This window comes from Theropithecus gelada, chromosome 5, assembly GCF_003255815.1.
Source record: "Theropithecus gelada isolate Dixy chromosome 5, Tgel_1.0, whole genome shotgun sequence".
Lineage (NCBI taxonomy): Eukaryota > Metazoa > Chordata > Mammalia > Primates > Cercopithecidae > Theropithecus > Theropithecus gelada.
This window is the reverse complement of record NC_037672.1, coordinates 87,590,898-87,727,421: the sequence shown is the minus strand read 5'-3', so window position 1 is coordinate 87,727,421 and position 136,524 is coordinate 87,590,898. Positions and strand designations below refer to the sequence as shown.

The window sequence follows — 136,524 nt, the reverse complement described above, 5'->3', positions numbered from 1 at the left end:
ATTAATTTTGAGTTTTTTTTTTTTTTTTTTTTTTTTTTTTTTTTTTTTTTTTTTTTTTTTGAGACAGAGTTGAGCTCTTGTTGCCCAGGCTGGAGTGCAATGGCATGATATTGGCTCACCACAACTTCCGCCTCCCAGGTTCAAGCGATTCACCTGCCTCAGCCTCCCGAGTAGCTGGGATTACAGGCATGTGCCACCACACCTGGCTAATGTTTTGTATTTTCAGTAGAGACAGGGTTTCTCCATGTTGGTCAGGCTGGTTTCGAACTCCCGACCTCAGGTGATCCGCCCACCTTGGCCTCCCAAAGTGCTGAAATTACAGACGTGAGTTAATGCGCCAGGCCTTTCTTCTTTTCTTTTCTCTTTTCTTTTCCTTTCCTTTCCTTTCCTTTCCTTTCCTTTCCTTTCCTTTCCTTTCCTTTCCTTTCCTTTCCTTTCTTTCTTTCTTTCTTTCTTTCTTTTTTGAAACAGTCTCCCTTTGTCACCCAGGCCGGAGTACAGTGGTATGATCTCTGCTCATTGCAACCTCTGCCTCCTGGGTTCAAGAGATCCTCCTGCCTCTGCCTCCCGAGTAGCTGGGGCTACAGGCATGCACCACCACACTGGCTAATTTTTTGTATTTTTAGTGGAAACAGGGTTTCACCATGTTAGCCAGACTGGTCTCAAACTCCTAACCTCAGGTGATCTGCCCCTCTCAGCCTCCTAAAGTGCTGGGATTACAGGTGTGAGCCATGGCGCCCAGCCAGTTACCTACTCTTTTATACCATTAGGATATAAACCAACAGACTGGTTGATTTGGACATTTAGAACAGCTTTTCTGGTACTCAGTGTCTGTCAAAATATGGAGAAAACAATGTAACAGAATCAGTGGTCAGCTGAGTTTACTTGAGTCCCGGCCCTGCCTACAAGTTAGCTATGTGCTCTTTGGCGTATCTCACTGTCAGACTTCAGAAGAGGAAGGGAGGGAGAGAGAGAGAGTGACTGAGAGAATGAGAGGGAAGGAAGAAAGGAAGGAAGGAAGGAAGGAAGGAAGGAAGGAAGGAAGGAAGGAAGGAAGGAAGGAAGGAAGGAAGGGAGAGAGGGAGGGAGGGAGGGAGGAAAGAAAGAGAAGAAGAGATAAGGAAAGAAAGAGAGTGATGAAGGGAGAAAGGGAGAAAAGGAAGGAGGGAAGGAGGAAGAAAAGAAAGGGAGGGATGGAAAAAAGATGGAACAAAATGATTATGAAGTTGTATTTCAGTTGTAATAGTCAAAACCATTATTCTTTTTATTTCCTTTTCCTTTTTCTTCTTTACAACATGAGAACAACTTCACAAGAAAAAATGTGAAATCACAATTGATAGATACATATGGCTTTCTCCCATCTAGTTTTGGCAGGACATCCAATGATTCCTTTGTTCTAAAAAAATATTTAAAATCATAGATGATAAAAATAAACGGAAAATCATTCCATGCTCATGGATTGCAAGAATTAATATCACTTGAATGGCCATACTACCGAAAGCAATCTACAGATTCAACACTATTCCTATCAAACTACCAATGTCATTTTCACAGAATTAGAAAAAACTAACCTAGAATTCTTTTTTTTTTTTTTGAGACAGAGTCTCGCTCAGTGCAATGGTGTAATCTCAGCTCACTGCAACCTCCACCTCCCAGGCTCAAGCAATTCTTCTGCCTTAGCCTCCCAAGTAACTAGGATTATAGGCACCCACCAACATGCCCAGCTAATTTTTGTATTTTTAGTAGAGACAGAGTTTCACTATGTTGGCCAGGCTGGTCTCAAACTCCTGACTTCAGGTGATCCACCTACCTTGGTCTCTGAGGCTGAGGCACACTTACAGGCGTGAGCCACTGTGCCCAGCCCTAAAATTCATATGTAGCCAAAATAGATAAAAGAAAAAAAAAGTTTGAATAGTTGCAGCAATCCTAAGCAAAAAGAACAAAGCCAGAGACATCACATTATCCAACTTCAAATTATACTATAAGGTTAAAAATAACCAAAACAGCATGATACTGGTATTAAAACAGACACACAGACCAATGGAACAGAATGAAAACCCCAGAAATAAAGCTGCACAGCTACAACCATCTGATCTTTGATAAAGTTGACAAAAACAACAATGGGGAGAGGATTCTCTATTTAATAAAATAAAAGGTGCTGGAATTACTGGCTAGCCATATGCAGAAGAATGAAACTGGATCCCTCCCTTTCACCATATACAAAAATTAACTCAAGATGGATTTAAAATTTAAGTGTAATACCTCAAACTATAAAAATCCCAGAAGAAAACCTAAGAAATACCATTCTGGACATTGGCCTTAGCAAAGAATTTTTGACTAAGTCCTCAAAAGCAATTGCAATAAAAAAAATTGACAAGTGGAGCCTAACCAAACTAAAAAGCTTTTGCACAGCAAAGAAACTATCAACAGACTAAACAGATAACCCACAGAATGGGAGAAAATTTTTGCAAACTATGCATTTGACAAAAGTATAATATCCAGAATCTGTGAGGAACTTAACAAGCAAAAACCAAATAACCCCATTAAAAAATGAGCAAAGAACATGAACAGATACTTCTCAGAAGAAGACATACAAGTGGCCAACAAACATATGAAAAAATGCTCAAAACTACTAATCTTCAGAGAAATGCAAATCAAAACCACAATAAGATACCATCTTATACCAGTTAGAGTGGTTACTATTAAAAAGACTAAAAATAACATGCTGGCTGGTTGCAGCGCCTCACACCTGTAATCCTAGCACTTTGGGAGGCTGAGTGAGGCAGGTGGATCATCTGAGGTTGGGAGTTTGAAACCACCTGACCAACATGGAGAAACCACGTAAACACTAAAAATAACAAAATTAGCCAGGCATGGTGGCACATGCCTGTAATCCCAGCTACTAGGGAGGCTGAAGCAGGAGAATCGCTTGAATCAGGGAGGCAGAGGTTGTGGTGAGCCGACATCACGACATTGCACTCCAGCCTGGGCAACAGGAGTGAAACTCGGTCTCAAAAAATATAAAATAACAGATGCTGGAGAGGCTGTGGAGAAAAGGGAATGCTTATATACTGAAGGTGGGAATGTAAATTGGTTCAGCCTCTATGGAAAGCAGTTTGAAGATATCTCAAAGAACTAAAAACAGAACTACCATTCCATCCATTACAGATCTACCCAATCTCATTACTGGGTATAAACCCAAAAGAGAATAAATTGTTCTACCAAAAAGACACATGCACTTGTATGTTCATTACAGCACTATTCACAATAGCAAAGACATGGAATCAACCTAGATACCTATCAGTAGTGGACTGGATAAAGAAAATGTGATACACATACAGCATGGAATACAACACAGCCATAAAAACGAATGAAATCATGTCCTTTGTAGCAACATGGATGCAGATGGAGGCCCATGATCCTAAGGAAGTTAACACAAGAACAGAAAACCAAATACTGCCTGTTTTCACTTTAAATGGGAGCTAAACATTGGGTAGATAAGGACATAAAGATGGGAACAGTAGACACTGACAACTGCTACAAGAAGGAGAGACGGAGAGAGGCAAGGCCTGGAAAATGACCTATAGGAGACTATGCTCACTACCTGGGTGATGGGACCATCTGTACCCCAAACCTCAGTGTCATGCAATGTATCAAGTAAGAAACCTACACATGTATCCCCTGAACATAAAATAAAAGTTGAAAAAATTATTTGCGTTGCGTTTCCTCAAAAGAAAGCAGCAGTTAACCAGTCTGGGTCATCGGAGGGTGCCTCTCCTACCCAGTGGAAGAAAATCCTTTTGCTCGGCTGGGGCACAATTGTTAGCTGACAGGTACAGAAACTGAAGGGGGCATCTGGACATTGCATTCTCTTATTTCATTCTTGCGCTTTGCCCATATTAACCAACTACCTAGACCTTCACGGCATACCACGCGGACTGTGAATGGCTGCCTTTCACTTGCTTTGTTGTTAAGTCATATTAATATATGTGTATCAAGTTTCTAGAAAATAATGTCTTTGCAGTATCGGGAATATGATGAAGTCAATGGCACTGTCCCTACCCTAGTGAGATTTGAATGGGCATAGAGAAATGTGCTCTTTCTCTTCAAGGCATGCAACTTGACTTCCCCTTTCCTTCTCTTTGTTTGAATTCTTGTAGTTGCAAAGGCCAGAAAAACTCTTACTATTAATAAAATTTCCCAGAGCAAAATGGGGAACTCTACTGGCTTTTAACACAGACCAGTTTGCACACGGCCGGATTTCGGGATTCAATTATGTCACTGAGTCAGGTCAATCTCTTGGCTAGAATTTCCCTCATGTACACTTTAGTCTCTGGAAGGTCCTTGTCAGAAAGGTGAAGGCCAGCAGAACTTCACCTAATCTTCACAACTTGCATCCAGCAACAACAAAAAATACCTCTTTTCTGGTCCCTTCAGCAATAGTGGTGGGATTGGTTCAGAGTGGGTCTGATTGGGTGGGTGCCATTCCTGAATCAGTCACTGTGGCTAAGGGAAGGGATGCTCCGATTGGTCTGGTCTTAGCAGTCAACAAAAGGAGCTGAGAATGTGGTTGACCCCACTCACTCAGCTACAGGGACTGACAATGGGCAATGGGTTCCCAAGAGAAAGGAGGGACACCTATACTTAACTCCAAGAAGAGTGAATGAACACTAGCCAGGCTATGTGAACCAATATCCACATTATCCCATAACATGAATCTTCTGAATCTCTTCATTCAGAAGAATAAGGGAGACTAAGGAGGCAGAGGGATGATGAGATCAACCAGGTTGAGGCTGGATACTTGATCAACCCCAGTATCATTTTATCCTAAGGACTAACTGAACCAAGTACTAAGTAGACTGTCCACTTTTCTGTTTCTTTTCTGTTTATCTTTGTCATATCACAAGTTAGAATTCTTACAAATCCTTAAGAAAGCTGCTCCTTACAATGTACACAGGGTTTTGCTATATTATTGTTTAAATGTTGAAAAGGGTTTCTTTTTTCATCCCTCATTGCATTTTGGCTTTTCATAGTGTGCAATTTTGCTGCATTTATAATCATTATGTACTTTGTTTCGGGAGAATGCATTTTGTCATAAAAGCTCTTCACACAGCAAGAGGAATGATCAGCTTCATGATCAATATCCAAGGACAACCTGGGTTTTTTTCCTCCCTAAAAATATTTAAAATAAGTTGTAAAACTGTATGTACAGAAATTGAAAAAAGAAACTGAAATCAATTTGATTTTTTAATCAAGAAATAATTAATTTGTGTAAGACAATATTCAAATATTATTTTTAAAAGGCTGGATGTATTTCTTTCCCTTTTCCTTTCACAAAGTTGCCATTTAAATCTAGCTTTGTTTGTGATATAATAATGCAGAGCTTGTGCACAAAGTGCGACAAAACTAACAGAAAGACTTTCTTATGAATAGGAAAAATGAATGTTTTTTTAATTTAAAGGAAACTGTATTTAAAATTCAATTTTTGGAAAATATAATAAAGTCAAATATAAATATTGTGAACAGATGTTTCTTAAGAAGCTTCTGAAATGAATAGTCACCATCTGGAACCATTTACAAGGAGAAGAAGGTAAGCACGCACCTGTTTCTTTCTTTAAAAAGATGTAATCTCTGTCCCAAATTATAAAGAAGTATGGCAGTTACCATAAAAATGTAATATTCAATTTGTCAAACTGTTTAGAAAAATATTGATAAGAATGTAGATGGTTTAGAAAAGTGTGCTTCTAAAAGGCTTAATCTGTTTTCAGATTTCTTTGCTTATAATTTTTTAAAGATAAAACTCTTTGAAATGGATGCATGTTGTAAGTTTCAAAAAAACATGCACAAAACCTCAATAGACACTATCACTGCTGCTGCCACCACTATCATCGAAGGTATCCATTTGCCCATTATTACATTTTAGATACTCCACAACAAAAATTGAACTCATATACTTCTTCCAGTTAATGTGATTGATCGCATTAGAGGCTCTAATTAATGCCCTCCCTGTATCCATGCCCTTTGCAACATGGTATTGCAGCAGCTCTCATCAAAAAATGGAGTTTTGACTGGGCATGGTGGCTCACGCCTGTAATCCTAGCACTTTAGGAGGCTGAGGCCAGTGGATATCCTGAGGTCAGGAGTTCGAGACCAGCCTGGGCAACATGTCAAAACCCCATCTCTACTAAAAACACAAAAAGTAGCTAGGCATGGTGGCAGGCGCCTATAATCCCAAATGCTCAGGAGGCTGAGGCAGGAGAATCACTTGAACCTGGGGGATGGAGGTTGCAGTAAGCCAATATAGTGCCACTTCACTCCAGCCTGAGGGAAAGAGTGAAACTCTATCTCAAAAAAAAAAAAATGGAGTCTTGTTGCCCATCCTTTGCATCTGGTCTGAACTTGTAACTTGCTTTGACCAAGAGAATACAGGAGAAGAAACAGCATGCCAATTCCGAGACTAGCTCTCAAGAGGTTTTGTACTTTCTCATTCTCCCTTGTGGAGCCTTGCTACTGCCAATGTAAATAAACTTGGACTATTCTGCTGGAGGAGGAGAGATGACATGGGAGAGAGCCTTGCAAAGGCCATCTTAGAGCAGTAAGACAGCCAGCCAAGATCAGCAGAGCTGCCTTACTTAGCTGTTTGCCTGAAGCAGGAAGATTTTAATTTCTCCCTGCCTTAGGATTGACAGAGGGTGATACAAAAGTTGCTTAAAGATTTTGGGAACTTCTGGCTACTGTCCTTGAACTTTAGGGAGGTAGGCACAGTTGCAGGGACATAGTGCAAAAGAGAAGATACTGGGATTTATAGATAGATCTTGATTTGCAGATTGGAGGCTGTAAATAAACAAAATAGGAACAACTCATGGGGTTTGTACAGAAATACAATTAACTTATTGAGGAGGATAATCTATTTTAAATAATTTTGGCATTTTTTAATATAATAACAAATGAGGCTAATCTCTTTATCAAAACCCATCCTTCCTAAAAATGAATTCTTCTTGTTCAATAGTTAGCTCCACATGCTATATGTTCTTTTAAAATACTCAACTAATTTATCTGTAAGTAAATTCTATTTGTTTCCTAGCGAAGTCATCTTACTTAGAATACTTTTACCAAAACTGAATTAATTGAGTTGTATTAACTCCGTTAGTAAATTTATCTGAAAGCTCTTGAAACAAAATTTCAAAGAGTGAAGCAACGAAGAGTTACTTTTTGCCTGGCATGGTGGCTCACCCCTATAATCCCAGAACTTTGAGAGGCTGAGGCAGGCAGATCATGAGGTCAGGAGTTCTACACCAGTTTGGCCAACATGGCGAAACCCTGTCTCTACTAAAAATACAAAAATGAGCCTGGTGTGGTGGCAGGTGTCTGTAATCCCAGCTACTTGGGAGGTTGAGGCAGGAGAATCGCTTGAACCCAGAAGGTGGAGGTTGCAGTGAGCCAAGATCATGCCATTGTACTCCAGCCTGGGTGACAAGAGCAAGACTCTGTCTAAAAAAAAAAAAAAGAAAGAAAGAAAGAAAGAAAGAAAGAAAGAAAGAAAGAAAGAAAGAAAGAAAGAGAAAAGTTACTTTTCATATTGGTAATGATCATTTATTGGTTACTTCCCTGGCATCCATCTTCCATTTTCCCTTTATCTTTACCCCACAATGTCTTTCCCTCATTCTTGGTCATGTGATTTGGGTGGAAACAACTTTACTCCAAATGACAAGGGTGGGCTCTGATTGGTCTGGGGTAATATACTGCACAGTCAGAGATAACAAGACACAAGGAGATGTTTGTTGGCCTTCTGTTGTGGAAAAGCTGGGCAATTTCCCTGCATAGTGTGAGAACTAGAATTAAGGAAGTCCCTTCCTTCCTTCCTTCCTTCCTTCCTCCCTTCCTTCCTTCCTTCCTTCCTTCCTTCCTTCCTTCCTTCCTTCCTTCCTTCCTTTCTCTCTCTCTCTCTCTCTTTCTTTCTTTCTTCTTTTTTTTGACTGAGTCTTGCTATATCACCCAGGCTGGAGTGCAGTGGGATGATCTCGGCTCACTGCAACCTCCACTTCCGAGATTCAAGCGATCCTCCTGCCTCAGCCTCCTGAGTAGCTGGGATTACAGGCACGCACCACCACGCCCAGCTAATGTTTTTATTTTTTAGTAGAGATGGAATTTCACCATGTTGGCCAGGCTGGTCTTGAACTCCTGACCTCAGGTGATCCACCCACCTTGGCCTCGCAAAGTGCTGGGATTACAGATGTGAACCACCAGGCCCAACCAGAAGTCATTTTTCTATGAGCAGAGGGGAGGAGATCCTAGAGTTGCCAGAGAGCCACAAAGTGGAGTCTAAGGGTAAAGGCAGACCATAGAAGGCAGAAAAGAGACATATAGAAAAAAATGGGTCCTTGGAAACATTATTCAAACCGCTAGATACAGCTCTGCCTGAAGTTAACATTGACTCTGGAGTTTTCGCTGATGTGGCCAATAATGTCTATTATTATTTAAACCAAAGTTTTCCTCACTTGCAAGTGAAAGATCACTGAAACAATCTGTACCTCAGTTTCCAACTTTGCCTCAAGCACCCTAGTTCAGGCCCTCTTTCCTCTTGCCTGGACTACTGCACTCTCTTAACTATAGGCCCTATCTCAAGTCTGTACCTTCTGATCTCTACTTCCCTACTGGGTTAAAATCTCTCTCTTTTTTTTGGAGACAGAGTTTCGCTCTGCCACCCAGGCTGGAGTGCAGTGGTGCAAGCTGTGCTCCTTGCAACCTTCACCTCCCAGGTTCAAGTGATTATCCTGCCTCAGCCTCTGAGTAGCTAGGATTACAGGCATGTGCCACCACGCCCAGCTAATTTTTGTATTTTTAGTAGAGACAGGGTTTCACCATATTGGCCAGGCTGGTCTTGAACTCCTGACCTCGTGATCTGCCCACCTCGGCCTCCCAAAGTGCTGGGATCACAGGCGTGAGCCACCACACCAGCCCATGGGTTAATATCTCTTAAGCACATCTACAATCATATTCCCTTGCTCGGATACCTTCAGTGGGTCTCTAGTGCCGACTGGACTGTACTAAAAACAAACATTGTCTTTTGACATTCCAGGCCCACTTTCACGTGTCCCAGCCATTCTCCTTAAGGCTTTCCATGATCTCCATTCAATGTTGGTAAGTCAGAAAATTTCTTTTCACTTTTTCTTTGAGATGGAGTTTCATTCTTGTTGCCCAGGCTGGAGTACAGTGGCGCGATCTCAGCTCACTGCAACCTCCGCCTCCCAGGTCCTGCCTCGGCCTTCCTGAGTAGCTGGGATTACAGGCATGCGCCACCATATCTGGCTAATTTTGTAATTTTAGTAGAGACGGGGTTTCTCCATGTTGGTCAGGCTGGTTTAGAACTCCCGACCTCAGATGATCTGCCTGCCTCGGCCTCCCAAAGTGCTGGGATTACAGGCGTGAGCCACCGCGCCCAGCCCACTTTTTCTTATTTGACAGCTCATTAGTGTTTAGCATTGTTGATGGCTCTCTACTAAGACATTCTCTTCCCTAGTGTCTGTAATACAGCACTCAGATTGTTCTTCTCTACTCAAACATTAAATGTTGGACTTTTTCAGGTTTATATTCTAGTATTGTTGCTTTCTTCTGAGTCCACACATATCACATTTTCTGGATATCTCTCATCTACTCCTATGACTTAAAATTCCCCCTTTTTGTCTTATCTTTCTTTTATTTTCTTTCCTTCCTTCCTTCCTTCCTTCCTTCCTTTCTTCCTTCCTTCCTTCCTTCCTTCCTTCCTTCCTTCCTCCCTCCCTCCCTCTCTCTCTCTCTTCCTTTCTTTCTGAGACCAAGTTTCGCTCTTGTCACCCAGGTTGGAGTGCAGTGGCGTGATCTGAGATCACTGCAACCTCTGTCTCCCCAGTTCAAGCAATTCTCCTGCCTCAGCCTCCCGAGTAGCTGGGATTACAGGTGCATGCCATCATGCCCAGCTAATTTTTGTATTTTTAGTAGAGATGGGTTTTCACCACGTTGGCCAGACTGGTCTCGAATTTCTGACCTCAAGTAATCTGTCCACCTTGGCCTCCCAAAGTGCTGGGATTACAGGCGTGAGCCATCGCATTCACTTTATTATTATTATTGTTATTATTTTGAGACAGAGTTTTGCTCCTGTTGCCCAGGCTGGAGTGCAGTGGCACAATCTCAGATCACTGCAACCTCTGCCCCCCACGTTCAAGAGACTCTCCTGCCTCAGCCTCCTGAGTAACTGGGATTACAGGTGCCTGCCACCTCCTGAGTAGCTGGGATTATAGGTGCCTGCCACCACACCCAGCTAATTTTTTATATTTTTAGTAGAGAAGGGGTTTGATCATGTTGGCCAGGCTGGTCTCGAACTCCAGACCTTAGGTGATCTGCCTGCCTTGGCCTCCCAAAGTGCTGGGATTGCAGGCATGAGCCACCATGCCCAGTCTTTCTTTAAAGATGAGGCCTCACTATATTGCTCAGGCTGGTCTCAAACTCCTGAGCTCAAGTGATCCTCTTGCCCCTTGGCTTCTAGAGTCACTGGGACTGCAAGGTGCACCACCACACCACCACACCTGGCAAAAATACCTTTTAAATGCCAATGACTCCTAAATCCAAGGCTCCAGCTGAGACTTCTCCTCTAAGTTTCAAGTACCAACATCCATTTTTTCCATTGGACATCTTCATCTCAGCTTTTCCACGTTACCCTTTCCTACTCCCATAGTTATCACCACCTACCTAGGTGCTCATGCCAGAAATTTTGCTGGCCTCTTGCACCTTTTTAATTCTTCAAATCTAATCAAACATTAAATCCTCTCAATTCTACCTGCTAAACATCTCTGGTCTTTGTTACTTCTCTCTGTTACCTACTGTCACCCTCTAGGAAAAGCCAAAAATCACCTGTCCTGAACTATTCAATAGTCTCCTAACTGGTTTCCCAACTCCCACAACCTTTCAACATTTACTGGGAGGCCTAATTAAAAATACTAAACACAAACCGGGCTGACGCAGTGACTCACGCCTATATTTACTTTTTTAAAATTTAAATTTAATTTCTTTTATTTTTTTAAACAGAATCTCACTCTGTCACCCAGGCTGGAGTGCAGTGGTGTGATCTTGGCTCACTGCAGCCTGTCTCCCAGGTTCAAGTGCTTCTCCTGCCTCAGCATCTTGAGTAGCTGGGATTACAGGCACACACCACCACCCCTGGCTAATTTTTGTATTGTTAGCAGAGATGGAGTTTCGCCATGTTTAACAAGCTGGTCTCAAACTCCTGGCTTCAAGTGATCTTCCTGCCTTGGCCTCCCAAAGTGCTGAGATTACAGGCATGAGCCACCATAAAATACTTTAAAAAAATTTTAAAATACAGAAGGAGTCTCACTATGTTGCCCAGACTGGTCTCAATCTCCTGGACTCAAGCAATCCTCCCATCTTGGCCTCCCAAAGTGCTGGGATTACAGCTGTGAGCCATTGTGCCAGCTTCATATCTATAATCCCAGCACTTTGGAGACTGAAGTGGGAGGATTGCTTAAGGCCAGGAGTTCAAGACTAGCTTGGGCAACATAGCTAGACCTCGTTTCTACAAAAACAAAAAATTAGCCAGGTGTGGTGGTACATGCCTATCTTCCTAGCTACTCAGGAGGCTGAGGTGGGACGATCACTGGAGCCTAGGAATTTGAGGCTGCAGTAAGCTATGATTGCCGCCACTGCACTCCAGGCTGAGCAACAGAGTGAGACCCTGTCTCTTAAAAATAAATAAATAAAATAAACACAAATTCTGTCTTTCCTTTTTAAAATGTCATGCTTACATGTGTGTGAAGATTGAAAATAAATTTAAAAGGAAGGTAAATGTTTTGCATAAAATAAATTTCTCAAAGCATATTCCTAGCTTGTGAAATAAAAAAGTGTATACAGATGCTCCCTTTAAAATAATATTTTAAAACCATTATTTAAATAAGTTTCTTACAAAGGAGTATATTTGAGAAAGCAAAGAAGTAAAAACCCTGAAACCTCTTAGCATGTTTCTATCTTTGCATCTATTTGCTACAGTGGAGAGAATTGCTGACAAAAAAAAAGTTAGGTACTATAGGTCATGTAAATAGGCAGTTGCTAATGACAATGTTACAAGTTAAAAATTTGAATTATAAACATTGAATTAATTTTCATTGCATGTATTTTCTTTTGATAAGATCCTTTTAAATGTAGTCTAAATTTTAATTTATTGCACTTAAAAATAAAATCAATGCCATTGATTAAAAGAAAATGTGGGCCGATTGTTAATTCAGCCTTTGTGTTTGGGGTAAATTGAGTCAGAACCTCCTAGCACCTAAGGTTTTCTTAGGTGGTAAAGGGAAATTCTTCGAAACCTTTATTAACTTTTCCTAGCCACATGAACATGTTCAAAAAGCTACAGTTAGAAAGCTATGCTAACAAAGAAGAATACAGGGCCCAAACTCAAACTGATTGTACTGTGCAGTTCATTCAGTAAATAGTCATTTCCTACATTAATCAGTTATCAGAGCTTTAGGAGATATGCCAAATACAGATAATTAGTTTTTGAAAACTTAGTACATAATAACTGCATTTAAGGCCAAAAAGATACTATACATAATTTTAGGTATTTGTGAACTTAATAATTAATACTGTTCATAGCATTATGATACATGCCCTGCATGTGCTATCTCATTTAATCTTCCCAACAATTCAATGTGATATGTACTATCATTCTCTATTCCCTTTATATAACCGAGGCAATTGAGGCTCAGAGTGGTTAAGTAACTTGACTATAGCCACACAGCTAGGGGGAGCTAGAATTACGGGCCATGGAGCTGGGTGTGGTGGTGGGTGCCTATACTCCCAGATGGGAGGATCCCTTGAGCCCAGAAGCTTGAGGGCATCCAAGCCATGTTTTCTGACTCTGAAGCCAGTAGATTTAGTCACAATGGTGTACTACTTCTCTTTAGATTATGAATTTGAATATTCCTATCCTGATAAGGTGTGGAAATGATAATACCAATTTCTGATTATACAATAACGAAAAGCTGAATCTGATGCCATATTTAATTTTTTAAATTTCTCACAGGAAATATATTTTTCTCACAGAGAGAGTTTTAGCAATCAAAAAACAGTTCTTTCTTCTGGGAAATGGGTGGACTTCTCTTATCTCAGGACACTTGGTGGCTATCAGTATCAACTTCATTTCCCAATACTTGTTTTAGAGTAATTTAAATTCTATTTATGCTGATAAGCCCTGCCCATCTCCCTATCAGTTACAGGATGGGACATCTGGGAGGCAGGCTCTGTCTGATGGGGAGACGCCAGTGGGGATTTGCCTGGGGGAAGAGGAAATATGTGCACCTTAAGCAGAGAATTGAGAAAACTAGAGTCCAGCTCACTGCAACAGTTTGTTTGTTTGTTTGTTTCTTGAGACAGGGTCTCACTCTGTTACCCAGGCTGGAGTGTGGTGGTGTAGTCATGGTTCACTGTAGTCCTGGCCTCCCTGGCTCAAGCAATCCTCTCGCCTCAGCCTCACAAGTAGCTGGGACTACAGGCACGCAACACCATACCCGGCTAATTTTTGTATTTTTGGGGTTTCTCCATGTTGCCCAGGCTGTTCTCAAACTCCTGAGCTCAAGAAGTCCTCCTGCCTCAGCTTCTCAAAATGCTCAACAGTTATTAAATAAAGGTGGAGCATCCCTGGCCTGAAAATCCAAAATCTGCAATGCTTCGGAATTTGAAAACTTTTGAGCACCGACATGATGCCACAAGTGGAAATTCCACACATGACCTCATGAGACAGGTAGCACAGATTATTTAAAATATTGTATAAAATTACCTTCAGGCTATGTGTAGAAGATGCAAATGAGACATAAATGAACTTTGTGTTTAGATGTGGGTCCCCTCCCCAAGGTATCTCATTATGTATATTCCAAAATCTGAAAAAATTCCAAATTCAAAACACTTTAGGCCAGTCGGGGTGGCTCACCCCTGTAATCCCAGCACTTTGGGAGGCCGAGGCGGGCAGATCACCTGAGATCAGGAGTTCGAGACCAGCCCGGCCAATGTGGTGAAACTCCATCTCTACTAAAAATACAAAAATTAGCCAGGTGTGGTAGCACACATCTGTAATCCCAAGTACTCGGGAGGCTGAGGTAGGAGAATAGCTTGAACCTGGGAGGTGGAGGTTGCAGTGAGCTGAGATTGTGCCACTGCATTCCAGCCTGAGTGACAGAGTGAGACTCCATCTCAAAAACAAAAACAAAAACAAAAACAACAAAACCCCACTCCGGTACCAAGCATTTTGGATAAGGGAATAAGGGACACTCTACCCGTTCCTGTCATGTGTTAGGCACTGTGCTCCCCACTTTTATTTGGTAATATTACTGGCTTTTACAGTTGAGGAAACTGAGGCCCAGAAAGGTGTGACAGCCACAGTCACAGTAGTGCAGAACCCTGATGTGTCTGATTTTATCCAACACCCTGCTCCGCAGCACTGTCGGGTGAAGGCATGCACAGAGGCTGGAATCCAGCACTCACTGCCTGTTCAGAGTCCCAGGACAGGCAACTCCGAGCCAGCACTGAGGGCTGTGAGAAACAGGGGACATTGCCGCCTGCCTTTCAGGACAATGCAGTCTCGCTTCCTCTGGGATCAAGTCCAACAATTATTTCACTTCCCAATCTCCTCTCCCAGTTTATTAACACACTCAAGTTTTCTTTATCAAAACAAAACAAAACAAAACAAACCCTAAAAAATAAAAAATTAAAAAAAAAACCTTTCCTTGACCTTGCTACACCTGGAAACAATCCACTTATCTTCAGCTTTCCCTTGCTCCACCTCTCTTAAAAGGGGTTTACACCAAGGCGAGGCACCGTGGCTCAAGCCTGTAATCCCAGCATTTTGGGAGGCCAAGGTGGGCAGATTACTTGAGGCCAGGAGTTTGAGACCAGCCTGGCCAACATGGCGAAATGCCATCTCTACTAAAAATACAAGAATGAGCCAGGCATGGTGGCGCACGCTTGTAATCCCAGCTACTAAGGAGGCTGAGGCAGGAGAATCACTTGAACTTGGGTATTGGAGGTTGCACTGCACTCCAGCCTGGGTCACAGAGCAGACTCTGTCTAAGAAAAAAGGTAGGGCTGGGGGTGGGGTGGTTACATCAGCTGCCATGGGTAGGGTGGCCTTGGGTTACCCAGGATATAGGAGTTTCCTGAAATGTATGACTTTCTGTGCTAAAAAGGGGACAGTCCTAGACGCATTCGGACAGTTGGTGACCATAATACCAAGAGGATCCTCTGCTCACTCTGGGCTTATGTTCAGATTTAACCTTAGAAATCTGCCTTTCTTCTCTATCCACTGAAACCAACACTAACACCCAAACTCAGTGGGTTTTGTTGTGTTTTCTTAGTTCTGCAGTATTTGACTGGTGAATTTTTCCTTCTTGAAATTCCTTGGTTTCTTTCTTTACCCTCAGTAGCCCCACAACATTATAATTTTATTTCTTCTAGGCCAGGCATGGTGGCTCACGCCTGTAATCCCAGCATTTTGGGAGGTTGAGGCAGGTGGATCACTTGAGGTCAGAAGTTCAAGACCAGCCTGGCCAACATGGCAAAACCCCACCTCTACTAAAAATACAAAAATTGGCCGGGTATGGTGGGGTGCTTCTGTAATGGGTATGGTGTACAGTATGGCCAGGTATGGTGGGGTGTTTCTGTGCTACTCAGGAGGCTGAGACACGATAATTACTTGAACTTGGGAGGTAAAGGTTGCAATAAGCCGAGATCACACCACTGCACTCTAGCCTGGATGAAAAAGTGAGACTCTTATCTCAATAAATAAATAAATAAGCAAATAAAATATATAAGCCAGGCGCGGTGGCTCACGCCTGTAATCTCAGCCCTTTGGGAGGCCGAGGTGGATGGATCACGAGGTCAGGAGCTCGAGGGCAGCCTGACCAATATGGTGAAACCCCGTCTCTACTAAAAATACAAAAAAAAATTAGACAGGCATGGTGGCACACTCCTGTAGTCTCACCTACTCAGGAGGCTGAGACAGGAGAATCACTTGAACCCAGGAGAGGGAGGTTGCAGTGAGCCAAGATTGCGCCACTGCATTCCAGCCTGGGCAACAGAGCAAGACTCCGTCTCAAAAAAATAAAAATAAAAATGAAATAAAATAAAAATAAATGTATAATTTTCTTTCTCCTAACAACTGCTTCTCTGTCTCTTTCATTGACTCCTTTGACTACCGAATTCTGACATCAAACTACATGGGATCAGGCGGATCTGGGTTCAAGCTCTGGTTCTTTACTTGTGAGTTCTGTGAACACGACAAGTTATTTAATTCCCCTGAACCTTAGCTTTCTGGTCTGCAATACTGAGATAACAACACTTACTTACACTGTACCATAACGACTGGGAGAGAAATATTTAGAATATTTAAGGCAGCTGTTGGAAGAAAGCAAGTCTCATTAAAAGGAAGTTATAGTTACGACTGTGGTTCATCGTATCTTAGGGTTTCAACTTTTATTTCCATGCAACTTGACAGACTGCAGCCTCAAGTGCCCTTTCTACTTCTATGACCTAATTTCTAACTACTGCCTTTCCCAGGTTGTCTTCCAGGTCTATCAGTGAAAAATATTAGGGGACGAGGTGGCTGGCGTCTCTAATCCCAGCACTTTGGGAGGCCAAGGTGGAAGGATCGCTTGAGCTCAGGAGTTTGAGATTAGCTTGGGCAACATAATGAGACCTCATCTCTACAAAAAATTAAAAAATTAGCCAGGCATGGTGGCATACACCTGTTATTCCATGTACTCAGGTGGATAGGAGGATCGCATGAGACCAGGAAGTTGAGGCTGCAGTGAGCTGTGATCATGCCACTGCACTCCAGTATGGGTGACAGAGTGAGTTCTCATCTCAAAAACCAATTTAAAAAATTAAAATTAAAAATATTTAAGGCCAAGCGCAGTGGTTCACACCTGTGATCCCTGCATTTTGGGAGGCCGAGGCGGGTGAATCACTTGAGGTCAGGAGTTCCAGACTAGTCTGGCCAACATGGTGAAACCTCATCTCTACTAAAAATGCAAAAAATTAGCTGGGTGTGGTGGTGTTCACCTGTAATCTCAGCTACTTGGGAGGCTGAGGCAGGAGAATTGCTTGAACCCAGGAGGTGGAGGTTACAATGAGCCAAGATGGCGCCACTGAACTTCTAGCCTGGGCAACAGAGCAAAACTCTGTCTCAAAAACAAACAAACAAAAAAAACAATTTAAGGCCAGGTGCGGTGGCTCACACCCATAATCCCAGTATTCTGGGAGGCCGAGGTGGGTGGATCACGAGGTCAGGAGTTCGAGATCAGTCTGGTCAACATGGTGAAACCCCGTCTCTACTAAAAATACAAAAAGTTAGCCAGGCATGGTGGTACCTGCCTGTAATCCCAGCTACTCAGGAGGCTGAGGCAGGAGAATTGCTTGAACCCAGGAAGTAGAGGTTGCAGTGAGCCGAGATCACGCCATTGAACTCCAGTCCAGGAGACAGAGCAAGACTCCGTCTCGAGAAAAAAACAAAAAACAAAAAAAACCCCAACAATTTAAGACCAAAGCCATCATCTTCCCCTGAAACCAAATCTAAGAAACAGTGTCTCCTGCTAGGTAACAAGATTCTCAGGAATCAGGTTGAAACACTCCTGGCTAGCTTTGACTCATTCTCTGATTCTCCTCTCTCCCCATCCACATCTAATCAGTTCCAAATCTGACTTATTTTCTATGGCATGTTTGTGGATTTTCCTTCCTTTTATTGTGATTCTCAGTGCCACTGTTCTCCCCGCTTCTGCCCACCCCCTAATCTCCGGCTCCCATCTCAGTGTCCCATAAGCTCGTACTTGGGCTATTCCAGTAGTCTTTTTATTGACTCCTCAACCCACAAGATCTTTTGTGCCTGCTTCTGCCAGATTAATTTCCTAAGGCAAGACTCAAAAAGACCTTCAGAAACAAATAAGGCACAAACTCATTAGTCCGACTTTCAAAGCTAAAGGTTCAAGACTTTTGAAAATGACTTAGCCCACATCATTTGATTGCTTAATAAGTGCTTCTTGAGTGTTCAGATTCAAGCAATTCCTTGAGAAATACTATGATTATTTCCTCAATTCAAATCATGATTGGCTGATCATGCCTGTAATCCCAATACTTTGGGAGGCCAAGACAGGGAGGACTGTTTAAGGCCAGGAGTTCAAGACCAGTCTTGACAACACAGTGAGACCCCCATCTCCATAAACGATAAAAATTAGTCAGGTGTGGTGGTGTACCTATAGACCCTGTTACTCTGGAGGCTGAGGCAGGAGGATAGCTTGAGCCCAAAATTTTGAGGCTACAGTGAGCCATGATTGCACCACTGCACTCCAGCCTTAGTGGCAGACTGTCTCCAAAACATTAAAAAAATCAGGATTTTGTCCCCACCTCCAACAACATTCCTGTTTGCAAGTTCACCTGTAACCTTACACTCCCAAATCCAATGCTACTCTTTTTTTTTTTTTTTTTTTTTTTAAGATGGAGCCTCGCTCTGTCACCCAGGCTGGAGTGCAGTGGTGTGATCTCAGCTCACTGCAACCTCCGCTTCCCAGGTTCAAGAGATTCTCCTGCCTCAGCCTCCTAAGTAGCTGGGATTATAGGTTGGAGCCACCATGCCTGGCTAATTTTTGTATTTTTAGTACAGATGGGGTTTCAACATGTTGGCCAGACTGGTCAGATGATCCGCATGCCTTGGTCTCTCAAAGTGCTGGGATTACAGGCATGAGCCACTGCAGCCAGCCCCAGTGCTACTCTTCTTTGCATTCATGCTATCCCGACTCTTGGCTGTAGGGCCTCACCCTCCTTTACACATTTCCTCTCCTCTGCCACAAGGAATGGATCAAGAATGGTTCCAAAGTATTTGGTCTGAGCAACCAGAAGAATGGAGGTCCGAATATGGGAAGGAATGAGCTGGAAATATAAAAATGGGATGCTTGATTGAGGCTATAGAAAAAGGCTTAAGAAAATGTTAAGAAAGACAAAATCTAGAGAAGGCCATGGGAGTGTATGGTTAAGCTAGGGTAGAGACAAAATATTAAAGGTGAGGAGATTAAGGAAATGAGCCGCGTGTGGTAGTACATCCCTGCGGTCCCAGCTACTCCAGGGGCTGAGGTAGGAGGATCCCTTGAACCCAGAAGTTCAAACCCAGGAGTGTGAGGCCAGTCTGGACAACATAACCAAGCTTCCACCTCTAAAAAAAAAAAAAAAAAAGAAAAGAAAGAAAAGAAAAGAAAAGAAAAAATGAGGCTGGAGGCTGGGTCCAGTGGCTCACACCTGTAATCCCAGCACTTTGGGAGGCTGAGGCAGGCAGATCAGTCAAGGTCAGGAGTTTGAGACCAGCCTGGCCAACATGGTGAAACTCTCTCTCTACCAAAAAATACAAAAATTAGTTGGGCATGGTGGCATGCACCTGTGGTCCCAGCTACTTGAGAGGCTGAGGCAGGAGGATCACTTGAGCCCAGAGGTGTGCAGTGAGCTGAGATTGCCCCGCTGCACACCAGCCTGGGTGACACAGCAAGACTCCATCTCAAATAAATAAATAGATCAGCTGTGTGGCTCATGCCTGTAACCCCAACACTTGGGGAGGCTGAGCTGGTGGATCACCTGAGGTCAAGAGTTCGAGACCAGCCTTGCTAACATGGAGAAACCCCATGTCTACTAAAAATGCAAAAATTAGCCAGGCATGGTAGCAGGCACCTGTAGTCACAGCTACTCGGAAGACTGAGGCAGGAGAATCAGTTGGACCCAGGAGGCAGAGATTGCAGTGAGCCAAAATCACACCACTGCACTCCAGCCTAAGTGACACAGCGAGACTCCATCATCAGAATACTAATAAAAAAAGATGAAATTAATATTAATATTGTTAGTTTCTCATCTTCACACCCCATTCAAGTTTTGCCACTTAGGTCAAAAGGATTCAATTCCAAATCGGCATTATGTTTAGTTTATCATGTTCCTTTAATCTACTCCATTATAGAAAGTTTCCTTGGTCAGTGCCTCTGCCAGGCGGCCAACCGTCTGAGAAGTGAGGAGCGCCTCTGCCTGGCCGCCGCCTCATCTGGGAAGTGAGGAGCGCCTCTGCCTGGCCGCCAACTGACTGGGATGTGAGGAGAGCCTCTGCCCGGTCGCCAACCGTCTGGGAAGTGAGGAGCGCCTCTGCCAGGCCACCCCATATGGGAAGTGAGGAGCACCCCTGCCTGGCCGCCCCACCGGTCTGGGAAGTAAGGAGCGCCTCTGTCTGGCCACTGTGCAACCTTCCAAGTGTGAAGTGACAGCCTTGCGTGTGAGCATTTCTCTCTTCCCCAAGTTTGCATTTTCGACATTAAAGTTTACTTTTTAATTAAAAGTTTTAAATTGTAGAAAACATATATATATATAGAATATATATATATATATAAAGGTTCCTTGGTCTTCTATTGACTTTTATGACCCTGATAGTTTTGAAGCTTGTAGTTAGCTTATTTTGTAAAATGCCCTTCAATTTGGGTTTTTCTGATATTTCGTTGTGATTAGATTCATGTAGCAGGATGATCACAGAAGCAATGTCATGTACTTCTCATTGTATGGTATCAGATGGTGCACAATTTCAATTTGTCCCATTACTGATGTCAAAACACAAAATCATTAGTTTAGTTATAGACCTAATTGGCTTTTATTTGGAATTTATGAGTTGAGATAGCCTCTATTCTACAAAATGGAAGAATAGATTGGCAGGGGGCAATAGAGAAGTGGATTTTGTAAGGTGAGAACAAGGAAACAGAACAATAGAAATGAAGCTGATTGGCCAATGTTAAGTTACTTCAGGTTACTTTTTTTCTTTTTTCTTTTCTTTTCTTTTCTTTTTTTTTTTTTTTGAGACAAAATCTCACTCTATAGCCCAGGCTGGAGTGCAGTGGCATGATCTTGGCTCACTGCAACCTCCTCCTCCTGGGTTCCAGCGATTCTTGTGCCTCAGCCTCCCCAGTAGCTGGGACTACAGGTGTGTGCCACCACACCTGGGTAATTTTTGCATTTTTAGTAGAGATGGGGTTTCGCCATGTTGGCCGGGCTGGTCTCAAACTCCTGGTCTCAAACAATATACCCACCTCAGCTTCCCAAAGTGCTGAAATTACAGGTGTGAGCCACCACACCCGGTCCAGGTTACCTTTTTGCAAGGGTTAAAGCAGAGGGAACTTCCTTATCGTGCTGGATGAAACTGGCCTGTTTAGGGATTTGGCTATTTTTCCTCCTGATTTCTTGGAAGGTCAGATAAACAACTTAGTTCTGGCTTGGTTTAACTCCATTTTGGTCTGTTGGGCCTAGGGTAGGAGCCCAGTCTAAACAATGCCCTCCTATTAAGTTTTATTTAATTAACACTGATGATGTTCATTTTGTATAATTTTTTTTAAACACACTCTAAGAAACCAGAATAATGTTGTTGTTTTAGAGATAAGGTCTTGCTCTGTCACTCAGTCTAGAGTCTAGTGACATGATCGCAGTTCACTGCAGGCTCAAACTCTTGGGCTCAAGCAACGATGGTGTTCAGCTGGATCACATGATTACTGTGGTGTCTGCCAGCTTCTTCACTGTAAAGATACTCTCTTTTCCTTTATAATGAATAACTATGTAAATCTCCCATCCCTTCAAACTCTTAATTTACTCATGTTTTAATGTACATCTGCATGGGCTCATGATCTTTATTTTAGCAAATAGATTATAATTTGTTACTATCATTATTTATTTAATGTTCAAATCCTGACCACACTGGCCAGGGGAAGCCCATTCAAGTTCACTTCCGTGTCCTTTGACAGACCCTCATCACTGTTGGGATACTGTCTTGATTTCTAGTACAAGATGTTCCAAGCTCATCGTGTGCATTCTCAGTCCTAACTCTAGAATCAGCCAGCTCTCCAAGAAGTCCTCATTCCTTTTAGTGAAAAACAATATTTAGAAACCAGATCTGAGCACTAGGTGTGTTCACTGCTCTTTGGGTGTTGCTGCTCTCAGCACACGGAGCTAGGGAATAGAAATATATATGCATATATACACATTTAAAACTATATTATTCATTGATCTCTATGTATGAAAAACTTTAAGTTTTCACCAAAGCATCTAATTCTAGTTCAACAGTTTAGAATTTATCCTAGTTTTCTCCCTTTCCATGGAGACTTGACTCTCATTATCCTTATCACATTCATTTATTTGATCAATCTTCTGGAGTACAGCTAATCTCCCATCTCATTCTCCCATGTGACAGGCTTTCTCTCCTGTTTGAGCCCTGACTCCCCATGCCAGAGACTGCCCTGCTGCATGGACAACCTGCTCACCTCTCCTGGGCACTGACATTCCACATCTCTTCACCTGGCATCCCACTTATGCATCCTGCCCAGGCTCTGCTTCCTCATGCTGGGCCACTGTGCATGGGAGAGAGATTCCTCTCTCTCCCAACTATGGAGGTCTACCATGCTCAATTTACCTAAAAAATAGAGGGAAAGGGAGAAGAGAGAAGGGAGGAAGCAGTGTAAGGAAAGTGAGAAGTGGAAGGCAGATGAAGGAGGGAGAGGAGGGAATAGAAGTGGGGTGCGTAGAAGGAGAAAGGAAGAAAGGAGGAAGAGGAGGGAAAAGAACGAGAATGAAGAGGGAGGGAAGGGTCAAGAGAAGGGTGGAAGAGAGGAAAGGTGAGGAAAATTGTGTAATTTTTTATCTCTTTAAAAAAGGCAATGGCTACGCTCGGCGTGGTGGCTTATGCCTGTAATCCCAGTACTTTGGGAGGCCAAGACAGGTGGATCACTTGAAGTTAAGAGTTCGAGTTCAACATGGTGAAACACTGTCACTACTAAAAATACAAAAATTAGCTGGGCGTGGTGGCGCATGCCTGTAGTCCCAGCTACTCGAAAGGCTGAGGGAGGAGTGTCACTTGAACTAGGAAGGTGGAGGTTTCAGTGAGCCGAGATTGGGCCACCGCACTCCAACCTAGGGGTGACAGAGCTAGACTCTGTCTCAAAAAAAAAAAAAAAAAGGCAATGTCCAAGTGCAGTGGCTCATGCCTATAATCCCAGCACATTGGGAGGTCAAGGTGGGAAGATCATATGAGTTTGAGACCAGCTTGGGCAACATAGTGAGATCCTGTCTCTACCAAAAAAAAAAAAAAAATGTTTAATTAGACAAACATGGTGGCATGGGCTTTAGTCCCAGCTAATTGGGAAGCTGAGGTGTGAGGATCCCTTGAGCTCGGGAGGTTGAGGCTGCAGTGAGCCATGTGGGCCACTGTACTCTAGCCTGGGTGATAAAGTGAGAGTCTGTCTCAAACAATCAACCAATCAATAAAAATTAAGGCAAAGGCAAATATGGTAAAATGTTAAAGTTTTTTTTTTTTTGAGACTGTTTCTTGCTCTGTCGCCCAGGCTGGAGTGCAGTGGTGCGATCTCGGCTCACTGCAACATCTACCCGCTGGGTTCAAGCCATTTTCCTGCCTCAGCCTCCTGAGTAGCTGGGATTACAGGCACACACCACCATGCCCGGCTAATTTTTTGTATTTTTAGTAGAGACGGGGTTTCACCATGTTAGCCAGGATGGTCTTGATCTCCCGACCTCGTAATCCGCCCGCCTCGGCCTCCCAAAGTGTTGGGATTACAGGTGTGAGCCACCGCGCCCGACCAAAATGTTAAGTTTTGACAAAGCCTGAGTAATGGCTAAATGAGTGTTTGGTGTTTTTTTTTCTTTTTTCTTTTTTTCTTTCTTTCTTTCTTTCTTTTTTTTTTTTGTATTGTCTGTGGTTTGCTTTTCAAACCGTGTGTGAAAAAGTTTCCTTCTTCTTGAATTATTTCCATTCCATTATGGACTGATATCCTTGTAAATATACTAAAAATGAATAACTAGAAAAGTGAAATAGCAAACCAAAGACATGTAAAACATAGACTCTCCAATTTTTATTATTAGATTCAACAGACATAAGATTATTCTGTGAAAGTGCTCTGAAATTTTCTAAATGCATTCTCTCAATTTCTTCATTTCTCCATTGACCAATAGTAAGAGTCATGAGAAGCACTGTCTGCTAGCAACCCACAGTTTGAGTAACACTGTAGTCTAGACTTTTTCATGCTCAACATATGACTTTTAAAAATAAGATAAAAAACAGGTCAGGTGTGGTGGCTCACACCTGTAGTCCCAGCACTGTGGGAGGCCGAGGTGAACAGATCACGAGGTCAGGAGTTCAAGACCAGCCTGGCCAAGATGCTGAAATCCCATCTCTACTAAAAATACAAAAATTAGCCAGGGGTGGTGGTGAGTGCCTGTAATCCCACCTACTCAGGAGGCTGAGGCAGGAGAACTGCTTGAACCCCAGAGGCAGAGTTTGCAGTGAGCCAAGATGGTATCACCGCATTCCAGCCTGGGCCATAGAGTGAGACTCTGTCTCAACAACAACAAGAACAACAAAAAAAGATAAAAAACAAAGACTAAGAGCCTGGATTCTACTTTGTAAAGTCACACCTATGTTCATGAATTTGTGGGTGACTAGATGAGGCCTTCTGTAGGCATTCATTCCATTGCCAAAGCATCCTGCCAAAATAATGGTGTTTAGGGACTGGTAAGTTGCCCTGACCTTGACTTCCTGGAATCTAGGGATGAAAGAAAGGAGAGAGAGAGTAGACTGGGAGAACCAAAGGGACAGAAGCCAAGGCAGACAGAAGCCCATTAGAAGGCTCCTTACAGAATACAAAAACTTCTAAGCAGAGAGAGGAGATGAGCAGGCCGTTGTAAAGAGATTACTTTTTAAAAACTGTGTCTGTGTTTCTGGATCTTCCCCAGACAAGGCAGTCTCCTTTCCAGTCATTCCCAGTCCATGAGCCTGAGTAACTTGGAGTGTTGGCAGCTGCTCTGAAAGCCTTTGGCTCCACTTTTTGCAGACAGTGACTACCCCCTGAGAGCCTTGTCTCCTGTCATCCATGTGGAGATTCTGCAGTCCCCGTTGTTCTGGGATCCTGTAAACAAAATCACAGTGGAAGAGGGGAGATAAGGAACAGATGTGACCAGCACATCTGAAATACAAAACAAAGCACAACAGAAAACAAGGGTGCTGCACAGGTTTTTCCATAGTGGGGATCAGGTTTCTACGGGGTTTGACTTTGCTTTGGCACAGGGCACTCTGAGTGGGTAGTGAGCGTGCTCAGCACAGGAAGAAACGGGCTCTCTGCGGTGTTCATTTTGAAGGTTTATGTTTTTAGAGCAGCCATTTTGATTTGAAAAATGTGTCAGCTTAATGCCCTCTCCCCAGGGGCCTAAAAGGCCATTTCTTTAAGTGTGAATTTCCCAGCAAAATATTTACTAGATTTTTGGGCTTTTTTTTTTTTTTTTTTAAGTACAGTTACCTGGAATTTTCCCTAGTACTTACAAGTGGTTTTTTCTTTAAATGAACCCTTTAGCTCAGTCGTGTGGAAAATATTATTCTTTATATTTCCTCTGCTGGAAGGCTTTAGGCTGCATTTTCCTTCCCCCGATGGCATTTTTATTCATGCTTGACAAGTCACTTTGACAGGTGGCCCTGGGAATTCTCTAGAGGCCAGGATGAGGTCTGGATACCATTCCTGGGTGGTCTGAGAGCAGGGTATTTAAAGCTAACTTTTCACATTCTGGGTCTGGAATCGTTTCTGAATCCATTCCTCAGAGCTCTGCTGCTTGTTCCATGAGACTTCTCCTTCCAGTGCATGAATTGGGATTTTGGCTGCATGTGCTCATTAAGAAAACCCATGTCACTTGTCACAAGCGTAAAAAGAGTGTTTCAAATGTTCCTGGAAAACTTTCAGCTGGTCCACATCCATGCCTAGGTCCTTCTTATAATTTCCCATATTCCTCCCTGCCCGGGTTGTCCTTCGGAGTTATTTCTGAGGCAGAATGACTGCCACGGGTCAGCCAGTCAGACTGGCTGCCTGTAGGTGATGGGTAAAGTCATTGATGTGGATGATTAACTGACATTGGGGAAGGGGCTCGGGGATGAGGGAGGTGTTCCTAGGCTGGATTTCTATTAATATGGCCAAGACACAAGATTTATAACAACCCTTCAAGGATTTAATACCCTTTTGTGAATATGATTCCAGAGGATCTTATTAATACAGAGGCTCATTCTGAAGCGAAGAAACTCAATAGACGTAAAAAAGCAGAGGGGGAAAAAACCTAGCCTTTATTCCCAAACATTTACTTAGGATGGATTTTCTTTTTCTTTTTTTTTTTTTTTGAGATGATGTCTCGCTTTTCCACCTAGGCTGGAGTGCAGTGGCATGATCTCAGCTCACTGCAACCTCCGCCTCCCGGGTTCAGGCAATTCTCTGCCTCAGCCTCCCGAGTATCTGGGATTACAGGCACCCGCCACCACGCCTGGCTAAGTTTTATATTTTCAGTAGAGATGGGGTTTCACCATCTTAGCCAGGCTGGTCTCGAACTCCTCACCTCAGGTGATCCACTCGCCTTGGCCTCCCAAAGTGTTGGGATTATAGGCGTGAGCCATCGCGCCTGGCTAGGATGGAATTTTTTTTTTTATGAAGCCCCATTCACATGTAATTTCTTAAATGTTTTGAGCTTATTTATCCTAATTATTTTTTATCTTCTATTTTTTAATTGACAAATAAAAATTGTATGTATTTATGGTATACAACATAATGTTTTGAAATTTGGAGTGTCTAAATCAAGCTAATTAGCATATGCATTACATTACGTTATTTATTATAATTTTTAATTACAAAAAAAGTTTGATGTCATCAGTATGGCTATGAACATACATAAGTAAGCACTTTGAGACTGTTCTGAGATCTTCAGGATTTTTTTTCTTTCCTTCCTTCCTTCCTTCCTTCCTTCCTTCCTTCCTTCCTTCCTTCCTTCCTTCCTTCCTTCCCTCCCTCCCTCCCTCCCTCCCTGATGGAGTCTCACTCTGTTGCCCAGGCTAGAGTGCAATGGTGCAATCTCGGCTCACTGCAACCTCCGCCTCCCAGGTCTGAGTGATTCTCTTGCTTCAGCCTGCCAAGTAGCTGGGACTACAAATACCTGCTGCCATGCCTGGCTGATTTTTGTATTTTTAGTAGAGACAGGGTTTCACCATCTTGGCCAGGCTGGTCTTGAACTCCTGACCTCAAGTGATCCACCTGCCTCAGCCTCCCAAAATGCTGGGATTACAGGCATGAGACATTCTGTTTTTTCCTTTCTCATCTATTTTGTGAAAGAAGGTAGTCTTAAAGCTATGGCACTGGGCAACACCGACCTCAGGGGATTAAGGAATATTAACCTGCATTCAAAACAATATCACTCTTCTTTAAAATAAATAAATAAATAAATTGAAACAGGGTCTCACTCTGTTGCCCAGTTTGGAGTGCAGTGGCATGATCATGACTCACTGCAGCCTAGACCTCCAGGGCTCAAACAATTCTCCCACCTCAGCCTCCCGAGTAGTTGGGATTACAGGCGTGTGCCACCATGTCCAGCCAATTTTTGTTTTTTGTTTTTGTCTTTTTTAATTTTTTTGGTAGAGACAGGGTTTTGCCATGTTGCCAAACGGGTCTTAAACACTTAGGCCTAAGCAATCCACCACCTCGGCCTCCCAAATTGCTGGGATTACAGGCGTGTCTGGCCACAGTATGACTCTTAAGGGAATGAAAAGACAAGACTGGAAGAAATTATTTGTAAAACATGTATCTGATAAAGAATTTAGGCCAGGCTCAGTGGCTCATGCCTGTAATCCCAGCACTTTGGGAGGCCAAGGTGGGTGGATCATGAGGTCAGGAGTTCAAGACCAGCCTGGCCAAGATGCTGAAACCCCATCTCTACTAAAAATACAAAAATTAGCCAGGCATATTGATGGGTGTCTGTAATCCCAGCTACTCAGGAGGCTGAGGCAGGAGAATTGTTTGAACCCGGGAGGTGGAGGTTGCAGTGAGCCGAGATGGTGCCACTGCACTCCAGTCTTGGCAACAGAGCAAGATTCCGTCTCAAAACATATACATATACATACACATACACATATACATATACATATACATAGAATGTAGATACATATACTTAGAATGAGCAAGACTCTGTCTCAAAACATATACATATACATATACATATACATATACATATACATATACTTAGAATGGTAAAAATATATTAAAAAAAACACTGATACCACCAAATGCTGGGTGAGGATGTGGAGCACCAGGAACTCTCATTCATTCCTGGTTGTAAATGCACAATGGTACAACCATTTTGGAGGACAGTCTGGCAGTTTCTTACAAAGTTAAACGTTCTTACTACATGATCTAGCAATTGTGCTCCTGGGTTTTTACCCAAATGAATTAAAAACTTATGTCTACTCAAAAAGTTGCACATTGATATTCATAGCAGCTTTATTCATAATTGCCCCAAACTGGAAACAATCAAGATGTCCTTTTAGAGATCAATGAGTAAATTGTAGTACATCCTTAAAATGGAATGTTATGCGGTGATAAAAAAGAAATGAGCTATCAACTCATGAAAAGACATGAAGGAAACTCAAATGCATATTTCTAAAAGTAGCTAGTCTGTAAAGGTTACTTTATGATTCCACGTATACGACATTCTGGAGAAGGAAAATCTTTGAGGCAGTACAAAGATCAGTGGTTGCCAGGGGTTGGGGAGGAGGGAGGGAGGAGTGGATGGGTGAAGCATCACGGTTACAATGGTGGATATGTGATGGTATGCATTTGTCAAAACCCATAGAACTGTACAACACAAAGAGTGAATCCTAATATAAACTATGGCCTTTGCCGAGTGTTGTGGCTCACACCTGTAATTTCAGCATTTTGGGAGGCTGAGGCAGGAGGATTACTTGAGGTCAGGAGTTTGAGACCAGCCTAGCCAACACGGTGAAACCCTGTCTCTACTAAAAATACAAAAATTAGTCAGGCATGGTGGCACACACCTGTAATCCCAGCTACTCGGGAGACTGAGGCAGGAGAATTGCTTGAGCCCGGAGGTGGAGGTTACAGTGAGCCGAGATCGCACCACTGCACTCCAGGCTGGGTGACAGAGTGAGACTCCATTTAAAAAAAACAAACAACAACAACAACAAAAAAACTATGGCCTTTGTTAATAACAATATGTTCATATTGGTTCATCAATTGTAACAAATGTACCACATTAATTCAAGACATTAATGATAAGGAAAACTAGGGGAGATGGGAGTATATGGAAACTCTTTGTACTATCTGCTCAATTTTTATGTAAACCTAAAACTGCTCTAAAAAGTAAAGTGTAATAATTTTTTTAAAAATAGACTTGACCGGGCGCGGTGGCTCAAGCCTGTAATCCCAGCACTTTGGGAGGCCGAGGCGGGCGGATCACGAGGTCAGGAGATCGAGACCATCCTGGCTAACATGGTGAAACCCCGTCTCTACTAAAAATACAAAAAACTAGCCGGGCGTGGTGGCGGGCGCCTGTAGTCCCAGCTACTCGGAGGCTGAGGCAGGAGAATGGCCTGAACCTGGGAGGCGGAGCTTGCAGTGAGCCGAGATCGCGCCACTGCACTCCAGCCTGGGTGACACAGCGCGAGACTCCGTCTCAAAAAAAAAAAAAAATAAAAAAAATAAAAATAAAAATAAAAAGAGACTTAAAATGATCAGCTTTCATGATGAAAGGAAACTCTATCTTCTACTATATCTCATATCTTTGCTGGTTCCTCAAGGGCCCTGGTCTAGCTTGTTCACCATTATATCCGCAATGACACATAGATGCTCAATAAAGACTGCTTAATCAGTATATTCAAAAGGCTTAGCCATTAAAACCTGCTCTTGGCTGGGAGCGGTGGCTCATGCCTGTAATCCTAACACTTTGGGAGGCTGAGGTGGGTGGATCGCTTGAGGTCAGGCGTTTAAGACCAGACTGGCCAACATGGTGAAACACCATCTCTACAAAAAAAATACAGAAATTAGCCAGCAGTCTAATTTCTGGTGGCAGAAATTAGTGGTGGCAGTCACCTGTGGTCCCAGCTATTTGGGAGGCTGAGGTGGGAGGATCGCTTGTACCTGAGAGGTTGAGGCTGCAGTGAGCCGTGATAACACCGTGATCAACCTGGGTGACAAAGTGAGATCCTATCTCAAATAACAACAACAACAACACTTTTGTTCTCATCATTTTATACTCTGTTTGAACAGACAGAGCTTGACCAAGCACAAACCACTGTATTAATAGTTATTATGTATGGAACATTTAATGTGTATCAGCCATTTTTCTAGAACCTTGACATGAAGTACTTAATAATTCATTTACTCCTCATAAGAACCCCATGAAATGGTACTTGTTTTCCAGATAAGGAAACTTGGCCATAAAGAGTTTAAATAGGCCGGGTGCAGTGGCTCACACTTGTAATCCCAACACTTTGGGAGTCTGAAGCAGGTTGATCACTTGAGATCCGGAGTTCGAGACCAACCTGGCCAACATGGTGAAACCCCATCTCTACTTAAAAACACACAGACACACATACACAACAAAAATTAGCCAAGTGTGGTAGTGCGCGCCTGTAATCCCAGCTACTTGGTAAGCTAAGGCACGAGACTCGCTTGAGCCTGGGAGGCAGAGGTTGCCATGAGCTGAGGTCACGCCACTGCCACTCTAGCCTGGTTGACAGAGCAAGACTCTGTCTCCAAAAAAAAAAAAAAACAAAGAGTTTAAATAACTTGTTCAAGGTTACAGAATCTGTGAGTTACAGAGACAGGATTCAAACCCAGAGAGTCTAGCTCCAGAGGCCACACTCTTTGACAACTCACTACAATAAAGCTGTGAGAATAAAGATGTGCACCTCCTCACTTAAGGAGATTTCAGTATAGGATAGTGAGGCATGAAGACTAGACTACTGTGCAGAGGGCTGATCTCTGTCCTCTGAAGGGCTCACTCAGCACAGCTCTAATGGATACACCTCAGCGGGGTGGCTTGTTTATCTACATCCTGAGCCTAGTTTTTCCTTCAGACACTATCACAGTTGACATTACTTACTGATTATTTCTTCTGTGTTTATCATTTCCCCCAATTAGACTCAAACCCCTTCAGGTCAGGGATGACTTCTTATAACTGGCTCTCTTCCTGCATGGTGAATGGTTGTCTTAGTCAGTTCAGGTTGCTATAATAAAATACCTTAGACAGGGTAATTTATAAACAACAGAAATTTATTTTTCACAGTTCTAGAGGCTGAGAAGTCCAAGATCAAGGCACTGGCAGGATCCTTGTCTGGTGAGGGCTGCTGTCTGCTTCCAAGATGGCACTTGTTGCTCTGTCCTTACATGGTGGAAGGACAAAAGACCCAGGCAGCTTTCTGAAACCTTTTCTATAAGGGTATTAATCATATTCATGAGGGCTCCATCCTTATGGCCTCCTCACCTCCTAAAGTCTTTAGCTCTTAATACTATCACATTGGCAAATAAGTTTTGACATATGAATTTTGGGGGACATATTCAGACCCTAGTAGTGGTTAATAAATACTTTTGGATTGATTCACTGTTGGAATGACACTGAGTAAGAGAACAAATTCAAGTCCAGTTTTGAATAAAAATAGAATTCAAAAGTTATTGGGTTTGTGTTTGTTTCTTAGGATGTTTGGTAGCAGATTTCCGCTTTATTTACATTTGGTTAACTGTGAAATCATAGTGTTTGATGTTAGCCATACCTTTGATAGCCCATTAGGGGGCAAATGCTTGTGTAAACCATTCATACAAAAGCAGAGAGGGGTCCCGACTGGATCCCAGAGTTAAGGGGTCAGGAATCACCAGACTTAGTAGAAGGGGTCAATCTTCGGGGAGTTGGAGAGCTATGTTTTAGCCTAATATTGTTACTGGCACTGTGTCTGGGGTAGGTCATTTAACTTCTCTAAGTCTGTTTTCCCATCCATGACATGAAAGGTCACTTTTCTGGTGGGGGTGGACAGAGTCTCGCTCTGTCGCTCAGGATGGAGTGCAGTGGTGTGATCTCAGCTCACTGCAACCTCTGCCTCCCTGGTTCAAGCGATTCTCCTGCCTCAGCCTCCCGAGTAGCTGGGATTACAGGCACAAGTCATCATACCTGGCTAGTTTTTGTATTTGTGTAGAGATGGGGTTTCACCATGTTGGGCAGGCTGGTCTTGAACTCCTGACCTCAGGTGATCCACCCGCCTTGGCTTCCCAGTGTTGGGATTACAGGTGTGAGCCACTGCACCCGGCCAACATGAAGATAATTTTACTTGCCCTGCCTACTTCACAGGCTTTTTGTGTCAACTGAGATTTTGGTAAGTAAAAGATCAGGATGTTATGTAAATTGAGAGAGAACATGATAGTAAAGGATAGTGATTAAATATTTTGTACTTCATTTGACACTAATTCTGCATTAGAAGCTTATTGTTTGAAATGGGGCATTGGCATAAATCATTTTTTTGGTGTTGTAGGATATGTTAAGAGCTTCTGGAAAAGGGTTTTGGTCATCTGGGTTAGCTGTTGAAGAACACCAAGTGAATGTCCTCTTTTCTCTCTAAATAAATTTCCCTCTGCTGGACATGGTGGCTCATGCCTGTAATCCCAGCACTTTGGGAGGCAGAGATGGGAGGATTGCTTGAGGCCAGGAGTTTGAGACCAGCCTGGGCAACATAAGGAGACCCCCATCTCTACAAAAAATGAAAAGAAAAATTAGCTGGGCTTCGTAGCACACATCTGTGGTCTCAGCTACTTGGGAAGCTGAGGTGGGAGGATCGCTTGAGTCCAGGAGGTCAAGGCTGCAGTGAGCCGTGATTGCACCACTGCACTCCAGCATGGGTGAAGAGGAAGACTTGTCACAAAAAATAAATTAATTAATTAATTAAATTAAATAACATATATAAAACATCCAGCCCAGTGTCTCGCATGTAGTAAGAGTTCTCTGGTGGTGGTTGTTTCACATGACAGCCGTGTTAGGGTTATTTGCATGTATGCCAGTCAGTCCTATTTGGTTATAAGTCCCCTGGGGGCAGGCTCTGAGTGTGCTCATCTTTGTCTTTCTTCTTCTGGAACTGAGAACTCCCTGAAGGCAGAGACCATTTTTCCTTTTTTTTTTTTTTTTTTTTTTTTTTTGAGAAGGAGTCTTGCTCTGTCACCCAGGCTGGAGTACAGTGGCGCCATCTCAGGTCACTGCAACCTCCACCTCCCGAGTTCAAGTGATTCTCCTGCCTCAGCCTCCCTAGTAGCTGGGATAACAGGCATTTGCTGACATGCCCGGCTAATTTTTGTATTTTTAGTAGAAATGAGGTTTCACCATGTTGGCCAGGCTGGTCTTGAACACCTGACCTCAAGTGATCTGGCCGCTTCAGCCTCCCAAAGTGCTGGGATTACAGGCATAAACCACTGTACCCAGCCCATTTCTTATTCTTGTAGACATTGTTCTTAGCAAATGGCAGGCACATGATAAGCAACATAGAAACTAGGTTGAAGGAGTGAATGAATGAAGGAGTAAATGAATGGACGGAAACCACACAAAAATGAAGCGAATGGAAACCCAGGAATAGAGTGTGATTCCATATGCCTGTTATTTTTGCTTGAAGTTAATTCTCAGATCTCTGCTGGGATCTTGGCTGACATGCATTTGCTGGAGTTGACTGGATTATATAATTGCTGTTTTCTGTCTCTACTGTGATTATGACTCAAACAGTGGATACATTTACGGTGCTACATAAATAATAATTATTTTAATTATGGTTTGACCTGTACAACATATTCTAGCAACGTAGCTGACTGTGCATTTGTGTATGTGCCCCTCTGAGAGTCCTGGAGAAGACTCCTATTATGAGGGTACAAAGGAATCTCCCCTCTATGCACATGGTAATTTTACAATTATAACATGGAGAAGTACAATACCACTGTAATTATAGCAAGTTTTCAGAACAAAATGGCTTTGAAATAATATATAATCTAACTGTATTGTACATATGTAGTATAAAGTTGAATTTGCTTAACAATGTTTTATTTTTGGTGCCAGGAAAAAATGGGTGTATGGCCATTTTTCAGGCTTCCTATAAGAGTACGAAAGTGACTTATAAATTTTAAGTGAGACTTAAGCAACATGATTTGTGTAACATGCTTAACTAAGTGCCCAGCATGTAGTAAGTGCTCAATAAGTATTAGGTAACTGAACTTAACTGACAACAAGGATAAAAAAAAATAGGTATAATTTGGCCATAGTGTATCTAAGTAAGCGTTCGATATAAATGATGGTGTCTCTGCATTTTAAAAATGATCCCAGGGAACTCGGATTTGGTCCACATGCCACCTGTAGACCCTCATCAATTCAGTGAACTTTTTTTTTAATCCCACTTGTAGTGCATAGGGGACCATGCTAGACACTGGAGGGGTTGAAGAATGGTTTAGGCCCATGGGGTCCATGGGTAGGACACAAAGATAAATATGATAATAACTGCTGCTATGAAACTGACAATGTAGTGAAAGAGAAAAGACAGTCATGGAATAATAGAACCCTCACTGAGCACTTAGTACATGCCAGGCAGTGCTCTATGATTTTACTCAGGAAAAATCATTTAATCTTCATACAGATGAGGAAACTGAGGCATAGAGAGTTAAATAGGGTGTTACAGATAAGAAGCAGGTGAGATTCCAACTCAGGCTGTCTGATCAGAGTCTACACTCTTGACTGCTACATTATGGTTTCCCCTTTACCCCTCACACCTTTAGAGTGCAAATAGCAGTGATATGAATATAATTTGCAGAGAGGGGTTAGAGAACTACCGTGGGAACATTACAGCCAAGATATTGGGACTACTTCTCTGAGGAGTGGCATTGAGTAAGAAAGAACAGCTGCTTAGAGGTTTTAACTGACAATCCCCATTTCCACCAAGTCTGGGGTAGACTACTCCTATGGGTCCCACATCAACTATAATTACCCCTATTGGAGCCCTAAGTACATTTTACTGCAATTGCCTGTTTATCTGTCTCTTTGGCCATTAAATATATAAGCTCTTTGACCTGCTTGGACATATTTGTATCCTGAGCATCCAGGAGACCCTCAAGAGTTCACTGAGGGCTGGGCAGAGGGCCTTGCACCTTTAATCCCAGCACTTTGGGAGGCCCGGGTGGGAGGACCTCAAGCCCAGAAGTTTGAGGCTACAGTGAGAAATGATCATGCCACTGCACTCCAGCCTCGATGACATAATGAAACCTTGTCTCTTAAGAAAAAAAATTACTGATATGACCTGTCACCTTTTTTTCCCCTGAAATTAGATATTTTACACAATAAAATGAATACATTTAATTTAAAAGACCAGATGCCTTGCAGAAATGCGCATTTAAATAGCGCTAAGATGTGCTGAGCATGTAACTCAGGATTTGAAACAGTTTTGTGGCTAAAAATCAGTAGGATTATTGGAGCAAAAAGTAAACCTTTTAAATGCATACGTCATGGAGGATGAATGTTTCCCAATTATCTGGAAAGTTAATATGGCATTTTAAATGAAAATAACAATAAATCCTGCTCCTACTGTCATTTGAACGCTCTGTGCTTTGCTATTCTATTCACACATAGAGGATGTTCAGCCTTTCCAGTCCAGTAGGAAATACATAGCCGTAGTTGTCAGATGGGTGCTATTTAATTGAGCAGACAATAGAGGGAAACCAGGTTCACACAAGAGAGGATGACCATACTTCAGAAATGAACAAAATTAACAATTTATGATAATTCATGTATTCTCAAATTCCTTCCCAGGAATACTGTTTTTCACGTTATCAAATTCTGTCTCCATTGTTATTGAAATGTTAGAATATTAGAAGCATATTCTTTCTCACACCAAAGTTACTGGCTTCAGGATATGAGCCAGCTGGTTTCTAAGGGCTCTGTCTTCTGGAAAACATTAGGGTGCTTTTTGGAGGCATGGAGGGCTATTTGTTTATTTTTAAAAATTCATTTCCTAGGCCAGGTGTGATGGCTCGCACCTGGAATTGCAGCACTTCGGGAGGCTGACGTGAGTGGATCATCTGACGTCAGGAGTTCGAGACCAGCCAGTCTGAAGTGGGAGAATCCCTTGAATTTGGGAGGTGGAGGTTGCAGTGAGCCTTGAGCCCACCACTGCACTCCAGCCCCAGCAACAGGGTTAAGACTCTGTCGAAAACAAACAAACAAACAAACAAACAAAAAATGTATTTCCTAGAAGACCCAAACCCTTCCCCAGGACTTAAGCCACATTCTCCTTCTTCAAGAACCCTCTTTGGGTTCCCCTCTGACGCGTTTTTCTCGAGGCTCCTGGCTCACAGACAAGCTCTGAGCTGCCTGTCTATGCATTGCTTGGTCTGCCACTCAGACCCTCGCCAAGTCCACTTTCGGCCATGTTTTCCATGTATCTTCAGTGAGTGTCAAAATTCCATACCCAAAGGTGATATTTGACATTATTTTGGCTGGGCATGGTGGCTCATGTAATCCCAGCACTTTAGGAAGGTGAGGAGGAAGGATCGCCTGAGGTCAGGAGTTTGAGACCAGCCTGGATGACATAGTGAGACTCCTGTTTCTACAAAAAATTAAAATTAAAATTAAATGGGCATGATCATTCATGCCCATAGTTCTAACTACTAGAGAAGCTAAGGCAAGAGGATCGCCTGAGCCCAGGAGGTTAAGGCTGTAGCAAGCCATGATCACACCATTGCACTCCAGCTTGGGCGACAGAGCAAGACCCTATCTCAAAATGGGTCAATGTACACATTGTCTGAAATACACTGGATTCATTCATTCTTTCTTTCAAAAAACATTTGTTGAATGCCCAGTATATGCCAAGCACTGTCTGGCAGGCACAGACACTAGAGTGGCTTATGAAGTAATGAGGCTCCTTGTTTTCATGAACTTTATACTCTAAAGAGAGGAACAAACAAATAAACCAAGAGATCAATATGTACCTATAAACTGTGGGTCAGTGCCATGTGGTAGTCCTATGATGAGAATAAGAACAGGAAGGAGGGGTCAAGGACTTCCCTCCTAAGGATAGATATTAAATCTGAGATAGGAGGGGTAGGGAGGAAGGCTAGCGAAGAGGTGGGAAAGAAGGTGGATGGAGGAAAGTTTTCCAGGCAGAGGAAAGCAGTCTGCAGATCCAGATGTGGGAAAGAGCTTGATAGATCTTAAGAAGGAAAAGACCATTGTAGAAAGGAAAAAGAGTGGTATGAGATGACATTGGAGAAGGTAGGCAGAGCCACATTTAGATGTCTGGGTTTTGTTTTAAATTCAATGGGAAGCCACTGATGGCCACTAAGTAGGAGGTGACATTAATCAGATTTACGAAAGAGCATGCTGCCCATGAGAATGGCTAAGATTAAAAAAACATCAAATCTTGGCAAAATACAGAGCAAATGGAACATTCATATCTTTCCAGTAAGAGTATACATTGGTATAAGTACTTGGAAAATTGGCAATATCTACTTAAGTATGCATACCCCATGCCCAACAATTTCATTCCTAGGTATATTTCAACAGAAATGCATACATACACTCACCAGAAGAAAGGCATGAGAATGCTCATCGCAATATTAGTCATAATAGTCAAAAGCTGAAAATTACTCAAGTATCCATCAAGAGTAGAATGGGTAAATAAATTGTGGTAAATTCATACAATGAAATACTTCCCAGGAATAAGACTAAACAATCTGCAACTATAAGCCACAACATGGATGAATTTCATCAACAAAATGTTGAATAAAAGATGCCAGGTACAGAAGAGGATGCATGGGATGATTCTACTACATAACGTTTTAAAGCAGGAAAAAGCAATCTTATGGTGTTAGAAGTAAAGATAGTGGTTCCCCAACCCATATGCTCATCAATGACAGACTGAATAAAGAAAATGTGGTACATATACACCATGAAATACTATGCAGCCATAAAAAAGGGTGAGTTCATGTCCTTTGCAGGGACATGGATGAAGCTGGAAATCATCATTCTCAGCAAACTACCACAGGAACAGAAAACCAAACACCGCATGTTCTGAACACATGGACACAGGGAGGGGAACATCACACACCAGGGCCTGTTGGGGTGTGGGGAGCTAGGGGAGGGATAGCATTAGGAGAAATACCCAATGTAGATGACGGGTTGATGGGTGCAGCAAACCACCATGGCACGTGTATACCTATGTAACAAACCTGCACGTTCTGCACATGTATTCCAGAACTTAAAGTATAATAATAATAAAAAGAGAGTGGTTCCCTTGGAAGGAGGTAGCATGGAAGGGGCATGAGTGGATGTCTGGGATGCTGGTCATGTCTTATGTATTGATCTGGCATTGGTGACATGAGTATCCTCTTTTACGTAAAACCACTGAGTTATACAATATACGTTATATTTCATTAACCTACATATAACTTGCATAAAAAATAAGACTTTTTTTTTTTTTTTGAGATGGAGTTTCACTCTTGTTGCCCAGGCTGGAGTGCAATGGCGCAATCTCGGCTCACTGCAACCTCCACCTACTGGGTTCAAGCGATTCTCCTGCCTCAGCCTCCCGAGTAGCTGAGATTACAGGCATGCACCACCACGACCAGATAATTTTTGTATTTTTAGTAGATACAGTGTTTCAACATGTTGGTCAGGCTGGCCTTGAACTCCTGATCTCAGGTGATCCATCCGCCTCAGCCTTCCAAAGTGCTGGGATTACAGGCAGGAGCCACCACACCAGGCCAAAAATAAGACTTTATGTTTTAATAAGGGTACCCTGATTGCTGTGTGGAGAATGAATTGACAAAGGCAGGAGTTGATGTAGGTAAGCAACTGGAAGGTGATTCCTGGAGAGAGGAACCTCTTGAGATTAGATTGACGCCGTGGAGCAACAGAGGAGTGGACAGACTTGAGAGACTCTTGGAAGGTAAAAATCAATAAAACTTGCCATTGACCAGGCACGGTGGCTCACGCCTGTAGTCCCAGCACTTTGGGAGGTCAAAGTAGGTGGATTGTTTGAGGTCAGGAGTTCGAGACCAGCCTGACCAACATGGTGAAGCCCGGTCTCTACTAAAAATACAAAAATTAGCCAGGCATGGTGGTGCACACCTGTAATCCCAGCTACTTGGGAGGCTGAGGCAGGAGAATTGCTTGAAGCCAGGAGGTGGCAGTTGCAATCAGCCAAGATCATGCCGTTGTACTCTAGCCTGGGCCACAGAGTGATAATCCACCTCACACAAAAAATTAAAAATTAAAAAAAATTAAAGCTTGCTATTGGCCTGAATGGGAGTTAAGAGAAAAGGAAGAACAAAGTAGACTACTAGATCTGGGGCCTGGGCTACTGAGTGGTGGTGTTATTATTTGAGACAGGAAAGTCTAGGGGAGAATCAAACTTGGGTGAAAATCTACAGTTCAGGACTCAAGGCTTCCCATCACGTCTATTGGTGCAAGGCTGATTTTAGAGGAAATGGAGAAAATCAAAATGACTCAGGACACCTATAGCTTTGCCAGCTTTGACAAGGACTCTCTGGACAAAAAGAGGGAACATTCACATTCAAAAGAATTTTCTTCCCAGGATTTCACAGTCTCTCCTCCAACTCTTCTCCACTCCTTTAGCTCTGGATCTGACAAGCAAACTCCTGCCACCAGAAAAGTGATGAGGATATCCTTGCATTCCTCTCTCTTGGCCAGAAAGTGGAACATTCCCATGTCTTCTTTTTAGGTCAGGGAGTGTTGCAATTAAAGAAAAGACTTTTCCTAGGATAAGAAGGAAAGGAAACAAAAGTACTAGCCAGAGAACACAAAGTGGACGGAAAACGAAGAGTGTTTTCTGAGCTGCCCAGGTTCTGACCCAAACAACACAATGTTGAAAGAGCTGCGATGCTGGAGCTGCAGGGTGCAGGTGGGGGTGTCTGGGGCAAGGCAGGAGAGGGCATCGGGGATCCTGTATTATATGGTAGGCATGGTAGGCTCTGCAGAGCATTCTGGCACTCAAGCTTATAGTCATTGAACACCTTTGAATAGCACAGTGTGGTTCGCATTTCAGAAGGATCATTATGGTAGGACTGTGGGGGGTGAGGAGAAGAGGTAAAGATTGGAGTTGGGAGATGTAGTTAAGAGGCTGTGACCATAGTCTGGACAAGCGAAGGCAAGGACTTGAACTAAGGCCCTGGAGGCAAGAAGGAATGAAAGAAAGACCTGGTGCCAAGAATGATTTGGGAGGTCAGTCTGGAGATTTCCCAGTTTAGGGAACTGGGCAGATTCTCATGGGGAGGGGGATGGGTTAGTCAAGGACAATGTCCAGGCTGAAGGGACCCTTGGAACTGTGACATCGACAACTGAGATAATACAGGACAAGAAGGAGATTTACAGGAGCTTGAATAGGATTTGTTGACTCCTGTGATCTGGTGAGAATCTAAATCCTGTCTTGCAAAAGTTGTCATTGTTCTGGTCAATCGATGCCCCACCCAGGCACTGAGTCACCGGTTCCATGGATTTGTTCATATGCTAATTTGTTCATAAACTTCTGGGAAATTACTTTCTATTTCTTATCTCCTCGCTGTTTCTTCCTGGTCACCAAGTACTCAGCCTTGCATGTAGAAGGTACTGTATCCAAATTACCTTTTGAATTTAGTAGCATTTATACAGTGTGAACCATGATGCTAGGAAAAAGACACAGGAGACCAGTTGTGGTGGCTCACGCCTATAATCCCAGCACTTTGAGAAGTGGAGGCTGGCAGACTGCTTGAGCTCAGGAGCTAGAGACCAGCCTGGGCAACATGGCCAGACCCCATGTCTTCAAAAAACAGAAAAATTAACCAGGTGTAGTGGCACACGCCTGTGGTCCAACTACCCAAGAGGCTGAGGTTGGAGGATTGCTTGAGCCCGGGGGCTTGAGGCTGCAGTAAACTGTGATTGTGCCACTGCACTCCAGCCTGGGTGACAGAGTGAGACCTGTCTCAAAAAGAAAAAAAAATAAAAAGACAAAGGAACACTAAAAAGACAAAGGAACACTAAAGCCCACCCCATTTAGATGAAAAGAGAAAAAGAATGTTTTCCTTTGAGTTCTTTGGTTAGCAACTCTGTCCCCATTATGTGCACATAAATTATTTCAAATGGCAAAGAGCACAATGATGTTTGAGATATCATTGCTGGGAGCCAGGAGGGTCCCTGTTCTTTCCTTATCTGAGTATGACAGTAGCTTGAGTAAATCAGTGACCTCTCCTACTCAGTTTCTTTTTTTCTTTTTCTTTTCTTTCTTTTTTTTTTTGGAGACAGAGTCTTGCTCCATCACCAGGCTGGAGTGCCCTCTGGGCTCACTGCAACCTCTGCCTCTCAGGTTCAAGCGATTCTCATGCCTCAGTCTCTTGAGTAGCTAGGATTACAGGTGTGCACCACCATGCCTGGATAATTTTTTTTTTATTTTAATTTTTTAGTAGAGATAGAGTTTCACCATGTTGGCCAGGCTAGTCTTGAACTCCTGGCTTCAAGTGATCTGCCCACCTCAGCCTCCCAAAGTACTGGGACCACAGGCATGAGCCAGTATGCCTGGCCTTCTACTCAGTTTCTGTGTGCAAATGGTGATAAATCACTGCCCTTTCTTTCCGTGGCTGTGAGGATCATCAAATAAGCTCATATATTCAGATATGCTTTGGAAGGAGTAAAATGGCATTGGACATACCGGGCCATATAAAATGGAATAGCAAAACTAAACTGAAAGGAAATGACCTGTATACTTCTATTGGTCCATCGGGATTTTGGAAGTATCAGGGTAATTGAAATGTTTATTTTTCATTCAACTTTCAGGTAAAATGTAGACCCAGCGGGTGTTTATCCTCTAGGTGGTGTGTGTGATTGCACGTGTGACTCAAGGATGAGGTACTTGTCACACAGCTTTAGAATGAAACTTGAAAAGGTTACAGAGAGGGCTGTGAATTTTAACCTGTGCTCCAAGATGGAGTACTAAGCAGCACCTATCAGAAAAGCTCTTCCTTCGTCCTCCGGGTGGGGTGAAAAGGGAACTCTTGAATCTCCAATCCCACTTTCTCAGGTTCTATTAGTGGCTTTAGTGAAAGCAAACAGGACTCAGACAGGCAGATAAGATAACCACTATCTGAAGTGTGAGCCTGCAGTTTTAAATTGCCTATTATTTGGAAATACTTTCAGTCTCATTTGGATGCTAAGGGCAAAACTTAAATCTATGACACATAGCCCTAGACAACTTGTTTATTAAATGTGCAGAATAAAGATTTGATGCAAACTTCTATGGCAATAAACTAGGTTCATGGGTGGGTATTAGGTTAAACCAAACGAATTGCTGACATTCAAGGGATTTTTGGCTGCAACAGTTACATAGGCCAGAACTGCCTAATCTAATCCAGATTCTGTCACTGGCAAATTCGAATCACCCACAGGAATCTTTGACAGAATTTATATTAGTCATTCCTTACTTTTTGTGTGTGTGATAGTCTGGTATGTCTCTAATTGTCTCAAAGAGTATTGAAGTATACCTTAAATCAAGTTTACTTTCATGTATCTTTATAAATAAAAATATGTCATTGCACTCTTATTTAGTACAATGTGTGTTAATGTTAGAGAATAAACACAAATCTTGGAAATCATCATGATCATGCCTGAATTTGACCAGAATAGAGGCAGGCATTAAATCTGAATTAGCAATATCTTGTGTGTGTGTGTGTGTGTGTGTGTGTGTGTGTGTCTGTGTGTGTGTGTATGTGTGGTGCTACTGGTGGCTGTAGCAACATAACCACAAATACATGAATCTTGTAGTTGGATAAATCATTTTGATTCAGCCAACCTTTATTTTCTCAAGTGAACAAAATGCGGCTTTCCACAGTAACAATAATATCAGGTTTTTCACAGGGCTGCCATAGGATAGTATTTGATAATAAATATTTTCTATAATGAATGCTTGTTTTAGAATGTTGTTTTTATGGAAAAACCTCAGAAAGTTAAATCTTTTAATTCCACGATGAAGACTAGTCTGTCAAAATACTGTTTTTGTGATAATAAATGCAAAACCTACTATGCCATTTCTTACCAGCAGCCAAGTTTTTTTTTTTTTAATGTTTGAGAATTTCAGCAGTTGATGCAAAGTGGACATTATGAGCCACGGATCTATGTTCAGGAGTCAATTTTAGACATTTAATTTGAGTGGAATTTAAGTTTAGCTCCTCCCTTATCTCTTTGAAGTTGCTGGAGCCCTGTTGCATTTTAAATCTACTCAAAAGTGCCTATAGGAGCAAGACCCGCTGGTCGCAGCCACTGATGGAGTTCACGGCCAACCCTCTCCCCACTCCTGTCCCTATGCATTTGTTCATGCAGTTCCCTCTAGAAGAAACACACCTCTGGTCGTTTTTCTCTCTCTCTTTCTCTCTTTTTCTTTCTCTTTTTTTTTTTTTTTTTTTTTTTTTTTTGAGACAGAGTCTCACTCTGTCGCCCAGTCTGGAGTGCAGTGAAACGATCTCGGCTCACTGCAACTTCCATCTCCCAGGTTCAAGCGATTCTTGTGCCTCAACCTCCCGAGTAGCTGGGACTACAGGCATGCGACACCACGCCCGGCTAATTTTTATATATTTAGTAGAGACAGGGTTTTTCCATGTTGCCCAGGGTGGTCTCGAACTCCTAGCCTCAAGTGATTCGCCTGTCTCGGCCTCCCAAAGTGGTGGGAATACAGACGTGAGCCACCGCGCTCGGCCCGTTCTTCTTCTTCTTTTTTTTTTTTTTTTTTTTTTTTTCAAGCGATTCTCCTGCCTCAGCTTCCCGAGTAGCTGGGATTACAGGCACGCGCCAGCACGTCCAGTTAATTTTTGTATTTTTAATAGAGACGAGGTTTCACCATGTTGGCCAGGATGGTCTCGAACTTCTGATCTCGTGGTCCTCCCGCCTCGGCCTCGCAAAGTGCTGGGGTAACAGGCATGAGCCACCGCCCCAGGCCCGGTTCTTCTTACTCTTAAAGGCAGCCCAGACAGCAGCCCAAGAAGCCCCCCGCCCCGCCCCCCCAAACCTTAGTTTGCGTAAAGCGCCTCGATTCCGTGTGGTCATGGCTTTATATTTGTTCCTCTTCCAGTTGAAATAACTTGTGCGCCTATATAGGGCCTGGCCCGCGGTGGAATGGTTGCGGCTGCAGCTGGAATCGCATCACTTCCTCCTCCCCTCCCCCAGCACTGACACACGAGCCCCAGTGTCCTGAGGATGACTCCAAACAGCGTCGGGCCTTCAAGTGGAACCTCAGGCTTGTTGAGGAGTGGCCTGGAACTGCACCAGATTTCAGGGGTGCCTGGGGAGGCTTAGAGATGGGAGACGCCCTGACTTGGTTCCTTTCCAGAACATTTGGGAACACTTGGCTTGGTTTCAGGCACCAAAATGAGGACTCGCCCACGGTGGACTTAGTTCTGAGGTGGCCTCTTGCTCCCTCTAGTGGTTTAGAAATCACAGCCCTGCAGGAGGGTCAAAAACGGGTCCGGTTTTTCTCCGAGGAGGAATCCTCATTAACCATTTAGACATCTACTGCACAGTGAAGTCAATTCATGAATACGTTTCTGAGCAATCCAATAATTAACCAAATGCACACACAATAAGGACTTTGGACCGTCTTGTGGGATCCTTGGAGGACCTTGGATTCATTTTATAATGCAAACCTAACATGCTGTTAAGTACCCAAGGAATAATTGAAAATATGCTTTAATCAAAGCCAATCACCCTGTCATTGTCAGGCTGTGAAACATTAGCTCATGGAGCGGGATGACAGCACGCAGTTCTCTTATCGCTCCAAGATAACTCCACCAGGATGACAGAGAAGCATCAGATTTGGAGATGTCACTAGTCTGGAGTCTCAGTTACATTCAAATTTCATGATAGCCTATCCTTGGGGAACTGAATTGTCTCTTTTGAACAAAGACAATTTCCTAGTTGGGTGAGTTCAGTCATTTTGTGATTCAATATCAGATCATTACAGTTCCTTTGGGACATAAAAACTATCGTTTCTAGAGACAGAGGAGTGTACTTTGCTATGTATGTTCCTGCCCTATACATACACTTCTTATGCGACATGTATTTTCTGAATGACTTAAAAATAATAGCTGAATGTGGCATCTTTCTTCAGAATTGCACGAAGCTTTAAATATCACCTACTGTGGGGTGCAGCGGCGCATGCCTGTAATCCCAGCACTGGGGAGGTTGTAGTGGGAGAATTAGGCTTGATTTTCAGAGTTTGAAACCAGCCTGGGCGACATAGGGAGACACTGTCTCAATTATAAATAAATAAATCATCTCCTCAGGGAAGATTTCCTGAGGCACCAGACCAGCCTGGGCTTTCCACAGTGACGATGGCCTCCCACAGCACTGGCTGACCACAGAGCACTGGTCGTGCCTGCCATTTAATCAGGGCCTGGTTTGTTTTCCGTCTGTCTCCTCTGTCCAAAGCTGAGCTCCATGGTTGTTTGTCCATGACAGCATCCCAGGGTCTAGCACAGTGCCTGGTATAGGCGGTGCTGAATAAATATTTGTCAACTGATACAATCTAGCGGGGGTAAATGCTGAGGAGACAGACTGCAGAGGTGAGCTGGTGCTCATTTTTTTTTTTTTTTTTGAGACTGAGTCTGGCTCTGTCGCCCAGGCTGGAGTGCGGTGGCCGGATCTCAGCTCACTGCAAGCTCCGCCTCCCGGGTTCACGCCATTCTCCTGCCTCAGCCTCCCGAGTAGCTGGGACCACAGGCGCCCGCCACTTCGCCCGGCTAGTTTTTGTATTTTTTAGTAGAGACGGGGTTTCACCGTGTTAGCCAGGATGGTCTCGATCTCCTGACCTCGTGATCCGCCCGTCTCGGCCTCCCAAAGTGCTGGGATTACAGGCTTGAGCCACCGCGCCCGGCTTTTTTTTTTTTTTTGAGACAGAGTCTCACTGTGTCACCCAGGCTGGAGTGCAGTGGTGCCATCTCAGCTCACTGCAACCTCCGCTTTCCAGGCTCAAGTGATTCTCCTGCCTCAGCCTCCCAAGTAACTGGGATTGCAGGGGGCCACCACACCTGGTTAATTTTTGTATTTTTAGTAGAGATGGGGGTTTCACCATGTTGACCAGGCTGGTCTCGAACTCCTGACCTCAGGTAATCCACCTGCCTCAGTCTCCCAAAGTACCAGGATTACAGGCGTGAGCCACCGTGCCTGGCCTGATTCTTATCTTAGGGCTGTGAGGGAACCCTTCATTCAAATTATGAGCAGAAAAAAATACCTTATTAAAGGCTCAGGATAGTGAGATGCAGGGCTGAGATTAGCACCCAGGTGGCCAGTGCACATCTGCAACCACAGTGCAGCGAGAGAAACCCAGAATTCTCCCACTCAACTCCCAAGTCAAGCAGGAATCACCATCCCCTGGCTCGTGGAGCTGCATTTCTTTGCCAAGGGCCTGACGCAAACTGTCCTAAGCTCTGGGGGATGGTTTACCAGCAGGACTGTCCTATTATCTTAACATGTGTAGGATGTTTACCTTTCCAAAGGCATTTTTTTTTTTTTTTTTTTAAAAAACAGACTGGAGTACAGTGACATGATCTCAGCTCACTGCAGCCTCAGCCTCCCGGGCTCAAGAGATCCTCCTGCCTCAGCCTCCTGGGTAGCAGAGATGGCAGGTACATGCCACCACACCCAGCTAATTTCTCTACTTGTAGGTGAAATGGGGTTTCATCATGTTGGCCAGGCTGGTCTTGAACTCTTGACCTCAAGTGAGCCACCCTCCTTGGCCTCCTAAAGTACTGGGATTACAGGTGTGAGCCACCGTGCCTGGCCTCTAAAGGCATATTTTTAAAGCACTGAAAATTAAACAATAACATAAATACCTGGAAGCTCTGGAGGCAGCAAAGACAGAGGCCAAAAGTGTGCAGACTGTAAGAATAGAATAAAGAGTAAAGGTAAGACTATAAAGAGGAATGAAAATATGAGGCCAGGTGAAAAGATAGGGAAAAGAGAATGAATGTGCTCCTTCTTGTGTCCTTCAGCTTTCCTTCAGTATCACTGACTATCCGAAGAGAAATTTAGTTAAACAGGCAGCATGTATGAATTGAATGCTGGGAAAGAAACACATACATTTAAAATCCCACAGGAAAATTATAAATGTGAGCAGGTCAGCAGGGAGGCACCCAGCCTTGGTAGGCCTCCTGGGATGTCATGTAGCTGAGTGTGTGTTTTCAGCCCCGCTATATCCCAGGTTTCATTTTTGAGTGAGGGTGATTGTATCTGGAGTTAGAATGAGTAAACCCTTTTTGACTTTATTAGGTAGGATTGTTAAGGTTGGCTGTAAATAATAGAAAAAAAAATCAAAATAAGTGGCTTAACAAAGAGAGAGAGAGAAGGTAGAATTTTAGGCCAGGCACTGGCCTACATTTGTGGCTCATGCCTGTTATCCAAGCACTTTGGAAGGCCAGTGCAGGAGACCAGGAGGTCGAGGCTGCAGTGAACCATGATTTCACCAAGGCACTTCAGCCTGGGCAACAGAGTGAAACCTGGTCTCAAAAAAAAAAAAAGAGGCTGGGTGCAGTCGCTCACACCTATAATCCCAGCACTTTGGGAGGCCAAGGTGGGTGGATCACCTGAGGTCAGGTGTTCGAGACCAGCCTGACCAACGTGGAGAAACCCCATCTCTACTAAAAATATTAAAAAAAAAAAAATTAGCCAGGCATGGTGACGCATGCCTGTAATCTCAACTACTCGGGAGGCTGAGGCAGGAGACTCGCTTGAACCCAGAAGGCGGAGGTTGCAGTGAGCCGAGATTGCGCCATTGTACTCCAGCCTGGGCGACAAGAGCAAAACTCCATCTCAAAAAAAAGAGAGAGACAATTTTCTCTCTGCTCGCGTGGCTGACTCGCAAGGGCGCCACAGAAAGACAAGAAGCCCAAGAAGTCAACCTGGAAGTTTAATTTGGACCTTACTCATCCAGTAGAAGATGGAATTTTTGATTCTGGAAATTTTGAACAATTTCTATGGGAGAAGGTTAAAGTCAATGACAAAACTGGATATCTCGGGAATGTTGTTCACACTGAATGCTTCAAGAATAAAATCACATTCTTTCTCAGAAACAGTTCTCTAAAAGGTATTTGAAATACCTTACCAAGAAATACCTTAAGAAGAGCAATCTTCATGATTGGCTTCATGTGGTTGCATCTGACAGAAGACTTACGAACTTCATTACTTCCAGATTAGTCAAGAAGATGAATCAGAGTTGGAGGACTAGGCAAAGGCTTCCCTTGTAGGGCTTTGCTTATTAACAAAATAAATGAAGTATATGTGAGAAATACCAAGAAATTGGCTTTTAGTTTATCACTGAATAAGAAAAAAATTGCACTCTTTAAAAAAAAGAGACAATTTTCTTTCTGCTACATTTTCAAGAAAGCAGGAGGAAGATTATCAGGCTTTGTTTGGGGCTTAACGGTGAGGGATCTTCTACTTGATAGTACCACAGTGCACAGTTTCCCTTTTCAAGGTGGCCTTCTAGTCTAAGTTGGCTGCTGAGGCCCCACTCACACACCTGCTTTCTATTCAGCACAAAAGACCAGACTGAGAAGGATGCATCCTTTATTTTAAAAGCGCTTTTTAGCAGTTGTACTCACAACTCGTGCTTACGTCCTGTTGGCTGGAACTTTTCTTCATGACACATTGACCTGCAAAAAAGTTGGTGAAAGTAAAACTTCTGTTCCAGGGCGGGGGCAGGGGTGGGGTGGGGAATAAACTGAAATTAAAAATCAAGGACTCTATTACTGAGAAGGAAAGGAGAATGATTATTGGAGGACAATATGCAATATGCAGTCTTCATCACTGGAATTGAACATATATTTTTTTGTTCCTGAAACTGAGTCCTGCCTCACTCTCTCCAGGGCATGGTGAGGGGCGGGAGTGGTAGCTGGTAGAAAGCTAGTGTCCTTAAGACAAGGATTGGCTTTAATCCTGCTTTGGGTTTTTGGGTGATCTGAAATCCAAATGTGGACACAAATGTCTATTTTTGTGTTTGTCTTTGAGACAGGGTCTCACTCCGTCACCCAGGCTGGAGTGCAGTGGCGCGATCTTGGCTCACTGCAGCCTTGACCTTCTGGGCTTGGGTGATTCTCCCACCTCAGCCACCCAGGTAGCTGGGACTACAGGCGCCCGTCACCATGCCCAGCTAATTTTTTGTATTTTTAGTAGAGATGTGGTTTCACTATGTCACCCAGGCTGGTCTCGAACGCCTGGACTCAAGCAATCCACTCGCCTCAGCCTCCCAGAGTGCTGAGATTACAGGCATGAGCCACCGCACCCGGCCAAAAGTCTATTTAAGAGCACAAATGAGGGAAAAATAATCTAGCTTTGCCAATTATATTATCACTAAAGCTCTTACGTTGTTGTAAAAAGTCACCAGACATGTTGTATAATGTCACTTCTTCCTTCCTTCCTTTTTCTTTCTTCTTTCCTTTCTTTTTTTCTTTCCTCCCTCCTTCCTTCCCTCCTTCCTTCTCTCTGTCTCTCTCTCTCTCTCTCTCTCTCTCCCCCCCTCCTCTCTTTCTTTGGAGACAGGGTCTTACTCTGTCACCCAGAGCTGGAGTGCAGTGGTGTGATTATAGCTTACTGCAGCCTTGAACTCCTGGGCTTAAGCCTCCTCCCACTTCAGCTTCCCAAATAATGTTGAATTTAGATGATAAGTTTACACAAGTCTTTAAATTCAACAACTCTCATCCTGTGGATTCAGAGACAACAGCTGACTATCCAGGAGATAAAGATTTCTGGCTGTTCCTTTTCACTATCTTCTTTGCTTATTGGAAAATGCTGGAGTTACCCCAAATTCTGTCCTGTTTTTTTTTTCTCTCATTTTAATCCTTCTTGAGTTTTTTCCAATTTGTCATGTTTAAAAGTGGACTCATATTTTCTTTTCTTTTTTCTTTTCTTTTCTTTTCTTTTTTTTTTTTTTTTTTTTTTTGAGACAAAGTTTCGCTTTTATTGCCCAGGCTGGAGTGCAAAGGCGCGATTCTGGCTCACCGCAACCTCTGCCTCCGGGGTTCAAGATATTCTCCTGCCTCAGCCTCCCAAGTAACTGGGATTACAGGCTACTGGCTGATTTTGTATTTTTAGTAGAGACGGGGTTTCTCCATGTTGGTCAGGCTGGTCCAACTCCCGACCTCAGGTCATCTGCCTGCCTTGGTCTCCCAAAGTGCTGGGATTACAGGTGTGAGCCACCATGCCCGGCCGATCCTTTCCTTTCTAACCTTGTTCCTGGTTGTCCACCTACTGAGTAGACAGCACCAGCCATGGCCTCAGCCAGGTACCCCACTCTCCCTCACAGTTCACATTTAGCCAGTGAATGCTAGGCTTTCTATTTCTTTCTCTCTAATTCACTTTTCACTTTCTCCAAGCTCCTGCCATCCGCCAGGAACAGGGAAGCATCCTCTCTTGTTTGATTACAGCAGGAGCCTCCCTATCTCCTCAGATCATCCAGGCTGATCTCACTAAAAGTTCAACTCTGCTCCTGTCTTGCCCCTCTTTAAACCAGATTCTTCCATAGAATTAAGCCCAGGTTCTTTTGTCAATTGTTTTTCTTTTTATTAATAATAATAATAATTATTATTATTATTTTTGAGATTGAGTCTCGCTCTGCTGCCCAGGCTGGAGTGCAGTGGTGCGATCTTGGCTCACCGCAGCCTCCGCCTCCTGGATTCAAGTGATTCTCCTGCCTCAGCCTCCTGAGTAGCTGGGACTACGGGCACACGCCACCATGCCCGACGAATTTTTGTATTTTTAGTAAAGACAGGGTTTCACTGTTGGCCAGGCTGGTCTTGAACTCTTGACCTCGTGATCTCCCCACCTCAGACTCCCAAAGTGCTGGGATTACAGGTGTGAGCCACCATCCAGCCTTATTAATTTATTTTTTAGAGATGGTGTCTTGCTCTGTCTCCCAGGCTGGAGCGCAGTGGTGTGATCATAGCTTACCTCAGCCTCGAACTCTTGGGCTCATGCAATCCTCCTGCCTCAGCCTCTGGACCAGCTGGGAATACAGGTGTGTACCACCACACCTGGTCAATTTTTAATTTTTTTGTAGAGATGGAGTCTCACTATGTTGTCCAGGCTGGTTTTGAACTCCTGACCTGCAGAGATGGGAGGATCGATGGAGCCTTCCATCTCTGACTTTTAACATGGTCTAGAAGGCCTCCATGAGCTCCATCTCACCTCTTTTTTGCTCCTTCCCCGCGGACCTTTACAAGGTGCAGCCATTCCAAACTCCTTTCACTTCTGATTATCTCATGTTCTCTCTCACCTCCCGGCCCATGCAATGAGGTTGCTCCCCAACTACATTCTTACTCCTCTTAGATTTGCAGAGAAGCCTTCCCTGAAAGAAGCCCTCTCCCACCTCCCAGATTGGGTTAGGCTCCTCCTGTGCGCTGACTTCATTGTCTCCCTCCAACATTGCTTAGAACGCTAAGTTGCAACTTCATGTCTAATTGATTGCTCCACTAGTCCATAAAATCTAGGAGGAAAGGGCTGTATCCTCAGCCCTTGACACACGGCCTTGTACATCTTAAGTTTGCATATGAACCACTAGGACAACCCTATAGGTTGTGCATGATTATTCCAATTGTTGTCATTGCTGTTATTTTAAATAAAGATGGGGGCTCACTATGTTGCCCAGGCTGGTCTTAAACTCCTGGGCTCAGGTGATCCTCCCACCTTGGCCTCCTAAAGTGTTAGGGTTACAGTCGTGAGCCACCTTGCCTGGTCAATTATCCCCCTTTTAATAGATGCGCAGAGAGTCGAGATTCCACTGGTTTTCCACTGCAGTGTCTCTGCTGAAGACTTAAAAAAAAAAAAAAAAAAAAAAAATCACAGGGCTGTGCTGGACTGCTGGGACTTCCAGAGGACAAGGCCCTCTCTTCAGTGAGGCTGATATCCACAGAGCCAGCCCTCCTTCCCCTCCCAGCCACAGCTGTGTGTTGGAAAGCTGGAGGCCTGGGCCCCTAATAAAGAGCAGACCTCCCAATCTCCTCGTTCCCTCCCCCTCCCCTCACATGATTTTTCAAATTAAAAGCAACTAAAAGGAAAGACCTAAGGAGCAGGAGAGGGCGGAGGCACAACATGTTTAAACCGAGGAAGGGGGCTCTCTCGCGAGGGAAGGGGTATCCAAAAGCCAGATCCAGAGGGTTCCAGTCCTACCAGTCTGTCCCAGCCTCTAAGGAGTGTATGGCCCACCGGGCTGGACTGGACCAGGAAACAAGTTCTTGTCCTCAGGTCCGTAAACAAGCTGTGGTGTTAGGAACCCTCTGCTTCTACTTCTCCTTGGAGAGCGAGCCCCTCAAACCCAGAAGAGAGGCTGCACCTTGAGATCCAGCCAACAACCACAGAGAAGAGGAGGTGGGTGCGGAGTCCTGGGGAGGGTAACTTTCACCTCAAGCTGCACAGACCCATCTCGATCTTTTTGTAGAATTCTTCCTTTTTCAAGACTTGTGCCGTTCTGAATTCTGAGCGTGCAAAGAGACTCCTTAGAGCTAGCTTACAAGCCTCAGCTGGGGCAGACCCGAGGCCAGGGCGTCCCTCTCTCTGCGAGGATCCCTCACATCTGTGCGTCGCCTCCACTACCTCCGGGCAAAGGACCCTTCCCCCCAGGGAGGGGGCTATTCCAGATGCAGCCAAGGATTAAAGGGGGTGAGGGAAGGAGCAGTTCGCACCATTTTCTTTTGTAAACCACCAAACGGGCCCTTCGTTTTCAAACTGTGAAGCCAGAAACATCCCCTGTTCCCTTGCCCCGCCCATCACCATTTGAAAAAAATAATTCACAAGTTTAAACGTGATTTTCACAACTAACGGCTTTGATAACTGTTACATTCGTAAGGCTTCTAGAGCAAACGGACTTGAATTCTTCGAGGAAAGTACAATTGGGGGTGGGGCTGGGGAGCAGAGGAGGAGAAGACACAAAAAGCCAACTCAGCGGGAAGCGCCCTCAAAGCCAAAGGTGTGGCGCTCGGAGCTGCGGCCGCCCTCGCCCGGGAGTTGGGGCCGGGAGAACGGGCCCTGGAGGCAGGGCAAGGCACGGCGAGATTTTGCTTTTGTTTTTAGTGACCGTTTTGATCTGGTTGTAAAAAGTTTACGAGGCCCTCTTTTTGAAGGTGAGCTCATCGACTGCACCTTTTTATGCCCTTGCTCCCAATTTCATGTCGCCTGCTGGCGTAGATGCGCAAGGCCGAGGACAGAACTGTCACAGTCCCTACCCTTTTCTCCTAACTTCCCGGCCCGGCTCAATTCGGGAGTTGAGCCTCCTTCCTCTCCGCACGCAGCCTCCCCGACTCCCCGTTTGGGGAGAAAACCCACATGCTTAACCCCTTGATAATCCCTTAAGGAAAAAACAAAACAAAAAACCCCAAGAGGCTGAAAATTAGAATCCGGGCGCGGGTTGAGATCTGCGCAGAGCTGCCCAGGCCGGTGCAGGTCGCTCCTCTCCGGGTACACGTGATGGCCTGGTACCCTCCTCCCACCTCCCGCACGGCGCCCAGTCAGAAGCACAGGAAGGGGAGAAAAGACCCGCAGCCCGCCTCAGGAGGGCAAGCTTTCTGGCCCCCTGCCGTTCTGGGGCCATCCCGGACCCAGGGCGTCGAGGGACCAATCTGGAAGGATCTTAGAACAAACACTGGGAGAACGCGGCAAGAACTCGCCCCGCCTTCATCCGACGCTCCGGACTGACTGCCGGGCGCAGACCTGACTTCTCCCGAACCAGCCTCGTACCAGCCTTAGAAGGCGGAAAACAGGATTCAAACCCGCCTATGAGCAGTGGTAGGGGCGGGGGCTGTAGGGGCAGGACTCGGTTTAAGGAACCAACCGCCTCGGTTCGAGGGTCTCCTGTCCGGAGGTTGCTCCTGACCACTGGGTTTATTTTGTTTTGCAGAGGAGGCAGATGTTGACCTCTCTTCTTTGCACAGTCTCTCCGCGAAATCTTCCCCCAACCATTTGCTTTCTTGCGCCACCCCCCACCGGGGCACTATCCCCGGAGTCAGCTCCTCAGGCCTTTAAACCTTCCAGAATGTCACACATGGAAACCTTTAACAAATGTTTGTTAATGGTCATAACAAAGGCATCATTCAAATTAGGCAGGTAATTACTACCAGAAGGACAACTGGGTGCTCGCTTGCTCATCCATTGCTTTCTGCTTTAAACTCCTGAGGAGTCGCTGCCTGGAGCCACTCCCGCCCGGGCTGCTTTTCGGGCCCCATTAAACGGCTCTGAAATGAACTGTGAAGTTACCATTTGTGGGCGGAGAGCGCTGGGGCCCTGCGGACGGAAGACCCTGGCTTGACCGGGCTAGCAGTGTCGCCGAAACAAAGCAGTCCTTCTGGGTAGGCTCTCTGTCTCGCCTCCTACCCTCTGGGGCAACTCGCCTAAAAACCCAGTTCTCAATTTAACAGCAAGAAGCCCAGCAGCCGCGTTTGCCTTTTATTCCGCACTCTGATTTTTGGGGGGAATCGTTTGTCTCGCTCATTTTCTACAAACATTACGGTATCCTGTTAGCATTCCGAACAAGGGGCTGTTCATATATTTGCCTTCAATGATTTCCTGAAGGAACATGTGGAAGTAATAGCGAGCTGTGCAGTCACCCGAGCTGAAGATGCACGAGAGCAGGTCGCGTAGAAGAGCTGGGGCAATGGGGCCCCCAGCGCAGCCCCAGGCGCCCTATTTCCGAGGCTGATACCCCAAGATCCTGTCCTAATTAGACACAGCACCGCGCCCGTTGGAGTACTTCTCTGTGACTCTCCTCTGTCCACTGCACTGTGTCCACCCTCCTGGTGAAGGAGGAGACGGCTGTTGGACGTGCCAGTCCCAACCTGGCCACCTTGGCCATTTTCAGAGTGCTTGTGTGGGGGTGGGGTTGAGGGAGAAGGATGAAGGATGACCCCCAACCCCAACAAGAGAATTCAAAAATCAGAGAGCGAGAAAGGTGAACGCGCTCCCATCCCCCGCTGTCGCTGGGAAGCCCCACTCTGCCCAGGTCTGGTTTCTGGAGCATCAGCGCCCCCTTTCCCTCGCCGGCAGGATCGTTTCCTCCCGACACTGGCCTCGCGCCTTGGGCGCAGGGTTTGGGGCTCAGCTGTCAACTCCGAAGCATTCGTAGGGTTCGACCCACTCGGCGGGAGGGAACGGAGGGAGAATCAAAAGGCACCCTCTCCCACGACGCGGAGGCGGCGGGACGATTCCCCAAACGCCCAAACTTGAACTTTTTTGTATGCGAGTTAGAAGCCAGGACAACCTCGCCCAGATAACCCCCAAAACAAAGGCACGACCAGATAAGTGACTTAAAGGGAGTAAAGGTCGTTCTATCGGAGAACGTTCCAAACCTACACAGACCCTCTTTTCTTTGTACCCTATTTCAGACTCCACCCAGTCTTGCACACACACACACACACACACACACACATCCCACACACAAAATAAAAACTCATCGTTGTCATATTGGACTCAACAGTTTGCCTAATCCCATTAAAGAACTAGCAACTATATAGCCCTTAGCCCTTCCCCTAAAAGACCCTTAGTTCAAAACCGCGCAACCGCTTGGAGATTTCTCCCGAGGGCCCTATTTCTAGTTGGGCCGAGTTTGTAGAAGGGACGTTTCTTGATTCTAGATTTATATTCTCTCTGGGTATTAAATGCAACTTTGTATGTTCCTTTTCTTGTTTTCAAAGAGAACACAAAACTATAGCAGTCTAAGAAAATAACCCCAAAATCGGGAGGCAAACTCATTCTGGAAATGATGGGCTGTTTGTAGTTTCACAAAACCGCTTTCCCGGCAGAGCACCAACACTTCCCCCTTCCACCCCCCCATCCCATCTGGTCGGCTGCTCCCCGCCCCCCAGTTGTTGTCGAAGTCTGGGGGTTGGGACTGGACCCCCTGATTGCGTAAGAGCAAAAAGCGAAGGCGCAATCTGGAGACTGGGAGATTCGGAGCGCAGGGGAGCTTGAGCGAAACTTTTATTTTGAAGAGACCAAGGTTCGGGGCGGGGGGGGGCTTATTTCCTGACAGCTATTTACTTAGAGCAAATGATTAGTTTTAGAAGGATGGACTATAACATTGAATCAATTACAAAACGCGGTTTTTGAGCCCGTTACTGTTGGAGCTACAGGGAGAGAAACAGAGGAGGAGACTACAAGAGATCATTGGAGGCCGTGGACACACTCTTTACTCCATGTGTGGGACATTCATTGCGGAATAACATAGGAGAAGGTAAGGAAGAAGAAAAAATGATTTTTTGTTTATAAGAGAAGTCCCTGATCAGACTCTGGGACTGGAGAAAGCGAAGTAACTTCAAACTTTGGGCGACAAGAAAAAAAAATGGAGCTGGATTCCAAATGTGTGTCCAGAGAGCAATTTTTTTTTTTTTTTTTTTTTTTTTTTCGGAATAAACTTCACTTGGGGATGGGTGGGAGATAACCATAGAATTAGAAAGTCTAGGGATTTTTTTTTAAACACACATTTTCCAGACCTATTTTTAAAAAACAATGTTTTTCTAACAACCCTATGGCCTCCCAAAGAAATTGTTTAGGCTTACATTTTTGAGGTTTCTTTTGGGAGTGGGGGTGGTGTTCATGAATACTGGGCCGAACACCAAGGAACTGGGGGTGGAGGCAGAGGTGTTTGCCCTCTTCTTGGCAGTGAGTCCTGGAAGGCGACAGGTTTTAAATGAGTGTTTTCATTCCTCGCCTGCGGTTTGGCGGGACAGCGCTGCAGCCCGTGGTGTGGAGCGCGGCTGGGGGACCAGGGGAGGTGGGGAGAGGGGAGCGCGGAGTGGGGCGCGGGAAGGGGTTGCTGGTCGCAGGAGGCGGGCAGGGCTCGGCTGGAGACCGGACCTCCGTGCTGGCCTGCAGCACATGGAGCCGGTCGAATGCGCGTAATTACTGGACGGCGCTGCTCTGGGTGAGAGTCCGGGCCAGATTTGGCGCAGCTGTGACGCGGCTGCGGGACAAGCAGAGGGGCGCGGGCGTGGGTAAGGGTTTGGGGCGCTCTGGAGGGGTTTGTCGGGTCAGTGAGGTGCTAGGGAGAGCGGGTGCCTGCTCGGCTGTACGCTCGGGTTGCACGCCCTAGCGCGGGGGCGACAGCGGCGGCGCGGGCGGGCGGTCTGGAATAATGACAAACACATTTGGCCCTGAGTGAAGAAGTCGATGTCGCCTCGCATTCCAGCAACTGGGATTTGAGGAATTTCGAACCGCACACCAAGGGGTCCTCATTGTGCGCCGTGGCCCCCGCCCCCGCCCGTCTCCCCGCGCCCCCTCCTCGGTGGAACCGTTTCTGCATTGCCCGGGGCTCTGCTGCCGCTCAGTTCTGGCCTCAGGCAGGAAGAGAGGAAAGGTCTCCAGGAAAGTGTCGAACTTCTTGTGAGTAAGTTAGGGACCACTTGGAACTGGGGAAATTTGTTTGCAGGTAATAGAAAGGTGGGAGGTAAACCACATTCTCCCTCCGGGCAACTGAGCCCTGGGCACCCCCTACCCGGCGCCCCTCTCCGCGCGGGGGTGCACGGCACTTGCCGTCTGCGCTCGCCCAGCGCTGCTCGGTCCTCTCTAGTCGCCCTTTTTCTCCATTCTTCTCCCTGCCGGGTTCAGAGCCGTCTGTGCGTACTTCTCCTTCCTCTGCTGTCTACCCCCATGGAAACAAGGTTTATACACGATTAACTCCGCCCGGCTGCGTCCGGGAAGCGGGCTGCGTCCGTTTGACTCTGAATATGTGGGATCAGCTGTTCTATTCCGAGAGGGTGACGGCCAGGTCGGAGCGACAAGGAGTGTGGCCCGACCCGAGTCCGGTTGCCGGAGGAAGCCAGGAGCCGGGGCCGGGCCAGGTGTGCGGGAACTGCCGGTGACCTGGCCTCGCGTCTTGGTCGGGAGGGACTTGCTGCCCAGGCCGGCTGTCCGTTGTGCATCCCTCCTGCAGCCAGAGGGCCGGTCCCGCACTTCGCTCCCCCAGTTCTGCTAAGACCTCAGGATGTGCGCAAAGAGTGCCTGGAAGAACTTGCCACTCACTCCATCTCCCTAGGTGGGAGGCAAGCATGGATGGGACCCCCTATCAGGTCCCGACCGCCCCACGTCCGAAAAGCCCCGGGCTGGGCGGTGTGGGAAATGGCTTTTTGGCTCCGAGGCCGAATTGCTCAATGTTTTGGACCGACTCGCCTCGCCGCGGTCGCTCCTGACCAGAACTAGACAGATTTTTGGAGCAGGGAGAGGCATCCAGGGCAAACGAGGCACGACAATCCTCCGCAGTGCATCTCACCCGACAAACATCCCGCAGCTACAGAAGGGGAGGAAGGGGTCCCGGGCGTGCGCACCTCACCAGCCGCCGCGCTGTCCCACCCCCGACCCCTAATCTGGTCAATCTGGACCCCCGCACTGCCGAATTGCATCCCCTCCCTCTTCTCTCTCTCTCCTCGGCCTCCTCCTTTCCACAATCCTCACTATGAGGAGGCCCTGCCTCGCCTTCCCGACAGGCGCGAGGCCGAGCAGCCTCGCTTTGACGCACAGGTCAGGCCCTACTTCGGAGCTTGCACAGTTTTGGGTTGAGCCAAGTGCAGCTGGACCTCGTTCACAAGAGTGAGGAGGCACGAGAGTGGGGGGACGCCAAGAATGAACCCGTCATTAGCCCCCGGTGCCCTGGCTCTTGTTTAAATCCTTAGATCGAGAGGGACTTGAAGGAGAGCCCAGGCTCCCAGCTCTCCGCCCCTGGGCCAGTTTCCTCTCGGGACGCGGACTGAGGAGGGATGCAGGGGGAGGGGCATTGGGCTGGGCTTTCCAGCTGCAAACACGTCTGGCGCCGAGGCGGGCCCATTTTGTGCCTCCTGGGGACAGACCGTGGGCGGCGCGCAGCGGCGGGACGCATTTTGGGGACGTGGTGGCCAGCGCCTTCCTGCAGACCCCGCAGGGAAGGACTCCCTCTGACCTCCGGGGAGCTGCGACCAGGTTATACGTTGCCGGTGGAAAAGTGGCAATTCTAGGAAAAGAGCTAAAAGCCTGATCAGTGACCGAAAGGTGTGGGTCTCAGGGTCCCCCTGGTCTAACTCGCCGGGTCCACCCGCAGTATCAGCCTTGGGGCGGCAGATAATCTTTCGGTCTCGCCTGGGGCGCAAGATACAGGATCGGGGCAAATGGCTTCTCCCAATTTCGCCCTAGTTCAGTTTCTGCCAGATGGTTGTCGTTTGCTGAAGTGGCTCGGCGGCATTTCCTTTTGTTTTAAACTGATCAGTGAGCGAACCCGGGATGGGCTGAAAAAGTAGATTGTAGGAGGGAATAATGGGAACCCCGACTTGGGGCGCCTCCTTCCCTGCCTCCTGCTGCAGTTTCTCGGCCCCCGCGAAAGGGTAGCTACAAGCGCGGGTGGGCGCGGACTCGTCAGGGGGCAGAGGCGGCTAAGGCGCGTGTCGGGCAAGCTGGCACCAGAGGGCACTTTTTTTTTTTGGACAGAGGCTCACTCTGTCGCCCAGGCTGGAGTGCAGTGGTGCGATCTCGGCTCACTGCAACCTCCGCCTCCCGGGTTCAAGCGATTCTCCTGCCTCAGCCTCCCAAGTAACTGGGATTACAGGTGCCCGCCACCACCCCAGGCTAATTTTTGTATTTTTAGTAGAGACGGTATCACCATGTTGGCCAGCCTGGTGTCGAACTCCTGACCTCAGGTGATCCGCCCACCTCGGCCTCCCAAAGTGCTGGGATTACAGGCGTGAGCCACCGCGCCGGGCCAGGAACAGTTCTTAAATGCCGAGAGGGCGCAGGCTAGCTCTCTCCAGCATTCCATGTGAGCCGCTACCCACTGCCGGGCGGCTCTCGTGCCCATAGGAGGCGCTGGCGAGCGTCTGTAACCCTAAACCCCTCGGCCCCTTTTCCCCCACCCGCCCGGCCTCTCTTCCCGCTCTCCCCCCTCTCCCCACACCCTGCCCGGCCCCCTCTCGAGTCTCAGTTGAAAACAATGCAAACGCCGAGCTTTGTGCCTGGGGCGCGGCGGCCTTTGCAGCTCTGAGGTACAGAGTGCGGCGCGCACGGACGCAGGTCCAGGGAGCGGCTGGGCATCGCCACCAACCCCGGGACAACCGAGCCGCCGAGGGCGTGGTGGAGGCGGGAGGGCGAGCCGACCGCGCAGTGTTCCTCTGGATCCCGGGGTCAGAAACCGGACGGTGGCTGGGGCTGGACTGTCCGAGCGCAGAGCCTCCCGGGTGAAGTCTGCGCGCAGCACTCCCGGCAGCGCTGTCGGGGACCAGGAGCCTGTGCTGTGGGCTAGCGGGCCGGCGAGCCGGGTAAGATTCGCGGGGCTGTCGCGCCCTCTAGTGGGCTCTGGGGGCGCATCCGGCTTTCCCCAGCCCCGGGCGGTCGGCGCCCGGATCTCGGTGGAGCGCGGCGCTGGAACCCCGGGGGCCCGGAGCGGAGGCTAACCTGGGTCACCTTTCCTTTCCTCCGGGCCGCCAGTGGACGCCTCGCAGGCTCTGTGTGGGCCCAGAAAGCGCCAGGTGGACGAGAGGGGGCCGAGGTCGCTGGGTTTGGATTGAGAATGGAGCGTCCTTTTAGTTCAATGTGGGAGAAGCAGGGGAGGATGGAGGAGGATGGAGGAGGATGGAGGAGGATGGGTCCCGTGCGTTCTCGGGGGACAGGCGCCGTCTTCTGCGTTCCAGCCCCTCGCCAGCTCCCTTTCCCCTCGGGCGGCCTGTTGCTGTTTGTTTGTTATACGACCCTGCGTTATTGTGCAACGGGAACAGTCGTTTCTAATGCGCCCGCGGTTCCCGGGCTGCGCTGCCGTCGCGGCCTTCGCCGGGCTGGTTTATGAGGGGCAGCGGTGTCGCGCGGACAGATAGGGCAGCGCAGCCTGGGAACGGCGTCGCGGCCAAGGCGGTCCCCCGCCCCGAGGGGGCGGAAATGCTGAGGTGTCGAGAGCGTGGGTTTCACAGAACCCGAGTAGCGAGTCCGGCTGAGTCTCTGCGGCCTGGCCCGGCAGCGTCGTCTTCCCGGCTCCCGAAGCCCCGCTGTCCCAGCGCACCCGCTCCCAGTGATGGGGATGGTGATGGGGACGATGGGGAGATGTCCGCCTACCCCGTATTCTTCTGGGGTCCCGAGGAGATTTAGCCATTTTCAACAGCAGTTTTCGTATTTCTGCTCAAACCCCGCGGGCTTTCAACTGAGGTCGCCACGAAAGCTAAAAGTACAGCCTAAGGAAGGGGGAGACTGGAAGTTAAGATTTGGGATAGTGGAGCTCAGAATTCCTGGCAGACGCGTCTGTGTCGCAACCCCTGGACGCACGTCCTTCGACCAACACTGCCATCTGCTGGCCACTGGCAAGAACTACCGCGATCCGCTGTGAGAATGGGCTTTGCGGAGACTCCAAGCTAGTACTGGCATTAGGAGGTGCTTTTTTTTGTTTTATTTATTTATTTATTTATTTATTTATTTATTTATTTATTTATTGCTCTGTAGGACCGTAATAGGTGACTGATTTTCTTTTCCTGTGAGGCTACAAGAATTGCTGGAAGACAGCATTTTTATTTCGTGGAAATTTGTGTTTCGCCTTGGTTATTAATGCTTTGCATTTACATAGTGAACATATTATCAGAGCAGGCCTGTGAGGAAGGTAGTGGGGGGTATTGGTGTTCCCGTTTATGAGTGAGGAGACCTAAGTCGGGGCCTTGGTGACCTCAAGATAAGGTTGTGCCATTAGGAGTCACACCCGTTTGGTGACATTCAAAAGGATATGTCATTTTATTCTCCCGTGGTTAAATATCTGGTGAAAGGAGAGCACCCATGTTTATGAGCCCAGATTGTCCCATAAAACGCTCCTGTGTAAAAACACTCCAGCCTCCTCCCGTTACTGGAATGTCTGATGGAGCTCCGGGAGCTCAAAACAACAAAACAGGCTCTGGTAGGGTGCAGAGGTCCTGGTAAACACACCCTCTGCTGGAAAACAGGGAGAAGTTTCCATCAGTGTAGACCTGCACTTGGGTTGCCTGGGCTGAAGTTAGGAGACTGCGTAGAAAAAGGAAGATGTGTAATTTTCACAGTTAGAATTAACTTAGGAGAGCTGAAATTAGCTGAACCTCGGAAATCTGAATCTTGAAGTCACCAGTGGCTTTTGGGACTGTAAGAGAGTCTCCTGTGGTCTTTAATCATGTGAGGGTGGGGTGAAATTAAATATTCAGTGGTTCTGCAATGGGATGCACTGTGCAATTGGTGATTGAGAAGCAAGCTCTCTGGCTTTAGGAGAAGAATGTCTTGCTCTTAGTCCTTCTGGAAATAGAGCCTTGCATTGCCTGCTGTCTCTTTACACTGCTTTGGGTTATACAGTCGTCTTCAATGGCTCTTTACTTCTGTTTTAAGGGCAGGAGATGGCACCCTGTTAAAGAGAAAGGATAGTAGCTGCAAAAGCATTTGTTTCTCTGTTTCTGTGACTGTATATGTTGGCTCATCTTTGAATGGTCTTTATAGCTACACCAGGCTGGAGGTAACAGGGTCATGGGAGTGGACTGCTGGTGTGGGCTGAATCACAGTTCAGATCCATGTCTCCAGGAGGCAGGAGGTGCAGGGCAAGTCATGTCGCTTCTAGGGCATCCGTCACTTTCTTAGTTAAGGAGAAGTTGAAGGAGCTGATCTAAAATATCTTGGGAGTCTGCAGAAAAAGTAGTGAAAACCAAAGCACTTTCAATTAAAACTCTACAATGTAGTCCTTAAAATAATGCCACAAGGCAAGCAACCAGTCAGGCCTTACTAGTGCTTCCTAGAAGAAGAGACTGAGGTTCAGAGAGTTGGACAGAGTGTCAGATTTGGGATCAGTGGCTAGTCCAATGTGATTTCCATCCTTTCTTCTGAGAGAAAGCATAAGAAGGCCAAGAGGATGGGGGAAAAGCACAAGTCACCTGCCTGAGAGTCAACAGGGCAGGGATCTCTTTCTCAGTTTGCTTCTCTAAGTTATGGCAAATGCTTTTTGAGCTGTGATTATTGAAGATGGGGGCCGAAGTTCAACATGTAGTTGGCATGAGGGAAGTAATCATGATTGAAGAAAAGATTTGGTTGAAATCCATCGTTCTTCTCTGCAAAGGGGGCTGTTCTCATGGATTCTTAGTAGTGCCATGTTTCTCAGAATTTGTAGCTTCAATTACTTATATTTGCACACCTGACTTTAGATGAGCACTGGAATAGCAGTTACTAATTAAGGACGAGCATTTAGAGTAGAAAAAGTGGCAGGAACAGCCAGATTCACTCCCAGAGAGCCTCACTACAGGTCTGATAGGTGAGGAAAGTCCCCATCTTTCCCATTTTTCTTCGTTACCTCCCTGTGGGGCAAGCACTGCCATTATTCATGAGTCACCTGTCTGAGTTATAGATAAGTAATGACATGAAACTTCACAAACACGCTGAGCACAGTGGCTCACGCCTGTAATCCCCGCACTTTGGGAAGCCAAGGCGGGTGAATTGTTAATGCTTTGCATTTACATAGTGAACATATTATCAGAGCAGGCCTGTGAGGAAGGTAGTGGGGGGTATTGGTGTTCTCGTTTCTGAGTGAGGACACCTATGTCAGGGTCTTGGTGACCTCAAGCCGAATGCTCAAACTGCTACTGCTACTCCTAAGGTTGTGCCATTAGGAGTCACACTCGTATGCTGACATTCAAAAGGATATGTCATTTTATTCTCCCGTGGTTAAATATCTGGTGAAAGGAGAGCAGACATCTGGTGAAAGGAGACCAACATATACAGTTACAGAAACAGAGAAACAAATGCTTTTGCAGCTACTATCCTTTCTCTTTAACAGGGTGCCATCGAGACCAGCCTGGCCAACATGGTGAAACCCTGTCTGTACTAAAAATACAATAAATTAGCTGGCCATGGTGGTGGGCACCTGTAGTACCAGCTACTCGGGAGGCTGAGACAGGAGAATCGCTTGAACTTGGGAGGCAGAGGTTGCAATGAGCTGAGATCGCGCCACTGCACTCCAGCCCAGGCGACAGTGCGAGACTCTATCTAAAAAAAATTAAAAAAGAAAAAAAGAAACTTCGCAAACAGGCCTAGATTTCTACCCAGGGAACCACTGTTACTGGAGACGGGAGTTTGGAATCTTAAGCAACAAACGTGTTTATTCTCTTGCTTCCTGATGGCTTGCTCAGAGGGCCTGTTTCCATTGCCTACTTTTTTTGAGACGGAATCTTGCTCTGTCACCTAGGCTAGAGTGCAGTGGCAAGATCTTGGCTCACTGCAACTTCTGCCTACTGGGTTGAAGCCATTCTCCTGCCTCAGCCTCCTGAGTAGCTGGCATTATAGGTACCTGCCTCCATGCCTGGCTCCTTTTTTTTAATTTTAGTAGAGATGGGATTTCACCTTGTTGGCCAGGATGGTCTCGAACTCCTGGCCTCAAGGGATCTGCCCGCCTCAGCCTTCCAAAGTGTTGGGATTACAGGCATGAGCCAATATGCCTGGCCTCATTGGCCACTTTATATGTCAGTAAATAATCTTTCCTGGCAGAGGGTCCACTGTATCTGGAGGCACTGAAGGAAATCTGGGAGTGTCTGGCGAGGGCAAAGCACTGCTTAGAGCTTGCACAGGAAAAGCAGTGAGCCCTTCTTTTAAGCTCAAGAATGCTTTAAAGATGCATCTTTGGCAAGTCTTGCCAAAGAAATATGGGATCTAAATGTGATAAAACCAAAGACATCAAGCTGGCTCTGGAGGCCTTCTTTGAAGTTTGCTGAGTGGATTGTCAGTGGGAGGCTGGTATTTACATGTACAAACACACAAGTGTGCGTTACTGCTAATTGTGGTAAATCAGGCTGGTCAGCCTCTGGGGCCCACTGTGCCTGCCACCGCAGCAGTATGGAAGCCCTGCATCCCAGACACATGTCAGCATCCTCAGAGGCCATCAGCCAGCCAGCATTGTGTGAATTGCATTTGGGTTCACAGCACTGTAATTGTGTTTCTCCTGCTATGGTGAGCAAAGGAGGAAAATGGAAGGAGGAAGTGTAATTTGCCCTAGGAAATAGTCAGGCAGGCGGCACACAGGGGTGGGATATGGCTAAAACACTGACCTTCCCTTGAGAGAGACCATATGGTGAAGTGGAGAGGGCATAGCCTTTGTATCACACAGACCTTGTGTTCGAATCCTGGCTCTGTCACTGGCTGTGTGACTTTGGGTCATTTGCAAAACCTCTCTGAGCCTCAACTGCCACTTCTTAAAATCAACTCTAAGTAATCTCTAAGGGTTATTCTTCACAAACAGAGCATGTACATGCAAACTTTGGCTTAGTAAATAATGGTTTCTCATTCTCTTATTTTGTTTTCTACGTACCCCACTCCCCTTCCTGTTAGGAGCCTTCCACCTTTTATTCTGTGTTTTCTTCCTTTCTTATTTTCCTGGTGGCATTCAATAAAGCAGAAATCTGATTTCTGCAAAGCAGGCCACCTTACAGGAGAAATGCATGATTAGGCACCACCAAAAACTTTGTTTAGGCTATTATCTTCTGGATCCTCTCCAACCAAACTAAACTCAACTAGGGATAAACACAGCAATACAGGAATACATTGAATTTCTCTCTTACTCTCTCTTTTTTTAAACTAGTTTACTCAGGAATCACATGCACACATATTTTAGCTTCCAAAGTCAATGATGGAACACATTGAGTCCCATTAGGCTCACTCCATTGTATGAGTTAGCATCAGAGGAGTTCTTACCAGAGTGTCTTCATCTTGAATAGGGCCTAGGTAAGAAGAGGATGAGACCTGCTGGGCTGCATTCCCAGGAGGTTAGGCATTTGTAGTCACAGGAGAGATAGGAGTTGGAACAGGAGTTGATAGATACAGGTCATAAAGACCCCAGTAATAAAATAGGTTGCAGGCCAGGTCTGATGGCTCATTCCAGTAATCCCAGTACTTTGGGAGGCCAAGGCAGGAAGATTGCTTAAGCCCAGGATTTCAAGACGAGCCTGGACAACATAGTGAGACCTTGTCTCTACAAACAATAATTTTAAAAACATGAGCTGGGCATGATGGTGCAGGCCTATAGTCCCAGCTACTGGTCTGAGGGGTGGTTGGGGGTGCAGACTGAGGTGGGAGGATAGAGGCTGCAGAGAGCTGAGATCAGGCCACTGCACTCCAGCCTGGGTGATAGAATGATACCCTGTCTCAAAAATAAATAAATAAATAAGCTAGCAAAACCAGGATGCAGTGAAGAAGCTGGCCAAAACCCGCCAAAACGAAGATGGTGATGAAAGTGACCTCTGGTCATCCCTACTGCTTATTATACACTAATTATAATGCATTGCCATGCTAAAAGACACTCCCACCGGTGCCATGGCAGTTTACAAATGCCATAGCAATGACCAAAGATACTCTGTACGGTCTAAAAAGGGGAGGAACCCTCAGTCCTGGGAATTACCTGCCCCTTTCAGGGAAAACTCGTGAATCTTCTACTGCTTGTTGAGCATACAATCAAGAAATAACTATAGGTATACTCACTCAAGCAGCCATGCAGTTGCTGTACCCATGGAGTAGCCACTTTTTTAGTCCTTTACTTTCTTAATATATTTGCTGTTATTTTACTCTTTGGCTTGCTCTTGAATTCCTTCCTGCATGAAGCCAAGAACCTTTGTGACCTCCCAGGTCGAACCCCAATTTTGAGGTTCACCCTGTGACATCTTTTCTGGTGACCAATGACGGGACAATGGTGACCTCCCATTGACTTTAAATTAAGACTGATTGGCATTGTGTGGGCTTCACTAGTGGGTGAGTCTCTCCTTGCCCAGATTCAGCTTGCTAACATTTTTTTCCCTTCAAATTGGCTCCTTTGTCCTTTCTAATGTTCTTTATTTTGGACAGATGGGAAAGTGGCTGTGAGGCCTCTGGCTTAGCAGCCTGATAGCGGCCTCCTGTTGTCTGGTTGCCCCAGATGGGAGCATGCCTGGCTGGTCACATCTTTTGCAACCCACCTTGTCATCCCTTCTCTGAGACCTTTTCTCTTTAGTTTCTTTTTAAAAAAATTTTTAAATTAATTAATTAATTAATTAATTAATTTTTAGAGATAGCATCTTGCTCTATTGCCCAGGCTGGAGTGCAGTGGCATAATCATGGCTCACTGCAGCCTGGACCTCACAGGCTCAAGTGATCCTTCCACCTCAGCTCCTGAGTAGCTGGGACTATAAGGCACGCACCACCACACCTGGCTAAATTTTGTGGGTTTTGTTTGTAGAGACAGGGTTTTGCCATGCTGCCCAGACTGGTCTTGAACTCCTGGGCTCAAACGATCTGCCTGCCTCAGCTTCTCAAAGTACTGGGATTATAGGCATGAGCCACTACACCTGGCCTGTCTTTAGTTTCTAATGACTGGCTGTTTGACTTCTCTGCTCTTCGGGCTGATATGCTTATTTCATGTTTGTTGTCTTTGCCTTGGCTATTTGGCAATTGTTTAAGGCAGGACACTTGTTTGTGAGAGTTCTCCTGTTGTGTTGACCCTGGGACACCAGAGTCATCGTTCTGTAGCTCCAATTATGTTAGGTCTCATACTTTTGGGGTTCACTACTGGCCATCCCCCAGATGCTCTGGGGTTTTTGGGGTTTTTGGCATTTGATTGGGGACCCTTGTTAGCTGATTCTCCAGGTTTTGTGGCATTTGGATGCTCCAGGGTGTTTGGCACTGGCATTCCCCTCTAGCATTGTGGGTTAGAGTCCCACCCAAGGGGAATCTTAGTCTTGCCTTTTCTTGTTTTCTACTCTAAAATTATCATTTTCTGTAAAAGCATTTTCTTATTGTCACTTCATTTAATTTTTTGCTCCAGGAGGTGGGAATTTGCAGGGGAAAATAATTGGACTCTCCCTACACTTAGAAAAACTTCTGTGTCTGTTGAGATCCTTGTTAGACAAAGGGACAGTGGTGAGTCCCAAAGGACTCATCACTAGGGTGCCTTTTAGGCAATTGGAGCAAATTCAAATTAGCAAACAAAGTTTAGCTATTTGGATAAGTCCCAGTTTTGTCAGGGAAATAATTTGGGTTCAGCTATCTTTTATAAAATAGTGCATTTGCCGGGCGCGGTGGCTCAAGCCTGTAATCCCAGCACTTTGGGAGGCCGAGACGGGCGGATCACGAGGTCAGGAGATCGAGACCATCCTGGCTAACACGGTGAAACCCCGTCTCTATTAAGAAATACAAAAAAACTAGCCGGGTGAGTTGGCGGGCGCCTGTAGTCCCAGCTACTCGGGAGGCTGAGGCCGGAGAATGGCGTGAACCCGGGAGGCGGAGCTTGCAGTGAGCTGAGATCCGGCCACTGCACTCCAGCCTGGGCGACAGAGCGAGACTCCGTCTCAAAAAAAAAAAAAAATAAAAAAAATAAAATAGTGCATTTGTGTTTCTACATTATGGCTAGAGCTCAAAGATAAAAGCTATTGGATCTATGTTTGTGTGTGTGTATAAATGTCTAGATGTGTTTATGTGTATGTACATTTATTGTGTTATATATTGTGTCTACAGGGTACCAAATTGGCTTATAAATAAAAGAGTGCTCATAAAAAAAGTAAATAAGTCCAAGCATTTCTCAAGCTCACGTAACTTAAGTTTGCTAAAATTTAGAGTTACTAAAAATTCATATATAACTCTGTATAAATGTGCCAAAGAAGATATGCTCTTAGTGAAAATAAATTCTTTTTGGCCAATTCAGATGTCATTTATATGTGGGGTTTAAAATACGAGTTTAGAAAGAAAATAAAAACAAGTAGAAAGAAATAAAAAACAATAAGTAGTGGAGAGAGATGTGAGGAGAGTTATGAATATGAAGATGTATTTTGGTCAGGAAGGTTATAAATAAATTTTATGAGAAAGGATCTTAATATGATAAATTCTTGTCCTAAGGTAGAATGACTGATTGTTTAGAGAAGAAGGAAATACAGGACAAATCAGAAAGCCCAAGCATGTTGTAGATGACCTGTGTAAGTCATGGTAAAGTTTATAAAAGATAATTAATTAAAATTTAGATGTAATTAGCCATAACTGAAAGGAAATTAATTAATTAATTAATTAATTAATTTTGAGAAGAAGTTTTGCTTTTGTTGCCCATGCTGGATGCAATGGCATGATCTTGGTTCACTGCAACCTCCGCCTTCTGGATTCAAGTGATTCTCCTGTCTCAGCCTCCTGAGTAGCCAGGATTACAGGCATGCACCACCATGCTTGGCTAATTTTGTATTTTCAGTAGAGATGGGGTTTCATCATGTTGGTCAGGCTGGTCTTGAACTCCTGACCTCAAGTGATCCACCCACCTCGGCCTCCCAAAGTGCTGGGATTACAGGCGTGAGCCAACTCATATGCCCCGCCAGGAAATTTATTTATAATAGTCTATCTAAATTTTGGTGCCCTATGTTAAAACAAGTTTGTCTTAAAGTATTGGTTGGCTTTCAGTAAGATTGCAAGAAATACTGACTTTTAATTCTAGAATATGTTTCCTTTGAAGGCCTCTCAGATTTATATCTGTTCCTTTTCCCTTGAAAAAGTATATCCTTTGTAAGCTCAAAACTGACTTCCCTAGACTCCTTTTACGAAAAGCAATACAGTGCTTGTTTCAGGCTGTGGCTCAATAGCTAAGCCTTTGTTCTTTCATGGTGGTGGCCTGGGTTCAGTTCCTGGCTTAGGGAATGAGAGGTTTCCAGTTTGCTACTTCTGGGACTTTTGTCATTTATTCTTTTTGTCTGCACTGACAGCTTCTGATTTTTTCATTTGAATTTTTTTTTTTTTCTGTGAGCTACCTTAGGGGTAATGCTGGGTCTTGTAAAAATTGCTTGTCATCTTTTTGTAGACACCTCTTGTGTCCATGGTTAAGTTATAACCTTGGTTAAGGCCTGTTGGTTTCACTGGGGAAAATACCTTTAAAAAAAGGCTTAAAAGCCAGAGTTGTTGGCTATTTGTCCTGGCTAGAGTCTGGTATTAAGGGATTTAAAAGGATTTTTTAAAAGGACCTCTATAATTAAAAGTCAGCTTAATTAAAAATGGATATTCCATATTCATATATATATACACACACACATATATGTGTATATATATATATATTTGAAAGAGCTTTATGATTTTTTTCTTCTTGGATCTTATTTTTTTAAGAGAAAGTTTTTTGTGTGTGTTTGTTATTTGTTTTTCTTCTCAGTGGTCTGAATTATTTCTCCATTCTGTCTTTTTGCCCCCTTTAATGCCCATATTAGAGGACCTGAGATAATTTCTGACAGCCTGGGACTCCTTGGGAGGAAACAGAAGCTGTCACAGACCTCATTTTGGGAGAAACCTCTGTTTTCTTCATGGAACCCCCAGAACTGTAAGCAGACAGGACCCTTCAGAATCCAAGGCTCTGCTCTGTTTTACCTCACATTACCTGACCTTTGTGACTTTTGGGGGCATCAGAAATTACTTTGCATTGTGAGAGAACCTTTAGCATTGGTGTGTATTACCTAGGTAGGATGTATACTTTTAGGGATGGCAGTTACTTACATGAGTGGTTATTACTACAGGCCAATACTTACTTCTTTTCACATTTAAATGAAAAAAAGCATGCTCTTGGGCATCCACCTGTGAATGGAGGATGGGCTGATTTGCTTTAGGTTGGCCACCAGCCTTTGGGGAACATCCTTGCAGTGAAATGCTTGGTGAAAGCATTGCACTGTCTGGTCGCATAGTGTTCCATTTTGGGGGATCCAGTATTTGGTATAAATATGGGATTCTCGATTTTTGGAGATCTGTTTGGCCTTCCAGCTGTGCCTCCTTATTTGGACCTAGAAGCTACATGCTTGAAGGAAAAACTTAAAAACTGACAAATGAAAAAAAAATCCTACAACTACTGGATATTTATATGTGTTCTGTGTATTTAAATGTGTTCTGTGTGTGATATTTATATAAAAGAGCTCTAATTCATTGGTTTAAAGAAAAATAAGTGCTTAAATCAAATATATTGTCAGAAAAATGGCAACTTTAAAGCCTTTGAGTTCAAGTGACTTTAGTAATCTTTGGGAAATAAAGATAGTGTTAAAGATCATTGATAAAATAAAAATGTCTTCAAAATTTCGACATGTGGTCTAAATTAGGCAGGTTTGATACTGTTTTCTACTAAACAACATAAACTGCTTCTCTGAGTTTTGGTAATTGTTCAATTTACCTGCTTTGGAACATTAGATGCTAGGTAAGGCCTGGGGACTGTGGAGTTAACCATGTCAGGTTTTTAATCAAAACTAAAAGTTACTAAGAGTTAACACTGTAACATATGTACCTGAGATTACCGGAGAAACAGTTTTACATACAAGATATGTAAGGAAAGTAAAATGTGTTTTTGGTAAAAGATTATAGGAAGGCATGGGAGTACAGTTTTTTGTTTTGTTTTTGTTTTGCTTACTTTAGTGGATTAAAGGATTGTTTTAAGTTGTATAGGAAAAAGCTGAAGTATGAGCAAGTTGTGAAAGGTATATGAAAGATTAACATTGTAAAAGAAATTCTGTGTGTAAACATTGGCTAACGTTAAAGGGATATTATTATTATTATTTTTGTAAGTTAAACATTAGGATTAAAAAGCACGGCAGAGTTTTCTAGAGCACTGATCTGCTCTGTAACAGAAAATTGTAAAGGGTTATAAAAGGTTTATGAGAATCTTACCTTATGGTCAAACTGATTAAGATTGGGAAGATTTGTCTATACAGTTTTATTAAGAATTGGGTTTAATATTAATAGTACACTAATGCAAAGGTGAAATTTGGCTTTCTCTCTTGAATAAGATTTTCATGTGATATTACAAGATAATGAAAGATTTTTGTTTGATTTTTAAATAAACTATAGGAAAAATAAGGGCGAAAAAAAGTGACAGATCATTTGGAAACCCAAGTCTGCCCTATATCAATGAGTAAACGTTTTTACCTTTTTGAAATCTTTGAGTTATCATTTTGGTTAAATAAATGCTTTATGGTTACCTGGGATTCTATTTTGTAATATCACTGTTTAAACCTTTTATATTTGATGAATGTTCCAAAATGAAATTCTAAAGTAAGTCTTTTTCTGATCCGATTAGTCTTTCTAGATATCAGGTCCCCTAAAATCCAAAAGTGACATATTTGGCTTATTTGGTGTATTAAAATCATACAAGAAGCACTGTCAAATATAAAATACTATTTGGCTTTCTTTGGGCTATACTTATATAAATGTGTTATTGGTATGTGTTCCAAAATTATGCAAAACTCCTATAATTCTGATATGACTTAGTGTACATTATCAGTCATAATTATAGTTCTTATGTTACATTATTGTGTGCTACAGAGGTAACCAAATTTCTTTGTCAATTGCATATTTAATTGGCTGTCCTAAGACTTTTGTCACCCACAGACAATTGTTGTCTTGTTTTTAATCCTTTTCAAAAGGTGGTTTATAATCAGCTATAGGACTCTTGATGGGTACTCTAAAATGCAAGCCTCTGATAACTTTTAAAATTGTGCCATTGGCTGGGCATGGTGGCTCACACCTGTAATCCCAGAACTTTGGGAGGCCAAGGCAGGTAGATCACTTGAGGTCAGGAGTTCGAGACTAGCCTGGCCAGCATGGTGAAATGCCATCTCTACTGAAAATACAAAAGTCAGCCAGGCATGGTGGCTCACACCTGTAATCCCAGCAATTTTGGAGACTCAGACAGGCAGATCACTTGAGGTCAGGAGTTCGAGACCAGCCTGGCCAGCACGGTGAAATGCCATCTCTATTAAAAATACAAAAATCAGCCAGGCATGGTGTCATGCACCTGCAATCCCAGTTACTTGGGAGGCTGAGGCAGGAGAATCGCTTGAACCTGGGAGGCAGAGGTTGCAGTGAGCCGAGATCGCACCATTGCACTCCAGCCTGGGCGACAAGAGGGAAACTCCATCTCAGGGGGAAAAAGAAAAAGAAAAAGAAAATTGTGCCATTGAAATAGAAAAGAAAACACAAAAAAACTTCCAGGATTCTCATAGAAACTTAACATATTCATAAGGAATGTGGCCCAATATCAGGCAAAACAAGAGTTAATAGCATGGACTAAACTAATAAAAGATCAAAACAATCTTTTTATGACTTTTTGCTTAAAACATTGCTGATCCTTTCTGTTTTCGTTTTCAGAGTCAAGAAAACTTTTCCTTTGGAAAGTATTAACTGCTTTTAACAATTGAATAAAGTATACTACTGTAGACAAAATTTGGAGCATGTCTTTCTTTTTACCTGATTTCTCCAGAATTTGAAAACTATTTGGGAGTATTCTTAACTAATATCAATACAGTTATTTACATAAGTGCAGTAAGAATCTTCTTTTGTAACAGGACACAATTAAAGAAACTGCTTATTTTTTGAAGGCTTTGACTAGAATGGTGTGCTTTCAGATACAAACAGACTGCTTTAAGGGATCAAAGTTGACTTACAGAGCCAATAAAAGCTACTTGGGAAAACTGACCTCATTCCTTGTCTATGCAGTCTCTGTATGGGGTTCCTGACCTGTGGTAAGTGAAAATGTCACTTTCTGACAGGCCCAGGAGCCCCAAGTTATCTTGGGACATCAAGAAGAAAGGAATGCACCCAACTTATACAGACATTTTCAGGCACAGATAAATCTGTGGCTGACTCAAGGCTTTAAGAAGCCTAATTTGAGATTCTTTATAAATTAAAGTTCCATCAAAACCAATTTTAAAAAGAGCCTATGTGGCAAATAATTATTTTTGCTGCACTTTATATAAATAATCAGGCCAAATATAATAAGATTAAAACTTTATGGCAAACAAATTGGTCCCACTGTGATTTGTCTTTGGTAAAAATGGAAGCTAGAGAGAGAAGTTGTTTCAAAAACTGTGATACACCAGTTATTAGATTCTAGTCTCATCTGTTGTTTTTGAGTTTCTTCTGCAATTTAGACAGACCCTGCTTATTCCTGAGAATCAACCAGTGATGTATGGCTGTTGCTCAGAAGAAATAAGAGGGATGGCTAATGTAAAGATCTGGATCGGTATTCTAATTCTGGGCATGTATTGGAATTGGCTAGTGACCACATATCAGCTTGCTTTTAACAATTACCCAGTTCATGGAAAGCCTTCTTATTTAGTTTACTTGGGATAATTGTGCTGATTTTGCTTTACTGTTGTGGAATATATTGCTGTTGTCCTCTTTGTGTGGGAATGCAGGATAAACTTACTTAACATTTTCTTAAATTGAACACTTATTAATCTTCCAGATTTCACTTTTGTCAGAACTCAGAGTTATGATTTGCCCTCACTATACTGACAACAGGCTCTGGTAGGGTGCAGAGATCCTGGTAAACACACCCTCTGCTGGAAAACAGGGAGAAGTTTCCATCAGTGTAAACCTGCACTTGGGTTGCCTGGGCTGCAGTTAGGAGACTGAGTAGAACATTTGCTGCAGAGAAAAAAGAAGATGTGTAATTTTCACAGTTAGAATTAACTTAGGAGAGCTGAAATTAACTGAGTCTTGGAAATCTGAATCTTGAAGTCACCAGTGACTTTTGGGACTGTAAGAGAGTCTCCTGTGATCTTTAATCATGTGAGGGTGGGGTGAAATTAAATATTCAGTGGTTCTGCAATGGGATGCACTGTGCAATTGGTGATTGAGAAGCAAGCTCTCTGGCTTTAGGATAAGAATGTCTTGCTCTTAGTCCTTCTGGAAATGGAGCCTTGCATTGCCTGCTGTCTGTTTACACTACCTTTGCACATTGCCTTTGGTTATAGAGTCATGCCCAATGGCTCTTTACTTCTGTTTTAAGGGCAGGAGATGGCACCCTGTTAAAGAGAAAGGATAGTAGCTGCAAAAGCATTTGTTTCTCTGTTTCTGTGACTGTTTATATTGGCTTATCTTTGAATGGTCTTTATAGCCATACCAGGCTGGAGGTAGCAGGGTCATGGGAGTGGACTACTGATGTGGGCTGAATCACAGTTCAGATCCATGTCTCCAGGAGGTAGGAAGTGCAGGGCAAGTCATATGGCTTCTGGGGCATCCGTCACTTTCTTAGTTAAGGAGAAGTTGAAGGAGCTGATCTAAAATATCTTGGGAGTCTGCAGAAAAAGTAGTGAAAACCAAAGCACTTTACATTAAACTCCGTACTTTAGTCCTTACAGTAATGCCACAGCGCAAGCAACCAGTCAGGCCTTACTAGTGCTTCCTAGAAGAAGAGACTGAGGTTCAGAGAGTTGGACAGAGTGTCAGATTTGGGATCAGTGGCTAGTCCAATGTGATTTCCATCCTTTCTTCTGAGAGAAAGCATAAGAAGGCCAAGAGGGTGGGGGAAAAGCACAAGTCACCTGCCTGAGAGTCAACAGGGCAGGGATCTCTTTCTCAGTTTGCTTCTCTAAGTTATGGCAAATGCTTTTTGAGCTGTGATTATTGAAGATGGGGGCTGAAGTTCAACACGTAGTTGGCGTGAGAGAAGTAATTATGATTGAAGAAAAGATTTAGATGAAATCCATTGTTCTTTCCTGTAAAGGGGTTGTTATCCCTGATTCTTTTTTTTCTCTCTCTCTTTTTTCGATGGAGTCTTGCTCTGTCGCCCAGGCTGGAGTGCAGTGGTGTGATCATGGCTCACTGCAACCTCTGCCTCCTGGGTTCAAGTGATTCTCATGCCACAGCCTTTCCAGTAGCTGGGACTACAAGAGTGTGCCACCACGCCTGGCTAATGTTTGTATTTTTAGTAGAGACAGGGTTTCACCATGTTGGCCAGGCTGATCTTGAACTCCTGATCTCAAGTGATTCACCTACCTTGGCCTCCCAAAGTGCTGGAATTACAGGAGTGAGCCATTGCACCTGACCTATTCTCACTGATTGTTATAGTGCCATGTTTCGCAGAATTTGTAGCTTCAATTACTTATATTTGTGCACCTGACTTTTAGGTGAGCTCCGGAATAGCAGTTACTAATTAAGAATGAGCATTTAGAGTAGAAAAAGTGGCAGGAACAGCAAGACTCACTCCCAGAGAGCCTCACACAGGTCTAATAGGTGAGGAAAGTCCCCATCTTTCCCATTTTTCTTCATTACCTCCCTGTGGGGCAAGCACTGCCATTATTCGTGAGTCAACTGTCTGAGTTATAGATAAGTAATGACATGAAATTTCACAAACAGGTCTAGATTTCTACCCAGGGAACCACCGTTATCAGAGAAGGGAGTTTGGAATCTTAAGCAGCAAACACATGTTGATTCTAAGTATTTGCCTCCCGATGGCTTGCTCAGAGGGCCTGTTTTCATTGCCCACTTTATATGTCAGTAAATAATCTTCCCTGGCAGTGGGTCCACCGTGTCTGGATGCACACAAGGAAATCTGGTGGGATCTGGCTGGGGAAAAACACTCCTCAGAAGTTTTGCAGGAAAAGCAGTGAGCCCTTCTTTTAAGCTTGAGAATGCTTTAAAGGTGCATCATTGGCAAGGCTTGCCAAAGAAATACGGGATCTAAATGTGATAAAACCCACGACATCAAGCTGGCTCTGGAGGTCTCCTTTGAAGTTTGCTGAGTGGATTGTCAGTGGGAGGCTGATATTTACATGTACAAACACACAAGCGTTACTGCTAATTGTGGTAAATCAGGCTGGCCAGCCTGGCTCTGGGGCTGCCACCGCAGCAGTGTGAAAGCCCTGCATCCCAGGCACATGCCAGGCTCCTCAGAAGTGATCAGCCAGCCAGCATTGTGTGAATTGCATTTGGGTTCACAGTACTATAATTGTGCTTCTCCTGCTATGAGGTGCAGAGAAGGAAAATGGGAGGGAGGGATGTCTAATTTGCCCTAGGAAGTTGTGGGGGAGGGACACGCACGGGGGCGGGACATGGCTAAAACACCGACCTTCCCTTGAGAGAGACCATATGGTGAAGTGGAGAGGACACAGCTTTTGCATCAGACAGGTCTTATATTAGAATTTTGGCTCTGACACCAGCTGTGTGACCTTGGGTCATTTGCAAAACCTCTCTGAGCCTCAACTGCCACTTCTTAAAATCAACTCTAAGTAACCACGGGGTTATTCTTCACAAACACAGCATGCACATGCAAACTTTGCCTTATTAAATAATGGTTTCTTTTTGTTCTATCTACTCCACCCCCCTTCCCATTAGAAGCTTGCTACCTTTCACTCTGTTTTCTTCCTCTTGTATTTTCCTGGTGGCATTCAATAAAGCGGGATTCTGATTCCTGCAATGTAGGCCACCTTAGAGCAAAATACACGATCAGGCACCACCAAATTAGGCTATTATGTACTGGATCCTGTCTAACCAAACCAAACCCAACTCAGGCTAAATACAGGAATACATGAAAACATTGAATTTCTCCCCTTTACTTTTTTTTTTTTTTTTTTTTTGAGACGGAGTCTCGCTGTGTCGCCCAGACTGGAGTGCAGTGGCGCCATCTCGGCTCACTGCAAGCTCCGCCTCCCGGGTTCATGCCATTCTCCTGCCTCAGCCTCCCGCCACCACGCCCAGCTAATTTTTGTATTTTTAGTGGAGACAGGGTTTCACCGTGTTAGCCAGGATGGTCTCGAGCTCTTGACCTCGTGATCTGCCCGCCTCGGCCTCCTAAGTGCTGAGATTATAGGCGTGAGCCACCGCTCCTGGCCCTCCTTTTTTTTCAAAAAAAAAAAAAACAAAAAAACAACAGGAGGTTGAGGCAGGAGGATGGCGTGAACCTGGGAGGCAGAGCTTGCAGTGAGTCGAGATCCTGTCACTGCACTCCAACCTGGGTGACAGAGTGAGACTCCGTCTTAAAAAAAAACCAAAACAACAACAACAACAACAATAAACAGTTTATTCAGTAATTACGTATACGTATTTTAGCTTCCAAACTCAGTGATGGAACAAACTGAGTCCCATTAGGCCCACTCCATTGCATGAGTTAGCATCAGAGGAGGTCAAACCAGAGTGACATCATCTTGAATATGGGCTAGGTGAGAAGAGGATGAGGCCTTCTGGGCTGCATTCCCAGGAGGTTAGGCATTCGTAGTCACAAGATGAGATAGGAGGTGGGTAGGAATGGTTTCACAAGATACAGGTCATAAAGACCAGGATGCAGGCTGGGTGTGGTGCCTTATGCCTATAATGCCAGTACTTTGGGAGGCCAAAGCAGGAGGATTGCTTAATCCTAGGAGTTCAAGAGCAGCCTGGGCAACATAGTGAGACCTTATCTCTACAAATAATTTTTATTTTTTGAAATGGAGTCTTGCTCTGTCACCCAGGCTGGAGTGCATGTTGGCTCACTGCAACCTCCACTTCGTGGGTTCAAGCAATTCTCCTGTCTCAGCCTCCTGAGTAGCTGGAATTACAGGCGCACACCACCACACCCGGCTAATTTTTTGGTGTTTTTAGTAGAGATGGGGTTTCACCATGTTGGCCAGGCTGGTCTTGAACTCACCTCAGGTGATCTGCCTGCCTTGGCCTCCCAAAGTGCTGGGATTACAGGCATGAGCCACCATGCCCAGCCTCTACAAATAATTTTTTTTTTTTTTGAGATGGAGTCTCAGTCTGTCGCCCAGACTGGAGTGCAATGGCGCTATCTCCGCTCACTGCAGCCTCCACCTCCCTGGTTCAAGCGCTTTTCCTTACAAGTAATTTTTTAAAAATGAGCTGGGTGTGGTGGTTTCACAAGATACAGGTCATAAAGACCCCAGGATGTGGGCCAGGTGTGGTGGCTTATGCCTGTAATCCCAGTACTTTGGGAGGTCAAGGCAGGAGGATTGCTTAAGCCTAGGAGTTCAAGACCAGCCTGGACAACATAGTGAGACCCCATCTCTACAAATAATTTTTAAAAAATGAGCTGGGTGTGGTGGTGCAGGCCTGTAGTCCCAGCTCTTGGGCTGGGCATAGGGGTCAACTCAGGTGGGAGGATTGCTTGAGCCCAAGAGTTCAAGGATACAAATGAGCTATGATTATGCTAGTACACTCCAGCCTAGACAACAGTGCAAGACCCTGTTTCATAAATAAATTAAAAAACCCCCAAAACCCAGGATGCAATGAAGAAGGAAGCCCAAACCCACCAAAACCAAGATGGCGATGAAGGTGACCTCTGGTCATCCTCACTACCCATTATATGCTAATTATAATGCATTAGCATGCTAAAAGATACCATCAGCACCACGACAGTTTGCAAATGTCATATCAATGACAGGAAGTTACCATATATGGTGGAAAAAGGAAGGAACCTTCAGTTCTGGGAATTTCCTCCCTGTTTCTGGGAAAACTCATGAATAATGCACCCTTTGTTTAGCATAAAATCAAGAAATAACCATAAGTATATTCAGTTAAGCAGCTCGTGTGGCTGCTCTGCCTATGGAGTAGCCACCCTTTTTGATTCCTTTACTTTCGTAATAAATTTGCTTGAATTCCTTCCTGGGTAAAGCCAAGAACCCATGTGGCCTCCCACGGTGATCTTCAATTTTGGGATTCACCCTGTGACTTTAGGAGCAACTTAGGGATCCAGTACATCCCAGGTCAAGACTAACGTGATGATTTTCGGGGGGTTATGTTAAAACTGGGGGCCCTGCCCAGGACCCTTATTGTGGCTTCTTCAGTCAAGAACTTACTGGCCCCAGCCCCTACAAGTTCATTCACAGTTCCTTCTCACTGACTTCACCAGTGACCACTACCAGTGACTTCAAAGGAGAAATGACGGGGGAGATAAAATAAAGTGAATGGGGAAGAGATAAAGAAGAGAGGTCTTTTCACGGTGTGCCAGAATAGTCCCTTACAGTGGTTTTACCGCAGGGCAGCATGGGCCCCCTTTTAATTTCTTTCTCTCTTTTAATTTTCTTTTCCCTTCCCTCCTTTCTTCTTTCCCACTTTTTGCCTTATTTGTGTCTTATGGACGGTCAATTTCCATCCTTTCTCTACTTCTTCATTCCCAGATTTGGCTGTAGAAAATTAGAAAGTTCTTGAACTTGGTTTGCACAGGTGCGTTTACCTTAACATGAAAATGAATGATCAGCCTCCTGTTAATTTTATCCTAGAGTCTACTGCATCCTTCCTACCCCCTGCACAGGAATTTAGTCACACTTATCTCTCCCACTTTCTCTCCCTTCTTCACTTTCTCTGTTCCTCCTCCTTTCATGCCTGTACCTGGTTTTCCATGCCCTGTTTAGCCTGGCTTGGGATCCAGCAGGTTCTCCGAGGGTTCCTGCGAGAACCCGGGCTGGGTGCCCAGGTCTGAGCCTGGTATGTGCCTCAGTATCACAAAGGCCTCCTGTAAATGACCTCCATTGTTGAAAGTTTCAGAAATTCTAGGTCAAAATGGCACTTAAATATTAAGGTATTTACTCCAACCCGAGCAACTTTTCTAAAAGTTGTAGAGGGTGTTACCTCTTTATTAATCGAAACGTGAAAATCAGCTCTAGTTTGGAAGCTGAGAAAATATATATATATATATGTTTTTATTTCTTTGTTGTTCTAATTCTTGATATAAAGGTTTAAAGGACCATTGAAAGCTGCAGGCAATCACAGAAGGTTTTGGCTTCAGGCAGCTCCCGCCCTGATCTTGGGGCTCCATTGATTCTTTCATCTTTCAGGCGTCTTACTGTTTGAACCTTGAATTTTAACCTGGGACATGTTTGACTAAAATGATGCTGTTAATATTTTCTATTGTGCAAAACACAAAGAGAACTAGGCTCCAGGATTATTTCTATTTGCTAATGCTGTTTCTGTTGACTTTTGACTTTTCTAGTTTCCCAGAGCTATGGGGACTTCCCATCCGGCGTTCCTGGTCTTAGGCTGTCTTCTCACAGGTACGGAGCCCAGTCCTCTCTGAGTTCCTTGTTTGGGTGTCTTGTTTTCTAAGCTTTGTGCTCCATGGGTTTATTACCAGTACTCCACATGCACCGTCCAAAAGAATGAAATGAAATAGAAAACTACAGGACGTTATCCAGAATGACCACAAACCTTCAGTTCCCTTTGCTGTATTGCACTTACTCCATTTCAAAAGGAATGCTCTCCAGTGGCAGTTTTAGTAATATATTTAATGTTGGCATTGAAATGTTGTTAGTAATAATGTCTAAATTTATTTACTACTCTCTTCCTTTTCCTAGGACAAGGCTTCTATTAGAGCTAGATTAGATAAATTCAGGAATGGTCAACTGTGGGAGGTGGCACATCTGTTGTCCCAGCTCCTTGAGCAGCCGAGGTGGGAGGATCCCTTAAGGCAAGGAGTTCCAGGTTGCAGTGCACTGTGATTATGCCTGTGACTAGCCACCACACTCCAGCCTGGGCACCATAGCAAGACCTCATTAAAAAAAAAATGTTCAAAGAAAATAAATAATAGAAAATTCTTGCCCAAGAAATCATACCTGTCTTAAATCATAACTCTCCTGATGAAAGATGCTTACATTGCTTCCAAATCTCAGAGTCACCTTTATCTTCTCTAGGAATCAAATTGATAGATAAATGTTTGGTTCTTGGAAAATCTTAAAAACTTTCCCACCAAAAGGATGCCATTGGGGTAATTTGTTGATGTATTGGACTTTCTTAGTTTTCCTCCAGATATTTATGCACTGCAGATGTTTGCCATGGAACCAGTGCTCTTCCATTCTGAGGAGTTAGCTCAGCCCGTTAGTGTCTTTGTCTTACTCATTTGGATGTGGTAGAATTGAGCAAGACCAGAGATTTAACAGATGTAAGCTCCACTAAGTATACCCCATCTACAGAGTAACAGGTGATCCAGATGTGCTTACAAATCCTACCTTCACAAGCTTCAGGAATTATAGTGGTCATATATTGAAGTTGGGTGGGAGTCTCACATCAGGCTCCAAGGGAGATTACAAATCATTCATTAATAATTAAGTCAAAATATCTCTTCTATCAGTCTTGGGTTTCTTGTTTTCTGAGTTCTGTGCTCCATGGGTTTATTATCTGTGCTCTGCATACAGTCCAAAAGAGTGAAAAGAAGTAGAAAACTACAGGACGTTATCCAGAATGACCACAAACCTTCAATTCCTTTGCTATATCACATTTACTCTATTTCAAAAGGAGTAAGTTCAGTTTCAGTCTAAATAAGCGAGACTGAAATTTGAGGTTCAAAGATGAACTGAGAATTTTCACTCGGGTTTTACTTACCAATTGTGAATTAAAATCCATATCATCTGGCACCACTGCACTCCAGCCTGGGTGACAGAGCAAGACTCCATCTCATAAAAACAAATAAATATATAAACAAATAAATAAATCCACATCATCCTGCTTTGGCCCTGGAAGTCATGAGGGGGAGACAGCATGCCCAAGGGCTATAAAAAATGGAAAATGTGGAACTCTTGAGCACAGATGTGCTTGTGTTTTGTTCAGTCCATATCCTTGCCTCTGTTCTCATTCCATGTGTTTTGTTTTGTTTTGTTTTGTTTTTTTGAGACAAGGTTTCTCGCTCTATTGCCCAGACTGGAGTGCAGAGGCTCACTGCAGCCTCAATCTCCTGGGCTCCAGTGATCCTCTTACCTCAGCCTCTGGAGTAGCTGGGACTACAGGTGTGCACCAGCCCACCTGGCTAATTTTTTTATTTTTTATTTTTTGTGGAGACCAGGTCTCACTATGTTGCCCAGGCTGGTCTCAAACTCCTGAACTCAAGCGATCCTCCCACTTCCACCTCCCAAAGTGCAAGGATTATAGACATGAGCCGGGGCACCCCAGCCTCATCTCATTTTAACTAAGGGAAACCTCTGCAGTGACTGTGAACCATAAAGAACCCATATGTGCCTGAGCCTGTGCCATCTTGGGATATTTTATGGTTACACATAAGAGTCTGAAATATGGAATTGGAATCAGACATCCTCTGTCCATTTGAGTGTTTGGAGGAGTGAATCTAGTGGGGCTTGGTGGAGCTATCTGGAACATTTGCTGCTCTCAGCAGATGCAGTGGCTGTTATAATGGGGGACCTTTCATGGGCATCCAGGCTAACGGATTTTTGTGTAGAAATGGTCATTGTTCATCTAAGCTGCTACTGTTGCTTCTCTCAGTTCTCGGGATGAGACCGTCCTTTCTGGCTGCATCCTATTCAGAGCGTGTTTCCTTTTGCAGGGCTGAGCCTAATCCTCTGCCAGCTTTCGTTACCCTCTATCCTTCCAAATGAAAATGAAAAGGTTGTGCAGCTGAATTCATCCTTTTCTCTGAGATGCTTTGGGGAGAGTGAAGTGAGCTGGCAGTACCCCATGTCTGAAGAAGAGAACTCTGATGTGGAAATCAGAAATGAAGAAAACAACAGTGGCCTTTTTGTGACAGTCTTGGAAGTGAGCAGTGCCTCGGCGGCCCACACAGGGTTGTACACTTGCTATTACAACCACACTCAGACAGAAGAGAATGAGCTTGAAGGCAGGCACATTTACATCTATGTGCCAGGTGAGTGGGATGGGTCCCCAGGACCGAGCTTCTTCTCTTCCTGTCTTTCCTGTTAAATGTACTAAGGTTTTAAACATATATATAAATAATTAATATTTATTGCAGGAAGTTTGAAAGATGTAAGCGAACACACAGAAATAAAAATAATTTGTTGTCCTCCCAGCACTTTGGGAGGCCGAGACGGGCGGATCACGAGGTCAGGAGATCGAGACCATCCTGGCTGACACGGTGAAACCCCGTCTCTACTAAAAAATACAAAAAACTAGCCGGGCGAGGTGGCAGGCGCCTGTAGTCCCAGCTACTCGGGAGGCTGAGGCAGGAGAATGGCGGGAACCCGGGAGGTGGAGCTTGCAGTGAGCTGAGATCCGGCCACAGCACTCCAGCCTGGGCGACAGAGCGAGACTCTGTCTCAAAAAAAAAAAAAAATAATAATAATAATTTGTAATGTTATCAAGAAATATTCATTGTTAGCATTTCAGAGATGTATTAAGTTTGGAAAGTCATCTTTGTTATGACATGTCCTGTATTGGTACTGTATAAACAATCTGAAATATACTCATCTCTATTTAGTTCATTCAAGTTGCACACATACTCACAGTGTGTCCAACACTGGGCTACGTGTTGAGTATGCAGAAATTAATAGGTAAGCCCTGTCTTGGAGTTGCTGATAGTTCATTATAATATCTTCCAAATAAACACTCGATTTTTTCAGATTCACTATCAATATACATTTATTCTGAGAGTTGGAAGGAATTTTCTTTTTCCTTTTTAAAAAGTTATATATATGTATATATATTTTGAAACAGGGTCTCACTCTGTTGCCCAGGCTGGAATGCAGTGGCATGATCATGGCTTACTGCAACCTCAACTCCCCTGGTTCAAGCGATCCTCCCACTTCAGCCTCCCAAGTAGCTGGGATTACAGGCATGCACCACCACGCCTGGCTAATTTTATATTTTAAAAAAATTTTGTGTGTGTGTATTTTCATTTGAGACAGGGGTTTCACCATATTGACCAGGCTGGTCTTGAACTCCTGACCTTAAGTAATCTATCTGCTTCGGCCTCCCAAAATGCTGGGATTACAGGCGTGAGCCACTATGCCGAAATTTTTGTATTTTTTTTTGTAGAGATAGGGTTTCACTGTGTGGCCCAGGCTGGTCTCGAACTCCTGGGCTCAAGTGAGCCCCACCCACCTCAGCCTTCCAAAGTTCTGGGGTTACAGGCGTGAGCCACTGGGCCCGGCCTACTCCTACATTTTAATTAAAAGGACAAAGGATTGAACACAAGTGGTGACAATTTCAGTATGCAGTTGGGTAAATTAAAAAGGACTGTGGCTAGAATCCTTGGTTTTAGAACAAAACAGAAACCGCTTAGGATTCTTGCCATCCTTGCTGTTTTGGCATAGGTCGAGGAAGGGGGTTCTCACAGAAGTGTGTCTTCCTACCTTTCTGCCTTTTCTTCTTCAGTTTTTAATGGGCTCCTCTTCCTACCCTCTGTAACTATGGGTGTCCCCAGGGACCTAGACCCTCTTTACTTCTTTCATGATACTCTTATTCATATGAGCCTTCCTTCTTAACAATTAAGGAAAAAATAAACAACTTTGTTTTGAAAAGGTAAGACATTTAGAATGTCACCCCAACTTCATTCACACTTAGATTCCTTCAGGAAAATCCTCTAGGTGTGGAGGGATTTTCCCCTGCTGTGAAGAGAATGGTAGGATCGTGAATATGTTAAAGGCACACAAGTCCCTGAAGTTTTAATCCGTGTAAGATTGTCCAAAAATTCTTCTTGTTCCCTATCTTTTTCCAGCACAGACGCCATCCAAGTAGCCCCTGCTAAAACTAGAAATATTTTTTCCTGTTTTGAACAGAGTTGGACTCTATTAAATATTTTATTGTTCATTTTTGTTTTTAGTTGTTTAAATTTTGATTTAGATTCCTGGTTAGTATTTATTTATTTATTTGTAGAGACAGGGTCTCTCTATGTTGCCCAGCCTGGTCTCAAACTCCTGAACACAAGCAGCCCTCCCACCTTGGCTTCCCAAAGTGCTGGGATTAAAGGCATGAGCCACAACTCTTATCCAGTATTAATATTTATCATCAGTATTATTCCATCAGGAGACAGGCAATTTGATATTATTCACACTTAAAAATCACTTTGTAGCTGTCATGATAACTAATGCCAGTGGGGCAATTCTTCTGGATATATGTGTAAAGGTGAACTTCATACCTAATATCAATACTGCCAGTGGGATAGTGTTTCTGGATTTATGTGTAAAGGTGAAATTAATGTCTAATGGAGTCTTCATTCTTTTTTAAACCACAGACCCAGATGTAGCCTTTGTACCTCTAGGAATGACGGATTATTTAGTCATCGTGGAGGACGATGATTCTGCCATCATACCTTGTCGCACAACTGATCCTGAGACTCCTGTAACTTTACACAACAGTGAGGGGGTGGTACCTGCCTCCTACAACAGCAGACAGGGCTTTAATGGGACCTTCACTGTAGGGCCCTATATCTGTGAGGCCACCGTCAAAGGAAAGAAGTTCCAGACCATCCCATTTAACGTTTATGCTTTAAAAGGTACTCGTATCATCTCCTTCCTTCTTTAAATAAGAGTAACAGGCATAATCATCAGGTGCATGTATAATTTTTTTTTTTAAATCATCACCACTGGTGATCCTAAATTCTGATTTGGGGATTTAGGACCCCAGCTAATACAGTGTCAGGGTGACCTCTATGGCTATAATAATAAGCTTAAAATTACTAAAGGCTAAAGCTTGATTACTCATGCAAGATTTCATGTTTCATCAGTTGACTTCAAAATACTGTAAGGAATTCTTTTCTTACATAAGCCTCTTACTTTCATTCACATTCCTGACTACGGAGGCCCTAAAACAAGCGTACACCGCGGGGGTTAGATTCCTAGATTAATTTAGTAACTTAAGGAAAATGATTTCAATTCTGAAGAAAGTAGTTGTAGACTTCAACCCTTTGATGTCCACAGTTAGTACGCTTGGGGAAGTATAATACATGCTGAGGTCAACAGATACTTCCTGACCACTATTCTATGTGGAGGAATGGGTAGCAGCAAGAGTACACTGTTTTAAAATCAGAGCACAGCTAATTTTGTGCCAGGCACTGTGCTGGGTTCTGGGAAAGTACTGAGAATAACTGAGGAGCAGAGTGGAAGAGAAGAAGAGAAGAAAAAATTGGATAGAAACAAAGTGTCTAGAGCAGTGTGGATCTTCAAAGGTTGGTTGATTAAATGAATATGTATGTCAGTCAAGGTGATTGTAGACGAGTATAACCATAACTAACGCACTGCTGAGGAATGTGGTGTTCTGTTTGATTGGAATTGATTTTTATTGTTATTATTTTATAATTCTGTATTATAACTATACACCTAATTGTTGTACACCATCTCAAAATCAAGCCTTGTGAGATTTTCTAAATTTTATCTTGATCAGGGCTTTTATTCATAATTGGTTCACAAATTATTTTTCAGGGTTTTCTTAAAAAAACAAAAAACAACACCACAACCCAAACTTTATAAGATCCTTACTATCCTATGGATTTTTAGGCCCTTGTATTTGTTCTTTTTTATAGCAACATCAGAGCTGGATCTAGAAATGGAAGCTCTTAAAACCGTGTATAAGTCAGGGGAAACGATTGTGGTCACCTGTGCTGTTTTTAACAATGAGGTGGTTGACCTTCAGTGGACTTACCCTGGAGAAGTGGTAGGTACCCTCAAAATGTGCAATGGCTTGGAGCAGAGCAGCAGGGCTCAGAAGACCTGCATTTGTGCTGGGTCTGTCACTGATGGGCACATCACTGAGTTTCTCTAGACCTTAGCTTCCCACCTCTATGATGAACACATTTGATTAAAAAGCCTTTAGGGCTCCTTGATCAATGGGCGAGTTTGAAACGACAGTTGCTGGACCAGGGCCTTCAGAATACATAAAGAGTATGCACTAAGCCTTCTTTCTCAGAAGTCAGACAGAAATAGGAAGGTTCTCTGGCTACAAAATATCAACCAAAAAATTAGAAGAGCAAAAAAACCGCTGGATTTTACTATTGCGGAGAGTCATTAATTATCATTGTCTTGGCTTCTGTGCTCCTGACGGTTGATTCATCTGATAGTGTTTATTGCCTGCACTCCTTCCTCTTCTGCCTTGTTGACACTGAGGACAGTGTGTCTTCCTGTTCCACCTCCTATGTGCCTGACCTTTGCATGGCTCACGTTCAGTGAACAGTCACTATGTAATTATTCAACAAAGGTTTAATGATGTTTTGCTCAATCTCAAGCACCGTACCAGAAGCTGGTCCAATATTGCCAGATGAAGGGAGGAGGGGAGATGGAAGTGGGGAAAGGGAGCCACCATGCTGCCTCTTGGTCACTGGAGATTTACACAGAGTCTCAGTCATTCAAATGCATTGTCACTAAGTAAGAGAGGCATGTGTAAGAGGCTATGAATGCCCAAATGCAGGAATGACTAACATTCTTATGGAGAATAAAAACCGGATATATATATTTCTTCCCTCTTCTCCTGACTTGTAAATTTCTGTTCCCTGTTCTTTTAGGCATTTGACAGCTTTCTGTCCTTCTATCCATTGATCTCCCTCCTTATATACATTTCTCTCTCCCATGCATTTGCCACTGCTTTTCATTCGTCCTGGAGCATCTGATTGGAAGGAGGGCATTTTCACTATTGCCTCATAAACTTCACACGGTGAAGGGACATTTACAGTCCAACAAATGTACATCTTCCCTGAAATGTGGAGTGATTTGGTTCTTCTGTTCACACTTGATTGCCATTAATCCCTAACACATAAACACTGCTTTTTATTTATAGGATACAGTATTTTTTTCCCAAACCAAAGTACATGCTATTTGGCTTACAAATATATAATCAAAGTATTGTTTCATACAATATGTTTTTTTCTGATTGTAAAAGTAATGCAGGTTTAATGCAGAAACTTTGTAAAATACGGAGAGACAAAGGAAAGGCTACTTCCCAGAGCATCGCTGTTTATATTTTAGGGAGATAAAACTTTTATTTTTTATTTGTCTTTCTTTCATTCTTTTTTTCTTCTTCTTCTTTTTTTTTTTTTTTTTTTTTTTTTTTTTTTGTAGAGATGAGGGTCTCACTACATTGCCCAGGCTAGTCTCGAATTCCTGGACTTAAGTGATCCTCCTACCTTGGCCTTTCAAAGTGTTGGGATTACACATGTGAGCCTCTGAGATTGACTGAGATAAAGTTTTTAAATATTTCTTATCCATAGATAAACATTGAATAATTAATAGGTGTTATTCTTTAAACAGTAGTTTGTTACATTCTTTATCCTTCAGCAGTATAGCACAAACACCTTATATGTATCATTAACTATCCTTTTAAAAAATTGGCTGGGTGTGGTAGCTCATGCCTGTAATCCCAATACTTTGGGAGGCCGAGGCAGGAGGGTCACTTGAGGCCAGGAGTTTGAGATCAGCCTGGGCAATGTGTCGAGACTCCGTCTCTACAAAAATGTTTTAAAAATTAGCCAGGCGTGGTGGCATGAGCCTGTAGCCTCAGCTACTCTGGAGACCAAGGTAGGAGGATCGCTTGAGCTCAGGAGGTTGAGGCTTCAGTGAGCCATGATTGTGCCACTGCACTCCAGCCTGGGCAGCAGAGCGAGATTCTGTCTCTAGAAAAATTAAAAACAAAATAAAAAATCTCATGATTTTCTAAGCAGCTAGCTTTTTTTCTTTAGGTTTTATCTTTTAGAGCAGTTTTAGGTTTACAGCAAAATTGAGTGAGAGGTACAGAGATTTCCCACGTGTTTCCTGCTCCCACACATGCATAGCCTCCCCGCTTGTCAACATCCCTGCCATCCATTTGCTACAACTGATGAACCTCCATTGACACATCGTATCACCCAGAGTCCATAGTCTACCTTAGAGTTCACTCCTAGGAGCGAGCTTTTTAAAAGTCGGTTTTCTTCCCCTTTTGCTGTAGAAAGGCAAAGGCATCACAATGCTGGAAGAAATCAAAGTCCCATCCATCAAATTGGTGTACACTTTGACGGTCCCCGAGGCCACGGTGAAAGACAGTGGAGATTACGAATGTGCTGCCCGCCAGGCTACCAGGGAGGTCAAAGAAATGAAGAGAGTCACTATTTCTGTCCATGGTACATTCCGCTTTCTAAAATGTCAGTCGTCCATGCTGCTCGGGATCCATATGTGGTAATCTTTATTTAATGGAAACTCTTCCCTGTACAGAGAAAGGGTTCATTGAAATCAAACCCACCTTTAGCCAGTTGGAAGCTGTCAACCTGCATGAAGTCAAACATTTTGTCGTAGAGGTGCAGGCCTACCCACCTCCCAGGATATCCTGGCTGAAAAACAATCTGACTCTGATTGAAAACCTCACGGAGATCACCACTGATGTGGAAAAGATTCAGGAAATAAGGTAAAGAAACACTCTGCCCAAGTATGCCTTTTTTTAGTGTGCATCAGAGGTGGACTGAGGTTTGTGTGTGTCTTACAACCCAGACGCAAAGTCATTCTAGAAAATGTAGCAATCTGAGTTCAGAGATGCTTGAAATCACATCCCTTTAATGATAACATTGCAATATGGTATTAGTATGCTGGTAAGTATTTAATGAGAAGATGAGAAGAAAGAACTAAAAGCTCTGGCTCCTGGGGAAAGACAGGTCACTGTATTCAGTTAGGGTGGAAGAAAGGAAGTAAAATTGGACTCACCAGGATTGAATAGATTGAATACATTCCCTGATGTTCATCATCCATATTGCAAGTAGACATGTATGGTGATTACACCCATGAGGTAGTTATCACATCACCTTACGTGAAAGTTAACATCATAGGCTTAATCTGGAACCCATTTGCCCTAACTGAGGACTCCACAGGAAAGAAGAGTAGAGCCTGGCTGACTTTAGTCAGGAAAGAGATGTGCAGTGAATCACTTGGATCCCTGCCTTTTAATCAGAATGGTCGATTGCTCTCATCTCTTAACTGGTGGTGGTGTTTTGAGTGAGTCACCCTCAGCCACAGTTTCCTGATCTACAATGTAGGGTAAACAATACCTTATGTCCTTCGAGGCAAGGAATTGGATCAGATGATATCATGGGGCTTCTTGAGGTTTTAAGCTGTGATTAGAACCCAAGAGTCAGAAGGTACATCTTGCAGCACCCAGCTAACCAGCCCTATACTTTTGTCAGAAATCATCTCAGAAAGACAAAGTCAGTCCTCTATTTCAAGCCTTCAGGAGGAGGAAGAACAGAGCCTTTCTCATCAGTTCAGTTCACCTCATGATTTGCTTTCTTCTTTCTGAACTAAATTCCACGTGTAATTGAGAAGCAGTCTGAGAAAATGGAACTTTACAACCTCTATAGAATAGTAAAGGAAAAATGAAGTGGGGTACTGAATCTGGTAGGCTTTCTGTTGGCACAAAATGAAGGTGCACAACAAGGAGGGCAGCTTTCCATAAGGAACTTTCATGAGGCTGTGCAGCCAGAGAGGAGTAGGGTAACACTGGTACAGCTAACACCTCCAACACATGTGTGAGCATTGTCTGCAAGCCATAATCCACAGCAATGGCAGGACAGGCTTGCCAACTGAGTGGTTCTGAAAAGCTGCGTTTTCCTTTCAGTGATTCAAGGATCCTTCAGTGTGTATTTTTTAGTTCCTATTATGAACCAGTGAATATAAAGATGAACATGGTAGGTGGGGGATCTGGCTTCCTGGAGCTTAAAACTAGTGGACCCACTGGTTTTCTTGGCTGAAGAAGTGTAGACAACAAACAGCAGAGGATAATTTGGTAATCAGCATCCCAGTGTGCCCTAGGGGACTCTCTAAGGAAATCCAGTCCTGGAACACGCCCAGTATGGTTCAGCCTGCTCTCTTCATAGGTCTGAGTGCCCCAGCATTTGCAAAGTGTTTTGCAGCCTATGAAATCCTTTCACACATACAATCTCCTTTAATTAACTCTCACAACGACTCTGTGCTATATGTACAATTATCACGTTTTACACACAAGGAAACTGAGGCATGGAGAATTGTAATAATGCCTGAGATCTTCTCACTCCATGACCAGTGCTTTTCTTTTCCATTCCAGTTGCTTTCTCACACTGTGATGATTTATAAAGGACAATCCAATGGGCACATACTATGTTTATGCACACGCATGCACACACACACACACACAAAACCAGATGTCATTTATAATCTATGTAAAATATTTTTGGGGAAGCTTCTCTTTAATAAAATTTGAAGAGGCATATTTTTTCTAACATTTTTTTTTTTTTTTTTTGAGATGGAGTCTTGCAAGCTCTGTCACCCAGGCTGGAGAGTGCAGTGGTACGATCATAGCTCACTGCAACTTCTGCCTCCTGGGTTCAAGCAATTCTTTAGCCTCAGCCTCCTGAGTAGCTGGGATTACAGGTGTGTGCCACCATGCCTGGCTAATTTTTTTTTTTTTTGTATTTTTAGTAGAGATAGGGGTTTCACCATGTTGGTCAGGCTGGTCTTGAACTCCTGACCTCAAGTGATCCACCCGCCTTGGCCTCCCAAAGTGCTGGGATTACAATGTGAGTCATCACACCCAGCCTATAACTTTTTTTTTTTAATAGGTGATAGAATCCCATGCTTGAAAAATAATCAAACATAAAGAGAGTGCATTGTAAGAAGCCTTACTGTACTCCTGTCCCCAACTGCCCAATTCTCCCCTCCTTCCTACAGGGAAACACCTTTATTAGTTTAATTAGGTTCTTAGGAAACCTTCCAGAGTTTCTTTAAGCAAAATACAAGCAAGGAGGAATGTCATATCCTGTGGACCTCTCCATACCAATATGTAGAAAGTGTCCTTATTCTGTCCTCCGATGGTATTCCATTGTTTTACTGAACCACCTAAATGATGGATATTTAGGGGAAGCAAATATTTTTTTAAAAAGGTAAAAATCAAAGGGTTTGTTTTGTTTTGTTTTGTTTTTTTAAAGAAAAGCTGGTAGGCTGTGTTTATTCTTTCAGAAGTCAGACCCTGGCTGAACTGATAGCTCTTGGAGATGACCACTGCTCATCTCTGAATGTCTGATTTTCTCTTGTAAGAATTGTGTGTATGATCCAGACCTTCAGTACGTGCACTGAATATTGAGAATTCCAGAAGAGATGATATGGACAAGGAAAAAAAGATGACTTTAGTTTTTACAGTAAAAATAAAACTTAAATTGAACAGTACAATTGCTTAAACAATTGGAACTTACTTAGCTACTGCTTGTTGAAACAAAATCCTTTTTTTAAAAGGTATCGAAGCAAATTAAAGCTTATCCGTGCGAAGGAAGAAGACAGTGGCCATTATACTATTGTAGCTCAAAATGAAGATGATGTGAAGAGCTATACTTTTGAACTGTTAACTCAAGGTATGTAAAGGGAGTATAAAGATAATGCTAACTCTGTAGATGAGTGTCTTCCAAGGAAAGCCTAGCACCTTCCTCCTGGGTCATGGAAGAAAAGCAACACTTAGGGGAGAAGCAGTGTCTGCAGATGTCACATATTAGGGATACCTCTGCTGGAGTTAGGAATTCAGGTATTTCTTGGAGGTTCTGGGTTACTCTAGAGTTGGCAGGGAATCCCTAGGCTCCACTAGCTTTTTTTATTTTTGTAGAGATGGGCTCTTGCCATGTTGCCCAGGCTGGTCTCCTGAGTTCAAGCTGTCTTCCCACCTTGGCCTCTTAAAGTACTGGGATTACAGGTGTGAGCCACTGCACCTGGCCTCCACCAGCTTGCTTAGCACCTGCTTCTCAATCTGAGAAGAGAGAAGTGATACTTTTTGGTCCGGATGATCTTAGATTGTTCTGGAGAGTTTTGCTACAAGTTTTCCTTATAGACATTGTACACCAGTCCCTACCAGAATGGAGTGCCCAAGTCTGTTTACATTCAGGCTCAGCACCTATCCCCAGTCCCAGCCATGTGCCAGGTGCCGTCTGAGGTGCATTCATGTGATCCTCACAGTAAAACCTGTGATACAAGCATCACCGTATACCTAATTTATTTGACCACAGATTTAGAAACGAATCTTTAAAACCTAATAACATACCACAGATGCATTTTGGTAAATGCTGCTTTAGATTATACTTTAGCCGAATCCATTAGTTGAATCCTAAGCTATAATATAATTTTAAGAACTTCCTTGCCTTTCAAGCCAAATAACCAAGGGACTTTCTCCCTCCCTTCCTCTTTCCCTCCCTCCCTCCCTCCCTCCCTCCCTCCCTCCCTCCCTTCCTTCCTTTCTTCCTTCCTTCCTTCCTTCCTTCCTTCCTTCTTCCCTCCCTCCCTTGTTCTCTCTTTTCCTTTCCTTTCTCTCCTTCCTTCCCTCTTCCCTGACTCTCTTTTCTTTTCCCTTCCTTCCTTCCTTCCTTCTTTCTTTCCTTCCTTCCTCCCTCACTCTCTCTTTTCTTTTCCTTTCTCTCCTTCCTTCCTTCTTTCCTCCCTCCCTTGTTCTCTCTTTTCCTTTTTCTTTCCTTCCTTCCTTCCTTCCTTCCTTCCTTCCTTCCTTCCTTCCTTCCTTCTCCTCTCCTTTCCCTCCCCTCCCCTCCCCTTCCTTTCCCTTCTCATCTTTCTTCTCACCATGTTGCCCAGGCTTGCCTCAAACTCCTGGGCTCAAGTGACTCTCTTCTACCTCAGCCTACCAAGTAGCTGGGGTTACATGTGTGAGACATCACAACCATGGACTCTTCACTTTCTTCACTCCAGGTTAAAAACATCACAGGGATAAATCTCAAAACACTAAAACTGTGAAAATGCTGCTAATCATGTGGGTCTGTCTAAATTGGAGTGTTACTTGTACAACTGGTTTCAGCCCCTCTGGAGTGGTTTGAATGCCACATGGATGAGTTGTGAACTCATATTCCACTTTGTAGTCCCATATGTTCTGGGACACGAACTCTTCCATTCTGACTTCTTTCTGCCTCTTGCAGTTCCTTCATCCATTCTGGACTTGGTCGATGATCACCATGGCTCAACTGGGGGACAGACGGTGAGGTGCACAGCTGAAGGCATGCCGCTTCCTGATATTGAGTGGATGATATGCAAGGATATTAAGAAGTATGGAAAACAGATGTATCTTCTTCCGTTGTGGTCAGAAGCTTTCTCCCTTGACACAAATGATGTCAAATACATTTTACTTATTGATTATAAGATAGGGTTTTGGGTGTGATAGCTTCAGGGTGTGTATCTTTTGTCACAAATAGCTGTAAGGAGAAGGTCCATGGCTTTCATTAGACCTTCAAAGTGTCTCCAATCTAAAAAAAAGAGTGAATTTTAAGAACCACTGTCCTAAGAAGATTTTTACTACCCTGGCTCACATACCTTATTTGGTGAACTTTGTTTGGTGGTCGGACTGCATGTAAACATAAATGTGACTGCTTAGTCCCTTATCTGCCCACCTGCTGTTTGGTGGGTTAATTCGCCAGTGCCTCCTCCTTCCTCCCAGTTCTCAGCCTTCTTAAATGGGCATGTGAGCGGTGTGTTTACACTTCATCCCTGGTAACTGGTTGTGTTCAGAAGCCTCAGTTGTTTCTTCCTCTAGACAGAGACTCCTCATCTTAACTTCTCCTAGGGCTAAGGATGGACTTGGATGTTGGCTGGAGTTTCTAGTAGATTCCAGTGTGGAGCAGGAATCTAGCTCTTATAACTCAATCAGAGGATCATCGCAACCCTAGTGACACCTTAGGGGCTCTTCCCAGAGTGGGTGTTGAGAAGGAAGGGTTCCAGGCCTTTTTGAAGGTGTGGGAGATTGAGATCATTAAATATGGTTGAAATTGAACTGTTCACTTTGCTCATGGTTCAAGATTGGGGAATGGTAGTCATACTTTATTAAACTTGTTTATCTCTGCCTGCTATGTAAACACTTTCAGTTCATGTGTGAATTATGCCCTCTTTAGCACATGCAGACAAGTTTTAATGTTCATCTGCATGTAAAATAAATCAGTGTGTAGTGCCCCAAAATATAGACAAGATCCCAACACCTTGCCATCTTAGAGTGTTCCCTTGGCTCCACTCATTGCCATGACTCTCAGGAATTGGCCCTATACTTAGGCCCTTTTTCTCTCTAGATGTAATAATGAAACTTCCTGGACGATTTTGGCCAACAATGTCTCAAACATCATCACGGAGATCCACCCCCGAGACAGGAGTACCGTGGAGGGCCTTGTGACTTTTGCCAAAGTGGAAGAGACCATTGCGGTGAGATGCCTGGCTAAGAATCTCCTTGGAGCTGAGAACCGAGAGCTGAAGCTGGTGGCTCCCAGTGAGTTCCTCAACAGTCAGGACAACTCATCAGCTGAGCCCCATTTCCCCCAGGCGGAACTTTGAATCCCAAATAGGAGTCATACAGAAATGAAGGTCCCAAGGCAGAAATTCAGTTATGAATGCTCTTAAAGGCAGGCATGTGGACTTTGCTTTATTTTGTTTTGTGTTTTGAGACAGAGTCTTGCTCTGTTGCCCAGGCTGGAGTGCAGTGGCACAATATTGGCTCACTGCAACCTCTACCTACGACTTTGTTTTAGATTCAGATCCAAAACAGCATTTTGCAGAGGCTCCTCAACATTTTGCTTGTCTAATAATATAGCTACAGTTTCTACTTTGAATGTCTGTGTATGTGGATGCAGTGTGGGGAAGAAGGATCTTCTGTCTCATTGCTCCTTAAAAGATGGATGAAGCCAAAAGCAATATAAGCAAAATGCAATTTACAAAATAAGCTTTATAATAAAGCATATGAAGTAGAAGTGTCTGCCCATATAGTAGCTGTCAATTGCATTTATCCATCTTTATTGTTCCTATTCAAATTCTGTCCACAAGGTTACTGTTGGAGCAACTTTGGAGAAAATACTGAGTTCTCCTGATTGAATTTTGTCCCCTTCTTGTATAAGGAAAGAGTTGATGTAGTTTCCTGGGTGTAGATAGTTTTGAGAGATGGTACTTCCTATCCCTAAAATGAACCAGACAGCCCTCACATTTCCCCACCAGCAGTGAGAGATTCCTGGCTCAGACACAGCCACACTACCTTGCTGCCCCCATGCATGTCTGCCAGGAAACTTTTCATTGTACCTCTCTCTCTTGTCACGTAGCCCTGCGTTCTGAACTCACGGTGGCTGCTGCAGTCCTGGTGCTGCTGGTGATTGTGATCATCTCACTCATTGTCCTGGTTGTCATTTGGAAACAGGTAGATACTTTCTCATAAAACTAAAGATCTTTGAAGCCAATGAGAACAAGAACAGCAACCTGGCTCAGTGCTTGGCACAGAGAAGGAGCTTAGTAATTATATGTGGAGTGAACGTTGTTGGACTCTACTGTGTCCAGTCACTGTGCAGCTTCATTGAAGCTCTGGTGCACTGGGACTTTGGTAATTCACCAGTTACCTGTCCTGGTCATTTATAGAAACCGAGGTATGAAATTCGCTGGAGGGTCATTGAATCAATCAGCCCAGATGGACATGAATATATTTATGTGGACCCAATGCAGCTGCCTTACGACTCGAGATGGGAGTTTCCAAGAGATGGACTAGTGCTTGGTAAGTTCCATGGGGTGACCTCCCAAGACTCCCTTTTCCCTTGCACACAGCTTTACAATTTATAGGCCTTGGCAGAATAGAGACCTGAGCTTGTGCTTAGTAAGAACTAGGCAATAGAAATTTGCTTTCAGAAATACATTTCTGTCTTGACAATGAGTTAATTGGATCACTGCAATGATTTTTTAAAATCTCGTTCCATAACAAATTATAGTTAAGGAAAATTTTACAAAGGGAGAAGAGAATATGAAGAGGGCTGGCAAAGATACCCACCAAAATTGCTTTGCTTTAGAAATGACACGAATTGAAAATGAGATGAATTTCTGTGACTAAAAATGAGCAGATGAGAAATGAATGAGGACAACCACAAAATGTGTTTTGATTCAGTACGTTTTAAAGATGCATTAGATACTCCTTTTTATATATTTGGAATATGGAATATAAAAATATAGGTACATTTTAAGGCAAAATATGTAAAAATAAGCAAGCCAACTTACCACAAGCATTTCAAATATTTCAATCCTGGGCTGAGACCAAGAATATGAAGCTTTAGTCCAAGGCAGTATTTCTTTTTTTTAAATCACACTCCTAATGAATGAAAGCAAGACAAAGGCAAATGAAAGTATAGGTAGAGGCTGTGTTACGATGAATGATCTAACAGTATATATGTTAAAGAATGCCAAATGCAGGTTTTAATTACTTACCTGTCTCATTCCAAAATACAGAAGTCTGCTTGGAGAGTTACTTAAACTGAAATCAAGCAAGGCAGCAGAGTGAAATCACCTTTCCAAAAGTTGCAACTGAGGAAATTATGACAGTGAATGAGATATGATCTAACCAACTCCATTTTGCTTTAGCCTCCAAGTTGTCCTTGTTCCTTCCTGGGCATAGGCCAAACTAACTTTGAGAGGAACTTATTTTATAGTTTGACTTTGAAAAAAAGACAATAATAGCCCTTTGCCAAACCCTCTTCTTGCCTGGGAACTAGACTGCCTTTGTGGGACTAACAAATTAGCTACAAGATTAGAAAGCACAGTTTAGGGGTCACTGTTGTGAAACCTGAGGTCAGTGCTTGAGATATTTTGGAGATCCTGTATTTTGATGCATCAGCTGACACCACCCAGGTCAATAAACTGGCTCATCTGATCTTGTGGCCCCTACCTAGGAACTGACTCAGTGCAAGAGGACAGCGTCAGCTCATGATTTCATCTTTGACCCAACCAATCAGCACTCCCCATTTCACCCCCTACCCACCAAATCATCCTAAAAACCCCATTCCCCCAGTTTCAGAGACACTGATTTGAGTAATAGTAGAATAGTAGAAATTCCCCAGTTTCAGAGACACTGATTTGAGTAATAGCAGTAATAGTAGAATAGGTCTCCTGTACAGCCACCTCTGTGTGAATTAAACCCTTTCTCTATCGCAATTCCCCTGCCTTGATAAATTGGCTCTGTCTAGGCAGTGGGCAAGGAGAACTCATGGGGCGGTTATAAGAGCTGCTCCCAATTTCATATATTTATATCTGAGCTTTCTTTATTTTCCTGCCTATTTCCCAAAAAGGGATGAGGAGCTTAGGGAGTTAAAAAGTAGTAAAATATGGGGAAAGGGGCATAATTCCCATTATACTGAGAGGCATTGCTGGTGAAGCAATACCTTTCCAGGTACAATTTCCAGTAACACAGACATTCAGTAAGAGTCAGTGTTGGCTGTTAGTGTGTTTCATGAGCCAAGTCTTTCCTGGGCTTGGCTATCCGTGGTGAGACTGACACCCTGGGAAATGTTTCTCTCAGACTGTGAGCCCTTTCAGGGTGGGACAACAGCTTCAGTGTCTTTACGTAAATCTCCTCCCAACATGAAGCTAATTGCTGTGCTCTCGGGCGTGCTTAGCTCTTGGTGGAGTGGCTTTCCTAATAAATAGGGAGCAGTGAGCCCAGCCTGAAGTTTTTACTTAGTCACTCCTTGGAATCAGTGATATTTTGAATCCTGAAGTATTTCCAGTGGCTAATAATTTATTAAGACAAAAGATGCCCCTGTTTGCATGTGGAAAACAGAAGGGGAGAGAACCAGGGGGTATGGGTGAGAGCCTCCAAAGGCAGAGGATCCCAGGGGCTGGCCCAGCACGGAGCTGGTAGACAGCATGCTCACACCAGGGAGGGCTGCACCCTCCTTTCTCCCGTCTGTGTTTTCTTTCCCCTGCAAATGTTATTCGACAAAAGCAATTATGCTAATTTCCTTCCCTGTGGGCTCAAGTCCGTTTTTGACACGATGACTTGGAGGAGTCATTATGCTTATTCCAAACAGGAAAGACACCCGCCCAGCTGTCCACCCACAGAGAGCTGGCTACGGTGCAGAAAGCTGGGGAGGCGGCTGGAGTTTTTGGGTGTTAATGATTCTGCCTGCCCACAGGTCGGGTCTTGGGGTCTGGAGCGTTTGGGAAGGTGGTTGAAGGAACAGCCTATGGATTAAGCCGGTCCCAACCTGTCATGAAAGTTGCAGTGAAGATGCTAAAACGTAAGTGCTCCTTCCTGGGGATTTTTTGAGCACGGGGATATTAAAGGAATTTCTCAAAATCATACAGCTAGTAAATAAGACATTTAGGACTAGGTCCTGATTCTTTTGACTCCAGGTTTTATGTGTATTTAGACAATTTTGTCAATTAGGTTTATTTAGATTGCTCTTGCTGCCCATATGTTGGAAAATTAAGAGCTTGTTATTTCCAGACTTCATTTTGCTAGAAAGACCAGGAATTAGTTATTAGCATTGAGGCCAAGTAGCCATCTACTTCATTTAGACGTTTGGTAAATAGAATGATATCCAATCACAGGATTAGCCATGTTCTTGGGTTTTTTCTGAGCACGGGAAGTTGGTAGCTCAGCTGGACTGATGTGTGATTTATTCCTTCAACAGCCACGGCCAGATCCAGTGAAAAACAAGCTCTCATGTCTGAACTGAAGATAATGACTCACCTGGGGCCACATTTGAACATTGTAAACTTGCTGGGAGCCTGTACCAAGTCAGGTGGGCTCACTGACCTGGAGTGAGGGTTTTCATTGGACACATGTGGTTCTGAAAACTGTTCATTCAGGCTTAAATCCTCCACTCTCCATCCCCACACATGCCAGGGAATAGAAGTCCCTTGAATGGAGCTGACCAGTCCCTTGAATTGATGGAAGCTCATTGTTTTTTGAGCAAAATCTGTTGCCAGTCCAGTCATAGCCATTCATGGCTCTTTTTTTTAAAAAAAAACAAAAAACAAAAAAACACTTATTTGGTATCTTGTTTTTTTCTGCCCCATATGGTCTGCAGGATAATTCATGACTTTTCTGTTCTTCATTTTCATACCCATCTCCTAACGATTTTTGTCTCCATAGGCCCCATTTACATCATCACAGAGTACTGCTTCTACGGAGATTTGGTCAACTATTTGCATAAGAATAGGGATAGCTTCCTGAGCCACCACCCAGAGAAGCCAAAGAAAGAGCTGGATATCTTTGGGTTGAACCCTGCTGATGACAGCACACGGAGGTGGGTGCAAAGAGAGACGTTGCTGTCTATCATTATCTTACAGGCATCACAAATGGAAAGACCCATGTCCTGATAGATTCCATGTCTGCAGGTTCAGTGCCCAAGGTAGCAAGACTTAGAGTCAAACCATCCTGCCCAGTTGACTATTCCATGATCATGCAGAGAGATTCATGATGTCTACAGGTGTTTTGGACATGGGAAGGCTTTGCTGATAGGTTTGAATGAGAGTGAGAGTTAGAATGATTCTGGGAGCTCTTCTGCTATTTACATGTGATCCATTTAGACCTATAAAATGCAGCTCTGGCCAGGGATGCTTGAGTTCTGGAACCTTGCGAGAACCGTCTGTGGATCTCCAAGCTCGAGGTCCTTGCTGAACCTGGACCTATAAATGACGCCAATGATAGTGATCCCTACTGCAGAAACCTACAAGTGGCTGTAAAGAGCTCTGTAGATAGGAAGTTCTGTAATATCACAATAAATTACTACTTAGTGGACACCAAATGGGTGCTAAATTGATTGGGTAGAAGGAATTATATGCCCAAGCCACATGGCCACATGGCTCCGGTTCCAAGGCCTGTGAGTTGAAAAACTGAGAAAGAATAATGACAGACTTAATGTAGTGAATTCTTCAAACTTTAAGTGTAATGGACTTACAGATCCATGGGAGCACAGCCCCACTGTCTTAGATGAGGCTCTACAGGATGTGCGGGCTCCTGCTAAAGATGCACAGGGAACTGGCTGTGAAACCAAGTGGACAGTAATCATCATGGCAACTGACATTTGTGGAGTCCTTTGTATGTGCCAGGTGCCATGACAAATATTCCTCCAGTCTTTCCCGTCTTTGTCAGTGGGATTCATTCTACGTCTTCTGAAAAGTACTTTCGTGATCCCCCAGATCAAGTCATTTTCCTTACAGGCTATTGAAACCATTCTTCCTTCACAGCACATCTGAGTTTGAGTTGATCTGTGTATTTATTTTGTTTGTTATGTTTCTTTTTTCCCCTGTTTAAAAAAATTTTTTATTTCCATAGGTTTTGAGGGAACAAGTGGTATTTGGTTACATGAGTAAATTCTTTGGTGGTGATTTGTGAGATTTTGGTGCACCCATCACTGGAGCAGTATACACTGAACCCAATATGTAGTCTTTTATCCCTCACCCACCTCTCTTTTCCCGAGTCCCCAAGCCCATTGTGTCCTTCTTACACCTTTGTGTCCTCATAGCTTAGCTCCCACTTACGAGTGAGAACATACGATGTTTGGTTTTCCATTTCTGAGTTACTTCACTTAGAATAATAGTCTCCAGTCCCATCCAGGTTGCTGTGAATGCCATTAATTCATTCCTTTTAATAGCTGAGTAGTGTGTGTATATATATATATACCTATACATACATATGTATAGATACACTGCAGTTTCTTTATCCACTCCTTGATTGATGGGCATTTGGGGTTGGTTCCACATTTTTTCAATTGTGAATTGTGCTGCTATAAACATGTGTGTGCAAGTATCTTTTTCGTATGACTTCCTTTCCTCTGGTAGACATCCAGTAGTGGAATTGCTGTGGTGCATGTATTTCTGTGACTATTTGATTAATGCTCATCTCCTTGACTAGATCACCTCATGTGAAGGGTGTGGATTGGTTTTGCTTTTACCTGGCTAGCTCCCATGCCTACCTCAGTACCTGGCACGTTGTAGGTCCCCCAAAATCATCATCTACTGAAAGTGGAATGACCACTTCAGAAGGGCACCCTGGGTAAGATTTCTCTTTCTGTTTTTACAGCTATGTTATTTTATCTTTTGAAAACAATGGTGACTACATGGACATGAAGCAGGCTGATACTACACAGTATGTCCCCATGCTAGAAAGGAAAGAGGTTTCTAAATATTCCGACATCCAGAGATCACTGTATGATCGTCCAGCCTCATATAAGAAGAAATCTATGTTAGGTAAAAGTGTCTATACTCACTCTGGGTATTGGGACTGTCCAGTGGTTTATTATGATACTTAAAGTATTTAGGGGGGAAGTGTATAGGGATGGTAAGTGAACCTGGCAGCCCACGTAGTCTCTAAATTCAGGTCTGCACAGCCAGTTCTGTGACATATTTCCAGGTTTGTGGCCTGTAAACTGAAAAGAATAAAAGCCGACAATGTAACAAGTTTTTTAAACTTTAAATGTAACAGTTTTAAAGAATTTTCCTGGTATGTTCCTGCAGTAAATATGTTTTAAAAAATAATTACTTATTCTGATATAATGAACTTCCTTTTTTGTTGTTAGCATGTCTTTCTTTTTTAATGAAAATATGGTGATTGATACTGTTTTTAATGCCCTTACTTGGCAGTAATGTAATACCCCTACAAGTTGGCAGTCTTATGTTGGTTCCTCACACCGTTTTTTTTCCTTAAGTTTTAGAAGTCTCTGATGTCTATGAGTTCAGTAACCCTTGCTTTTACTTTTTCTAACATTCAATTTGTGATAGGGACTCTAGAGTAGATAATTTGCAGTTACATTTTCTGGACAAGTGTTTCTGGTGAATGTTTTTTGAAGGTGGGTCTATCTGTGTTTGAAGCACACGAATATATGGCAGGGTTAAATTGATTTATAAACTCCAGGGAGTCTAGCTGATGCCCAGACCAGATGGACCACTTCACATCTGCTCAGGGTGGTTCCTCCAGAGCCCTGGACTGGTCAGAGACATGAGGTTGGAAGTCTGACATTGGCTTGTCCTGTGAGCTTGTCTTTTTGGGTCTGAGCCCTCCCATTAGTCAATGCAAAAAAGTGTTGAGCTGCCATGGACACTGTTTTGGAAATTATTGATGTGCTCTGAATGTTTTCAGGGTTCTTAAGTGAAAGGTATAATCCATTAAAAAAAGGAATTTGTTTGTTTTGCAAAGCTCAGTACACAATATTTTCCATTTCTGCAGTTCCAAGTTCCATTCACTTCTCATTGCCAAATGGGTGAACTTCCAAGCGCTTTTAAAAGATTAGCCAGTGAGAGTTATCGGAACCAGTACTTCCTCTCCCCTCCCATATTGTTAAAAATAGTTTACATTGCTTCCCAGGCTGGGCTGGTGGAGTTGGCACAAAATGTCAGAGGAACCTGAGTCACGCTCAGGCCCAAGCCCTTTTGGCAGGCAGACCACTGCTTTCTGGCCTTCCGTGGCTATCTGAAAAAAATGTGAATGGCTAGAGCTACTCTTCACTTGCCTGAACATTTTCAAAAAGAATTGAGAACTTCTGGATTAAATTGCCTTCTTCCTCGAAAACCCTGGGACCCTTCCAGATGGGACTAACTGGGGAAAGTGGACAAGTTACAAACAAAGAAACTCAAAGCAAAGTCATTGGCACTGATCTCTAAGATGCTATCACATGTGATTGGTGTTTGATTTTATTAAGAAACTATAAGCAAAGTACTACAAAGGTGGCTTTAAAAAGAAAATAAAGCAATTCCTTAGAAGCTACTTTTTCGTGTAGCTTGTATATGTGCTCCTTGTATTTCATCATGGAAGATTTTAGTGTGTGTTTATGTGTATGTGTGTTTTAAAGGTAGCTGAGATGATTTGCTAACTATGGTTGAAAAAAAGAAATTTAGGAGGCAAACAAAATAATTGTGTGAGATTTGTCTTTGTGGCTATCTGTGTGTGTGTTTTGTGTGTGTGTGTGTGTATGTCTGTGTGTGTTTTAGGCTGTTCTTTTATTGCTATAAAGAAATCCTAGAGACTGGGTAATTTATAAGGGAAATAAGTTTAATTAGTTCATGATTCTGCGGCCTTTACAGGAATCATGATGCTGGTAGATCTGCTCGGTTTCTGGGGAGGCCTCATGAAGCTTCCAGTCATGGCAGAAGGCAAAGTGGTGCAGGCACATTACATGGCCAGAGCAAGAGCAAGCGAGACAGAGAAAGAGAGAGGCGCCACACACTTTTAAACAGTCAGATCTTACAAGAAGTCACTTACTATTTGCAAGGACAGCACCAAAAGGATGGTGCTAAATCGTTCATAAGAAACCTGTCCCCATGATCCATTCATCTCCCACCAGTCCCTACCTCCAATACTGGAGATTACAATTCAACATAAGATTTGGGCGGGGACACATATTCAAACTATATCATATTGACCCTGGACCCTCCCAAATCTCATGTCCTTCTCACATTTCAAAATACAATCATCCTTCCTCAATAGTCCCCTCAAGCCTTAACTCATTCCAGCATCAACTCAAAGTGCAAAATCTTATCTGACCAAGGCAAGTCCCTTCCACCTATGAGCCTGTAAAATAAAAAACAAGTTATTTACTTCTAAGATACAATGGGGTTATAGGCCTTGGGTCAACATTCCCATTCCCAAAGGGAGAAATCGGCCAAAAGAAAAGGGCTACAAGCCCCACAGAAGTTCAAAACTCAGCAGTGCTGAAAGCTCCAAATAAACTCCATTGACTCTGTATCCCATATCCAGAGCACACTGGTGCAAAGGGTGGAGCTCTTGGGAGGGGTGGAACTCCCTGTGGCTTTACAGGGTTCAGCCCCTGCAGCTGCTCTCAGGGGCTGGTGTCAAGTGCTTGGGGTTTTTCCAGGTGCAGAGTGCAAGTTGTTGGTGGATGTATTATTCATGGAGGATGGTTGTACTCTCTTCATAGCTCCACTAGGCAGTGCCCCGGTGGAGACTCTGTGTGGGGTCTTCAACCCCACATTTCCCCTCTGCACTGACTTAGTAGAAGTTCTCTATGAGGGCTCCACTCCTACAGCCTGCTTCTGTCTGGGCACCCTGGTTTTTTAAATATATCCTTTGAAATCTAGGCAGAGGCTCCCAAGCCTCAACTTTTGCACTCTGTGCACCCACAGACTAACACCACATGGGAGCTGCCAAGGTTTATGGCTGTCACAAGCTGAAGCAGCAGCCCAAGCTGCACTCGGACTCCTTTGACCCATGGCTGGAGCTGGCGTCATAGGGATGCAGGGAGCAGTGTGTCAAGGCTGCACAGGGCAGTGGACCCTGGGCCTGGCCTATGAAACCATTTTTCTCTCCTAGGCCTCTGGGCCTGTGATGCGAGGGGCTGCCATGAAGGTCTCTGAAATGCCTTCAAGGCCCTTTTCTCATTGTTTTGGCAATCAGCCTTTGCCTCCTTTTTAGTTATGCAAATTTCTCTAGCAAGTGGTTGCCCAGCATCCCTCTTTAATTCTCTCCCAAAAAAGCTTTTACTTTCTCTGTCACATGGTCAAGCTACAGTTTCCAACCTTTTGTGCTCTGCTTCCCTTTTATTTTTTTTATTTTTTATTTTTTTAAGAGATGGGGTCTCGCTGTGTTGTCTGGGCTAGTTCAAACTCCTGGACTCAAGCAATTCTCTCACCTCAGTCTCCCAAAGTGTTGGGATTACAGGTGTGAGCCACTGCGCCTAGCTTCTGCTTCTTTGTAAATGTAAGTTTCAACTTCAAGTCGTTTCTTTGCTTTTGCATCTGAGTGTAGGCTATTGGAAGCAGGCAGGCCATGTCTTGAATACTGCTGCTTAGAAATTTCTTCCACCAGATATCCTAGGTCATCACTCTCAAGTTCAAAATTCCACATATTCCTAGGGCATGGACATAATGTGGCCAAGTTCTTTGCTGAGGCCTAACAAGGGTGACCTTTACTCCAGTTCCCGATAAATTCTTCATTTTCATCCGAGACCTTGGCAGCCTGGATTTAATTGTCCATATCATTTTCAGCATTTTGGTCACAAGCATTTAACCAGTCTCTAAGAAGTTCCAAACTTTCCTTCATCTTCCTGTCTTTTTCTGAGCCCTCTAAACTCTTCTAATCTCTGCCTGTTACCCAGCAGCAATTTCCCATTCCTTGATCCCAATTTTCTCTATTAGGCTGTTTTTGCATTGCTATAGAGAAATACCTGAGACTGAGTAATTTATAAAGAAAAGAGGTTTCATTGGCACGTGGTTCTGCAGGCTATACAGGCATTTGCTTCTGGGGAGGCCTCAGGAAGCTTCCAATCATGGTGGAAGGTAAAGGGGGAGCAGGCATATCACATGGCCAGAGCAGGAGCAAATAGAGAGAGAGAGTGAGAGAGAAGGGGGGAGAGAGAGAGAGAGAGAGAGAGAGAGAGAGAGAGAGAGATGCCACACAGTTTTAAACAGGCAGATCATGCAAAAAGTCACTCACTTTTGCAAGGATATCACCAAGGGGATGGTGCTAAACCATTCATGAGAAATTCACCCCTGTGATCCAGTCACCTCCCACCAGGCCCCACCTCCAATACTGGGGATTACACTTCAACATGAGATTTGGGTGGGGAAACATATCCAAACTATATCATTTTGTGTGTGTGTGTATAATTTTTAAACCAGATATATGTTTCTGCATATCTCCTTCCTTCCTTCCTTCCTTCCTTCCTTCCTTCCTTCCTTCCTTCCTTCCTTCCTTCCTTCCTTCCTTCCTTCCTTCCCTCCCTCCCTCCCTCCCTCCCTCCCTCTCTCTCTCTCCTTTCTTTCTTTCCTTCCTTCCTTCCTTCCTTCCTTCCTTCCTTCCTTCCTTCCTTCCTTCCTTCCTTCCTTCCTTCCTTTCTTTCTTTCTTTCTTTCTTTCTTTCTTTCTTTCTTTCTTTCTTTCTTTCTTTCTTTCTTTCTTTCTTTCTTTCTCTTTCTTTCTTTCTTTCTTTCTTTCTTTCTTTCTTTCTTTCTTTCTTTTTCTTTCTTTCGTTTTCTTTCTTTCGTTTTCTTTCCTTTCGTTTTCTTTCCCTTCTTTCCTTTCTTTCTCTTTCTTTCTCTTTCTTTTCTTTCTTTTTTCTTGACAGAGTCTCACTCTGTCACCCAGGCTGGAGTGCAGTGGTGTGATCTTGGCTGACTGCAACTCACTGCAACCTCCTCCTCCCTGGTTCAAGCAATTCCCCTGCCTCAGCCTCTCTAGTAGCTGGGATTACAGGTACATGCCACCATGCCTAGCTACTTTTTTTGTATTATTAGCAGAGACAGAGTTTCACCACGTAGGCCAGACTGGTCTCGAACTTCTGACCTCAGGCAATCCACCCTCCTCGGCCTCCAAAAGTGCTGGGATTATAGGCATGAGCCACCATGCCTGGCCTATATATCTATTTTCTAAGATAGAACCTTCGCATAGTGATATTCACCTGTGAGATCTAAACATTCTACAAGAAAATTAAGAAAATATGTTTGGATGTGTTCTTTGGGCATGCCTCTGCAACTTGATGATTTCCTGCTGCCTGCCAGCACCAATACATTTAATTTCTTTTCTGCAGACTCAGAAGTCAAAAACCTCCTTTCAGATGATAACTCAGAAGGCCTTACTTTGTTGGATTTGTTGAGCTTCACCTATCAAGTTGCCCGAGGAATGGAGTTTTTGGCTTCAAAAAATGTAAGTTCAAGGAACAGAGACCTTTTCAGACCCAGCCACAGATTTCAGAGTGAGTGGAGTGTGGAAGGAGATGCTAGGAGATAGATCTTGGAAAGGCCATTAATAACAGGGGCCTCTTACTTACCTGTCTCTCTCCTTCATCCCCAACACAGGGCAGGGAGTCCGAAATCAGACGTCTACTCTTCTCTAGAGCGTTCTCTCTGTTGGGAGTGGGTGGAGTGAGAACCTGGGAGAAGGCCAGCCCTTTATATCCAGGCAGGCAGCTCCAAGTACCAGCATGGATCGGGGATTGGCCAGTCTTGCAGGGGTGATGCTGGTTCAGCCACAGATGGCTTGACCCTGAGTCATTTCTTCCTTTTCCGTGCAGTGTGTCCACCGGGATCTGGCTGCTCGCAACGTCCTCCTGGCACAAGGAAAAATTGTGAAGATCTGTGACTTTGGCCTGGCCAGAGACATCATGCATGATTCGAACTATGTGTCGAAAGGCAGTGTACGTCCTCACTTCCCTCAGTGGGCATGCTCACCCTCCTTCACTTTAATCTCTGAAGTCAGGTGTTGCTTCTAGAGATTCGGTGCCTGTTTTTAAAAACATCAATACACTACAAGGGGTCAGTACACAGCCTCGGCAGCAGATTGCCCAGGTGTGAGTGCCAGCTCCACCACTTACTTGATTTGGATTCGGGGCTAGATACTCGACTGTTCTGCCCCTCTATCTCCCTGACTGTAGTGGGAGGTGATAATAGTACCTATTTGCTGAGTTGCTATTGGGATTAAATCAATGAATTCATGTAAAGTGCTTAGGACAGTGCCTGGCATATAGAAACAGCATTCAATAACTGTTAGCTATTTTATTTATTTATTTTCTATTTTTTTTTTTGGAGACAGAGTCTCACTCTGTCACCCAGGCTGGAGAACAGTGGCACAATCTTGGCTCACTGCAAACTTCTGCCTCCCAGGTTGAAGCGATTCTCCTGCCTCAGCCTCCTGAGTAGCTGGGATTACAGGCATGCACCACCATGCTCAGCTAATTTTTGTATTTTTAGTAGAGACAGGGTTTTGCCATGTTTGCCAGGCTGGTCTCGAACTCCTGGCCTCAAGTGATCTGCCTGCCTCAGCTTCTCAAAGTGTTGGGATGACAGGTGTGAGCCACTGCACCTGGCAAGTGTTAGCTATTAATATGTCAATTGCGTGTATGCATGGACAAGCATGCATTCCCAAGAATGATGTCTCTATATTTTAAGCTTTTATCAGATTTTCAAAAGCCATCTGTGACCCCTAAAATATTGAAACCATTTGGGTTTATATATCTTGGAGGCACAGTTTCCTTAAAGATACTCATTTTGTTGTCTACTTGGACCACTCTCCCCATTCCTTCCACTTCTCAGCAGATGACACAGCTCCCTGTAGGGATACATCTGCTCCCTGTAGGTACAATTCCAAATCACCTCAGTGCACTGGACGTGAGACAGCTCATGGCAGCTGCTGCTTCCACCTAGGGAAAGACATGGCCTGCATCCATGCTGTGTGTGATTCATGTACTCATGTGGCCATGATAGCTGTAATTGGCTCATAGATCACTGGATCTGTTCTTAATTTTGTTCCCAGGAATATCTAAATAGAGGAAACAGGTCCCTTCAGGGCTTACACCTTTTGGGTGAAAATTCAGGATTAGTGTTTTTGGATATTATTCCTTTGGAGGACATAAAAGGCAATATTGATCATTCATCATTCATCTAGTATTTGTTGAACACCTACTATGTGCTAGGCACTGAGAGTTCAGCAATGAACAAAACACATATAAGAGACACTCAAATGGGACAAGATAATTAGCACAAGTTATTAAGAGCCCAAAGGGAACCCTTTTCCATTTCCACTGCTGTAGATCATCAGTGAGTAGACATGGGTTTAACTCTCTCCCTCCTTCCTTGCAGACCTTTCTGCCCGTGAAGTGGATGGCTCCTGAGAGCATCTTTGACAACCTCTACACCACACTGAGTGATGTCTGGTCTTATGGCATTCTGCTCTGGGAGATCTTTTCCCTTGGTATGGGCCTGACATTGCTGCTTGTTTGGGCTGTTCTGAAACACCACTGGAAGGAAAATGTGTTCTTTCAAGCCCCAGCATGTATACAGTGTTAAGATAACCTGGTGTGAGGCCAGTACCCTTCAGCTGCCTCATACCACACGTTGTGCCTTATTGTGTCTGAGATAGGCCCATGCAGGTGGAAATGGGGTCTTTGTTGGGGGTTGCATCTCACTCCTGACCTCTGCGCCTCCTCTCCTTTGGGCTATGCCAGAGTGACTTCCTCCCATTGGAAGTGGTCCCAATGACATTTGCATCCCAGCTGCTTTTTCATTTTGGGCTTTGGGTCACATGGGTACACCCTTGGAGAGTGGGCCCTCCGTCACCTGGTGGTGATTGATGATTAAGTGAAAAGGGATATGTGGAGGGAAGGGCAGGGCTCTCATTCCTGGTTGTCATTGGCCAGTCTTGACAACCCAGGTGGTGAACAACCCAGGTGCCCTGGGCTGCCCGGTGAGGTCCCTAAGAGAAGGATCAGCCATAACCCTGACATCTGGATGGTTCATCTGGGGAGATGAGACTTACACACTTAGGATAAACAGTGTGGTACTGATTTAAAATTGCAATTCGAATCTTGAGTAAAGAGAAAGGAGTCCTGGAATAGTGTGGGAAGGCTTCAGAGAGGGAACTTAACTTGACCTGGCATTGGCTTTGAATATGTGAAATGTTTCATGGATTTATCTGTGATCAGGATGTAATAGGAAAGTGTGTCTTCCTGCCCCGTCTCCCTTTTCATCCTAGTTCTCCCTCCATAGATGATCACAATGGATCATCCCCCAGTGGTTTAATGGAGTCTCGTACTCCCTTAAAAGCAGAGAGGCCCCCACTTTGATTTTTGCTTTAGCGATTTGAACATACCTGGTGAAAAAGACTCTCTGAGTTTTAATGATTCAGAATTTCTCCTTGCTTTTCTAGTTCATTTTGTCTGTGTTGATCCAATAGTCATACACATTGAAAAACACTTGAATGCTTGTTTCTAAAGATGTAGAATTTTTTTGATGGTACTTGGACTTGACCAACCTGGAGTCCTAATTAAATTTAAGATTTGAGCTGGTCTCTGAAGTCAAGGAGATGATGACACTGAATTTTCTTGAAAAAAAACAGTGTTTCAAGGCTATAGGATCTGAAAGGTGTTCTAACGGTGTTCTATCATGCCAAGTGTTTCAACAATGCACTGAGCATTTGTTAGTCCTGGTGTTTATTGTTTGGCTTGTAGGTGGTACTCCTTACCCTGGCATGATGGTGGATTCTACTTTCTACAATAAGATCAAGAGTGGGTACCGGATGGCCAAGCCTGACCATGCTACCAGTGAAGTGTGAGCTTCTTCCCCATCCCGGGGGCCTGTGTTCACACTCTGTGGGTCTAGGGGGAGGGAGGGGCCCTGAGACTTCCCCCCTGTGCCCACTCTTGAGTTCTGTCCCTCAGCTACGAGATCATGGTGAAATGCTGGAACAGTGAGCCAGAGAAGAGACCCTCCTTTTACCACCTGAGTGAGATTGTGGAGAATCTGCTGCCTGGACAATATAAAAAGGTGTGTTTGGATCTGTGGGTGGAAAGGTGTGGATAAAGCTGAAAGTTATACCAGTGAGCTGTGCTGTTTGGCATTTCTAGAGGAGCATTTTCAAGAGAGGCAAAAGATTGTGTGATCCAGTTGCTGGGCTTCATGGCGGTGCTCCACAAGACCCTAGTAGCAATGATGAATGAAAACCCTCTCCTTCCCGCGGGCCTTTCCTTTCATCTTAAATGTGCAGCACCTACTCTTCTCCAGATGTTTGAGTATCAGAAGTTAGTGTGCAGTTAGAAGACTCAGGGAATCCATGGCCATTACATCGCTAATTTGAATGCACTTAAATCCATGCAAAATTGGCTTTTACCAGCTAACTGGAAAGAAGAACCTCAGCTGTTATCTGTGGCACCAGCTGGTTTTTGTGGAATAGGAAGCATTGTTCAGAGGAACAAATGTAATTTCATGGAACCAAGCAGGATATGTAAATGAATAAAACAACTTTCTGCTGAGGTGTTGAGAGGAAAACTCAGACATAAACTCAGTTTCTTAGATTCAGATTAGTCCCTGTGTAGACTTTTTATACTTATCATTTTTCTTCCTTTTTCTCAAGGAGGAACAGCATTAGGAGATTGTGTGCTAAACTGCAAATTAAGCACTTCTGTCTGTTAATTATCTCACTGCCCACTACAACTTTCACAGTTGAGGCAGTGAGGCAGTGAGGAGGCAGAAGGAAATTAACCCTCAGTTGGTCAAAGAGACTGATTGGTGGAAATGTGTTGGTGGGAAGAGATTGAAGCTATTGTTGAAAATAGGGTCTGTTCACATCCAATGTTAGACCTCTCCAATGTTTAAGGATCATGAAGGCTTTGGGTATTATCCCCCCAATAGAAGTCCTCACTGCCTCTCTATGGGACCCATCCAAGCCCTGGAAAGGCAATGTGATGAGGACTAGAAGGGTTATCGGTTGTAGCTACTGACTTGGAGAAGGGGCCACTGGTATCTTAGCACCTACTGGCAGAAGCTCTTTACCATTGGTGGCCACTTCTTCATGTTCTACGTCTCTGGGGATAGTTGACATGACTCTCCTTCAACTAAGTCCCACATCTTCTAGATAGTTTGGAAATATGTACAGTTAAATAATAGTAAGTTCTGAGTGTCTCTATTCATTTTTGAGGTTTGGTCATTAAAACTTGATTAAATATGTTCAATGAATGTTTATAGAGTTATGAAAAAATTCACCTGGACTTCCTGAAGAGTGACCATCCTGCTGTGGCACGCATGCGTGTGGACTCAGACAATGCGTACATTGGTGTCACCTACAAAAATGAGGAAGACAAGCTGAAGGACTGGGAGGGTGGTCTGGATGAGCAGAGACTGAGCGCTGACAGCGGCTACATCATTCCTCTGCCTGACATTGACCCTGTCCCTGAGGAGGAGGACCTGGGCAAGAGGAACAGACACAGGTAGCTGTGGGGGCAGCGTCAGTGTCTCACCTTTCCCCTCCCCCACAGGCCATGAAGGAGAGGACCTGATAATGGTGCACTCCTGGGTAGTAAATCTGTACTTGGGGGCAAGTTGCAGAATCCTCAGGAGGTCGGTGTGGTTTTGAAAATGCTTCCCAGATGATTCTAATATGTTCCCCCTGGGGCTGGGAGAGGGGTGTGCATGTTGTGGGGAGAGGGTCATGCTTCTCTGGTGGAGAATCTTTGAGCTAAGTTCTCAGGTAATTTGATCAAATTGATACAGAACTGTGATTATTGAGATCATATAAGCCTCTCCTGCCATTGTCTTAAATAGTCATTGAACTAGGGAAAAAGTGGAGAGAGGCGGGACTGGGTCCTTTGATGCTATACCCTACCTGTGAATTGGAATCACCTGCAGAGATTTTAAAACTATTGATATACAAGCCTCACCCAAAACAACAAATTAGAATCCCTGGGGGTGGTGGCCAACTGCTCCCTGGCTAATTTGATTCTTCTTTCTTTTAAATTTTATATTCTGGAAGATTTCTAACGTGCACAATTCACATAGTACAGTGAGCTGTTCAGTATCCATCACCCAGCTTCAATGACTATGCACTCTGCCAGCCTGGATGCATGCATGGCCATGTCTGTCTCTCCTCAGCCTCCTCTGGATTGTTTGGAAGCAAATCCTAGACACCATATCATTTCACCCATAAATATTCTAGTGTGTGTCTCTTAAAGATAAGGGCTCTATTTTAAAGAATAGCAACAGTTATTAAAAAGTTATTAAAAATAACTACAATGCCATTATCTCACCCAAAACAGGGACAATAAATCGTTAAGGCATCAGACAGCCAGTTAAAGTTCAAATTATCTCACAAATATTATTGTACTCCATTAAAAAGTGGGCAGAGGACATGAGCAGACACTTTTCAAAAGAAGACATACATGCAGCCAACAAGCATACGAAAAAATGCTCAACATCACTGATCACTAGAGAAATGCAAATCAGAACCATGATGAGATACCATCTCACACCAGTCAGAATGGTTATTATTAAAAAGTCAAAAAATAACAGATGCTGGTGAAGTTGTGGAGAAGAGGGGATGCTTATACACTGCTCGCTGGAGTGCAGATTTCTCAAAGAACTTTTTTTTTGTTTTTTTTTTTGAGACGGAGTCAAAGAACTTTTTTTTTTTTTTTTTTTTTTTTTTTGAGATGGAGTCTTGCTTTGTCACCCAGGCTGGAGTGGATTGGTGAGATCTCCGCTCACTGCAAGCTCCACCTCCCGGGTTCACACCATTCTCCTGCCTCAGCCTCCCGAGTAGCTGGAACTACAGGCGCCTGCTACCACGCCTGGCTAATTTTTTGTATTTTTAGTAGAGACAGGGTTTCACCGTGTTGGCCAGGATGGTCTCGATCTCCTGACCTTGTGATCCACCCGCCTTGGCCTCCCAAAGTGCTGGGATTACAGGCTTGAGCTACTGCGTCCGGCCTCAAAGAACTTTTAGCAGAATTACCTTTCGACGCAGCAATCCCATTATTGGGTGTATAACCAAAGGAATATAAATCATTCTACCATAAAGACATGCATACGTATGTTCAGTGCAACACTGTTCACAATAGCAAAGACATGTAATTATCCTAAATGCCCATTGACAGTAGATTAGATAAAGAACATCTGGCACATATACACCATGGAATACTGTGCATCGATGAAAAAGAACAAGATCTGAGATACCATCTCCCACCAGTCAGAATGGCTATTATTTAAAAGTCAAAAATCAACCAATGGTGGTGAGGTTGTGGAGAAAAAGAAACACTTTTACAATGTTAGTTGGAGTGTAAATTAGTTCAACCACTGTGGAAGACAGTGTGGCAATTCCCCCAAAGACCTAGAGGCAGAAATACTGTTTGACCCATCAATCTCGTTACTGGGTATATACCCAGAGGTGACAGAGGTATATAAATTATTCTATTACAAGGACACGTGCACATGTATGTTCACTGCTGCACTGTTCACAATAGCAAAATCGTGGAGTCAACCTAATGCCCATCAATGATAGACTGGGTAAAGAAAATATGGTACATATACACCATGGAACACTATGCAGTCATAAAAAGGAATGAGATCATGTCCTTTGCAGATGGAGCTGGAAGCCGTTATCCTCAGCAAACTGATACAGGAACAGAAAACCAAATACCGCATGTTCTCGCTTATCAGTGGGAGCTGAACAATGAGGACACATGGACACATGGAGGGAAACAACACACACTGGGGCCTTTCAGGGGTTGGGGGTTAGGTGGAGCATCAGGAAGAATAGCTAAAGGATGGGTGATGGGATGATCTGTGCAGCAAACCACCATGACACATGTTTACCTATGTAACAAACCTGCACAACCTGCACATGTACTCTTGAACTTAAGAAGTGGAAAATACAAAAATGAAATAAAAAAAAGAACAAGATCATGTCCTTTGCAGCAACATGTACGGAGCCGGAGGTCATTATCCTGATTACATCCTTGTAGTGTCCTTCTCAGGTGCTTCTGTCCTCTCTATGTGTTGCAAACTGGTAGTTAGTCTAGGAACTTAACCTGACTCAGGTTAGATCTTTGGCAAACATGCTTCAAAGATGGTTCTGTGTGCTTCTGTCAGGAGGTTTGCACTGTCCAGTTGTCTGCCTTTTGTAACATTAGCAGTCATTGGATGATCATTACCTAGATTTTCTTTCTTTCTTTCTTTCTTTTTTTTTTTTGAGAATCTTGCTCTGTCACCCAGGCTGGAGTACAGTGGTGCAATCTCAGCTGACTGCAACTTCTGCCTCCTGGGTTCAAGCCATTCTTGTACCTCCGCCTCCTAAGTAGCTGGGATTACAGGCACATGCCACCATGCCCAGCTACTTTTTGTATTTTTAGTAGAGATGGGATTTCACCATGTTGGCCAGGCTAGTTTTGAACTCCTGACCTCAAGAGATCCACTGGCCTCGGCCTCCCAAAGTGCTAGCATTATAGGCATGAACCACCTCGCCTGGCCTAGATTCTTTAACTCAGCACCAAGGTGGAGCTAATGCCCAGGCAGGACTGAGAATCACTAGTTCACGTGGTTGGATGGTGGAGACTATGCCCCAGTTCTCTGCTGTCTTTGCATGGCCCTTGGACAGAGGTAGGAGAAGGTGATGATAGTGGCCCCTCATTCAAGGTCCAAGTTGCTTGTGTGTGTGTGTGTTTTTCCCTCTTCTTTCCCATAAGAGCATTATTTTGAAGGCTTATGACTGTGACCTTTGTTAACCAATGTAGGTATAATATGTAGACAGCCCTTGTTTATTTGTATGAACTGGGTAATTTTAAAAGTATGGCTTTTCTATTTTGTTTTAGAATATGTTATGTGATTTGAAGATGGGACAAAGTGGCCTATCAGTCTTTGGTTTTTTATTATGCTTTGCCCAGGCCAGTTTTTATAATGTGTTTATATCCCTTGAGCAAACGGTGTTCCTCCAAGTTTTAGGGGTCTGTGGTGGAACTTCACAGGGATCGGGGAAGGCTGAGCAGGGAATCTAGGGCTCTCTGTCTCCGATCTTTTCTCAATTTGGTTAGTTTGTATTTGTGGGCTCTGAATAATATTTGAGTTGTAAGAGGGTTCTGCTTTTATATAAAGTTAGAAAGTCACATTGAAATAAATAACATGAGAAAGGTGCCCAGAAATTTTCTAGGGCTACACCAGGCTGAGCTGCAGAATTTGACACACCAGGAATTGAACTTTCCCAGTTGAAGTTCAAGTTCAAGTTAAGTAACTTGTGTAGCATCACACAGCTAGTAAGTGGGGGGACCATTCCAGACCTAAGGCTTTCTGACTCCGGAACTCCCCTTTCAGCCACTGCTCCACTACGTAAGGAGCCATCACCTGGGCCTTCAAGATGGGATGGGGGCTGCGGGCATTGGATGTCAAGAGAGAGGGGAAGAGGGCATTCCAGGCAAGTGGCATGAGATCCTGAGAACACAGTTTGGATGCCCAGGAGGCTTCCGGGCGAGCACCTGATGGGCCTGGCTGCAGCTTGCAGCTGACTTCACCCCCTGCTCTACCTTCCTGGGCCTTTGGATCAGGCATTGCTTATTTTCTCTTCCATTAGGATTGAGTAGGGCAAGTAGAAATTGTTGCAGCTTGTCAGCAACTTTGATGAAAGACCTGGCAGAAAAGCAGGAAAGCTGAAGTGTAAAAATGATGGGTGGACCTTGGTTTTCTATGTGGCCTACCACAGCATGTCAGGCCTGGGGGCAGAATCTTGCCATACCGTACAGCCCAGATTTGAATGCCAAAGGCTTTCCTTTGTCTGTAGGGGGCCACAGTCTAGTTCTAGTTCTTTGCGGGAGTTGTAATCTTTGCTCTTCTCTCCCTTCTCCAGCTCGCAGACCTCTGAAGAGAGTGCCATTGAGACGGGTTCCAGCAGTTCCACCTTCATCAAGAGAGAGGACGAGACCATTGAAGACATCGACATGATGGACGACATCGGCATAGACTCTTCAGACCTGGTGGAAGACAGCTTCCTGTAACTGGCGGATTCGAGGGGTTCCTTCCACTTCTGGGGCCACCTCTGGATCCCGTTCAGAAAACCACTTTATTGCAATGCAGAGGTTGAGAGGAGGACTTGGTTGATGTCTAAAGAGAAGTTCCCAGCCAAGGGCCTCAGGGGGCTTTCTAAATATGAATGAATGGGATATTTTGAAATGAACTTTTTCAGTAGCATCTCAGCGGTGTGTGAAGTTTGGAGATAGATGGACAGGGGAATAATAGGCCACAGAAGGTGAACTTTGTGCTTCAAGAACATTGGTGAGAGTCCAATGGACACAATTTATACTGCGACAAAACTTCAGCATTGTAATTATGTAAATAACTCTAACCAAGGCTATGTTTAGATTGTATTAACTATCTTCTTTGGACTTCTGAAGAGACCACTCAATCCATCCATGTACTTCCCTCTTGAAACCTGATATCAGCTGCTGTTGAACTTTTTAAAGAAGTGCATGAAAAACCACTTTTGAACCTTAAAGGGTACTGGTACTATAACATTTTGCTATTTTTTTTAGTGTTAAAGAGATAAAGAATAACAATTAACCAACTATGTTTAATAGATTTGGGGCATTTAGAAGCCTGGCAACTCATTTTCATATTGTAATCTACATTTATAATAATACTACTGTTATCAGTAATGCTAAATGTGTAATATGTAACATGATTTCCCTCCAGAGAAAGCACAATTTAAAACAATCCTTACTAAGTAGGTGACAAGTTTGACAGTTTTTGACATTTATATTAAATAACATGTTTCTCTATAAAGTATGGTAATAGCTGTAGTGAATTAAATTTAGTTGAGCATAGAGAACAAAGTAAAAGTAGTGTTGTCCAGGAAGTCAGAATTTTTAACTGTACTGAATAGGTTCCCCAATCCATTGTATTAAAAACAATTAACTGCCCTCTGAAATAATGGGATTAGAAGCAAACAAAACTTTTTTTTTTTTTTTTTTTTTGAGACAGAGTCTTGCTCAGTCACCCAGGCTGGAGTGCGGTGTCAAGATCTTGGCTCACTGCAAGCTCCGCCTCCTGGGATTCACGCCATTCTCCTGCCTCAACCTCCCGAGTAGCTGGGACTACAGGCGCCTGCCACCACACCCGGCTAATTTTTTTCTATTTTTAGTAGAGACGGGGTTTCACCATGTTAGCCAGGATGGTCTTGATCTCCTGACCTCGTGATCCACCCATCTCGGCCTCCCAAAGTGCTGGGATTACAGGAAACAAGACTCTTAAGTCTTAAAAGTTCTCAATGTAGAGGCATAAACCTGTGCTGAACATAACTTCTCATGTATATTACCCAATGGAAAATATAATGATCAGCAAAAAGACTGGATTTGCAGACGTTTTTTGTTTTTTCTTTATGCCTGGTGAAAGCTTTGATGACCCCAATATATGCATTTTTTGAATCTATGAACCTGAAAAGGGTCAGAAGGATGCCCAGACATCAGCCTCCTTCTTTCACCCCTTACCCCAAAGAGAAAGAGTTTGAAACTCGAGACCATAAAGGTATTCTTTAGTGGAGGCTGGAAGTGCATTAGCCTGGATCCTCAGTTCTCAAATGTGCATGGCAGCCGGGATGACTGGATCCTGGGTTTCCATCCCTGAGATTCTGAAGTATGAAGTCTGAGGGAAACCAGAATCTGTATTTTTCTAAACTCCCTGGCTGTTCTGATCTGCCAGTTTTCAGAAACACTGACTTAGGTTTCAGGAAGTTGCCATGGGAAACAAATAATTTGAACTTTGGAACAGGGTTGGAATTCAACCATGCAGGAAGCCTACTATTTAAATCCTTGGCTTCAGGTTAGTGACATTTAATGCCATCTAGCTAGTAATTGCGATCTTAATTTAACTTTCCAGTCTTAGCTGAGGCTGAGAAAGCTAAAGTTTGGTTTTGACAGGTTTTCCAAAAGTAAAGACGCTACTTCCTACTGTATGGGGGAGATGAACTTGCCCCGTCTCCCATCTTCTGCCTCCCACTCCATTCCCCGCCAAGGAAAGGCATGTACAACAATTATGCAATTCAGTGTTCCAAGTCTCTGTGTAACCAGCTCAGTGTTTTGGTGGAAAAAACATTTTAAGTTTTACTGATAATTTGAGGTTAGATGGGAGGATCAATTGTCACATCTATCCACACTGTCAAACAGGTTGGTGTGAGTTCATTGGCATTCTTTGCAATACTGCTTAATTGCTGATACCATATGAATGAAACATGGGCTGTGATTACTGCAATCACTGTATGTGCTATTGGCAGGTGATGTTTTGGAAGATGTAGAAGCAATAACAAAGTACTTGACTACCTACTGGTGTAATCTCAATGCAAGTCCCAACTTTCTTATCCACCTTTTTCATAGTAAGTGCCAAGACTGAGCCAGATTGGCCAATTAAAAACGAAAACCTGACTAGGTTCTGTAGAGCCAATTAGACTTGAAATACATTTGTGTTTCTAGAATCACAGCTCAAGCATTCTGTTTATCGCTCACTCTCCCTTGTACAGCCTTATTTTGTTGGTGCTTTGCATTTTGATATTGCCGTGAGCCTTGCATGACATCATGAAACCGGATGAAACTTCTCAGTCCAGCAGTTTCCAGTCCTAACAAATGCTCCCACCTGAATTTGTATATGACTGCATTTTTGTGTGTGTGTGTTTTCAACAAATTCCAGATTTGTTTCCTTTTTGGCCTCCTGCAAAGTCTCCAGAAGAAAATTTGCCAATCTTTCCTACTTTCTATTTTTATGATGACAATCAAAGCTGGCCTGAGAAACACAATTTGTGACTTTTTAAATGATCAGTGATGTCCTTAAAATGTGGTCTGCCAATCTGTACAAAATGGTCCTATTTTTGTGAAGAGGGACGTAAGATAAAATGATGTTATACATCAATATGTATATATGTATTTCTATATAGACTTGGAGAATACTGCCAAAACATTTATGACAAGCTGTATCACTGCCTTTGTTTATATTTTTTTAACTGTGATAATCCCCACAGGCACATTAACTGTTGCACTTTTGAATGTCCAAAATTTATATTTTAGAAATAATAAAGAGAAAGATACTTACATGTTCCCAAAACAACAGTGTGGTGAATGTGTGAGAAGAACTAACTTGATAGGGTCTACCAATACAAAATGTATTATGAATGCCCCTGTTCATGTTTTTGTTTTAAAATGTGTAAATGAAGATCTTTATATTTCAATAAATGATATATAATTTAAAGTTATGCTAAGGTTCCAGCATTTTTGTTTTTAGTTTAATCATAAGAATTAAAGCAATCCTATTCAATTTACTTTCTTAGCAACATTTGTAGGACTCTATATTAGGCCTTTTTTTTTTTTTCTTTTTTTTTCTGAGATGGAGTTTTGCTCTTTTCATCTAGGCTGGAGTGCAGTGGTGCAATCTCAGGTCACTGCAACTTCTGCCTCCTGAGTTTAAGCAGTTCTCCTGCCTCAGCCTCCCCAGTAACTGGTATTATAGGTGCCTGCCACCATGACCGGCTTATTTTTGTATTTTTAGTAGGGACGAGGTTTCATCATGTTGGCCAGGCTGGTCTCAAACTCCTGACCTTAGGTGATCTGCCTGCCTCAGCCTCCCAAAGTGCTGGGATTACAGCCGTGAACCACCATGCCTGGCCTATGTTAGGCTTTTGATGAACCAATAGAACATCTAAGGTTTAAGACATTATATGAGCTAGATTGTTCTACAACACAGTATTTGACTTAAAGGTGATTGTAACTTGACTCATCTTTGGTCTCATCATTTTTTTGATTGTTTGTCTTTATCCTGTGGTGTTTTCTTCCCCTGCATGAGGAATACAGGACTGCATTTACTCTGTACAACATTCAACTTTCGTAAACGCGTAGGAGGTAAAATGTTAATTTTTTCACCGTGTCTTCTTCCGTCTCCCTGTCCTGTTTCCAAGAGGCAGTGCTGTACCACTTGGTGTGTCTTTTAACCTTCTAGTTCCCTTTCTATGCATCTGTGTATATACATTCCTCCAATACACACATCTCTACGTTTGCTTCATATATACCTAAATGGGATCTCACTTCATGTAATCCTTTGTAATGTTCTTTTTTCCTTTTCTTTTTAAAACTATTTATCAAAGCAGTTTTAGATGTGCAGCAAAATTGAGTAGAAGGTACAGAGATTTCCCATGTGTCCCCTGCCCCCACACCCACAAAGCCTCCCCATCACTAACATTCTCCACATTTGCTACAGCTGATGAACCTACATTGCCACATCATCACCCATAGCACAGTCCACAGTTCTGTTTTTTTTTTAATGCTGTTTTAGCGATCTCTGTGAAAAGTATATAGAGGCAGACTGCCCTCATTTTTATTAGCTTCATAGGATCCCATTATGTAAAAGTACCATAATTTATGCAATCATGTTCCTATAAAATGGATTTATAGTTTCCAGTTCTTTGCTATTAAAATGATTTCATGAACATCTTTGCAACATACATATTTGCACACAGTATGTGTTTTGTAGAATGGATTTCTACAAATGAAATTGCTAGGCCAAAGGGTGTGCAGAAATTAATTGATGTTGAGCTCAAGTCTTCAGACAGGATTGCTACATAAGTTCTTGAGCGTCTGCACATGAATCACTGGCTTTGCACATTACATGCAGTTTTCTAGTCTCCTCTGCCCCACATTGCCCAGGAATCATAGTCTTATGGTCTTCAAAACAGGATTGGAAGAAACACAATGTGGTAACTATGAGAGAATGTGGGTTTTGTGTTCTGAAGCATACTGAAGCAAGTGACTTTAGGAATTTTAAAAATGGTACAACTCACCTTATTTTGAGCTCACGGACAACGAAAATTGATTATGTTGTTAATAATCAGAATATAGCACCCTATTCCAACATAACTCCTTATCCAAATTCAAATAGCCTGCAGCTGGAAGCATACTTCTTTGGAGTTAAACCTCCAAGGAGGGCTTCAGAAGATCATAGCGTATGAGACGCAGGACTAGATTGCAGCTCAGGACAGAGCAGCATGCAGAGGCTTACATTGTGAATTTTAGCTCCAGATTGATTGCAAGGACAAACCAGCAATCCTGAGAGGACCCATAGACCCTCTGATGGAAGTGGACTTCTCCTGCAGGACCGGGGAGACACCCCAAATACTGTGAGTGCCCCAACTGCGGAACTGGGATAGGGAGACCCTCCTTTACCAAATGCACAGTCCCACTGGAGAAGCTGAAGGTTTGCTTGCAGAAGTTTCCTACTTTACCTGGAGCTGAGTCAAGTTAGAGAGCCGAGCAAAATACAGGGGTAGAGGAAGCAGCAGAAAGGCCCTGGGAGCTTGCTGGGTCCCCAAGCAGCCCATTCCTGCCTGGCACCACAGGGATCCATAGGGAGGGTGGACAGAGGAGCAAGGGGTAAAACTCTACAGGGAGAAGGAAATCTCTAACTGAACTTTGCAACAATTTGAACGGGGCAAGAAGGCTCCTGGCCGGAATTCAGGGGAGGGTGCAAATCGGTGTGTGCAGACTTCACAGGCAGGGGAATAGCTAAAGCCCTTTTCTCTCCCAGCTGGGTGGAGGATAGCCTCAGGCAAGTTTTCAAGCACATCTTGCCCTCTGCCTGGAAACAGACTCAGGGCTGTGGGGGGAGGGGCATGGTGGGAGTGAGACAAGCCCTTCGGTTTGCTGGGGAGCTGGGTGAGGCTTGTGGCTGCCGGCTTTCTCCTACTTCTGTGACAACCTGCATGACTCAGCGGAGACAGCCATAATCCTCCTAGGTATACAACTCCAGTGACCTGGGAATCTTACCCCCATCCCCCAACAGCAACCTCAGCAAGACCTGCCCAAGGAGAGTGTGAGCTCAGACATGCCTAGCCCCGCCCCCATCTGATGGTCCTTCCCTATCCACCCTGGTAGCATAAGACAAAGGGCGTATAATCTTGGGAGTTCTAGGGCTCCGCCCTCCGCTGGTTCCTCTCCACACTACTATACCTGATGCTTCCTGGAAAGTACCGCCTTCTGGCAGGAGGTCAAGCAGCACAAAGATAAAACATTGAACCACCAAAACTAAGGACCCTCATGAGTCCATTGCACTGTCCACGACCTCCACCAAAACAAGCACTGGTATCCATGGCTGAGAGACCTACAGACAGTTCACATCACAGGACTCTGTGCAGACAACCCCCAGTACCAGTCCGGAGCTGGGTAGACTAACTGGGTGGCTAGACCCAGAAGAAAGAAAACAATCACACAATCACTGCAGTTTAGCTCATAGGAAGCCACATCCATAGGAAAAGTGGGAGAGTACTACATCAAAGGAATACCCCGTGGGACAAAAGAATCTGAACAACAGCCTTCAGCCCTATACCTTCCTGCTGACAGAGCCTACCCAAATGAGAAGGAACCAGAAAACCAACCCTGGTAATATGACAACACAAGGCTCTTCAACACCCTCCGAAAATCACACTAGTTCCCCAGCAATGGATCCAAACCAAGAAGAAATCCCTGATTTACTTGAAAAAGAATTCAAGAAGCTAGTTATTAAGCTTATCAGGGAGGGACCAGAAGAAGGTGAAGCCCAATGCAAAGAAATCTAAAAAATTATATAAGAAGTGAAGAGAGAAATACTCATGGAAATAGATAGCTTAAGGAAAAAACAATAAAAAAATTCAGGAAACTTTGGACACACTTTTAGAAATGTGAAATGCTCTGGAAAGTCTCAGCAATAGAATTGAACAACTAGAAGAAAGAATTTTAGGGCTCAAAGACAAGGTCTTCAGATTAACCCAATCCAACAAACACAAAGAAAAAAGAATAAGATGCAACCGTAAAAAAGGATGAGTTCATGTCCTTTGCAGGCACATGGATGAAGCCGGAAACCATCATTTTAAGCAAATATCATGAGGACAGAAAACCAAACACTACATGTTCTCACTCACAGATGGGAGTTGAATAACAAGAGCACAAGGACACATTGGGGCCTGTCAGGGTGTTAGGGGCCAGGGAAGGGATAGCATTAGGAGAAACACCTAATGTAAATGATGAGTTGATGGGTGCAGCAAACCAACATGGCACATGTATACCGATGTAACAAACCTGCATGTTGTGCACATGTACCCTAGAACTTAAAGTGTAATAATAAAAAAAAAGAAAAAAGAATAAGAAAATATGAACAAAGCCTCCAAAAAATCTGGGATTGTGTTAAACAACCAAATCTAAGAATAATTGGTGTTCCTGAGGAAGAAGACAATTCTAAAAGCTTAGAAAACATATTTGGGGGAATAATGGAGGAAAACATCCCTGGCCTTGTGAGATACTAGACAGCCATATACAAGAAGCACAAAGAACACCTGGGAAATTCACTGCAAAAAGATCTTCACCTAGGCACATTATCATCAGGTTATCCAAAACTAAGACCAAGGAAAGAATCTTAATAGCAGTGAGACAGAAGCACAGAGGAAAACCTATCAGATTAACAGCAGATTTCTCAGCAGAAGCCCTACAAGCTAGAAGGGATTGGGGCCATATCTTCAGCCTCCTCAAACAAAACATTTTATCAGCCAAGAATTTTGGATCCAGCAAAACCAAGCATCATGTATGAAGGGAAGATACAGTTGTTTTCAGACAAATAAATGCTGAGAGAATTCACCATTATCAAACTACCACTACAAGAACTGCTAAAAGGAGCCCTAAATTTTGAAACAAATCCTGGAAACACATCAAAACAGAACGTCTTTAAATAATAAATCACATAGGACCTGTAAAACAAAAATACAATTTAAAAAGCAAAAACAACAAACAAAAAAACCAAAGCACACAGGCAACAAAGAGCATGATGAAAGCAACAGTACCTCACATTTCAATACTAACATTGAATGTAAATGGCCTAAATGCTCTACTTAAAAGATACAGAACCACAGAGTGGATAAGAACTCACCAACTAACTATCTACTGCCTTCAAAAGACTCCCCTGACACATAAGGACTTACGCAGAATTAAAGTAAAAGGATGGAAAGAGGCATTTTGTGCAAATGGACACCAAAAGCAAGGAGGGGTAGCTATTCTTATATCAGAAAAAAAAAAACAACAACACACTTTAAAGCAACAGCAGTTAAAAGAGACAAAGAGGGACGTTATATAATGGTAAAAGGCCTTGTCCAACAGGAAAATATCACAATTCTAAACATATGCACCTAACACTGGAGATCCCAAACTTACAAAACAATTACTAACAGACCTAAGAAATGAGATAGACAGCAACACAATAATAGTGGGGGACTTCAATACTCCACTGACAGCACTCGACAGGTCATTAAGACAGAAAGTCAACAAAGAAACAATGGATTTAAACTATACTTTGGAACAAATGGATCTAAGAGATATGTAGAAAACATTTCATCCAACAGCCGCAGAATACACATTTTATTCAACAGTGCATGAAACTTTCTCCAAGATAGACCATATGATAGGCCATAAAAAAAGCCTCAATATATTTAAGAAAATTGAAATTATATCAAGTACTCTCTCAGACCACAGTGGAATAAAACTGGAAATCAACTCTAAAAGGAACTTTCAAAACCATTCAAATACATGGAAATTAAATAACCTGCTCCTGAACGAGCATTGGGTCAAAAATAAAATCCAGATGGAAATTTTAAAAATTATTTGAACTGAACGCCAATAATGACACAACCTATCAAAACCTCTAGGATACAGCAAAGGTGGTGCTAAGAGGAAAGTTCATAGCTATAAATGCCTATATCAAAAAGTTTGAAAGAGCACAAATAGACAATCTAAAGCCACACCTCAAGGAACCAGAGAAACAGGAACAAACCAAACCTAAACTCAGTATAAGAAGGAAATAACCAAGATCAGAGCAGAACTAAATGAAATTATAACAAACAAGGATAAATGAAACAAAAAGCTGATCCTTTGAGAAGATAAATGAAATACACCATTAGCAAGATTAACCAAGAACAGAAGAGAGAAAATCCAAATAACCTCACTAAGAAACAAAACAGGAGATATTATAACTGGCACCACTGAAATACAAAAGATCATTTGAGGCTACTATGAGCACCTTTATGCACATAAACTAGAAAACCTAGAAGAGATGGATAAATTCCTGGAAAAATACAACTCTTCTGGCTTAAATGAGGAAGAATTAGATACCCTGAACAGACCAATAACAAGTAGCCAGATTGAAATGGTAATTAAGAAATTATAAACCAAAAAAAGTCCAGGACCAGACGGATTCACAGCAGAATTCTACCAGACATTCAAAGAAGAATTGGTATCAATCCTTTTGACATTATTCCACAAGATAGAGAAAGAAGGAACTGGAACCTTCCCTAATTCATTTTATGAAGTCAACATCACCCTAATACCAAAACCAGGGAGGACGCAACAACAACAACACCACCAAAAAAAAAAAAAAAAAAGAACTACAGACTGATATCCTTGATGAACACAGATGCTAAAATCCTTAACAAAATACTAGCTAACTGAATCCAACAACATAAAAAAGATAATCCACCATGATCAAGTGGGTTTCATACCAGGGATGCAGGGATGGTTTAACATATGCAAGTCAATAAATGTGATACACCACATAAACAGAATTAAAAACAAAAATCACATCATCCTGTCAATACATGCAGAAAAAGCATTTGAGAAAATCCAGTATTGCTTTATGATGAAAACTCTCAGCAAAATTGGCATACAGGGGACACACCTTAATGTAATAAAAGCCATCTATGACAAACCCATATCCAACATATTACTGAATGAGGAAAACTTGAAAGCATTCCCTCTGAGTACTGGAAAAAGACAAGGATGCCCACTCTCACCACTCCTTTTCAACATAGTTCTAGAAGTCCTAGCCAGAGCAGTAAGATAAGAGAAAAAAATAAAGGGCATCCAAACAGGTAAAGAGGAAGTCAAACTGTTACTCTTTGCTGATGATATGATCATTTATCTGGAAAACCCTAAGTAAGGACTCCTCCAAAAAGCTCCTAGAACTGATAAAAGAATTCAGCAAAGTTTCTGGATACAAGATTAATGTACACAAATCAGTAACTCTTCCATACACCAACAGCGACCAAGTGGAGAATCACATCAAGAACTCAATCCCTTTTATAATAGCTGAAAAAAAGTACTCAGGAATATACCTAATAAGTAGCCAAAAGACTTCACAAGGAAAACTACAAAACACTGCTGGGAAAGAAATCATAGATGACACAAACAAATGGAAACACATCCCATGCTCATGGATGGGCAGAATCAATATTGTGAAAATGACCATACTGCCAAAAGCAATCTACAAATTCAAAGCAACCCCCATCATAATACCACCATCATTCTTCACAGAATTAGAAAAAACAATTCTAAAAATCATATGGAACCAAAAAAGAGCCCACAGAGCCAAAGCAAGACCAAGCAAAAAACAAATCTGGAGGCATAACACTACTTGATTTCCAACTACCCTATAAGCCCATAGTCACCAAAATGGTGTGGTACTGTTATAAAAATAGGCACATAGACCAATGGAACAGAATAGAGAACCCAGAAATAAACCGAAATACTTACAGCCAATTGATCTTTGACAAAGCAAACAAAAATATAAAGTGGGGAAAGGACACCCTTTTCAACCAATGGTGCTGTGATAATTGGCTAGTCACATGTAGAAGAATAAAACTGGATCTTCATCTCTCACCTTATACAAAAATCAACTCAAGATGGATTAAGGACTTAAACCTAAGAGCTGAAACTATAAAAATTCTAGAAAATAACATTGGAAAATCCCTCCAGACATTGGCTTAGGCAAGGATTTCATGACCAAGAACCGAAAAGCAAATGCAATAAAAACAAAGATAAATAGCTGGGACCTAATTAAACTAAAGAGCTTTTGCATGGCAAAAAGAACAGTCAGCAGAATAAATAGACAACCCGCAGACTGGGAGAAAATCTTCACAAGCTATGCATCTGGCAAAGGACTAATATCCAGAATCTACAACCAACTCAAAGAAATCAGTAAGAAAAAAACAATCAAAAAGTGGGCTGAGGGCATGAAGAGACAATTCTCGAAAGAAGATACACAAATGGCCAACAAACATATGAAAAAATGCTCAGAATCACTAAAGATCAGGGAAATGCAAATCAAAACCACAATGCGATACCGTTTTACTCCTGCAAGAATGGCTATAATAAAAAAATCAGAAAATAGTAGATGTTGGCGTGAATCCCATGAACAGGGAACACTTCAACACTGCTGGCAGGAATGTAAACTAGCACAGCCACCATGGAAAACAGTGTGGAGATTTTTTTTTTTTTTTTTTTTTGAGACAGAGTCTCACTCTGTCACCCAGGCTGGAGTGCAGTGGTGTGATCATGGCTCACTGCAACCTCTGCCTCCTGGATTCAAGTGATTCCCCTGCCTCAGCCTCCTGAGTAGCTGGGACCATAGGCGCCTGCTGCCATGCCCAAGTAATTTTTGTATTTTTAGTAGAGATGAGTTTCATCATGTTGGCCAGACTGGTCTCAAACTTCCTGACCTCAGGTGATCCACCCACCTTGGCCTCCCAAAGTGCTGTCATTACAAGTGTGAGCCACTGTACCCAGCTGAGATTCCCTAAAGAACTAAAAGCAGAACTACCATTTGATCCCACAATCCCACTAGTGGGTGTCTATTCAGGAGAAAAGAAGTCATTATTCAAAAAAGATACTTGCATACACATGTTTATAGCAGCAAAGCAAAATTTACAGTTGCAGAATTGTGGAACCAACCCAAATGCCCACCAATCAATGAGTGGATAAAGAAACTGATATATGTATATATGTATATGTATATGTATATATATGTATATGTATATATGTATATATATGTATATTTTATATATATGCATATATATATATGAAGGAATACTACACAGCCATAAAAAGGAATGAATTAACAGCAATTGCAGTGACCTGGATGAGACTGGAGACTATTATTCTAAGTGATGTAACTCAAGAATGGAAAACCAAACATCATGTGTTCTCACTGATATGTGGGAGCTAAGCTATGAGAATGCAAAGGCGTAAGAACTTTGGGGACTTTGGGGGAGGTGTGGGAGGGGCCGAGGGAGAAAAGACTATAAATACGGTGCAGTGTATACTTCTAGGGTGATGGATACACCAAAATCTCACAAATCACTACTAAAGAACTTAATCATGTAATCAAATACCACTGGTACCCCAATAACTTATGGAAAAATAAAAAATAAAATAAAATAAAATAAAAACCTCCAAGGAACTGGCTGTAGGTGGGATATTGGCTATATCTCAGTTCCAGCTCCAGGAAGAAGACAGATCACTGGGAGCAAGAACCATGCTGATTAAACAATAGCTGCTTAATATGGTAGCAACACAGGTTACTCCAAACTTGCTTGGATAGTTTTGTCCTTTTAAAATGTACAGTTCTACTTAATACAATGCAGACAACTCCATCTACTTTATACTTTAGTCATAATAAAATAGAAATGACTTTTACTCTTAGAATATTTAAAACTTGTTCAAAGATTCTTTCACATTTACTTCTTTTGATTCTTAAAATGGCTTAATGGCTTTTTTTTTTTTTTATTCTTACAAAAGAAGGGAAGACATTTTATAGACGAGGAAACCAAGATAGCACAAGACAAATGACTTTTTAAAAATCGTATAACTGAATACTGACAGCACTAGGATTAGAAACTGCAAATATACCAATGCCTGTGTCATTTACACTACAACAAACCATGGGAAAAGGAAGAGGTACAGAAAAATATCTGCCCTCAGAAGTAGGTTGCTTGCTTCTTGAGATATTTCAAAAGACAAGTGATGAGCTAGTCAGCCTGTGGAACTATTCTACATGTTTATAATCAGAACAATTTCTTTTCTGAAATACACCAGTTCTAATAATGGATATTATGATTTTAATAGCTATGTGCTTCACAAAATGCAGTTCAGGAAAATGGCTGAGAATATCTGAATCCATCATAAACTAGGCAATTTTCCCTGGGATAACAGTGATAGAAATGCTTCATTATCTCTCATTCTAAATACATGTAAGGATTAAATCCAACTACATTGTTATAGCAAAATTAATATACTGCATTTAGAACAGACACAATTTTTCACTCCCTCCCATTAAGATATATGTGAAAATACATATGTGGCTTTAATTAGCAGATTATAACATTCTGTTCCACGCAGTTAGATACATAGCACCTGTGTCCTAAAGAATAATGAATATATTCTCCAAAATCTATTGGTCTGTGAGTAAGGTTTCCATCACCCACACTTTCGTTTACATATAAGTGATGGAGACATCAAGGACACATGGTCTCACATGGCAGAGGGAGCATATTTGCTCCCTGTTTCTGGTTTATAGGCTAATTGGAATTTTAAAAAGATTTGCCACATTATGCTGGCAGATGGTATTTTGCTTTATCATTATTCATGGGTATTAATGACTTCCCTCTGGAGCATGTGTATCCTGTCTATTTTGAATTTCATTACATTTCATGCTGACTGCTTCGCATAGAATCGGATCCAGTATTTTCTGTGTGGTGTTTGAGCTGTAGATTGTGTGATTGGTCAAAGTTTTAGACTTGATTAAGAATTAAATAACTCTTTGAAATAAAGAAATCCTTTTTGGTCACTTTCCTGAGTGTTCCATCAGACTTCTCATTTTGTTCAGCTTGCTATCTCACAGGGTTGCATATAATATCAGATGTATATGAAGGCAATTCCAGAGTAGATGCATCTTTCATTAGCCTGAGATTATTAGACATCCTTTCTTTCTTCCTAGAAAGACTAGGATTTGGTTTCCTAAAAGGAGAAAACGCATGAGAACGTGCTGTCATAATCCAGCCACAGAAAGTCACTTTTAATTAATTCCTTCAACAAATATTTATTAGAGAACAGCCTCCTCTTCGTTTAGTTGATCTCTGAAATGCCTAAATGTGACAGCTGGTACAGTTGATTTCAACCAGCTAATTACCTGAGGGAAACACTACACCATAGAGAAGAAAATTGTGGTAGGTGGAGGCCACAGTCCTTCCTTAGAGTGAAAAACAAGAAAGCCAATGCAGTAGGATAAAGAATAAAGCTTACTGGAGCCTTCTGATAAAACTGAAGCATTCCTGCAACCAGAGAACACAAAGTATGGTTGCAGAATTTGAGAACAGGGAACTAAGTAAGGCTGGTGTAACCAGACCTGGTAGCTTTACTTCTGCAGTCTCTGTCTTTGCTTTAATTCCAGACACTTTCATGGCCACCTTCACATCCATCCTCCCCAACTATTCTTCCATGTTATTGAGCTTGGCACTGTTTTAGGTCCTGAGGTTTGGTAATTAATACAACAGACAAGATTCCTCTCTATCATGGAAGAAAGAGAGAGTCCCTCTCTAGAGCAGAGGGCAGATTTGCTTGGTGTGCAATATAATAAAGACGATGTCCCTCTGGGACTAACGTTTGTCAGGTTTGCTTGCAGCTCATTATAAAAGATTGGGGTTTCCTAAATGTTGCAGTTTTTAGTGCATACACACACACACACACACACACACACACACACACACACACACACACACATATATATAGAGAGAGTTAACTTATTTATAAGTATTTCATGTTTTTAGCTGATGCTATTGTAAATGGTATTTTTAAAATTTCTATTTCTATCCAGTTTATAGAAATGCAATTGACCTTATCTTCTGCAACCTTGCATATTCCTTAGAATTTTAGATGTAGACAATGATGTTAACTGCAAGTAAAGACAATTTTGCTTCTTCCTTCCCAACGTGGATGTATTTTATTTCTTCTGCTTACCGTATTGCACTGGCTAGGAACTCCAGTACAAAGTGGAATGGAAATGGCAAAAGCCACATCCTTGCTTGATTCCTGATATTAAGGGGAAAGTATTCAGTCTTTCACCATTAAATATGATGTTAGCTATAGAGTTTTCATGGACATTGCTCATCAGTTTAAATACGTTTCTTTCTGTTCCTAGTTTGGTGAGAGGTTTTTAACTGGAATGGATGTTGGGATCTGTGGGAAGCGTTTTCTGCATCTATTGAGATTATCACATAGTTTTCTTTTTATCATTTCTTAATACAGTCAGCCTTTCAATCTGCAGGTTTCACATCTCTGGATTCAACAAACTGTGGATGAAAAATATTTTTTAAAAACCTATGAAAAATAATAATGCAGCAATACAAATATTACAAATAAAAAAATCTAGGATAACAATTATTTGCATGGCATTTACGTTGTATTAGGTGATATAAATAATGTAGAGATTTTTAAAGTATATAGGAGGATGTGCATAGGTTTTATGCAACACCGCACCATTTTATATAAGGGACTCGAACATCCTCAGATTTTGATATCTGCAGAGGGGTCGCAGAACCAATCCTTCACAGATACTGAGGGATGACTGTATGGTAAATTATATTGACTGGTTTCCAAATGCTAAAGCAATTTTGCATTCTCCAGTTTATACCATCTTAATTATGATATGTTTATATATTGCTAGATTCAACTTGCTAATGTTTTGGTAAGGAGTTTTAACTCTATGTTTATGACTGATATTGACCAGTAGTTTTCTATTCTCATCACGTTTTTGCCTTCATTTGATAACAGAGTAATAATGGCATCACAGAATGGGTTTGTGTAGAATTGGTATTTCTTCCTTAAATGTTTGATGTAATTTACCATTGGATCCACCTGGACCTGGTAATTTTTTGTTGAAAGTTTATAAATTACTAATCCAATTTCCTTAATAGACATAAGGCTATTCAGGAAAATTAATTAATTAATTAATTACTTTTTAGTGATGAGCTCTCCCTCTCTCACTCAGGCTGGAGTGCAGTGGCACAATCATAGCTCCCTACAGCCTCCACCTCCTGGGTTCAAGCAATCCTCCTGCCTCAGCCTCTCCTCAGTAGCTGGGACTACAGGCATGTGCCACCATGGTCAGCTAATTTTTAATTTTTTGGAGAAACAGGGTCTCGCTCTGTTGCCAGGGCTGGTCTGAAACTCCTGGCCTCAAGCAATCCTCCCACCTTGGCCTCCCAAAGTGCTGGAATTACAGGCATGAGCCATCATGTCCGGCCAGGATATTTACTTATTCATGAGTAAGATGGGATAGTTTATGTTTTTCAAGGAATTTGTTGATTTCATATGTTATTGAATTTACTAGCATGAAGTTGTTGATAACATTATTACTCATTAATATTGTAGAATCTGCAGTGTCCCTTCATTCATTCATGATACTGATAATTTGTGTGGTCTTTCTTTTCCTTTTGACGATTTTGCCTAGAGGTTTGTTAACTTTAGCAATAATTTCAACAAATCAGTTTTTGGTTTCATTGTTTGTCTACTCCCTATTATTCGTCCCATTTTATATCATTGATTTCTACTCATTATTACCTCTTTCCTTCTGCCTACTTAGGTTTAATTTGTTATTTTTCCTTTACTTTCCTATGGTAGAAGCTTATATGATTTATATGAAATCATAATTTTTCTTTTTTTCTCTTTTTTTGAGACAGTCTCACTCTGTCATCCAGGCTGGAGGGTGGTGAGCGATCTCGGCTCACTGCAACTTCCAGCCAAGTTCAAGCGGATCTCCTGCCTGAGCCTCTCAAGTAGCTGGGATTACAGATGTGTGCTACCACGCCTGGCTACATTTTGTATTTTTAATAGAGATAGGATTTCACCACGTTAGCCAGGCTGGTCTCAAACTCTTGACCTCATGTAATCTACTCGCCTCAGCCTCCCACAGTACTGGGATTAGAGGTGTGAGCCACCGCACCTGGCCCATTCTTTCTAATATAAGGATTTAATGCTATGTTTCCGTCTAAGCATTATTTTAGTTGCCTTCTACAAATTTTGATTAAATGAAGTATGGTAGGTAATTCAAAGTATAATCAGACTACAAAGGAAAGAGCTTTTAGTCAGGCTAGAAGTTGAAGAGAAGCATTTGAGTTGAGGTTTTTTTGTTTGTTTTCTTTTTTTTTTCTGAGACAGAGTCTCGCTCTGTTGCCCAGGCTGGAGTGCAATGGTGCCATCTGGGCTCATTGCAAGCTCCACCTCCCGGGTTCACACCATTCTCCTGCCTCAGCCTCCCAAGTAGCTGGGACTACAGGCACCTGCCACCATGCCTGGCTAATACTTTGTATTTTTAGTAGAGATGGGGTTTCACCGTGTTAGCCAGGATGGTCTCGATCTCCTGACCTCGTGATCTGCCCGCCTTGGCCTCCCAAAGTGCTGGGATTACAGGCGTGAGCCACCGTGCCTGGCTGAGTTGAGTTTTGAAGGATTTTTTTTTTCTAGTCAGAGAAGAAGGTAAGAGTATTCTAAGCCAAAAGAACAATAAGCCATAATTCATTAATTGATATTTCTATTATAAAGTGGGCTCATGAATATTTAATAACTATAATCTACAGACAGAACATCTCTTTGAAAGGCAGGGACAGAGCCAGTCATTCCCATAAACCAAAAGTGATGATGGAGCTGCAAGGTGTTTGATTCTTGAAGTCATCCTCTTGAACCGATCTCATTTTAAATGAGAATGGTATTGGTCCAATATAGAGTTAAAACAAAAATTCTCACATGTGAAATTCTTGGATGTTGATCAGAATAAAAACAAAATGAGGTTCAAATGGAAGCAATGGGGTAGTGGTCTGGTTATAAGTCTCAGATACAGGTACAAAGTCATTTAGATACATTTATTTATCAGAGATATATTACCTTGGACACTCCAGCTTTCTATTTATTTCTACAGCCATAAGATCCTTGTTGTATCATTTCTTACCCTTTGCTGCAGATGCTGTATACATGACCGAGTAGATTGGCTCACTAAACATATGTTCTGAACATTGCCATTGTTACTTTTTTCTAATACAAGTGTTGGAAAGCAACATACTCAAATTCCCTTGCAGATGGAATTTTATTCTGGCCAGTAAGATGTAGGTGCAATTTCTTGGGAGGACTTCCTCAGTGCATTGAAAAAGTAAAAGCTTGAGGAAAAGGTTCTGTCTTTCTCATTTTGCTCTTCCCATTTCTTTCTGCCTGGAACTTAGAATCACTGCTTGGAGTTGCAGCAATCATCTTTTGACCATGAAGTTAAAAATTACATACTAAAAGTGGCAGTCCAGGAGACAGAAGACAGGCTTTTAAATGACATTCTTGCATAGTTGTATTAGCCCTGACCTATATACCTCCAGATTCTTTTTTGCATGAGAAAAATACTTCTTTAGGTGGCTCTTTTCAGTTATCCATCCTTTGTAACAAATAACATTTATAAGCATAAGGGATACAACTTTTTTGCAACAAACTAAAAAGTTGTATAGGGATGTCTGTCATTTTAATCTTTAATGCAAGCTTTCTTCATTGGGCTTCCAAGACATCAAACTCTTGTTATTTCTTCTGCATTACAGGTTGCTTTTTACTCAGTTGCTTTGCTGATCCTTTTTTTTTTCCTGGCCTCTATTCATGTTAGAGTGCCCCAGGTCGCTAGGTTAGGTGCCGCAGACTCTCTAAGAGTCTTTGAGACTCTTTTTGTCTGTTTGTTTTTCTGGTCTCATCTAACTTCAGGGCTTCAAATACTATCTATATGCTGGCAGATCCTAGATGTATATTTGTAACCCAGGCCTCTCTCTCTCTCTCTCTCTCTGTGTGTGTCTCGAGTTGTGTGTCCAATTGCCTACTCAATGTCTTCATTTGGATGTCAAAAAGTTGATCTATCTATCTATCTATCTATCTATCTATCTATCTATCTATCTATCTACCTATCATCTATCTATCTATCATCTATGTATCTGTTTTAGAGATGGGGTCTCACTACATTGCCCAGGCTGGACTCAAAGAGATCCTGTGCTCAAGAGATCATTCTACTTCAGCTTCCCAGTAGCTGGGACTGCAGGTATGCCAGGATATAAAGTAGTTGACCACTTATCTTCAAAACAATTTCCATCACTTGAGCCCAGGAGTTTGAGACCAGCCTGGGCAATGTGGCAGAACCCTGTCTCTACTAAAAATGCAAAAAATTTGCCAGGCATAGTGGTCCATGCCTGCAGTTCCAGCTACTCAGGAGACTGTGGTGGGAGAATCACCTGAGCCCAGGAAGTCGAAGCTGCAGTGAGCTGTGATCACGCCACTGTGCTCCAGCCTGGGCGATTAGAGTGAGACCCTGTCTCAAAATGAAACAAACGAAAAAAT

The 136,524-nt window shown here is 43.4% G+C and overlaps 1 protein-coding gene and 1 pseudogene across 7 annotated transcripts; both read left to right on the top strand.

The window, feature by feature from the left end:
• The first annotated feature begins 47,811 nt into the window (after positions 1-47,811).
• LOC112625160 lies at positions 47,812-48,181 on the top strand (annotated as a pseudogene). The gene has a single exon (XR_003119534.1). The product of XR_003119534.1 is annotated as a 60S ribosomal protein L22-like 1 pseudogene (transcript).
• A 7,658-nt stretch (positions 48,182-55,839) lies between these two features.
• Positions 55,840-118,277, top strand: PDGFRA (platelet derived growth factor receptor alpha). Of its 6 annotated transcripts, none has more exons than XM_025386362.1 (23): positions 55,848-56,170; positions 80,594-80,654; positions 82,931-83,248; positions 85,574-85,834; positions 86,861-86,991; positions 89,251-89,422; positions 89,514-89,703; positions 92,553-92,668; positions 94,226-94,352; positions 95,363-95,556; positions 96,377-96,471; positions 96,687-96,819; positions 99,224-99,328; positions 99,725-99,835; positions 100,189-100,342; positions 102,121-102,287; positions 107,578-107,693; positions 108,061-108,183; positions 109,625-109,736; positions 110,992-111,091; positions 111,202-111,307; positions 112,505-112,746; positions 117,147-118,277. In XM_025386362.1, exons 2-23 carry the CDS (start codon positions 80,606-80,608, stop codon positions 117,292-117,294), a joined length of 3,270 nt encoding a protein of 1,089 aa, XP_025242147.1. In that variant the 5' UTR covers positions 55,848-56,170; positions 80,594-80,605; the 3' UTR covers positions 117,295-118,277. The 6 variants fall into 6 exon arrangements, with proteins under 6 accessions (XP_025242151.1, XP_025242147.1, XP_025242150.1 ...); XM_025386365.1 differs by lacking the exon at positions 55,848-56,170 and adding an exon at positions 56,750-56,860; XM_025386363.1 differs by lacking the exon at positions 55,848-56,170 and adding an exon at positions 58,755-58,956.
• Positions 118,278-136,524: the final 18,247 nt, after the last annotated feature.

Coding starts and splice junctions, on each gene's coding strand:
- PDGFRA (XM_025386361.1), top strand. CDS start 78,265: ATGTTGGCCAGGCTGGTCTTGAACTCACCTCAGGTGATCTGCCTGCCT. Junction 89,423..89,513: donor AGTCACTATTTCTGTCCATG/GTACATTCCGCT, acceptor TTCCCTGTACAG/AGAAAGGGTTCATTGAAATC. Junction 96,820..99,223: donor AAGAGATGGACTAGTGCTTG/GTAAGTTCCATG, acceptor GCCTGCCCACAG/GTCGGGTCTTGGGGTCTGGA.